The sequence below is a fragment of the Amborella trichopoda genome, chromosome 3 (genome assembly GCF_054954075.1).
Source record: "Amborella trichopoda isolate Santa Cruz 75 chromosome 3, AtrichopodaSantaCruz75HAP2 v2.0, whole genome shotgun sequence".
Lineage (NCBI taxonomy): Eukaryota > Viridiplantae > Streptophyta > Magnoliopsida > Amborellales > Amborellaceae > Amborella > Amborella trichopoda.
The window spans coordinates 41,285,132-41,429,310 of NC_142338.1; the positions used below are offsets into that span (position 1 = coordinate 41,285,132).

Sequence of the window (144,179 nt, forward strand, 5' to 3'; positions counted from 1 at the left end):
GGGTACTCCATCTTCAACTGTGGACTACAAACCACACTTGCTTTATCAAACCGACCTAGTGTTTCCCATGACCCAAAATCCAAGTGGGGGCTCAATATCAGGTCACCAAAGTCATTGAGCCAATGGGTCGCAATCCCAGTCTGTGAATTACAGGTCCTCTTTTAAAGATGAGTCAATGTCACCACGATCTGATGTGACCACAACTCTATTATACATAAAAGTATCTCTCTCGCACATCCATATACTTCACCCAAAGGTGGATAGCTGGTTTTTTCGAACGATCTATTGATATGCATGCTGTGTGATGGAACATAGATGATGATGACCCCCATCTCTGTAGGCCTATTATCACACACAAGGGTTCACACAATCCCTCGGCTTACTCATCTAGGCATAAGCTCCGACCTCATCAAGGTTTATTCTTTATGCCTTGATACCTTGGATTTTCCAACTGACTGGTCTAAATCGTCAAGCACAGTTTGGTATCAACAAATATCATTTACCTAGTATAGTCTATGAGGGACCACACTCCCACTTAAATGCTTTCTTTTTATAGCCACATAAATCTAATAACACAAACTTTAGTCCAATTGCATGGCCAAACTCTCATCCTTTGGAGACCAATAATGGCATATCTCTCGAGGTGAATACTGTTGCTGACTCATTGGCAAAATGACGGTATCACTAACAAAAGCAAAAGCAACCGTGTGGCACACTCGCTTCCCATCTTATAGACCCTTTAATCTTGCATAATATTCCCAATGTTATGTTAGAGAAAGGGATGGTTGATGATTGTAGCATTATTTTTCATTGTTTAGCAATAAAACGTTTGATGATTGTAGCATTATTTTTCATTGTTCAGCAATAAAATGGGTAAGAGCTAATGATCCCCCACTGATTTCCCAAAATAAAAAATAAAAAATCTTAAGTGGGCTCCAATGTTTTGAGGCTCGCAACAGGGGATAGGGCGGGAAAGAGTAAGGTGAACTATGAAACAAGCAAAAATGAGAAAGATGAGGGCTTCAGCCACCGATTTCGTCCAAAGTGATCCGCTGAGGTAGACCTACTCTTGTCGCCTCTGCGTTTTACAAATCCAGGTTTGGCCAACAAAAACGTTTGGGTGAAGGTCTAAAACATATGGGTGCCCATAATATACTCCACCCTTTTAGCAAGTAGATGGTAACAGGGGGTGCGTGTCGCGTGATCAGTCTGCACTCCGCCATTTCTGTCTCTGCGCCATGGATACGACGGGTGTTAGATGAAATTTAGTACGGCAGGGGAGGAGAGAGAAACTATAGCTCATCTACCCAAAACCCATAGAGAGAGAAAGAGGGGGGAAGAGAGAGATGAAGAGCAAGGGCATGGGCAGTAGTGGGAAGAAGAGAGGGGGAGGGTCGGGAAAGGTGAGCCTTGGCCCTGGCCAGGTTGGTGTTGGTGTTGGTGTTGGTGTTGGTGTTGGTGGTGGGGGTGGTGGTGGTGGTGGTGATGGAGAGGGGGAGAGGGAAGTTTCGAAGGTGAAGCTCGATGATGGGTTTTATGAGATTGAGGACATCAGAAAGAAAAGGATACGCAAGGTTTCTTATTTTCTGCTTACAAATCACCCTTCTTGTTACTAAATAATATACAAACACACACACACACACACACATTCTCTCGCTCTCTCTCCTCAGCTTACAATTCTGAGCTTCCTTTTGCAGGGCCAACTTCAATACCTTATCAAATGGTAAGCCTTCCTTGCTTGCTCTTTCTTAAATTTGCCTACAGTTAGAGAGACAGAGAGAGAGCGGGAGGGAGTATGGTGTTTTTTTAAGGTGGGTTCCAGAGTTAGTGGTTGATTTAGGCGAGTGCGAGAGAAGAGGTGGTCCACTTGTGTTGCTGCTGTCTAATTAACCTCTCTCTCTCTCTCACTGCAAAATATTCCATGGATTTTTTATTGGTGTAATGTAGGCGTGGGTGGCCTGAGACTGCTAACACGTGGGAGCCCGTTGAGAACGTCCAGACCTGCGCAGATGTTATTGAAGCCTTCGAAGAGAGGTGCTCTTTCTTCCTGCGTCCTTTTGGTGCAAGTTCTTTCTCTCTTCATATAATTAGAACCCTCTCTGTATTCCTGTTTTATTTGGGCAATATATAGTCAGACCCCTCTCTGTGTTCCTGTTTTATTTGGGCAAAGGATAAAAAATCTCGTTGCTTTCCAAAATCCCCAAATGAATTTACGCCATTTGTGTTCAGTATAATAGGGGCGTGTGGGGCTTGATTGAGGCTGCCCCTCCATAACTTCGGATTGATTTTTAATTTATCTTTCAATTTTTGATGTATTTTTATGAGAAATCTGAACCCTTTCTATAACAAACCTTATTCAATCAAACGCAAACACTAATTTATGAATGCACAACGTGTAAATTTAGTGCATGAAATATGAGTTACAGCATGTCACTGAAGTTAAGGTGTTGTAGATGATCTTCTTAAGTGGAATTGCCCAGTGCGCCAGAATGATAAAACAAGGTTACTTATTAGAAAAAAATGTCAATCCGGGCGACTTCAGTAGAGTAAATGTTGATAAATAAAATTTGTTTTGGGTCTTCTGATATTTTTATGAGAAAGACGCTGATATGGTTATAGGTGCTCAAGGCCTCTTAAGAAACGGAAGCGCAAGTCTGGTTTATCTCTGTCACTAGGGAAGAAGAAGCGTAGCAGTGGCTTCTCAATTGGGATTGAAGCATCAGCATCTCAGCCCACTTCTCCTGACGATCAAGCTACAGATCCCCCCTCTGTGGATGCTCAAACTGACGAAGGTACAGGAGAGGAAGAAGAGGAAGACAATGAGGAAGTGGCCAAGCAACCAAATGGTTCCAATATCAATGGTGTTGAAGTTAATGAGTTAAACATCACACCCACCCACCCCAGTGCTCATGAAGAGAAGAAGGACCCAAATATCAACAAGGAGCAAGGTTCAGGTGAAGTTGCTTCACTTGCTCCTAATGGCAATTCTGAAGGTACCCCAACTACCAATACAACTACTAATACTACAATTGGTGAGTGCCCAAATTCATCAATTGGGGCTCGGTTCATTGGCGCCAAGAAGAGGAAATCGGGTTCAGTTAAGAGGTTTAAGCAAGATGCGCCTTCTCATGATAATGATTTGGAGCACTGCAAAAGGGATGCTGCTTTGGTTGAAACCGTTACAAACTCGTTGGAGGATGACGTGAGTGTGCATTTGAATGAAACTATGAGTCTTAAGAATGGGGAGATTGATGCCTGTACGCGAAATATTGACAAGGTTTTAGATCCGTGCCATAAGTCTGGGCAGCCAATGATCACGAAGATTTTGAAGGCTATCAGTTACAATACTTCTACGACGAACAATGTACAAGATGTCTCGGTGTTGTTCAATGTTTTGAGGTAAGAGACTTGAGTGTTGGATCTGATCACTAGTATTTAGTCTTTTATTAATCTACCAAAGAGTGCTTTTTATTTTTGTGGGTGGGTGGAAGGTATTAATGGTTATATTTTATTCTGAAATTCTGACTTTGTGCATGAGTCTGATTTCGTTGAGTACTTTGCTAGGTAGGATTTATTTAAGATTTGTCATTCGGCTAGAATGTCAAATATGAAGAAATATAAACCATGCCTTTCAAGGTCTTCATCCAAGTTTGTCTCACTCATGCACTCAATTTCCTCTCCTCTATTACTCAGTTAGTGTTGTTGAGTTCAAGTGTGGCCTAAGTAAACAAGAAACTTGCTTATGGTATGTGGTTCTTGCCCAATATTAATGGCCAATGACCTGCGCTGGGTTTGGTAAATGACTTGGTGTGCTCTAATTGAGTCAATTAAGTTGGATGAGGTTATACTATGGTTCAAGAGATCTATGCATGTTTGGAGTGAAACATATCCGATATGCGCTCCCTTAGGGTTCTACTTATATGCTATATATCTTTTTTAGGTTTAGGATATAACTGCACCCCATTGGTCTGCTTGGGACAAAATTAAAAGATTCTAGCAAAGAACACCCCTTGTATGTTTGAGCTTAGTGTCAAATATCAGCACTTTTACAAGTTTATTGGGTTCTTTTTTTTGATAATGAAGTTTATTGGGTTCTTAATGCCATATACTGGTGGGCCAATATATGTTGACACTTGTTGATTGTTCTTGTATTTGGACATGTAGCATAAACGTTCATGCCATATCGTAGGCCATCTCTTATATTATACCCTTATCCTAGCAAAACAACAGAATTAGTTTCAAGGACATGCATGCAGTCATTAGGTTATTGATTTTATATTGTCCTTGAGGTATATTTTCATCTTTTTGTACCTTCAAACTCCAAAATCCCTTTAATTTATCCTATTTTCTCATAAATTTAACAATATAGGAGCTCCACTGACCGATAGAAGGCCTTAAATTTACAAACTATAATTTATCAAATTTCACATTTATTTAGAGCTAATTCTTGAATTTTTATGGATTGAAGTTTATTAATTAGAGATAGATAATTGAATCTCAGGTGTTTAACATCAAAACCCCACTGTGTAAGGTGATTAAACATGTTACATTAATGACATTTAGGTTATTAAAAATGTTAGGGCTTTTTGTTGATTGAGTAAATAAAAATAATCTAAATTAGTGACATTTAGATTATTAAAACTGTTAGGGCCTTTTGTTCATCAAGTAGATAAAAGTAATCTAAACAAGTTCCATTAGATTCAGACCTATAATGGCAAAGGGATCATCATCATCGTCGTCATCATCATCATCAGAGCCTTATCCCCTACTATTTGGGATCGGCTATACGAATCCTGTTTTGCCATTCTGCTCTATAAAGGGCCATATCCTCAATAAGACCATAAGTCCCCTTATCTTTTCCTACTACTTCTTTCCATGCCCTTTTGGGCCTTCCCCTTGCCATTTTTGAGCATGCCATATGAATCAAATTGTACCTCCTAACCAATGCTGTATTGGATCTGCACTGCACATGGCCAACCCACCTAAGTCTACTTTCCCTCATCTTGTTGCCTATTGGAGACACCCTTAAGTTCTCTCGAATATATTCATTCTGAATTCCATCATTTCTTGTCTTGCCACGCATTCATCTTAACATTCTCATCTCCGCTAAACTCATCCTATGGGTATGTTGTTTTTTGACCGCCCAACATTTTGTCCAAAAAAACAAAGCTGGTTTCACAGCTATCCTATAGAACTTCCCCTTCAGCTTCATTGGCATAAAGCTCTTGTTGCACATCTCCACTTCGCCCACCAGCTCTAATTTTATGTGCAACATCTTCTTCAATCTATCTACTTTTCTGGATTATTGACCTAAGATATCAGGCAAAGGTATCATGAAAGTAAGTATTCGTTGGAACTTCTTTTGGAAATTTGCTGGTTCACATCGAGCATTGCAAGAGACTGAAATCTTAATAGGCGTATCCTCCCCTTGCTGAAGTTTGATATTGATTGATACTTGCTAATTTCTATTTAATATCCCTGGACTCGATTGTGCTGATGTAGAGCACGTGGTGAGCCTATTTGTTCACATGCTGTACTTCTCATATGAGATCAATTCATCAATGATAATGTTATGTAATGCGTATAATAGACACTAGACCCAGTCTCTGCTAGCTAGATCTACCCCTGCATATTGTGGTTTTGCTGGAGATTTACTTGTTTGCACAATTAGAAACAACATACAGTACTTAAGTCTATTTACGGAGGTTGAATACTAAGTCATTCTAGTAGTCTCTAATGAAATATATGGCTCTGGATTCTATTATTGTTCTGGCAGTTTACGTAAAAGTATCTATCAATGCTTCTTGGAGATAATGCTAGTGACACCAAAATAGCTACTAGTCGTGTTTCTTGACAGTTTTAACCACATATGGTGGCGTCATTAACCTGAGAGACATAACTGTCTAGTTACTAAATGGTCATCCATATATTCGTATTGCTCTAGTTTAAGGGTTTTTTGATTGTTCAAGTGTTTTCACAAGCATATGAGGTTTTTTGAGATGCATGTGCATTGTTTTGTCCTTGTAATTTTATAATTACTATGTACATTGATGTAATTATTTTATGTCATTCTTATATATTAGCTTTAAGGGATATTTGGTCTGAGACGTATGCATAATGGGCATGGCTGTTGTTTCATAAATACCAATATGTTTTATCACAAACTTAGATTATGTAAGTTACTTCCTAATTTATCATAAAATTGTAAATTATCATGAAAATAAATAGCTTTATTGTTTCTTTGAGTGCTTGCATAAGCGCATGAGGTTTGTTGAGATGCATGTGCATTGTTTTGTCCTTGTAATTTTATAATTACTATGGACATTGATGTAATTATTTTTTGTCACTCTTATATATTAGCTTTAAGGATATTTGGTTTTACGTGTATGCATAATGGACATGGAAAATATCTCCATCTCTCCTATTTTTAGATTTCATTTCTTAATGAACCCGAAGTTTCAAAAAATATCTTCAAACCCCCTGGCCACTTTAAACCTTTTTTTTAACCTAAACAAATGTGAGAAAGACATGTTCTTTCTAAATCCATTCCCTTCTCTCTTTTCATTGATATATCCAAAACTTCTCTTTTTCTCTCTCTTGCTGAGTCTTTCACTCTCTCTCCTCCCATGTTTATCCAAACACCTCTCTCTCTTCCCGTGTTTATCCAAACACCTCTCTCTCTCTCTCCTCCCGGTAACTTCTCACCTCTCTCTCTGTCAGAAATGGACCATCACCCATCTTCTCTCCTTACACTTTGATCCACATTTCTCTGCTTTTTTTCGGTGCTCTCTTTCTCTCTCTCTAAAATGCAGCATCTCAAGCTCTGTCTCTCTGCTTTTCATGGCTATTTCATTTAATGCATGAAAACCTGCAGGGAAAAGCGGGTAGTCCCAGGTCCACTCCCCCCATCTCTCTCTCTCTCTCTAAATCCAAAACGAGAATTCCATCTCTCCCCCTCCACTATAAACAAAACCCATATCAGAAACGAAAATTCCACCACTGTATCTCTCTGAATAAAACCCATATTTCCAATACTCTCTGTAAACAAAACCCATATCAGAACTAGAATTCCAGCTCTCCCTTCCAATACTCTCTCTCTCTAGAAAACCCCAAACCCAAATAAAAAACGTGAATTCCACCTCCGTTGAAATCCCAAACCCAAGATAGTGTTTAGGCTCAATAGGCCAAAAACTCAGCAAAAATACTCTCCGGTGAGTTCCATGGTATTAGAACCCATGATCAGCACGGACTACTGAAAATTCGAAAACCATAAGAATTACCACTTTCAATGCTGCTCTGTTTTCACTGCTTTGCTTTCAACAAGCAGTTCCAAAGTCTCTCTCATCAGAGGAGAGCATTGGAGAGATGGACCTCAAGGGGAAGTCTTTGAATGATAGGCCAAAGAGTATCTTAAAGAAAAACTCAATTTCTCACTCTAAATGATCCGAATGAGTTCTCTCTCTGAGCTATACAAGGCCCAAGGTTCGACATTATGGATCTCATTGAGGGAGGGTAGAGAGAAAGATCAGAAAGAAAAACGGTGAGGGAGGGTAGAGAGAGAGAGATAGAAAAAGTGAGAGAGGGTAGAGAGAGAAAGATAGAGAGAAAAATGGTGAGGGAGGGTAGAGAGAGCGGGAGGAGGGAGAGGGGTTAGAGGTGGGAAAGATGGAGAGAGAGAAGGGGTGCGTGGAGAGAAAAAGAAGTTTGGGAGGATGGCTTTTAGAAAAGGTATGTCTTTTTAGATTTGTTTGGCCTAAAAGATACAGGTTTAAAGTAGCTCAGGGGGTTAGAAGAAATAAAATCTACAGTTTCTATGCCCCAAGATATCGTTTAAAACCTTGGGTCTATTGTGAAATGAAACCTAAAAATAAGGGGTATGGAGATATATTCCCCATGTTTTATCACAAACTTATAATATGTAAGTTATTTCCTAATGTATCATAAAATTATCAGGAAATATAAATAGCTTTTGTTATGTCTGACATATTAGAACTATTAATGCACAATGGAAATGCTGGCCCCAAGAAACCAAGTCATCAAAACAAAAGGTAGAAGGGATTTCACAAGTATAGAACAATCCGTAGTCCAAATCAATCATAGAAGCTTGTCTGCCATCACTTTGTACAAATTGGCCTCTAATAGGTCAAGTGTGCATTTTGGTACAAGTCATTCCAGTTTTACATCAATACATATAAATTTTTGCTTTTTGTTTGAATAAGAACAAGATTTTGTAGTCCTGATGGTTATAATATATTGCTTTTTTATTTTAAAGGAAAACATGACCTTTGGGATTCTGATAGGCCTTTCATCACTATATGTTTATGAAATATTTCATTCTAACTCTTAGAGGAAGCCAAACTTGGGAAATCCAAACTTGTCGAGTCCCAATTAGCTCTATCGTTGCATGTTCCTTTTTTTATTTATTTTAAGAAAATATAAACCTGTCGGACTACATCGTGCCTAATTAAGAAAATAAAACTTTTCAAATTGTGATAGGTGTTTGGAACTACCAAATCCACAACATGTTGCAAATCTGTTTTCTAAGCAAACATGACTTGTCAGATGCCAACAACCATTTTAGACTATAAGGTTTAAGATAAGGTTGCTTTTCTTAAGAAAACAAACTTGTCATATTCCGACTGGCCATTCATTGGACAAAGTTTACAATTCATTGATAATAATGAACTAAATGTTATGGGCATTAGAAAAGAAGAATAATTATAAAACTTGGCAGTATAATAGAAATGAATCAAGACTTGGAAGAATATAAAATGTCATTGAAAAATGCTAAACAAATGGTAAGTAAGGTTAAACTTAAGGCATATGATAATCTGTATAGTAAAATGGGAACAAGAAATGGTGAAAAAGATGGCTTCAAATTAACTGAAAGTGAAAGAGAAAACATGTAGGGATCTAGATCATATTAAATGCATTAAGAGTGAGGATTAATGTGTCTTGGTGAAGGATGAAGAAGTTAATGAAAGGTGGAGAGTTTATTTTCAAAAATTATTAAATGATGAACTTAATGAGAATATAGCTGTAGAAGGCTATCTATAAATAGGCCTAACATTCCTTTGTTTGTATATTGTGACAAAATAATTAAAAACATAATAAATGATTAATGATGAAAAAAGTCTCGGAGAAGAGTCACAATCAATGAATATGGAGATAATTTTTGTTGACGCATAGGAACTCTTGCCTCAGTGTTTGATAGGAGTTCTGTCCCTACTTTTCTCGAGCATGGAGCTTATTTTTGTGTCAAGAATCTTCTAATGAAAACAAAATGCAATCTTCTGGGTGCTTCCATGCACAATCTCTACGCACTAGTAACTACAGAAAAATGAAAACTAAACCATTGTTTGAGATATTAATGGCCAGTTTGGAATGGCACTGTTATAAGCCACTTAAGAATGGCATTAGCATGGTTAGACTTATGAAGTTTTGAAGTTAAGAGTGTCTAACAGCAGCGATAGATTTTCAAAATTCATATCTATTGTGCACTTGGGATCTGCTTTTGAGTGAAGGGCAACAAAGGAGGGAAGTTGGAAATTTAAATTTAAAAGAAAGTGAGAAATGAGCTTGTAATTGTCGCCTTTTAATGTATATTATAGAAATAAAATAAAATGCAGCCTGTAGGAATATCCTTTGAAAACAGATTTCTGCCTGGCTTTTAAAGCAATGTATCATAAGCATTGTTTGTCGAAGGGCATGTCGGGTTCTGACATGGTTGTTTTCTTAAGAAAAGTAGCCATTGCAAACCCTATGTTTCAAAATGCTTGCCAGATCTGATAGGTTATATTTTTGTTTAAATATAAAAATAAAACTGCAAATTGTTATGGTCTAAGGGTCCCAAAATGCCTATTTACAGATAGCGTTCTACACAATTTCTTTGTTGAACGAGTTACTTTGAAATAATGATACATCTTTTTTGAAAATGTTCGTTCTATTCATTTATTCTTTTCTTTTTTCTTATGTTTACACCATGTGGTTTCATTATTATTGTAAACTTTGTCTGATGAACGGCTTATTAGAATCTGATGTATTTTGTTGTCTTAAGAAAAGTAGCTATTGTAAACCCCGGATGAACTGTATAGCTAAGAGAAACCATGGACCAGAATAGAAGAGCTTGCCCCACCTATGAGTAAATATTTTGTAGTAGCCTCATTAGACTGTACATCTCTCTTGGTATATCCAGATAATAGGTAGGAGCATAAATTGAAACATTATAGAGCTACAAAGATAGTTATTAAAAGTAAAATTGCAATCAATTGTTGTCTTGTGGTTATGAAGGACCGGTAAGAGTTCATCAGGTTTTGTTATCTTAATCGAGCCTCTTGTAATTTGACAGGTTTATATTTTCTAAAATACAAAAAAATGGACTAACATAACCGAAAAGTCTATCGGAACTTGAGATGTTTTGTTTCCGGTTAAAAATAAGCAACATTAGGACTTTGCTAGGTTCTGATATGTTAAACCAGAAAAGACTCATTCATTGGCAAAATTGGATTACCAAAATGCAGGTGGCCTGTCATAGGCCTATTCATGCAAGTCAATTGTGGACAAGTTTTTCTAATTAATTCAGACGATTGTGCTATATTTGTAAAAATCCCAAACTAGAAGTTCAAAATAAACAAAAATATATATAGCAAAATATTAGAAAAGAACAATTGTTGCATGCGGGCTGGACCACATTTCTACAATATGCAGTCCAGAGGTATAAAGCATCCATCTTAAAGATGGATGCAAATAGGTGGTCCATCTAAAAACAATTGTAACTAACGGTCCAACTGTTTTCTTAATATAATTATTATTTCTAGTTTTCAATTTTTTTTATCTTCATATTCATGATCTCCATGTTAAATATTGTATATTCTCTAAAAATTAGGATCAAATTATATTTAAAAAATATATTTATTGCCAAGCCCGGATTTCTACATTGGCTGCATGCTAACTGCATCCATTAGAAAAACTTACAACATACCTGAATAAAATGTCCGAAAGAAAGACATTGAAAATTACCCATAACTAAAAGCAAAAATAAAGAAGCTTGAAATTAGATTTACATGTTACTTGCTGATAGGAGTGGGATGGTTGACCATCTGGCTAACAGTGTTTAGTATGGAATGGTAGAAGTTTCTCCACAAGATGTATGATGTATGTTAGGTTGAGATGATTTCTCAACATTACTCTTTCTCTTTCATTCATATATATCTATATATATATATATATATATATATATATATATATATATATATATATATATAGGGAGTGGTTTCTATTCGCCTACTAGCTGACCGCTATAGTAAATGCCAATGACCCAGATTGAATCTGGGCCGATTTGATGGTTACGACCTCTTTTCGTGTTTGAATTTTAATTTTTTTCTATAAATCCAAATCACTTGAAATTTTAGGTGTATATTCTTCTCATCAAGGCGCACCTAATAAAAATATAAAACAAATAATCTGCAAAATATTTTTGACCAAAATACGCCAAAACTTTACAGGGGTATTTTTGTCAATTTTTTTTGTGTAAAACATGTTTTTTTTATATTTTTTGAAGATTCACCTATTTTTTATGTACGCACGCTCTAAATTTCAGATCAATCCGATTTGTGGAAAAAAAATTAAAATTCAAATACTATCGGACATTCGGGAACGTTAGATCGGTCAAGATTCAATCTGGGCCGTTGGCGTTTACTGTAGCAAAACGCCATTGGGCTGACAGGATCTCTTCCCATATATATATATATATATATATATATATGGAAAACGCTGGGATTAGCCCACTAGTTCATATGAACATATGAGTCCAACGGCTCAGATTGAATTTGGGCCGATCTGACGATCACTGATGTCCGATAGTGTTTGAATTTTAATTTTTCTTCTACAAATCCAAATCACTTGAAATTTTATGAGTGTGTTCATAAAAAATAGTCGAATCTTCGAAAAATATCAAAAAAAATATTTTACATGAAATAAATTAATAATTTGACCAAAATACCCCCAAAACGTATCGGGGGTAGTTTGGTCAATTTCTTCGTGAATAAATTTTTTTATATTTTTATTAGGTGCGCCTTGATGAGAAGAACACACGCTTAAAATTTCAAGTGATTTGGATGTGTAGAAAAAAAATTAAAATTCAAACACAAAATGAGGTCGTGACCGTCAGATCGACCTAGATTCAATCTGGGTCGTTGGGCTCATATGTTCATATGAGCTAGTGGGCTAATCCTAGCTTTTTCCTATATATATATATATATATATATATATATATATATGCATCGTTAGAAAACACATTGGCGCTGCCACGGCCACACCAAAAGCACCATAAGGCCCCATCCCCCAAAATCCATCATTTTGATAGAGTGAGGACCCGAAAACTCCGCTAAACGCCTACAAATCCATTTCCACCCCAAAAAAATGGATGTGGAGCTTCTAAAATGGTGCAATTCTGATTGATTTATGTTCCGCTTGAAAGGGCAGTTTAGATCAGATGTTGAGATAGCAGGCAAAATGGGGTATGTTTAGGACTCCAAATCTTGTTGTTTTCAGGTGTTGATCTGAGAATTTAACAGGATGAATCTGCAGTTTGGGTCCTTGAACCATCAAAAATGGATTTTAAGGAGGAAAGGGTGGGGGAGCAGGGGCAGGGTGGGTTGAGGTGGGGGAGGGGCTGGTGGAGGTGGCGGTTTAGGGGTTCCATGGTGTCTTTGTTAGGCCATGGCCACGTCAAAACCAGCCATGGTGTCTTCGTGAGGCCAGGGATAGGGTTTTAGGCTTTTGGAAATGCCCCCTTGTTTGCTGGCTTGCAAATGTGACAGCCATGCATTACTGGTTGCTTCTTTAATTTTATCAATGTATTATTTTTTCTTCAAATTTATAAAAACTTAAAAGAGTATTATCTTCTTGTCTATAGTGTGCAGGGCATGACTTTTGGTATCAACACCCCAGTTGATCAGTGATAATCTCCAAAGTTCTATTTGAAGGTTATCCATATCTTAAACCTTTTTTTTAAAAAAAAAGTAGAATAAGAAACAGTTATCTGTATCTTACGAGAAATTTTCTGTTATTCAAAGGAATGGCCTTCTCTGGTTAGTGGGTGCTTGTAATGGATGTAGGCCCCTCAGTGGTTCTGTTGGTTGGAAAGTGTTTGCAAACTTCACAAGTTGAAACCCTTCATACGAGGAATGAAGACGATAGAAAGAAACAAGTGTATCATACATACTAATAGAAGAGTAGAAATAGCAGCAAACTTGTACAGAATTATTATCTATTCCAATTTTGTAAGTAACTTGTATTGGTAGAAACATAGAAGATACAACCAAAAAGCGGAGAAGTGTGCCAACAAAAGACTGGTTTCCACCTTGAAAAGGGCACTTGGAGATCAGCACTTGGTCTATCCACATGCTAGTATGAACCCAAGGTATTGTGCAACATGCAATGCCTCTTCATACCTTTGGTTGTTTCAGGTCTGTTCATGTTTGGTTTCTTTCTCCTGACCTGCAAAGCTTGGCGCAGAAATGGTTTTTGTTTCTTTTGGCATTTTCTTGGAGTTATGGTTTGTTCCTTTTTGACTTCTTGCGTCTGATTACCTTCATGCACTCCTGCCAAGAGTTTTTCTTTCTTTTTTCCTTTGGTAAAGATCATATCACTAACTTGGCTGATTTTGCACAATTATCAGATTGTTCAAGTAAATAAGCCCAGAATGACAATGCATCAGGCGATTATTTGTTACTTCTGTCCTGCCAACATTTAATAAAACAAAACAAATTGTTTGTTATATTTGTTTGCATTTGCTAATCAATGTAAGTGGAAGTCACAAAAAAGAAGAAGAAGATGAATGTGTAACTAGTATTGTGATTTTCTCTTTAGTGACTGCCAAGTAGGAAAGTTCAAGAATTGTGATTTGAAGATTTTTAGCTCTGAATCATTGGCATTGCCAGTAGTATGGAAGTTGACCTCCATTTGCATCTGCTAACCTCCATTTGCATCTGCTAACAATGCAATGTACATATTGGTTTCTTTCAGTGAGTGCATTTGGTGTATCCATTTTCTTGTGTATTTGGTTTAAATTTAGAACCTTTCAATTTTATCAAGCAATTTAAGAGATGAAAAGGAGAAACCCTATGATCACTCCATTGCTAACCTTTTGCATTTGTAGAACTGACGGAAAAGACGAAGTGGTTGATAACAAGTATTTAAGGGCAAACTATCCCCTTTTGGTGAGCAATCTTGACATCACCTTTGTTTAGTGATAAATTACCTGCTTATGAAACACATCTCAATCTTGATTGTCTTTTTGTTGTTTGGCAGTTGATCAGCTATTATGAGGAACGGCTCCGTTACAGTGCAACTTAAAGGTGAATTTCTATGCCCGATTTTGATGCCGGCTGATATTTCTCTCATTCAAGTGGCCAAATGATATATGACTGGCATTGTTGACCTAGAATGTATGATGCATGGATGGGAATGACTATGGACATGGCTGGCTACACCATCAGTTTTTTGCTGAGATTTTACATAGGTTTTTGAGATTTTACATAGGTTTTTGAAGTATCTGACGTGGATACACTCACAATATATAGGTTTTTGAAGTATCTGACATGGACACCCTCACCATTTTGAAGCATCCGGACAATTGTACATTAAGCTGTTGTTCCTTTGTATCTAAAATCATTGCCTACAGCTTTGGCTTGGTGTTTGGGTTGGTCATATGCTCTTCTGTTTATGTAGCCTTTTCTCTCTCTCTCTCTCTCTCTCTCTCTCTCTCCACTAGGCTTCATCTATAGATCCTAGAATCTCTAGCTCTACACTAGGCTTCATCTACAGATCCTAGAATCCGTCTTTCTCGACTTCTGGATAAGAATTCCATTATAACAAGGGAGTTGGCTATTGTGTTATACATGAAATTACAAAAGTGGGCTACATTTTGCTCCAGCTATCCCTTTGCAGCAAGGGATGGTTCATATGAGCTGTTTGTTGTGGGTTCAGTACTTGGGCAGAAGAGTGGTTCACGCCAACGTGCTGAACTTGACTTTGGAAGTGGGTTTCATATTTCACACACTCCTTTTAACATTTATTTACAGGGACATTTCCATTATTTTTGTTTATGTTTTCACGTGCATAGAACATGTTTGCTTTGACACTACGTAAGATCATTGAGTAAAGCAGATTGTACAATGAGTGGTGTACAAGCGCTAAGGAAAGTACAAAAAAAATGAGGATAGAGCAGAGAGAAGAAAAATGGAAAGGAGACCAGAAAAGGAGCCTAGTGGGGGTAAAGGAGAGATTACTTAGCTAGAGAATCAGCCTCGTTGTTCCTCCCTCGATGAATGTGACAAAAGTCCACTTTCCTAGTGGACAGTATGAACATATTCTCGTCAAATACTCATCTGAGATTCAATGGCACTTTCCGGTGGTCCTTGCACCAAGTTGGCATTCGTCAAGTCTCCTTGGATGATCACCTGTTCATCGCCCTGTGAGCCCATTCTTCAAAGCCCACAATCAGCTGTCCATACCACTGTCGGAGTCGAACCAACCAATTTTTCAAAGCCCACAATTATGCTTGTATTGCATAACAGGGTGGCAAGGATACTGTATATGTATAGATGACTTTTCCCTCATGCGATCTCAAAAGGCCTTGGCACTTTGCCTGTTGATGTAGACCATAAGAACTTCCATCAAAGTTTAGTTAAGTTTAGGTTCACCCATGGGTGGAAACCATATAGGGTCTCTTTTTTGGCACCTAGATTTTAAATGTAGCAGTTCAAGAAGGTTGCCAATCATATCCTCTTTGGTGACTCCTTTGAAATCCTTTCAAGCTTTGGCCCACATGACCATATAAGCCTTAACAAAGTCCATAATTTGCTCCAGTGACCTCAATATTCTTTGAAACATTTTACGGTTTCTCTCTTTCCAAATGTACCGTATAATTGAGGCCATGGCTATGCCCAATAATCGAATACCCAACTTGGTGAAAAGTGGGACATGGGTGTTATCCAAGCCAAATGAAACTCGCTTAAAATCCAATGCCAAAACGAAAGGGCAAATTATCCAAAGCGAAATGAAACTTAAAATCCAATGCCAAAGTGAAAGGGCAAATGGGCATGGTAAAACTAGTTGGTCATCTCAGCATCACTTTTAAGGGTGTGTTTGATAACTGAAAAGCAATGTTAAGTTCTTCTTTGTTGAGAAGAAAGATCTCAGAGGAAGCTTTAAGTTTTGGGTGTCTTGATAACTTGTTGGAATGTTAAAGAAGTTTTAGATATCTGTGTTTGACAACTTGTTGGAATATTACATAAATATATATGTTATATATAATACAAATAACATAATATAATATATAATATAATATTTTATAATTATTTTAGTAGTATATTGTATGATATATATATATATATATATATATATATATATATATATATGGGAAAATATGGGATTAGCCCATTAGCTCATATGAATATATGAGCCTAACGGTTCAGATTCAATCTGGGCCGATCTGATGATCATGGATGTCTTGTAGTATTTGAATTTTAATTTTTTTGTACAAACCCAAATCACTTGAAATTTTATCATAGTGTTCTTCTCATCAAGGCGCATCTAATAAAAATATATAAAAAAATATCCGTAAAAAATAAAATGACCAAAATACCTCTCAAAACTTTTCGAGGGTATTTTGGTCAATTTATTTCATGTAAAATATTTGTTCGATATTTCTCAAATATTCACCTATTTTTTATGAATAGGTGTCTAAAATTTCGAGTGATTTGGATTTGTAGAAAAAAACTAAAATTCAAATACCACCGGACATCTGTGATCGTCAGATCGGCCCAGAATCATTCTGAGACATTGGGGATATAGTCATGGAGAAGTTATTTCTTCCTCCCCTTAGCTTCCTGTTATTAAAGACGCCCTTATAATAAGGCAAATATTGGTAGTTACAACGCTTTGCTTTTGCAATTGTTCAACTGATAACGTTTGATCCCTTACGGCAAGCCACCGGAACATTCTCACTCGTAGAGGAACTTCGAATTTCCACACCAGATTGCTGCTGGAGAGGGCTGGAAATATCTATCACTGCTCAAAATTGTGTATATATATATCTGATCGAGTAGCGCCCGTCTTTTGAGAGCTATCACACCAAATAACATTACCGGCCAATTAAAAAACCAACCCCAAACGGATTTGCAATTTCATCCTCCACTCTTTTTTTTGGGTGAGTAAGTGGGGAGAGGGCCCCTACCTTGTGTAAAAATTGGGTCTAAAGCGTGGCGTTGCAAATCGTCAAGCGCTAACCAATTAAGCCCGGGCATTATTCCTTCTTCCACTCTTCTATACGTTAAAAGCAATTTCCCATCGAGTATTTCGTGCTTCTCCCACAGCTAAGTCCTTAACAGTACTATTCTTTCAGTTAGTCTTTTGAAAGAGCTCCAGGAAATGAAATTTAAGTGGTGAATCCCCTAGCCACTTTGCATGCCAAAAAGTGTTTTTACCCTCTTCGATCATATAATAGAATGGGCTAGGAATAAGTTACTGCACTTCTTATCGATGTCCCTCCAAACAGGTGAAGAGGATGTGCTAGAGCAAGGATTTATGATTAAAAAACCTTGCGAGTCCGACCCATAATTAGCTTCTAACATCATCTTCCACTGGGTATACTCCCTTCTACCATTCTCGACTACCATTTTATGAGCAGAGCATCATTGAACAGAGCAAATCGTTCAATGTAAGCCACCATCTTTCTTTGGAAGGCAAACTGTTTTCCAGTTCACTAAAGGATATTTCTTCCTTTTATTTGAACCACTCCACAGAAAGTTGCGCATTAAAGCTTCTAATTGTTTGACAAGCTGTCCTAGTGCCTTGATAAGTGACATATAATATGTTGGAAGATTGGACAAAGTTGCCTTTAGCAGCGTAAGTCCACCTCTTATGGAAAGTAACCCGGTTTTCCACGAATCAAGTTTGTATGGGAACGTCTCTACTATTGGATTCCATATATCTCTGGTCGGTCTAGTGTCACATAGAGGTAAGGCTAAATACTTGAAAGGGAATGCTTCAGTTTCATAGCCTAGCTCGTGTGCCAATTCACAACCAAACCGTCCCTGCAATTAACACCAATCAGTTTGGTCCTCTTGAAATTAGCTTTAATGCCCAAAATCAACTTGTAACATTTGAGAAATAGCCAGAGATTTCTGATTTCAACAAGCGAGACTTTACAGAAGAATAAAATGTCGTCCACATATTATAGGTGGGTCATCCTGGGCTATTAATAGAAGAGGGGAATTCACTGAGCCAGCCACTAACGTTAAGACTCTCAACCATCTGACTAAAAGGTCCTGTCATAATTGTGAATAAGAGATGTGACAAAGGATCCCTATGTCTAAGCCTCATTGATGCTTTAAAGAATCCACCGCCTTACCATTTATTAGTATTGAAAAGTACGATGAAGAAATGCCTCATTTGACCCATGAACACCACCTATCGCCAAAGCCCATTAGTTTTCTTGACCTTCAAAAGAAATGACGACACGGAAGTAGCTCCTTATCTAGATGGAAGAGTGTGAATTGAAAAAATAAAAGAGAACACCGTGTATTGGTTTTCTTGCTTATAAGTAGGGAAAGGCAATGGCCAGGGCTGGGCCGAGCTGACACTGGCTCTAGTCCCCTTAGGGCCGGCCTTGGCACGGCCTGACCCTAACCAAGCAAAAAAGGCACCGGCCTGGCCCGGCCCTATCTAGGGATAAAAGGCAATGGCCCTAACCCTATCCAGGATAAAAGGCAATGGCCCAAGCCCTATCAAGGTCTGGCCAAATAAATTTGCAAAAAAGACGGAAAAAAAAACATCAGCCCTAGCCGACCCAGCCCAACGGTGGTTGCTCGGCCTCGGCCCGACTGTGGTTGCCTGACCCCCAGCCCAACCCTCGGGCCACATAAGCACATGTTTTTTAGGGCCGGGCTGACTAGACTGGGCCACCCGACCCATTGCAACCCTTATATGAGTTCTCTTCGTCTGAAATTTTGGGATCCAAATTAGAATACTCAGTAAGTAATTGAAAAAAGGGCGAGGTTTGCATAAGATTGAAATGTTAAACAATCAAAGGTGACCTCTAAACTTCGTGTCAAAGGATGATCCTTTTAGTGTCAAATTTTTTTAGGATGGCCGAAGAATCTATTTTCAACTCTAATTATAAAATTTTGAGTTCCAAAAATAGTTCAAATGCATGAAAATCTTGAAAATGGACGCTCCAAATAATGTGTTGCAAGATGTACTATTTTTAAGAATTGAATTCTTTATTTATTTATTTTTGTCCATAACCATACACTTGAATGTTGAGATGATCAATTAGATGGTCTTTTCAATCTCAAAATATCATTTTCCAATAGAATTTTGAGGTTCACCTTAATTCTACAATATAAGGTATCAACCTGACACAATATAAAATTTCCGGGCATACAACAATGATAAAATTAACCGCATTTAAAAAAGAGAAATAAAAATTGTGTAAGAAATCACAAGAAAAAAAAAATAAAAAGTGCGGATATAAATATTCTGGGCACATACCAAATTCAAGAGAAGAAAAAACCCCTACAAAGGGACCTCTCTCTTTCTCCAAAAAACACTTACTTTATTCTATAAAATTCAAATCTCCCTTTTACACTAAGGTGTGTCCTTTTTATAAAAGGATTCCATACTACACCAAAGGACCATCCTTCCGAAAAAAAGGTCGAAGTTTATCTCTTGTAAAAATCCAACCTTTCTAAAAATAATAAAAAAGACAACCCATTTATCCCTCCTAAAAGGAAATGAACTCACGCCAAGTTTATTTTCATCTTAACATCAAGCCCAATATTGAGGAGGCAAATCTATCTAAAACGACCCCGTCCTAAAAAGACAACTATTACCAAGCCCTCCTAATAGAAACGTACCTTCTTTTTCCCGAATAATAACTACTCCAAACTATTATCTAAAACGAACCATTCTAAAAGGCTTATCTGTATCTAATGCTTAGATGAAGTTATCTAACTTGCTGATACTTACAAAAAAAACAAATGAATCTTCTAAAAAAAATAAAGAAGTAACTAAAAAATATTTAAAGAAGAAATGTAATCCTAACTCTTAAAATAAATATAATTCCAAAAAACTAATCCAAAATCTACCCATATCTCTAAAACATAAAAGTATGAAAAATAAAACTAGGTTTTGAATCAACCCGTTTTTTATCTACATCATTCTCCCATGGTTTGAGAAAACTTGATCTCGAGTTTTAAAGTGCGCTACGATCATCTTTGTATTAGTCCGTCAACCTTCTTCAACCCAACTATCGACGACACTATCTTGCGACCTGTGGGTTACTACAACAATCAAAACATAATGACATGATCTTGCGACCTGTGGGTTACTACAACGATCAAAACATAACGACCCGTGGGTTACTACAACCATCAAAACATAACGACCTGTGGGTTACTACAAAAATCAAAATATAACGATTGTGCACTGAAACTGATAAACGCTTGAGGAAATGTTTGTTATTGGTAGATTTTTCAGCCACATAAACTTGCAAAATTTTTACAAACTTAACCTTTAGGTACACCACGTATACATATGTTTCTTTGTCATGCATCTCTATAGGCTCGATCTCCTATGGGATCAAGTCAACATATTTTTCTTCATCATACAACTTCATAGGCTCGATCTCCTCTGTGATCATCATATCCCGATTCTCCACCTCTCCATTGATAAGAAAATTAGATATCCTTGCTGCCTCAAGGATAACTTCTTTTTTTTCATATTGTTCTTCATAAAAAACAAGATCTTCATCAAAGATGAGGTTACCTGTGACATCCAAGAATGATGATTGCAATTGAAGATCCTCTTTGTCATACATCTCCATAGGCTCGATCTCCTCTGGGATCAAGTCAACATATGTTTCTTTGTTATACAACTCCATAGGCTCGATATCCTCTGGGATCATCAATATCCCGATTCTCCCCCTCTCTATTGATAAGAAAATCAGATATCCTTGTTGCCTCAAGGATATCTTCTTTTTCTTCATCTTGTTCTTCATAAAAAACAAGATCTTTATCAAAGATAGGATTACCTGTGACATCCAAGAATGATGATTGCAATTGAAGATCCAAAACTACACGTTCTTCAACTTCAACTGGTTCTTCATCATGCCTAGATAGATCAATCTCCCGACTATGAGGAAATAGATTATTCTCCCGATCATGAGGCTCCCGACATAGAGCGTTGGTATGGAACAGGTTCTCGAAAATAATGTCCAACTCACTACTGTCATCATAGTGTGTCGAAGCTAGTTTTTACGCCATACACATGGTCAGGTCTTCTACTTGCCTTCTCAAACTTTTGTTCTCTATCTCTCGGAGAGCTCGAAGGTTTCGCTCTCGTTGGATGGGTTGAGTCCCAATGCCTGGCCATAGACCTTGTCCACAAGCCATGAGGCTAGTCGAAAAAACACTACGATCCATAATAATTGGCTACAGTTTGATACCACCCGACGCAGGATAAAATTTCTCGGCAAACAATAGTATTTAAGAGAGAAAAATACAAATCATGAAGGATATTACAAGAAGAAAGAATAAAACGCACGGATACGAGTATTCTAGCATAGACCAAATTCAAGAGAAGAAAAAACACCTACAAAGGAGCCTCTCTCTCCGTTCCCCCAAGAAACACTTACTTTATTCCATAAAATTCAAATCTCCCTTTTACAATAAGGTGCGTCCTTTTTATAAAGGGTGTGGTTTGTATAGAGCTTAGGCTCTAAACAATCAAATTAGAGCCTATCTTCAAATAGTATCGACAAATGTTGTTTCAATATTGGAAATCTTTGTGATAGCCTTAAAATATATTTTCATCTTTATCTACAAAGTTCAAAGCTTAAAAAATAGTGTAGATCAATAGATCAATAAAAACTTGAAAATCATGAAATTGACGGTCAAAAAATACGTTACAAAATACACTACTTCCAAAACTTGAAATCCAATTTTTTCTCATGTTCGTGCATCTTGATGCCGAGATGATCAATTTGAAGATATTTGGGCATCAAAACAACCACTCCTAGTGAAATTTTCGAGGTAGGCTCCAATTTGATGGTTTAGAGCCTCGGCTCTATATAACCTTTTCCCTTCTATCAAAAGATTCCATATTACACCTAAGGATCATCCTTCCTAAAAAAAGCATCAAGGTTTATCTCTTATAAAAAACCAACCTTTCTAAAAATAAAAAAAACGATAACCTATTTATCCCTCCAAAGAGGCAATGACCTCACGCCACTTTTATTTTTCATCTTAACATCAAGCCCAATATTTAGAAGGCAAATCTAACTAATCACCCCATCCTAAAAAGATAGGTATTACCGAGCCCTCCTTGTAGAAACATACCTTCTTTTTTCCTAATAGATAACTACTCCAAAATATTATCTAAAACAAACCATCTTAAAAGGCTTAACTCTATCTAATGCTTAGATGAATAATACTTAATGAAAGTAGAACTTGGTAATAGTTACAAAAAAAAAATGACGGACTATCTTCTAAAAAAAAATAAAGTAACTAAAAATTATTTAAAGAAGAAATGTAACCCTAATTCCTAAAATAAATATAATTCTTAAAAACTAATCCAAAATCTACCCACATCTCTAAACAATAAAAATATGAAAAATAAAATTAGATTTTGAATCAACCCGGTTTTTATCTGTATCATTCTCCCTGGTTTGAGAAAATTTGACCTTGAGTTTTGAAGTGCGCTAAGATCAACTTCGTATTATTTCGACAACCTTGTTCAACCCAACTATCGAAAACATGATCCTGCGACTTGTGGGTTACTGCACCGATCAAAACACAATGATTGTGTACTAAAATTGATAAACACTCGAGGAAAGGCTCGTTGTGGGTAGATTTTTCAGCCACATAAACTTGCTGAGAATTTTCAAACTTAACCTTTGAGCACACCACGTATGCATATGTTTCTTCCTTATACATCTCCCCTTCGGGGACACCACTTATGCATATGTTTCTTCCTTATACATCTCCATAGGCTCGATCTCCTCTAGGACCAAGTCAACATATGTTTTTTTGTCATACATCTCCATAGGCTCGATCTCCTCTAGGATCATCAATATCCTGATTCTCCACCTCTCCATTGATAAGAAAATTAGGTATCCTTGCTGCCTCAAGGATAACTTCTTTTCTTTCATCTTGTTCTTCATAAAAAACATGATTTTCATTGAAGATGGGGTAACCTGTGACATCCAAGAATGACGAGAGCAATTAAAGATCCAAAACTACACATTCTTCATCTTCAACTAGTTCTTCATAATACTTAGATACATCAATCTCCCGACTATGAGGAAATAGATTATTCTCCTGACTATGAGACTCCCGACATAGAGCGTTGGTATGGAATGGGTTCTCGAAAATAGCGTCTGACTCACTACCATTATCATAGTGTGTCGAAGCTAGTTTTTGTGTCAAGTGCAGGATCAGTTCTTTGGCTTGCCTTCTCAAGCTTTTGTTCTCCATTTCTCGAAGATCTCGGAGGTTTCGTTCTCGTTGGAAGGGTTGAGTCCTGATGCCCATCTTGTCCACGAGCCATGATACTAGTCGAAAAAACACCACGATCTGCAAGAATCGGCTACGCTCTAATACCACCTGACACATTATAAAATTTCCTGGCAAACAGCACAAATTAACTGCGTTTAAGAGAGAAATAAAAATCATGAAGGAAATCACAAGAAGAAAGAAAAAAAATGCAGAAATGAGTATTCCGGCACGGGCCAAATTCAAGAGAAAAAAAACACCCACAAAATGTCCTCTCTCTCTCTCTCTCCAAGAAACACTTTCTTTATTCCATAAAATTCAAATCTCTCTTTTCCAATGACATCCTTTTTATAAAAGGATTCCATACTACACCAAAGGATCATCCTTTCGAAAAAACGGTCGAAGTTTATCTCCTGTAAAAATCCAACCTTTCTAAAAATAATAAAAAAGATAACCCATTTATCCCTCCCAAAAGGAAATGACCTCATGCCAGTTTTACTGTCATCTTAACATCAAGCCCAATATTGAGGAAGCAAATCTATCTAAAACCACCCCCTCCTAGAAAGATGACAATTACCATGCCCTCCTAATAGAAACGTACCTTCTAAAATGAACAATAGTAAAAGACTTAACTCTATCTAATGCTTAGATGAACTTATCTAATACTTAACGAAAGTAAGACTTGCTAATGTTGGGTTTATGTGGCCTTTAAAGGCTTTATGAGTGCTTGTAAAATGAAATGATATAGTGGAATATGAACTCAGTGGGAGTGTGGTCCCTCGTGGACCATACTAAGCAAACGATGGTTTGTTGATACCGATATGTGCTTAACGATCTAGGCCAGTCGGTAGATAAAATCCCATGTTACCTGGGCATGAAGAACAAATCGATGAGGGTTTATGGGTTAGCCCTTGATGAAGTCGGAGAACATACCCAGATGAGTAAGCCGAGGGACTGTATGACCCTTGTGTGTGATGGTGGCCTACAGAAACGAGGGCCAAATTCTCATCCATGTGCCATCACACGGCATGTATATTGATAGATTGTTTGGGAAAGCAAAATATCCACCTTTGGGTGAAGTGTATGCATGTGCGAGAGATACCCCAACGTGCCATAGAGCTGTCGTCGCATCAGGGTGTGGTGACCTTGACTCGTCTCTAGGGGAGGACCTATAATCCACAGACTGGGATTGCGACCCCTTGATTCATCGACCTGACTTTGGTGACCCGCTAATGAGCCCCTGGACTGTGGGTTATGGGAAACACTGGGTCGGTTCGATAAAGCTAGTGTGGTTTGTAGTCTATAGTTAAAGGTGTAGTACCCCGTTATTACAGATTGGATTCCTAAAACCATATGGATCATTTTCCCATCATATTAATTTAATTGTGTTCATTTTATTATTGAAATGATTTTAGTTTTATTATTTGAATTTTTATGAATCTCTCAATATTTTGTTTGTGATTTTTGGACTTATAAAAATACAATTATTGTTCTTACAAAGTTATAAAAATTCAAATATATATTTTAAATTATTTTATTCAATTTTAAAAATAATATTTTGTTTATAATTTTCCATGGGGGCCTATAGTGCACATGGGCCCACCATGTGGCATGTGGATGGGGGCCCACATGTGCCACAAAAGGGTGGCGCACCCCACCCTCTTTGGATTCTCTTGTTTGCTTTTAAGATAATGTTAGTTTGATTGTGGCATGTGGTCAAATCTTGAAAGGGATATATTGACCATGGATTTATCTATTTTGTAGCAAGTTTGTTTTAAAGAGATATGGTCCATTTGAATTGATATAGATCTTATCTTATTTATATTTGGTAGTATTTATCTACTTGATATTATTTGACATATCCTTAATGGAATATGCGTGCAATTTTATAGAATGCATGATATTTATTTTATTTAAATATATTGATGGGAAAATAGTTTAGGAAAGAGGGATAATGGTTCATGCACCTTCCATAATATTGATAGCCCATCTATGGAATTGATGACTAAGATCTCTCACCCCACAAGTCACCCTCCATCGACGGTCTATGTTCATTCTCACAAGAAGAGGCAAGCCAAAAAAAACCCTAATCTTATTCAAAGCCTATAAAAAAAGATTGCCTTTACTAGAAAATCTCTACATCTTTTCTTTCTTCTTCTCTCTCTTAAGAAAGTTTGATCTCTCTCATGTTTTATCTCTCTCTCCCACATTGTGAAAGAACCTAAGGGTTAGGTTATGAAGTTCTTCTCTCATTTTTCTCAAATATGGATTTACGGCTAAAGGTTTTAGGGTTTAGCAAAAAGAGAATCCATCTCTCTCAAACTAGGTTGTTACGAGAATTCACTTAGGGTTTGAGTTTGTGATCAAAGGGGTTCATGTTCCATTGGTGTGGCTTGGCCGAAATTTTCTTTCCCAGTTTGAGATTAAAGCTAGACCGTTGATCCCGCGTCATCGGATGGTGGTGATTCGGTGTGCGGTGTAATAAGCCCGATTGAGGTAATCTCTGATGCTCTTCCTTTTGTTTCTTGCAATCTTATCTTTTATTCTCAAGCATAGTACATAGTTGTTTCAATGACATCAAGTTGATAAGATCTTGATTTTATTGTTATGTTGATTTTATTTTGAAATTTATCTTATTATAATAACGACCACCTGTAAGTGATCTTTTGCATAAAAGAAAGGGAAAAAAAAAATGTATTCTTTGGTAAAAGATCACATAGGTTTTTCTTTCAGCTAATACTTTAAAAAAAGAAGAACGGACTTGTTTATCTTCTAAAAAAATAAAGAAATAACTAAAAAATATTTAAAGAAGAAATGTTACCCTAACTTCTAAAATAAATATAATTCCTAAAAACTAACTCAAAATCTACCCATATCTCTAAAATATAAAAATATGAAAAATAAAATTAGATTTTGAATCAACCCAATTTTTATCTGCATCACAACCTCATTAGAACCTTTTTTCTCTTGAAAAAAAGATTATCAAGTTTTTTCTGAAGTTTTTGACATTAAAATGTTTGTCTAGTTTTAATGTCAAAATGGTGGGTTATGGCTTTTAATTACAGTTTTGGAGTACAAAAGCAGTGCAATATGAATCATACACTGTGTCTTAAAGGGAGAGACTGAACAAAAATATAAAAAGTCTAGCCAAATTATGCTAGAGTGATCAAAAAAATTGACTTGCAAAAGAGACTATAATAAAAAGCAGAGTATGATAAAATTAGCATGGGTTCATAATTTGGGTTAAACTTTTAAGGAATTTGGGCAAAAGTTGGGAAAACTTTTAAAATGTCGGGTTGCACCATATAAAATAGAGAGAAACTTGTTGAGTTTGGTGATAACCAAATCACCGTACCCATTTTTTCTTATAAACGATTAAGGGTATTATTGTAAAAGGAAAATAGTATTTCTTGATAATCAAGAAAGTGATATCTATATAAAAGTTCAAAGAAGACATAATACCTATCCTTTTGAAGGTCACTTTTTTAGGGGTTATGGGAATGTATCTCCAATATGGAGATGGGTGTCCAAGAGAGAGAGACATGACTTTCAAGAGAGAGGCAGTATTTTCATGAGTTTTGGGTTGGCTAAAACTTCCACTTCTAGAGAGAGAAAGTTTCTCAGTTGCTCTTGAAGTTATCTTTCCAGTAGTGGTATTGTGGTGGGAAAGAAGATATTGATCGACGGTGTTGCTCGATCACGGAGAGAGAGTTTAGAACCGAAGATCGGTGATGGTCTTTTACCAATGTTTAGAGATATGTATCATCTCTTGTAACAAAAAATTGTACTTTTCATTGTGATAGTGGAATTCGATTTGTCGAGACCATGGATATAGCCCTATGGTGTGAACCACGTAAATTGTATGTTGTTGTGGTCTGATTTTTATGTTTGCTTTATTTTTTGCACTCGCTTTATATTTGTATTCATCTACATTTCAATGAATCTTGAAGTTTAATGGATACATGGTTTGATGTGAAAAAATATGGAGACACAGTGTTTGTAAAAATTCCAAAATAGAGGCAAGTGAGAATAAATAAAAAAATCTAAAGCAATTATGATGATTTTGCTATCAAGGTAGAGATTGTTGGGTTTGGTGATAGCCAAATCACCATATCCATATTTTTTTATAAAAAATCAAAGGTATTATTGTAAAAAAAAAAAGGAATTTCTTGAGAAACAAGAAAGTGATATCCATATAAGAGTTCAAAAAAGACATCCATAAGTTCAAAGAAGACACCCATCTCTTGGACACCTATTTATATATTGGGGGATATGGAAATGGATCTCCAATATAGAGATGGGTGTCCAAGAGAAAGAGATATGGCCTCCAAGAGAGAGGTGGTTTTTTTATGAGTTTTGGGTTGGCTACGGCTTCCACTTCAAAAAAGAGAAATTCTCTCGGTTGCTCTCGAGGTTATCTTTCCGGTAGCTGTATTATGGTAGAAGAGAGCGAGTTTAAAAGCGACGATCGGTGATGGTCTTTTACCAATGTTTAGAGACAGGTAGTATCTCTTGTAACCCAAAATTATACTCTTCATTGTGATTGTCGAATTTGATTTGCCAAGGCCGTAGATGTAGCCCTATGGATTGAACCATGTAAATAGTATGTTGTTGTGGCGTGATTTTTATGTTTGTTTTATTTCTTGCATTCGATTTATAGTTGTATTCATCTCTTTCTCTTTTAGTCAATCATGTACACGATCTTGGATGAGATTCCAGTATTTGAGATTCTCAGTTCCATAAGCTAGAGGTTCTTGAGAACCCTACAAAACTAGGTAGTAGATGGCGTCAAGATTTTTGGTTTAAAACTCTTTTTTTTTTTAAATATGTTACTTACAACAAGTGACTGCTCAAAAGCACCATGCTTAGGTAGTCTCGGCTACCTTATTAGCCTCTGTACAGATATGTGAAAAAGAAAGCTCCAACGAAAAAGCTATATCCATAACTTGCCTCCAAAGAATTCTCAATGTCCAAAGTGGTATAGAAATATAATTATACCCGTAAATAACATTAAGAGAAAGAAAAAGTTTATATAGATTCGAGACTCTAAACAGTTAAATTAGAGCCCACCTCAAAAATTTACTAAAAGATGTTGTTTTGATGCTCAAATATCCTCAAATTAATCATCTCGGCTTCAAGATGTATGGACATGAGAAAAAATGGATTTCAAGTTTTGGAAATAATGCATCTTGTAACGCATTTTTGGACTGTCAATTTTCAAGATTTTTCAAGGTTTCATAGATCTGCTCGATCTACATTATACCACCAATTCATAGATCCGGGACAATTAAAGATGAAAATATATTTTGGGGTTACCATAAATATTTTCAATATTGAAACCACATTTCTCGACACTATATAAAGGTGTATTTTACTTTGATGGTTTAGAGCCTCGACTCTATACAAACCGTACCCTTAAGAGAATCACTACACTACTTTTGAAGCTTTAAATTTTATCATTAAAGATGAAAATATATTTTGAAGTTACCATAAATATTTTCAATATTGAAACCACATTTCTCGACACTATATAAAGGTGTACTTTACTTTGATGGTTTAGAGCCTCGACTCTATACAAACCGCACCCTTTAAGAGAATCACCGTCTACAAAGCAATATCCACCACTCTGCCTCTCTTTAAGAAGCCTCAAGCCTTGTAAGAGAGCTCGACTTTCAGCTTTATTTGCTCCTACGTTTCCGCAAGGTCCCTAATAACAAAATATCAGAGAGCCTTCAGCATCCCTCACTATACCACCATTCTCAGCTTGTCCCGGATCACCCAACGAACTTCCTTCAATATGTTTTGGTTGAAACTTACGAACCATATCACAAATATGGTTGGTGGCTAGGGTGAAAAATAAAAACCAAAAAGAACAAATTTATTTGGATTACTAGCTAAAATGAGACTAAATATTCAAGATTATGCGGTAAAAAAATGACCAAAGAATCAATAAAAATGGCAGGTTAGAATAGTCTAACCGGTCAACTGTTGGTTTTGATGATACTTTGGTTTGAGGACTTGATGAGACCTGATAAAGGGCTAGATTGTGGTATGACCTATAAGATTGGCTAGTCTGGTCCAATCTTGATAACATGTTTCTTTGGTGGATTAGATTGGGGAGGGTGTCCCACCTACTGATCTTGATTTGCAGTCCACGGTAACCAAAGCTCTTCTTGAACTTTGTTGAGGCAACCATATTTACAACTTAACCAAGGAACCACTGCTCATGGGATTGTAAATTGTAAGAGTGTATCCTTCAGTACAAAAACATTGTAGAGACAAATGAAGATCTTGTAATTATTTTACGTATCACATCATATCAAAAAGTGCAGTATTTATTATAATGAGTGAAGTGTATATTATTTATTGTATACTATCTTATTATGCAAAATGGAAATTTTTACATGGTATCAAAGCATTGTTCTATTATGCTCTCTTTTGAAGTACGAGGCCTACCTTGTCGCTATGCTTTATGCATACCAATTCGGATTTTTGAGTTAATCATTTAGATTTGGCCTATCGTTTATATGAAGGATCTTCCATGGATTTCTTAGATCTGGGTTATTCTTGCTTACTGAAACCAAGTCCTCTCTCTCTATCTCTTAAATTTTCGTGACTCTCGAAAACCCATGTTGGTTTTTCTCTGTCTATAGCACTTCTTGATCTAAGTTTCTCTCTTGTCCATTGTTGGTCTCTCTTCTCCCTTAGACTCTCTTTGTCAATTTTATCATACCCCATTTTGCACTTTCGTGGTTTGCCTAGTCTTTCATTATTTTATCTCTCTTCCTTGATTTGCCTTATTTTATCTCATGGTTTGCCTAGTCTTCCATTATTTTATCACATGGTTTTGTCCCTTTTTATCTGTTTTTCCGTTGGTTTATCTCTCGTCAATCTCCGGTTTTATTTATCTCGATACTTTATTCTCTCTGTCTATTGCTTTTGATATAGCTCGATTGTCTTCAAAAATAGAACATAAAAATTGATCCAGTCCTATGAGTTGAAATCGTGGCAATCCTTTTAGAGAACTCCTATTGTATGGTCTTTTGGTTGGTTGGTCTACTTATAGATCTGAAGAAATTTTAGAGAGAGAGAGAGGATCTTTTTGGGAAAATAATTGTTCTCCACATAATTTTTTTTTTTTACAAAGATTTAAAAGATTTTATTGCTGAGAAGGGAAAGATATTATATCATCTGAAACAAAAAAAAGTAAGATAAAAGCGCCCCACTTTTCGCCAAAAAAAAATCTGTTAGGGCATTAGCTTCCTTAAAAACATAGACAAATGAACCATATTGTTTCAACTAAGTCCATTATTTGCAGCCACAAGCCACGAAGTTCCCATAGAATCTTTTTACACCATTTAACAACATTCAAATAGTCCCCTTTACAGATACAGGAGGAACCCGGAAATTTTTATACTAAAATTTTAACCCCACACAGTAAAGCATTCAGCTCGGCATAGTTGGCAGTTCTGACTTCAATCGGTCCAGCAAAGGAAAAAATAATGTTGACAGCAGAATCACGCATTACTCCACCAATACCTGTAAAACTTGGATTCCCCAATGAACTACCATCAAAATTTAGTAAAATTTAGTTTTAGACAGTCACTAGGAGGCGCTATCCAAAAGCTTCTCAACCTTGTATCTGGTCTCCCCAACAAGAAAAGGCTACCAAGATTAGCCATTACATCTACCATACCAATATTCTTTCCGTCTTCCTTATGAATAGAAATTGAATTTCAAATAAAGAGTTTGATATTGTTTAATAAAACAAAAAAAAGCAAAGACTTCCCCTCAAAAGTCTCGTCTATTCCTCTCTTTCCATACTTTCCCTAAGATGACTCCTTTGCAATCAACCAAATACATTTCCCATCTTCGACAAATGAGGAATGGATAGTTGAGAAACAATACCAGCCCCTTTTGATCAAATATCAGTAGTGAGAAACAATACCAATCCCTAGCTGGCTAAGGTTTGGGGAACTGGCCATTTCCAAACCTTAGCCAGCTAGGGACAATAGTCTCTCCATCGATCATGAAAAAGAAGTTTGTAACAGGATTTAACTATGAAAATACCATCTTGTTCAATCTGCCAAATAACCTCATCCTTAGCAATGCGATATATAAAGACCCCATACAACAACTCCATTAGCGCACACCATTGTGAGAGAATCAACACACTCAATCGATTGTAATCAACTATAATGTTCCAAGAGACTACCTCTCCCTACGGTCAATAGCCTCCCAAATAGTCGCATCAGGTTGAGAAGCAATCTTAAATAAATCGGGATACACCACTTTTAAGGGGTAGTCGCCTAGCCATTTGTGATGCCAAAATGAGATATTCATAATATCCCCTACACTCCATTTGAAATAACCAGAGACAATTCGTCTACAATTATACACAGCCTTCCACATCTGTGATGTCTGAGAAGCAATGCGACCCCCAATCCACATATTATCTCTCTCAGTCCCATATTTTGATGCAAGCACTCTATACCATAATTGATCCTTAAAATTAAGGCTACGCCACCACCACTTACACAGCAGAGCTTGATTCATCAATTTTATTCTCCTGATGCCCAAACCACCTTCCATCTTAGAAGAACAAACTCTATTATACTTAAGCAAACGAAACTTTCTATTCACATGACTTGAGCCCCATAGAAATCCCGCATCATTTTTTTTAATCTTTTAGAAATCGAGGCAGGCATGTGTATTAATGACATTTGGTATATCGAGAGGTTTGCCAGGCATGATCTCAACAAGGTGACCCGACCACGGACAAATACTTATGCTTCCATAATGCTAATCTACTTTGTGCTCTTTCAATCACAATATCCCATACAACAATGGTAAGTCTCGAATCAGAAATAGGTAGGCCTAAATATAAAATAGGAAAAGCACCAACCTTACAATCAAACAAAGATGCCAACTCCTCAGTCACCCCTTCCAAACAATTAATTCCAACAAGTGAAGTTTTATGAAAGTTAACTTTAAGACCCAAATTCACTTCACAAATCTCCAAAATACGCGCAATATTAGAAACTTGGGCAGCCTCCACATCATAAAAATTTAGAGTATCATCTGCATACTGAAGGTGAGAGATAATAATTTTCGAATTATTAATCGAAAACCCCAAAAAATAACTCAAACTTCCATCTTGCTTATCATAAGGATAAAGCATTTAGCAAAAATTGTAAACAAGAAAGGGGATAGATGATCACTCTGTCTCAAACCTCTTGAGGCACTAAAGAAGCCAATGGAGCTACCTTTAAATAATATAGAAAAATGCGTCGATGATAAACAACCCTTGATCCACGATCTCCATTTGTCACTAAAGCCCATAACTCGCATGATTTAAAAAAGAATACCCTATGAAATATGATCATAAGCTTTCTCCATGTCCAATTTTAACAGACTACCCGGCTTCCTGCTCATAACTTTAGAATGAATACATTCCTGCACTGCCAACACACTATCAGTGATTTGACGATCTTGTATAAAGGCAGACTGTGTACATGAGATAAGAGAAGGAAGAACAGCCTTTAGTCTTTAGCCAAGACTTTAGCAATAATTTTATATAGACTAATTAAAAAGACTGATTGGTCTAATATCGAAGAGGCCTGAAATTGTAGCCTTCTTTGACATCAATGCAAGGAAGGTGGAATTTATCCCTTTAAAAAATTTTCCTGTTGCCATAAAATTATTACGAACAGCAATAAGTCCCCCTTAAAAATATTCCAAAAATGGTGGAAAAGGCTGAGGGGAAAACCATCCGGTCCAGGGGCCTCATCTCCTGGGAGTGCAAAAATAGCCTTATGCAACTCCTCCATGGTAATCTCCCTTTCCAGCTGTAGTTTACTTTCCAAAGAAAGTTTCTTGAAGGGAACTCTATTCAATAAAGGCGACACTTTAACCTCTAAAGACAAAGCCTTTTTAAAGTGATTTATAACAGTCGCTTCCATCGCATTCTCATTTCCAGAGTCAATCCCTGGATTGGATAGACCAGAGAGGTCATTCTATCTTCTTCAAGTACTAACAATAGCATGGAAATACTTAGTATTCAAATCACCCTGTTCAAGTTATTTAGTTCTAATCCTTTGTCTCCAATAGATCTCTTCCACCCTACGAAGTTCCCTTAATTCATTGCACTTCGTAGTACGACCAATAATAACCTGTTGGGAGATAAAACCATTCTGTTGAATAGAATAATCTATTGCTTGTAAGTCCCCCACAACTCGATCAATTTTAATCTTAACATCAGCCTGATTCTCTTGCTTCCATACAATCAACTTGTGTTTGATGTTAACTAACTTCTTGTGCATTTGGAAATCCAAAGAGCCTATCATAATAGTATTTTCCCACGTGGTTCTAGTAATGTCTAGAACTTCTTTTTCCTCTAGCCACCCAGTTTCGAACCTAAAAGGCTTAGGACTGCCCTTGACCATACCAGTATAGAGTATTATAGGCCAGTGGTCCGAAGAGAGCTTAGGCAAAGTCCTCACAGTAGCAAGAGGAAAAGAATCCAACCACTCCATAGAGAGAAGGAATCTGTCTATTTTAGACATAGACAAATTAGCCGGACTATTATTTGACCAAGTGAATTTTGCACCCACAATTGGAGGGTCCAAAAGAGAGTTGCTTTCAATGAATCTATTGAATAGCCTCATGGAGTTATTAATAGAAATCCCAGACAAACTTTCACACGGTCACCTAATGAGATTGAAATCCCCCCAATCACAATAGGAAAACCACTAGAGTTGACAGCAGAATTTAACTCACCTAAAAACACTTCTTTCATAGCCAAAACAGGCATGCCATAAACATTTACAAAACCCCATTTGAAATCAAAATTAGGACCACAAAAACCCAAAAGCAGAAAATTATCTTTAGAAATAACATCAAAATTCTGAAAAATTGTAGGATCCCAAAGGACCCACAATCCTCCAAAAGCACCATTAGCGTCAATCCCCTTAAAACCGACTTCACTTGATCCCCAAATCTCCCTCACCCCTGAAACAGTGGGGCTTGGGAGCTTAGTTTCTTGCAGACACAAGACCACAGGTTTATACTTGACAACCAAAAACCTCACATCTTTCTTTCTACTAGGGTGGTCAAACCGCCTAACATTCCAAGAAATAAAATTCATTAAAATTCAGGAAGAAGAGAGTTCAAGGAAGAACATAGTCCATTAGGATCAAAGTCAGGGTACGGTTCCTCCCCCCACGAATAGCCCTTGCCTCATCCGCATCACTTTGAGAGGATTCAGAGGAAGTATCCAGATTTACCATCACCACTCACGAGTAATGATTCCTTTGCTACGAGGGGTTGATTTGATGATCCCGTTGGCCTCAAGTCTGGCAAAGGAGCTGGAGCTCCAATAAGTCATTTTCTTCTTCTTTTTGCCCCTATCCACAGCACGAGTCTTTGACTTTGCCGACACCCCAACATCAACACCATCTTGAGGTCGCAAGACGTCTTTCTCCACCGCATTCTCTCAATGTGCCACCACGTGCTCCTTGCGTCGTGCTCTGATATCTTCCATAATCACCGAAAGTGGCACCTCACCCAAGCCCAAATCAAGAACCATCTGGCCCATAAATGTTGTATCGTCGGCATCTTTACCTTCATTGTGCACCAGTACAGCAACCGAGCCAATTAACAGCAAAGGTGGTTCATCCTCGTGAATCATGTGAATCGGTAATGGTGACTCAGTCTCAGCGACCACCATCGAACCACCATTGATAACCTCTTCCGTTGAAACTTCATCCTCACGCATAGCAGAAGCAGCCTGGTCTACTGGCAAATACTCATCAAGCATGATAATGGCTTCCTGATCAATGAGAAGAGGATCGAAGCGGGATCTGGACTTCTTTCCCACACCTTTCGCCATGGCCAAGTCCATCATGGTGGACCTGTTGGACCACCAATTGCATGTCAGGATAAAGTAAGGAAAAGGCCCATAAGGCGGCAGTTGATCATCTCCCTTTTTTGGAAGTTGATTTCTTAGATAATGGGAATAAGGTACATGTGTCCTTCCTTTCCTTTTCCTTAAACAACCAAAAGGTTTTTCTCTCTCCTCCTTTTGGAAAGAGCTTGAACTCAAAAGATTGGTGGGTTTTCATCTCTCATCTCTAATTCTTCTCTTTAGTCTAGTTATCTTGAAGAAAGCTTTCTTGGAGGGATTTTAAACATAGGGTTTGGGGTTCTTTCATTATGCTCAGACTTGAAGAGAGCTCATGGGCTCTCGCAGCCCTAGATAGAAAACTAGGTTATTCTTATCCATTCCGCTTGGTAAAAAAAGCGTTAGAGAAACCTGTGTCCACTTCGGAAACAGTCCTTTAGGGATCCACCGTTTTCTAAAATATTGGGAAACATATTTTTTATTTTTGAGTTTGAAATTATTGGAATCCTTGAAAAAATTTAGAGAAGGAATCCGACCATTCTTGTTTCGTCCAACATTTTGGAGAGGAGCAACGAGACCACCCTCACAAGGCTTACAATCAGCCTTATGAACTTCTGGTACATGCTTCTTCTCCACCTACCTTCTCCCCACGTGAACTAGGTTGGAAGGGCGGAGACCATCATCATTGGAGATAATAATTTCAAAAAAGGCACCATCAGTACATAAGAACACGGAAACATACCAGTACATAAGCCAATCTTTACCCTAACAAAATGACAATGTAGGACCAAGGAAGGAATCCCAATCTATATCCATATAGACCCCACATCGACCTGCAATTCTTTTCAAATGGAAAGGTTCCATGCCGATAAAAGTATCCCCCACATTTTGATCCAAAAATGATCCAGACGTCTGGCAGAAGGATGGTCAGAGGCCTTCCATAGGTCCAACGACAAAAGACTCCCTCGAACCTTGCAAAATCTATTAGACAGAGCCTTTGACATTTCTTCTTTTGATCTCAATTTAAAAACTACTTTGTTGGAACCAATTGTTTTAATATCAGAACAGTAAGACAGGTTCCATCCTATTTGAGCCCACTCCAGACCAAAGAAATCCTTCACAAGAGGTGAGAAGGAACCCAATATGTAAAACTCCATTTTATTTTCGTAAAGATCCAACTCCTTACGATCAACCACAACCATAGATGAAACGAGCTCCGTAGCCTCCCATATCTCTCCATCTTCAGCAGCATTCCTTTCCACAACCTTCCTCCAATTCATCGACTTCCTCTTGCACAAAGTGGTTTTTTAGAGAGAAGCATTGAAACCACATTTCTTGACACTATTTGAAGGTGGCCTCTAGTTCTCCACACAACTCTTATGGTGGTTCTTTCATTGTATATATAATGGTAGCACAATAGTATAATATATGCTTTCTTATCTTATTACATGTAATATACATTTTCCTATCTTGTTACATTCTTCTCTCAAAAAGTAAGAGCAACATCTCTTTCATATATTGTAATATTTATTTTACTATTTTGGATTTTTTTTTTATTACTCTCCCTCAAACTTGGATGGGGAGGCATTTGAAGCCCGAGTTTGAAGCAAAGATTTCAAAAAACATCTCGTGGCAAAAGCTAGGTGAAGATATCAATTACTTGATAGAGAAAGGAAACAAAACGAGTGATAAGTAATCCAAGAACAACCTTTTCAAGTACAAAATGATAGTCTAACTCAATGTGCTTTGTCCAGGCATGAAAAACATGATTAACTGTTATGTAGAGGGCACTAATATTGTCACAAAAAGGTGTTGGTGGCTGAAAAAGAGGCAATCCAATATCCCGAAGAATAAAAGAAAACCATGTCAACTTTGCAGTAGTGGATGCCTTAGAGCGGTATTCTGCTTCATTACTGGAACGAGCCACAATCGACTGTTTTTTAGCACTCTAAGATGTGCAGTTAAAACCAAGATAGGTGCAGAAACCAGTGGTTGAACGACAAGTGGTTAGACACCCAACCCAGTCTGCATTAGAGAAAGCATATAACTCAAGAAAACTAACAAATAAGATTCTTATACCACATGATTGTGTACCATTGAGATAACGAAGAATCCACTTAACTGCCTGAAAATGTGCAATTGTAAGGGGCATGCATAAATTGACATACTGTATTAACACTATGAGAAAGTTCTGGCCGTGTTATAGTTATGTATTAGAGGGCACCAATGATGCTTCGATAAAGAGATGAGTCAGAAAATAGATCAAAATTCCCATGAATATTGTTCATCATTACCATTGGTGTTGAAATAAGGTTGGCACTGAGCATCTGAGCATGATCAAGAAGATCCCGGGCATATTTGTTTTGTGAGAAAAATCCCACCTGAAAAAAGATGCCTCTATGCTAAGAAAGTAGTGAAGAAGTCTAAGATCTTTCATCGCAAACTCCCTTCCAAGTTGAGAAGTGAACCAATCTAAAAGATTTGAATTATCACTAGAAACAATAATATCGTCAACATAAAGGAGAAGAAAAATAGTGCATTGAGTAGAAGAAAAATAGTGCATTGAGTAGTGCGAGAAACAAATAGAGATGAATCAACTATGCTGCAATAAAATCTTAATGATAATAAATATGCATTAAATCGATCCAACCAGGCCCGCGGTGCTTGCTTGAGACCATATAAATTTCTTTGTAATTTGCAGACGTGATTTGGATATTTTGAACTCACAAATCCAAGAGGTTGTTCCATAAATACATATTCCTTAAAAAAGTCATGCAGGAAAGCATTTTTTACATCAAGTTATTTGATAGGTCAATGGCGCACAGTAGCAATAGTGAGCACAATCCGAATACTAGCAGGCTTAGTAACAGGATTGAATATTTCAGAGAAATCAATTCAAGTAACCTGATTATATCCTTTAACAACTAATCTGGCCTTAAGTCTCTATAAACTACCATCAGATTTTAATTTAGTATTATAGACCCAACGACAATCAATAATTTTCATACCTGGAAGATGTGGACTAGCTCTCAAGTTGAGTTAATATGTAGGGCTTCAATTTCATCTTCCATCGCACGATGCCAACATGAATGACCTAAGGCATAATGGTTTTAGATTTAGAAATGATAGCTTCAAAAGTAAGAGCACTTGAGATTGTTGTCATAGATGGGAGAATTCGAGATATTCGAGTACCATCTTAAAATCTGTTGACCATGTGATGATAAGAATGCTCAGAGACTGGTAAAGAATTAGATTGGTTGGTTTCTTCAGTAGCAACATTTTCATTATCATGATTATGTGTTGCATCATTCAGGACATCTTGGATTGGTGTTACAGTGGTGACATCTTCCTCTATAGGAGAAGTTGGAGAGCTATCAGTGGTGATGGGCAAAGCAAGACTGAGAAGCCAAATACATCAAGGGCGTCCCATATGGGTGGTTCTTGTGGAGATGATGAATCAGAAGATGAAGGAGTTTGTATATCAGGCTCATAACATTCTGACCATTTTGTATAAGTGGACAGCTTCCTGTGAACCTGAGAACTATCAAACAAAGAATTGGGTTTAGCATAATGATAGATATTTTTATCGAATACGACATGTCTAGAGATATCGCCTCGCCTTGTCAGTGGATGCAGACATCTATGCTGAACTCTATAACCCAAAAATATATATGGAAGAGAACGATGACATAATTTATTTGCATCATAGACTTGAACATACAGAAAACACCAACAACTAAAAACTAGGAGTGAAGAATAGTCTAGTATGTGCCCAAACAACAAAGAATATGGTGAATCCATTTGCAAATTGGTCGAGAGAATTGTGTTTATTACAAAGATTGCGATATGAAAGCTTCAACCCAAAATCATTTCGGAATACCTGCATGACACATCATTGTAAGACCTAACTCTATAATATTTTTATGTTTCCTTTCAACTATTCCATTTTAATCAGGGGTTCCTAGACATAATATCTGTTGCACGATTCCATTCTCAGTAAGAAGAGCAATGTATTCTTTCTTAACGAACTCACCACATCCATCACATTGAAAAATTCCAATTCATTTATCAAATCTCCTTTCAACCATCCGATGAAATTTCACAAATGCAAATAAAAATTCAAATTTTCTTTTCAAATGATAAATCCAAGAAAAGTGAGTGCAATCATTTGCAAACACCACATAAAAGTGATAACTCTGATTAGATAAAACTAGAGAAGAACCCCATAAATCTGAATGAATCTTAAAAAGAGGCTCTATAGAGGTCTTGTCAGTACTACTAAAAGGAATGTTACAACTGTTTCCCATTTGACCGGCACAAACAGAATGTGAGTTATTCCATGCACCAATATTAATCAACTGTTTTGATTCTAAATAACAGACTACTTTATTTTGAGGATGTCCAAATTACTAATGCCACACATCTTTTGATGTTCTCTTGTTTTGATTAGAAAATAAAGATTCATTCACATCCTTAAGTGCATAAAGTCCGCCCTTTCTACTCCCACTGGCTAGAGTTCTCCCTGTGCTCCGTTGCTTAATCCGAAAACCATTTGATGAGCATTAAAAAATACAAGAAAAATCTTTTTTAAACTGGCTAATATATATTATATTCTTTTTCATCTCTAGCACCAAAAGAACATTAGAAATATTAAAATTTCCAGACCCAACATCAATATTTGCATCACCAATATGTGATATAGTTAATTGCTCACCATTACCAACCATGATTGTATCTCTATCATTATAAGGGCGAAGGTTTTGCAGTTTACTTGGGTCTCCTATCATATGAGTTGAGGCACCAGTGTCTGGGAACCATTCCGAGTATTGGGAATTTGCAATAGTTACTACAACAAGAGCTTGAGGAATGTCTTTTTCTTGGTACATATGCTTGAATTGGTGCCAGTACTTTAATGCAGCATGTCTAAATCTTTCACAAATTTGATACTTTTCCTGTTGTGTCTGAGTTGATTGTCGTATCTGTGAATCTTGTTGAAACCTTTGATTCATGTGTTGCATAGATCTTTTTTGGTTTATCTAAGACACACCATATCCCCCATTATTGTTATGGCATGTTTGAGAAAATCCACGCCCTCGAGAATTAGAAAATTGTTGACAACTAAACTTGTGTATGCATTTACCTCTGTAATTTCTAATACCTATATTAGGTCCAAAATTTATCTGCTATCCAGCAAGGGCCATATTCTGATTTGGATATGAGTGTTCTTCAGTGACATTAGGCTGATTTCTAATCTCATGGTTTCGAAGAAGTGATATAATTTCATATTATGAAGGAATCGGAGGCTTAAGTATATTGGTAGTAAAACTCTCATATTTTAGACTAAGTCCATTAAGAAGCCAAAATATCTTATTTTCATCTGGTACAGGTTTACCAATAGCAGCTAAATTATTACAAATACTCTTGAATTTGCATATGTATTATGATAGGGCTGAATTCCCTTTATTGCAAAGTTGGAGTTGCTGGATAAGTTGGAATCCCTAGTTTGAGAATTACCTACATAGGCATTCTTCAGGCATCTCCAAACTTATGCAGAAATCTTGATGCCAACAACAAGGCTAAGACAATTTTCTAATGGTGTCATTGTGATCCAGGCTTTAAGAAGCCGGTCAGACTTTAACCATGATTTGTAGTCTGGGTTTTCGATTTCACTCTTACCATCAAGAGAGAAAATCTTTTGATTTAGTGTAGGGCAATCACCATTAATGAATCCAAAAAGTTCCTGACTCTCAATGAGAGAAAGCATTTGAGTTCCCTATAATAGATAGTTATTCTGTGTCAACTTAATGGACACAAAGTTTCCTATATTAAGGCTTGAGGGATAGGGATATTTGTTTAATGAGGATGAAGCATCTATTGGAGCAAAAAGGCAGTTGATGACAATGTATGAGAGAGTAGATTTAGATGCTTTATTTTTTTTTGGGGGAGATATTAGTTATTTAAAAGAGAGTGATATAGGTTGTGCATGAAGGTTAAATTGGGCTAGGCATAAGATGAATGGATGATATGGTTATGAGTGATAAAAAAAATGAAATAAAATAATAATAATAATAATAATATAGTGGGCTTTAATATAGATCCATAAAGGACGGGAGATGAAGATGCTACGCGAGAGAGAGGGTTGGACGGAAGATGTAAAGAGGTTTGAATGATTCATTTGAAAGGTTTGTTAATAACAAGATGTATGGAATAACAAAGATGTAAACGGTGTAATGACACTTAAACAAAAATTTTAGATGCAAGAGAAGCAATATATGAATTTGTTTGCAATACCATATTTGGTTTGCAAACAAGACAAAAATTTGTTTGCAAAAGTTTGAAAAAAGAATTGTTTCCTAGAAAAATCATAACCTTTTTCACTTGAAAATTCTCCAGTATGAGTTTTGACCTCGTATTAAATGCTCACTTTTGAGGCTGCTCACAGAATTTGTACATGGCTTTTGAAAAGGGAGATGTCTTGGCCTTAAAATTTGATGGGAAAAACTAGCTTATAAAAGTACGATTCGGGGACAGGATTCGGCCTATGACAAGGCTGAGTAATTCGGCCTAGGTCCAAGTTACTTGGCCCAAGCCGGGATGGGTCCTGGCATAACAAAAAATGTTGAAAAAATAAAATAACTAAAAAAATCCCAAAAAATAGAGAAAATATGTTTCAAAGTAAAAATTCAAGTGAAAAATGGATTTTGAAAAAAACAATTTGTGATGGGGGTATCTTAGAAATAATTCAAAAAGAAGGAAAAATGAGAAATAAGTATTCAAGGCCAAAACACTTTCTAATCTTTGCGAAAATGATAGAAAACATAAAACTATATATCACAAATAATTTCTTATTTTTAGATATAGCCAAAACACTTTCTAATCTTTGCCAAAATGATAGAAAACAATAAAAAAATATATTACAAATAAATTTCATATTTATAGATATTTTTCTATATTTTTTTTTAATTATTTTTAAGATCCTCGAGTTAGATTACCCAACTCTTGGATACTTGGGTCACCAAGGTGGCAAGTCCAAGTTACTCGGGCAAGTTTGGGTTGGCTCGCTTGAGTAATCAAATACTAGGAAAAACTATACTGATTGGCAATTTCATTTTCAATATTTTGTTGAAAGAAAACGTTTGTGGGAGTATATTGATTTAACTGAACGCAACCTACTCACAACAAAAAACCCAACAATGGAAAATAAATAATGCAAAGATTGTCTCATGGATCCTAAATTCTGTGAATATGAACATCGAAAGGTTAATGATATGGTTTTCCATTGCAACAAAAATGTGGGAATATCTACAAAAGGTTTATCAGCAATCAATTCTTGCAAGACGATTCTGAATTGAATATGATATTTTTACCTATGAGTAGTGAAGAAGAATATTCAATAATATTATGCTAGTTTTTTAAACTTATGGGCATAATATGAATATGTATGTATGAAGGTTATTACTAATACTTGTTGTATTAAAATCTTAAAGGAGATAAAAAATGAATGGAAGACAATGTAGTTCCTCATGAAATTGCGCATAGAATGTGAGATTATTCGAGCCAACATATTGAATTGTGAAATGTTACCTAACACAATGCAATTCTTGGCGAGTTACTTCATAAGGAGGCGAGAATCACAATACATGCCACCATTGAAGGAAAGAAGGACATTGAGTATGCCATTGTGGCCCAACGAACAAGAGGAAAGCTATCATTAAAGGACTCATCTTTGTTGCAATGTTATGAATGTAAAAAATATGGTCATATAACAACCTGTTGTAAGAATAAATTTTCTTTTTTAATTATTGCAAACATCTTTAGCATGTCATCATAGAGTATTGAGACTGTTATCAGCACAAATGGTCATTAGATATAAGGAAATCTCTGTACAAGGCATATCCATAAGTTGCTAATGATGCATCTGAGGGATTAAAAATACATATGAGGTCAGAGGTCTCTCCAAGTAACACTGATTATACCTTAAAAATAGCAGGAAACCAAAAAAAAACTATATAAAAATATATTCAGCAATTTGTACAAAACTCTATATCTACGACTATCTCTTCTGCTTTTTTTGTTATGAGCTTGTTCGGTAAGGATTCTAGCCTATCCCCTATTATGAATCTCCTTTGGTTTATTGACTCGTTTGCCTCTAACCATATTATTGGAGTGCACAAAATTCTTTCATCTACTAAACCATAGCAAAGTAATAATCAAATTCTCACGGCTAATCGGGATAACTTAGATATTACTAGTACTGATGATCTATCCCCCTGTGTTTTTTTTAATGCACATTTTTGTTTATCTAATATTCACTTGGTTCCTAATTAACTGCTAACCTAATATTTATGGGCTAACTTGTTGATGATGGTTATAATGTTCACTTTTTTCATGATGGTTGTATGATACAGGACCTACTCACTAAGATAGTGAAAGTAAAGGGATGTATAATTGGTTGCCATTTTGCCTTGGACTTTGAGAAGCCAAGTTGTGACACTTATTTTTTCTCCATTGGATACTAATTTTTCTGTTTCTAATAAACAATGGTATATGTGATATTAGAGAGTTGGCTATTCGAATCCAAATAAATTAGGCGCTTTGTTTCGATCTGGTTCCTTAACTAATTGATTACTTTCCTTAACTAATAATTACTTACTCTAATGTTTGTTAATAAATATGAGTTGTTCTTTGAATAAAAGCACTAGTTTGTCTTTTCCAAATCCAGTAAATAAAACAACTCCACTTTTTCATCTAATTCATAGCAATGTATGGGGTCCTACTCTAATTTTATCCATAATGGATAGAAGTATTTTGTTTTGTTCATTGATGATTATGCATATTGTACTTGGATATATTTTATGAGCCATAAATATAAAATGTGTAAGGTTCTCAAAAACCCCTTGCTTTCATAAATGGGAATCACAAATATCAAGATCTCACCCAAGATCATGTACATGATTGGCTACATGCAAAGTAGATTAATACAACTATAAATCGAGTGTGAGAAATAAAGAAAACATAAAAAAACACACTAACACAGCACACAATTTACGTGGTTCATCCCGTAGAGCTACCTCCAAGGCCTCGGCAAGTATAAATCCACTATCACAATGAATATTACAATTGTGGATTATAAGAGATAATACCTCTCTCTAAACATTGATAAAAAATGCTCCTCGATCTTCTCTAGTAAACCTACTCTCTCGACAGAGGAACACTGCCTACCAACATATTTCCCACCGCTATCGGAAAGTGCACCTTAAGAGCAATGAAGAGACTTTCTCTCTCTTGAAGCAGAAACTTAATTAACCCAAAATCCTATGGGAATACCTCCCCTTGGAGGCCGTATATCTCTCTCTTGAAGACCTACCTCCATTTTGGATATCCCTTCCTATAATCGCCAAAGGGTGATCCTCAAAAGGATGTGTATTATGTCTTCATTGACTCTCTTTTATAGATATACGATATTTTTTATACAATAATATCCTTAATCTTTTAGAAGAAAATATGGGTACGATGATTTAACTATCACCAAATCCAAAAAATCACAATAATTACATTAACAACCTTCATTTAATAGATTTCTTGATTTCTTCTCGCTTGCCTCTATTGTGGAATTTTCACAAACATTTTGCCTTCATATTTCTCCACCTCAAACAATGTATTCCATTAAACTTCATCATTCATCTTTTTTTAATGCAAGCCTTGGCCACATATACACCTTGTGTTCTGATACCAATTGTAAGGTTCTCGGGAACCCCTAGCTTGTGGAATCGGGAATCCCAAATACCAGGATCCTACCAAGATCGTGTACATAATTAGCTAAATGCGAAGTAGATGAATACAACTATAAATCGAATGCGAGAAATAAAGAAAACATAAAAAAACATACCACCAAAACACACAATTTACGTGGTTCACCCCGTAGGGTAGATCCGTGGCCTCAACAAGTATAAATCCACTATAACAATGAAGATTTCAATTTTGGGTTACAAGATAATACTTCTTTCTAAACATTGGTATAAAACCCTCACCGTTCTTCTCTTCTAAACTAGCTACTCTGACCAAGCAACACACTGCTATATTGAACTCGGACTCAGACTCAAATTGTAGTTTTGGACCCCAACCAGGACTCATACCCAATGGGTCCAAAAAGATCGTACCCGGACCCATACCCGAGAGATTTATTTGGACCCGGAACCATACTTAACAAATTAGCCTTGGATGACCCCTGCTTTGGTTTTACCCAAAACAATATGGCATAGAGAGAGAGAAGTAGAGAGCAATTCAATCATATGAGAAACCAGTAAATTGGAGCAATAGAGAGAGATTCAATCATATGGGAAACTAATAAATTGGGGCAATAGAGTGAGATTCTTACAAGAGATATGATGAACTGGTAAATTTTTTCTTCTAGTTTTCTAGATTCTGGTTTTTTATGAGTTTCATAAATTGAATGTTCCCAGGTTCCGTTGTTTACTAGCACCCTCTTTGTTTTTGCAGTAGATTTTCCAATGTTGAAAGGAATGAGAAAAAGACAGATTGTCGCATCCTCTTGGTAGCTGCAAATGAAATGAGAGAGAGAGAGATTACACCATGTAAGAAGCCCCAATTCCTCATCGTGTAGGGGTTTGAAACTAGCGAAATAAAAAATTATTGGTTTTGATATTTGACATAACTGTGTGTGACTTGAACTTGCCCATCATGTAAGGGGCAAAAAGCCCTAATTCCTTTGCGTCATACGCCGTTGCTGAGAAGCTCAAGCTTTGAGCCAATTCAAAACCCAAGGTCTCACTCTCTAGTGTGGAGCAATGTGAAACCTTGAATTTACGTGGAGCAATAAGAACCCCTCTCTATGTCGAAACCCTAGGGTCTCGCTCTCTCTCTCCCTGGCTTTGAAATAGTAGAACTAATGGTCTCTCTTTCTATTAATGACCCTCACATCCTCCTCTCTCAAAATGATGGGGAACCTATCGGGTTTGGGTAAAACACTAAAAAAACCTTAAACATAACAGGTCTAGGTCCGGTCCACTAGTACCCGGACCTGGACCCAAAAATCTTCGGATCATTTTGTATGTCCTGGACCCTACCCACAGGTCCAAAGGAAGGACCTATACCTAGACACTTGTTGAGTACACCCCGCAGGTCCTAGGTCGGGTTTGGGTCCATTGACACCCCTAAAGAGTACCTTGAGAGCAACCGAAAGACTTTCTTTTTCTAGAAGTAGAAACTTAATTAACCCAAAATCCCATGTGAATGCCTCCTCTTGGAGGCCATGTCTCTCTCTCTTGGAGACCCATCTCCATCTTGGAGATCCTTTCCCATAACCCCCAAAGGGTGACCTTCAAAATGATGCGTATTATATCTTTATTGAGTCCCTTTTATAGCTCACTTTCTTGCTTTCCAATAATTTTTTTTTCACAATAATACCCTTAATCTTTTAGAAGAAAATATAGGTACGGTGAATTGGCCATCACCAAACCCAACAAAATGTTATCTCACTTGAAAATATTTTTATCTATGGTTACAATCCAGGTTGGTACAAAAATATTTTGTCACGACAAAAGTGATTTCTATGTTATGTTCCAGCATTTTACCATGTATGTGTATCTCATAGTATCATCTTTTTAGAAAACCTCTTTTATTATTCTTCAATCACTAAATCAACAGGTTCCCTTGCTCCTTTCTTACCAAATTTATTGGATTCCCATATATCTCCAACGGATCTTTCATATTCACCTGATATTACTTCCATATTGATAAAAGAACCATGGCTTTTAGTGCATCAACAACATGGCAAACAAAACCAATCCACACTAGCTACAGCTCACCAATTATAGTACGGGCAGACTTCCACCCTACCTGTAAGTGATTATCATCTCTCTTCATTTTCTTCCAACCCTGTTTCTTTTGATAGCTTTACCAAATTATGACGTTTCAAATGTGTGGATCACTTACGTGATCGGTACGTTTTCTTCCTAATGATTTTGATTTTTCGATATACCTTAGATATTTGTTTACTTCTTTTGATATTGTTAATGTTTTTTCTAGCTAACTAGATCTTTTTTTGCTTCATAGATCATCGTTTGCCTCCTTGATTCAGTTGATATTCCTTCCACCTACTAGCAAACCTCCATTATACAGGAGCCCATGGATGCAAACATAAATATCTTGTTGGAAAATGATACATGGGATCTTGTACTTGCCTTTCTAACACATCTATTATTGGAAGTAAATAGGTCTTTTTTGTGAAGCTTACATCTAATAGAGAAATTGAGCGATATAAAGCACATCTACTTGCTCAAGGTTATAAGCATAAGAGTTTATGATGGAACATTTGTTCTAGTTGTTAAAATGATTACTGTGGATACAATAATTGCCCTCTTAGCTATTCCCTAGTGGACTATCTCTCATATAGATGTGAAAAATACATTTATTCTACGACATTTGAAAGAGATAATATATATGCAACCTCCTCTTGGGTAATTATCATGACAAGTCTATAATCTATGGTTTGAAAAAATCCTTGTATAAGTTAAAACAAGCTCCAAGAGCATATTTTGAACGATTTCAACAGGAAATTTTGGGTGATGGGTTCATTACCACCATTGTTCCTCAGGGATAACAACTCTTCTCCAATATGTTGATAATATCTTTATCACATAAAATAACTATATAATATACAATGCATGAAAGAGCTTCTCAGTTACACATTCAATATAAAAGAGTTGGTTCCATTGACTTACTTTGTTTCCCTAGAGATTCATTAATCCCTTGATGAATATATAGTTGATCAAAAGAAGTACACCAAAGGTTTGATTAAATCGTTAACTTAACAATTGATAAAAGAGTGGATACTCTAACAGAGGCAAATGTAAAATATAGAAAGGATGAGATGGACAAACTTCCATATCCCATTCTTTATAAATAATTAGTTGGTTGTCTACTTTATCTCACTATGATTCATCCTGATATATCACATGTAGTATTGATAGTTAGCCATTTGTTGCATATCCTTGTCGTATCCACCTCCCAGTTGTTCAACGTGACATTCGATATTTGTGAAGTACATGCCACACGATTATTTTTCTCTAATTCTCCTCTCCAGATGCAAGCCTATCTGTATGCTAACTGGGCGAGATGCCCAGATACATGACGCTTGACCACTAGATGATGTATATACCTTGGGAACTCACTCATATCACGCAAATATAAGAAACAACAAATTGAGTTGAAATCTTCTGCAGAATGCGAATATAGGGCCCTGTTCTCAGCTTGCAGTAAAATCACTCAGTTCAGAGGTCTCTTACGACACTTGAATATTCTTCATTGATTTCTTATGCCTTTATATGTCGGTAATATGAGTGTCAGTCATATTGCCTTTGAATCAATGTTCCATGATTGCACAAAGCATATGGAAGTTAATTATCATTTCATTCGTAAAACAGTCCTAGCTAGAGAAATTATACTCTTACACATTACCTCGTACCAACAACTTCCATATATGTTTGCTAAGGCAATGACTCGAGCTCGCCATAACTATCTCATTGACAAATTGATGTTGTTCAACCAACCTCAATTTGAGGGGAGTGTAGAGATCGTTGAAGATCTTGTAATTACTTTGTGTATCATATCATATATAAAAAATGTAGTATTTCATGTCAGATATTGTATTTCAATCATATAAAATTATAGCAAACGAAATGTGTATTACTTATGGGAAAGTTTATATAAGGTTGCAACCTTAAAATGTAGAATTACAGATGCACCTCAAAAATCCATTGGAAAATGTTGTTTTAATAGTGAAAGACCCTCTAATTGATCATCTCGATATTGAGATGTATGAATGTATAAAAAAAAAGATTTTGAGTCCTAAAAATAGTGTACCTTGCAACACATTATCTAGAACATCAATTTTCAAGATTTTCACATGTTTATAGATCTATATGATTTTAACAATTTTTGGAGTTTAAAATTTTATAATTAGATATGAAAATACAGTTTTAGATAATCCTAAGAAAGTTTTACAACAAAATTACATGTTATGATAAAATTTGCGTCTTAATTGGATTATTTAAGGTTGCAACCTTACAGAAACCGCACTCATTACTTATTGTACTCTTACTTTTTTGTGCAAGTTAACTTGTCATGTAAGTTACCTCTAATTATATATATATATATATGTTGATAATAATGAATAGAAACAAGTTTTCCTTTTGCCTCTTAGAGTGTTTTACATTTCTTACAAATGCCACAATTAAACTTAGCCTTGAGGTCCAAAATTAAGCCGTGGGTTGTGCTACAAAGTATGATAAGACCTTTTTATGGACGTCGAACGTTGTTAATGGTGCACCTCGAATTGCCCAATGCATGTATTCTTGCTAGTATATATCAGAGATTACATACCAAAATGGAAACTTCATTGTATTTCTTGACTAATTTAGGTGAACTTGTTCACATCAATCCGTTTTAATAAGGGATTTCCTTATGACAGTGAATAGCACCCTAACCAACATTGGTGAGGTATTCGACTTAACCAGAATTGTAACCAACATTGGTGAGGTATTCGACTTAACCAGAATTGAATCAACAGGCAGTCGACAAGTGTGGAAAAAATATAAAAAATAAAATAAACATGAAAATAAAAATTAAAAATAAAGTGTCGTACAAAAGAGTTGGTTAACTTTGTTTAATCGGTTCCAAACTAGCCAGTTGGACCGGTCAAACATTAGTTTTGACTGATTGTCGACCAAATCTAATTTTTGTTTTAGACTAGACTAAGTAGGGCAATGGTCGAAAATAACTACGGTTTGAAGTTCTTTTCTTGTACCATTCCAAATTATGGAAAAGCATAGGCTACCAGATTGCAAGTGTGATTGGAATCTAGTTGCACAGGCTATCCACTCCATTGAGTCGCACTTTTTGTTTTTGGAATCCATTGAGATTTAATTGTACGGTTGACGACCTAGTGGTGGATTGTGCTAGGTGATTTTAAAAAATGGATTAGTGACCCGATCCGGCACGCCAAAAACTGTTCCGGATTGGTATCGGCAATTCGGATCGCCATTTTACTCTGTAGAAAAAACAGTGAACCGACAAAAAAACATATAAAAAAGTTGAGAACTGGCAAAAAACCGATCCGGAACGATGAATTGGCAGTCCGGATCACCATTTTACTATAGAGAATTGTTGTTTAACTATGTGGAACTGGCGGCTCCCTTTTAGATTTGGTTGTTTTCCTATATATACATAGAACTGGAATGAGATGAACGATTCCAGGATCAGACCTGGCAATTCCATGCCGACCCAGCATTTTTTAAATAATTGATTGTGATATAAGGAAGCAATGTGGAAAACGATTTTGACGGTGGGTGTCCAGATTGTTCACGTAGACCGAAGGCTTAATCTTACTTAAGAGCCTTTTTAATGGGACTCCAAAATTCCCAATTCTTATTTAAGTCACTTTGAGATCAAGCTAGAAAGAAACAAAATTGATTTAGAGTTCACAAAATGCTCTATCCCTTACATTTCAAAAGGGTGATTTAGAGTTTAAAAATGCTCTATCCCTTACATTTCAAAAGGGTGATTTGGACTTCAAAAAGGCTTTATCCCTTACATTTCAAAAGGGTGTATTTATTAAAAGATAAAAGTGGGAGGGTTGGATGTTAGTATTCCATTTCTGATATTATTTCGATTACTGCCTTTTTTTATTGACTTTGTTGTTATGTAACTCGATCATGTCGGTTCAGGTCTGTGAGTTCTAGAATTGGCCTCGAATCCAAACTGAGTGAGTTATGTTGGCTCTTCTGAGTTTCATTCTGTTTGACTCAACTGTTTTCCTTGTATATGGAAAAGATATGAAATTTTGCATGTTGCTTGAGCCTACTCTGTTCGGTCCATTTGTTCCTGAGGCCTACTGATATGTTGTTGCTCAAGCCTACTCTGATCATGCCATCTGTTCCTAAGGCTTGTTGATTCTCCACTGCTTTCTACGCTTGTTGATCAAGCAATCTGAGCATGACAACCACTACATCTACTAGTCTTGCTCTACACCTGAAGATCCAACTACTTGTTTCCGCAATTAGTGTTCAAACTTCAGCTGCCCTTTTTCATAACATCTTGAGTTTAAGAGCGAATGTGAAAGGAAAGTATATATTGCATATCCGGTTAATATGAAAGGTGTGTTGTAATCTGTATATTTGGAAATGGTAGATACAATATCTTGTACTTATATAGGACAACATGACTAAAGTATAGGTGGTTACCACCATGACCCAGCCTCATTGCCGTGGGGAAGTAATATTGTAGAACATATAATTCACATGGATCAAATGTTGGTTGATAAAATATAACCTAGCGAAAACGAATCATCAAAATATTAGTTGTCGGGATCAAGTCCATAGTTCCATGGGAAGACCGCTGAATTTGCAAACTTTTCTTGATAGATTTTTCATCTAACGGCATCCCCAACCTAAAAGACTGAGAAAAATAAAAATGGAAACAAATTAAAGAAAGAAAAAAACGAGTCAGTGAGTAATGAAAGTAGCCTAAAATTTTTGATAGGGTTGTAGCCCTGTCAAAATAAGTAAAGTTGAAGTTCACCGAAAATTATAATTTTGAAGTAAAAAAACATTCAAATTAATCATCTCGTGTTTGACTATTATGGTATTGAAAAAAAATAGGATATCAAGCCCTATAAAATAATATACATTGTAACACATTATCTAGACCGTCTATTTCGCCCTAAAAATAAGTGTTCACGGATCCATAAGATCTATACCCATTTTCTAGTTTGAAATTTCATAGTTATGAAAAATTAATTTTAAAGCCATCGTGGATATTTTCCATACCCAAAGTACTTTACAGATGAGGATTCGAAATGGGGCTTTATTTTATTTTCATAAAACTTGGATCTTATAAAAACTGTATCCATTTATTTATGTGTTTGTTGTAGATTTAAAATTCTAATAATGCCAAAGAATGATGCTGGCACTAGTAGTGGCATCCGTTTGTCCAACCAATTAAATGTAAACCGGGCTGCCAAACAAATAAAAGAGTTAAAGGGCAGACATTCTTGGCTTGAGATGCGATTGTAAATGAGTAAATAAAAGAGTTAAAAGGGCAGAGACATTCTTGGCTTGAGATGCGATTGTCTTTTGTGTTTTTTTTGCAGCCATTCCAAGGCACAGAGGCAACTTTATCCAAAGAAAAAAGAGGGTGGATTCAGTAGATTCTTGAAGTCCTTTTGCTCTTTCCATGTCAAATAAACAAAGAAATATAAAACGATGACGTACACATATCAAGAAATCCTGGCCCCTAATCCCCCGTGAGGTGTAAGGCCTCTCACTCTCTCTATCAATGGAAGCCCAACGTTTGCTTTTCTTTAGCCTGCATGAAGACCAAAGTTGGATGCAAATTACTTATAAATAAAAAATAATTAAAAAAAATAAAAAAAAGGTACCAACACACGCCTCTCTCTCTCTCACATACACAAACACACACAGAGACTCACTTGCTGCTTTTCTTAGAAAGGATAAGACAACGACGAGAAGCGCAACGCCCGCTAATACGCCTATTATTATGGCAACCGTTCTTCCAACATCATCCTCACTTGAAGAACCTGGTATACAACAACAGATCCAATGTTCAGTCAAGCACCTAATGCTTAAGAACACACACACATTGTTTTTAGTGAAATTCCTAGAGAGACTGACTTCCAATAGGCGTTTTTACCACAGGTCTAAAAGAAGATATACACAAATAAGAATTGACAAAAAGAGCAGAACAATTTTCTTTGAATACATTTATAACATGCACAATCATTTTACACAAAAGCCAAGTGTAAATTCAACTCTCTGTTAGGGTCTTCCTGGAATTATTAGATTTTCAGTTAGGAGGGGGATGAGCAGAATCATATTCCATTTATTGGGCACCCAAGATGTTCTTGTTCCATGCAATAAGTAGGAACATAGGCATTTATTTGTTCTTATGCTCCTCTTCTTAGGTTCTATTCTTCCAAAAAAATGAAAAATCACAAAGATAAAAAGGATAGAGAAAAGGAAAAGGATAGAACTTAAAAGACCCGCCGTCCCCGTAATGAAAAATTGGCAATCTCCCTTAATCCGAGTTAAGATTTTATTTAGTTTGGATTAATAGATATTAAAAGATTAATTAGTACTAACATATTCCATTGATTAATTTGGATATGAGTTTCGATGGAGAAAAATGGCAGAACAAGATTCAAGTAACCAACTACAAATAATTGGAATAAGACCTGGATGATGATAATAACATTTCATTGAGGTTGCCATGGGAATCTCATAAATTCAAAGAGTGCTAGATGTATGGATAAGATTAGAATGGCATTCCAGGATAAAAAAGAAAGACAAGAAAGATAATCTCGTACCTAGAAAAAAAGAAAGACAAAAGAAACTCTTACCATCACTCGATGTTAAAATAGTGGGATGCCAGTCCGATGCAATTTAACCTTTATTATGACTTTTAAGACACTACGCGCTTGCTTAGTGGTAATTAAAAAAGGAAAATGTAAAAGAGGAACAATGCATTATGCAAAAGGGCAAAGCAGCCATAAGTGACCTGCAAAACTTGTCTTGAAGTGGCGCCCATCTCGAGAAAATATATTTTTGACCTAAATCAAAAGCGCCATCATTATTGTTTCAAAGGAAAGTGGAGTATTTTACATTCTTATTAAATTGGGGCTGAATTCACCAAGTTTTGAATACTTCAAAACAGTCATTTAAAATTCGAATCGGTGTACAGATCGTCTACGCATAAATCCCTGTAAAATTGGTGGATCAATGATTCGGGTAAGGATTAAAAAATATTCAATAACTCAATAAAAATAAACAAATAAATAATTGGAACCTGAAAAACATTAAACAAGCTTAAAAAACAAACAAAAAAATATATAAGATGTGGGACTTATAAGAGAACCAGACCGAAACCCATATCATTTTAAAATCGATTGTCTCAACCAATTTCCACTCGAATACTACTTCAAAAGTTCGAAGTTTTGAAAAAAATACTTCATCTTAATGAGAATTGATTGGGTCCACTTCGCTTCAATTAAGGGGACTGAGCCCAAAGGTTTCGGCCCTAAACAAGCCGAATATGAAATAACAAGAGCATTTTTCAAGCATCACTGGGGCATCAGATGTCAATAGAGGTGATGTCATGACCCATCCACTAACAATTAATCAAAACGCTTTTAAATTTTTTTTTTTTCTTTTTCTTTTTTTTTTTGGGGAGGGGGGGCATATGGCACAAGTGCCTCCTGAATAAAATTCATTTGGAAGAAAGGAAGGCATCAAGGGTCTATTGACTAAGTTTAAGATTCCCTCTAAAAATTGGAAAATTCTCCTACTAAGTGGAAACATCCCAAATTTGGGAGCTGGATTTGAGAGCGAATGGATATTGCTTTTTGACTTGAACCTCAGTATCCCAGCTTGTGGGGTTCGAATCCCGAGCTTGCCAATGAAAAAAGGAAATGCAATGTGGCAGTAAAAAGGGAAACTTAGAGATAGTAAATAATGCCCCAATTCCGAAAAGGCCAATGCACGTGATGGACAGGCTCCTAGGGCAATGTAACATTGGATGCTCGCCAGCTAGGTAGGGCATTTTCAGAGTTACCATAAAGTAGAGGAACTTGAGACAAATTACGAAATATTCCTTTGGAGATTTTTGGGCAGGCAAAAAGAAGTACAAATTTTAAAGATGCCATTACAATACTAACCTAAGATTTAATAGGAATGATGGAATGACAAGGAATGGAGTGTGGTTGTTTTTGGGCCTTTGGAGTTCTTTAATTTGGAAGAATTTGGGTGGGAGGGCCCATTGGTTGAGGCCATCCTTTGGGCCATTCTTGCTGGTAAACAACCTTGGTACGAGTGAACAAGCAATAAGGGCCACAAGTCAAAACACAATATCCAAGATTGAAATCCTATTTGGACCAAAAAATATAGTGTGAGACCCAGACCCGATTGGATCTTGAGTCCCTAAACCCGGACCCAGATTCAGACCCAAAAATATATAGTGGGATTTCGATCTAAGTTTGAACCAACCGATCCTAAAAAAACAAAATATTTATATATTTAAAGATATTTAGCTTTCATAGATGGACGTCACAATCATTCCCACTTATAAAATGTCAAATTGTATACCTTGAGGTGAGTCACGAAGTCCAATTTTTTTTATTTTTTTTTGGGATCTTTGCGTCTATTCAATGATACTCTTACAACTACCCATTTTAAAATTAAAAAAAAAAAAAATGATTGTGACCTATATGTACAAAAGATAAATAGTGTTTTTATAGATAATCCTTATATATATACATATTATTTAAATATTATAATTATAAATATATGTATTTAAAATAAATTAATAAAATTTTGGTCGGGTCCCGATCAGGTCTACATGGACCCAAACCCAAATACTATTTGGGTTTAAGATTTGGACCCATACACCAGTCAAGCCGACTATTGGATCTTGAGTCGGTTCCGGATCCATTGTCACCTCTAATTAGCCCATCTTAAGACAAAGGTTGAGGAAATGGCCGATTTATTTCCATGCACCAGGTACATGGGACTTCAATGTCTTTGGACCTTCCATTCGCCATTGTCCAATCAAGGGTACAAGAGGCGCTCCTCAAGTATAGGCAATGGGTGGCCCACATTACTTGATTGGGCTGGACCCCATGTGGGAAGGGACCGTCCAGATGTGTTGGACTCATGGAAAGTCCTATGGCATTGTTTAGGGTACAACCTGGTTTGCAATTACGCTGTTACTTCGGTCATTTATAAAAGGAAAATGGTTTGCTCTCAAAATAAATAACGCCTCACCTCATAACTTAATGAAAATTACAATTCAAGTATTGAAAAACCTTCACATAAATCATCTTGGCTTAACTATTATGGTCATGAAAAAAAAAAAAGGATTTCAAGCTCTAAAAATAATTTATATTATAATAAATTATCTAGACCGTCAATTTCACCCTAAAAATAAGTGTTCATAGATCTACAAGATCTGCAAGATCTGTACTATTTTTTTAGTTTCAAATTTTATTATTGGTGATGAAATTTAGTTTTAGATCCATCATGGAGATTTCCATTGCCGAAAATGCATTCGGACGAGGATTTGAGGTGAGGCTTTATTTTGTTTTCGTAAAACCTATGCCTCGTAGAAACTTCATCCTTTAATAAATTCTGAGTCATTTCTCTCAAACAAGGTTTAGAAAAAACGTCGCTCCGGATTAGAACCGACCGATTCGAATTGGGAATCGCAAGGGGTGAACCAATTTTCATAAAATATTGGGAACCGGCCGGTTCCCCCATGGCATAGCCAATTCCCGTTGAGAACCGGTCAAAATCGGCCCTCTTTTTTCTTTTCTTTGTTTCAAATTTTTTAATCATAGTTTCGTGAAATTGAATCGCTGTCTGGATTGTCATTCCACCAAACCGGATCAGCAATCCAGATGCATGATTCGGTTCACCAATATGTGTTTAATATCCTTAAAATTTTAAATGACTAGTTTAGGGATCTCAATCACCAGTCCAATTATTAGATAAAAAATCGAAATATACGATCCAAGTCACCGATCCGTTTTTTAAAACCTTGCTCCAAACAAAATGGTGGGACTTGACGGTACGTTAGTAGTATCCCGAAGCCAAATAAAATGGAAAACCATTTGCCCACTCAAGGAATATTTGTTGCTTGCTTAAGCAAGTGAAAAGAAACAAGAAAACGAATTAAAGGTATAAGACGCTCGTCAAAAACATAAAGGAAAAAGTGAAAAAGCCTTCATTTTTCAATCCAAAACTAAGACTTTCCCGGTTTTACCGTTCTAACCCAACAAAAATGTTCACTTTTCCCCTAGGTTTCCCCATGGACAAACATTATCAATATTATATCTTAGGGTTTGCAACAAACCCAATGTGCCTACTTTGTCATCACTACAATTTAACAAAATTGAGGAAGCCTTTTAAGTTTGGGTGCACTTTGCATAAGGTGTCTACCTTACACAATTAAAGGAAGGTGCACCTCGACGTTTTATTAGAAGGCGTAATTTTGGCGTTTAAAAACTTTAGATGAGAAAAAACCTATTTTCAGCTTTAATGATGAATTTAAAATTTTAGAAATAGTATAGACCAAACATATCTAGAAACACTAAAAAATCTAAAAAATAGATTGTCTAGATAATGAGTCACAAAATGTACTATTTTTAAGGCTTGAAATCATTTTCTTTGTTCATGTCTATATATCTTGATGTTGACATGATCAATTAGAGGGTTTTCAAGAGTCGTAACAACTTTGCTCAATGGGTTTTTGAGGGGTGTCTTACTTGTACAATATAAGGTTGACACCTTATATAACAGAGTGTCTCTTAATTATTTGCTAAAGATAAGTAAGTCGGCATAAATAATTTTGGATCTATACTACAACTATGTTTCAACCAGTGTTTCAAAATCCGGATCACTGGGATGGATCATTCACCACCCATAGATTCGTTGGGATGGATCAGTGTTCCAAATTGGGTCTAGATCGGTCTGAATCCATAATCCAAAAGAAATTTAAAAAATAAATAAATTAAAATTAAAATTAAAAAATTAAAATTGTGATTTATGGGGATTGAAGGGGATTTAAAAAAATATTAGATAAGCTATATATATATATATATATATATATATATATATATATATATATATATATATATATATGGGGGTTATGTTAGAGTACTCACGTTTTAACGCATTTTATAATTGTACTCAATAAATTATGGATATTTATATACTTTTGTTTTGTACATGGAGCATTATTTTAGTAAAGATATTTTTTATCATTAAGAAGGGTGTGACATTATTTTAGAACTGATTTGATCCTAACTTATTCCCATCAGAAATAGTTAGGTTTTAAAACACTAATTCCAACATAATATAAGTATCACAAGACTTTTTTCAAAACAAACAATCCAAAGGTGACAAAGTTCCAAGAAATAATAGAAAGATATATATTCTTTATTTCTTGAATAGTTAAGAAAAGGTGACAAAGGGTTCCTCAAGCTTCAATGAGGGACCGCTCAAGCTTTACAAAAGGTGAAGTCAAAATTCTAAAAGAGAACCTGATGAATGCAATTCTGAACTACATAAGACTTGAATAAGTAATAATTCATTGGTTTCTAGCCTTTCTCTTTCTTAAAAAAATTAAAAATAAAAAGAAGAAGAAAGAGACGTTAAACAAGACAAATATTAGAGAAATCCCATGGAACATTCAATTGAAATAATGCTCCTTAATTTTTCATAAAAATTTAAAACCTTAGGCATACGAACTCTTAATACTCATATTGAACATGGTAGTTGGAATGACATTTATGTAGTTTTGAAGGATAGATGATAGATATCTTTCATTTACTCGTCCAACCATTATACGGTTTGGTGCATTAAGTGGCAGCAAGGACCCCATGGACCACAAAAGCAAGAAAGAACAAAATACAAAAAAGAAAGAGTTGAAAGGACACAACATGGATCCCTATGCTCAAAAGAAAAATAAAATGCTACTCCAAAATAAGAAGTGTGGGGCTCTCTATTGTTTGGGCTCGAGAGGTTATTTGGGAGGGAAGCAATTGCCATAGTTGAAACTAGTGCAAACAAAAATATGCGGGATTAGAATAATAATAATAATAATAATAATAATAATAATAAATAAATAATAAATAATGATGTAATCCTATTTCAACAAATTACAGTTTAATTGCATGCTACGAAGTCATTTATAAAGAGGTCACAATTACTACTAGTCATTATATATCAAATTGAAAGACTTAAGACCACCCTTAACTCTTCTACTTTTTAGCTTTTACCCTTTCCCACTGTTTTGATAAGTAAAGATTTCTTGAAGAGTCATGTTCAATATAGGAGTATAAGACTAGTACTTTCATCCAAAATCAACAATTTTATGCAAAACTCACTCTCTCTGTCTCTATCCCTTCACTCTCTCTCTCTCTAACCCTTCACGAACCATCATGCTCTCCTGCCCTCTAACTTCCCAATCTTGAGTTTCATTTTTATGGAAATTTCTAGGATTTTGATTTCCATCTCGAGAATGGAAGAAAAGCCCTCCAACTTCCCACTCTTGAGTTTCATTTTTATGGAAATTTCTAGGATTTTGATTTCCATCTCGAGCCCACTCCTGAGTTTCATTTTTATGGAAATGTCTAGGATTTTGATTTTCATCTCGAGAACAGCCCACTCCTGAGTTTCATTTTTATGGAAATTTCTAGGATTTTGATTTCGAAAATCTCGAGAACAGCCCACTCTTGAGTTTCATTTTATGGAAATTTCTAGGATTTTGATTTCCATCTCGAGAACGGGAGAAAATCATTTTTATGGAAATTTCTAGGATTTTTTATTTTCATGGAAATTTCTAAGATTTTGATATCCATCTCGAGAACGGGAGAAAATCATTTATATGGAAATTTCTAAGATTTTTTATTTTCATGGAAATTTCTAAGATTTTGATTTCCATCTCGAGAACGGGAGAAAATCATGTTGCTGGCTTTACTCTAGGCTCCTAGGATTTTGATTTTCATCTCGAGGTTCCTAGGAGCTTTACTCTAGGTTCCTAGGATTTTGATTTCCATCTTGAGAACGGGAGAAAATCATGTTGCTGGCTTTACTCTAGGTTCCTAGGGTTTCTGGAGCTTGGTTTGTTCTTTCAAGAAATTAGGAATTTTTTTAGGTAAAGTCAGCGGGGAGAGTACCCCTACAATTCGTAGGAATTGTGCCTAGGATGTAGCGTTGTAAATCTCGAGTGCCGCAGATTGAAGAAATTTCGAGCACTACCCAATTTGAAGAAAAAAAAAAGGGGGGACCGCCACGACTCCCGTAGGTCTAGCAGTTTTTAGGCAAAACCGTCACCAACAAAGCATGTCTGTGCGTGGATGAAATACTGTAGCACTTCGTCTATAGACATTTTAAGACTTTTCCAATATATATATATATATATATATATATATATAATGCTTATTTAATATTTTCTTATGTCTTTTCTATATCTCAGACCTATAAACCTCTATCTTAATTGTTATTTTATTTCATTCATTCTTTAACATTTTTCTGCATAACCAATTCCGATCGATCGAGGCCCAATCCAAATTGCCAATCCAGTGATCCAACATGAATATGTAGGTGAACGATCTGCCCTACTTATCAAGGTTTTGAAACACTAAATCAAAGTTAAAGGCTTTGAATCATGAGACATGTTGCAGGTGAACATGTTCCAAGTGAACGAAGAGGTTCCAGTAAGGATTTTGGAGGGGTTTGCGACATGGTCGAGACAAACCGTGATGCTCAATTCTTTTCTATTTTAAGGTTATGGATCAAGGAAGTTTAATGTGAGTTCAGAAAAGGGAATAGGGTCGTAGTGATAACAGTAGTGATTTAGATTCCCACTTACACTACTCTACTAACACTTTTAGAAAACCTACTTTCAAAAAACCTAATTATGAAGGGGACAATCTTTCCCCACTAAATTTATTCAAAAAAAAAAAAAAAAAAAAAAAAAGATATGGTCAGGCCAGAGCAAACCTGGCCAACACCCACTGAATTACCTTAATAAAAATTAAAAAAAATAAAAATAAAAAAATGGTTAGGCCGGGCCAAACTGAGCCTAACCCCGTCCTCAGGCTACAGTTTGTGCCCCAGGCCCTACTTTTAAGGCGAGGCCGCCCCACCCATTAGCCCTACCAATAAACAATACCTAGGAATAATGAGGAGAGAGAAACCTGATCATGGTTTTTTAACCTCATGAAAGAGAGGTAAGATTCAAAACAGTGAAAAGAAAAACCAAGAAATTTTATTACCTTGATAGAGAGCAAGAGAGGGAAAGAAGGTATCCACAGTACGGATTTTACATATTATGAAGTATTGCAGCATTGAACAAGGACAGGAAAATCATTTAACCTCTCTGAGCAGCGTAAGAACCAAAATTGGTAAAAAAACAAAAAAAAGATGCCTGTGTAGAAGAGAAAATGGACCGCAGTGAGAGAAGTCGGAGTGTGCAATAAAAATGATGAATTCATTGCAACGGTCAACTAAGGGTTAAGAAACCCAAATGATGAAAAATCACAATTCTCAATCTAAAGCAGAAGGACCCGGTTTCTGTGTGGCCAAGCTTGTATGTAGAAATGCGGGCCTCTTAATAAATCTATTTTTGAGATGGATTTTCAGATTTAATTTTTAAGAATATGTAATCTCTAACATGGAGATCATGAATATGAAAAAATAAATAAATTTTAAAAACTAAAAATAATAATTCTAGTAAGAGAACATTTGGAGCACTAATTTCTCTTGTTTTTAGATAGAACACCTACTTGTATTTATACTTTCTGAACTGTTTATGTAGAAATGCTGTCCAGCCCTGATGAAACAATTTTCCAAAGCGAACAGAGGGTAGGAAGGGGTAGGGGGAGAACGTCCAAAAGGTGTAGAGAGAGAAAGTACGAAACGGGGTAGAGACCCAAAGGGTTCACGGGAGAGTAAAGAGTCAGTTTTAGAAGTAGTGAGGTTCACATAAGAATCTTTCTTCGTACAGCAGATAAGGTGCATTTTTAAATTTTGTTTTTAGATGTAGTTCTCATGTCAGAAACCTGTTTCAAAATTTAATTTTATTTCTAGTAATGAAATTTAAAATCTTAAAAAAGATATTAAAAAAACTCTTTAAACACTTGAAAATCTTGAAAATAAATGGTCTAGATAACTTATTGCAAAATGTATTATTTTATAAGATATAAAATTTATTTTTTTTATATTTATACATCTCGAAGTTGAGATGATCAATTAGAAAATACCCCTGAACGCGCTCTTTTAGCGGATTTTTGAGCTGCACCTTAGGAAAAAGTTGAACCTTGCATAAATTTTTCCTTAGAAGGTGTAGAGTTTTCATAAAAGTGAATTTTGTATTTAAATAAAGTTTTAGTTGCCAAAAAGCAGTATAGTTAATATAGGACGCGTTAAAACTCACAGCAGGCCCAATGTGGACCCATGGGCTACACTTTCTAAGCCTTTTCCAAATGACACACTCTTGGTTAAACTCCTATCTTCCCTCCTAAGGAATTGATTTCCCATAGTTTACAAATTATAACCGTTTTTGACGACTCTTGATAAAACAATTCCTCTTTAAATTATCTAACTATTCCTCTTTAAATTATCTAACTTTGTTTATTAGTTAGTTTGAAAACCTTTTACATGGAGATCTTCTTACGAAGAAACCTCAATGTACTTTCCTTGAGATTTTCTTTTCCTACTCTTCAAAGCTAATTAAAAATGTAAAATTTCCCCAATTTACTTTCCGTGTGAATATGAATTAGATTTCCAATAAGATATATCACTTGACAATCAAATTCCCTACAAAATATTTGGTTTGGAAGAAGGTGTGTTTGTATCTAAAACTAAAAGGAAAAAAAAAAAAAAAAACGAGAAAAAAATTAAGAAAATAGAATTTCCCATCAATCCAAATTACCAAAATTCTAACAAAAACGAAGAAAACAAAAGGAAAAACTGACCTATAAAAGGAGGCCCGAGCAACAAACTATGGCGTGGCCCGAGGGCGGCCAATACCAACGCGGTTTTGAGCCCTTTTTAACGCATTTGTATTTGTCGAAGGCCCGCCCGGGTGGGGGTAATGGGGCGGGCCTGCTGGCAAAGAAGTAAAAGATAAAATGTAAGTAAGATTACCTGGAGATGAATGTGAGTAGTAGCCTGAAGCCCAGTATCTGACATAGCACTGCGCCAAATACGAGTCCCCTGCAAGTGCGGCTCCGCAAACGTTTCTGAGCGTTGTCACGGCGGTCTCCAAACAGGCGGCGCAGTCCCCCGTGGCAAGGTCTCCGACGCATTGCCCCACTCCCTGCACAAGCCCCGACCCCCCAACCCTAAACCCTCCGCCTCCCGCCATCACCGCCCCAAACACATCCTCCCTCCTCTCCAAGAACTCCGAGTCCCCGCTGCTGCTCTTGCTGCACTTCTTGTACACCAGCGTCGTGTCGAGCTTCCCTATGAAATTAGTGTTCTCGTATCGCAGGAAACAGGCATCCAGCTGGAGGCCGGCCGCGAAGGCGTTCGGGCAGACGAGGCCGAGCTGGCTGGCCGCGTTTTGGACGCAGCGGCCGCAGTCCGCCGTGCCCAGGTCTCCGCGGCACTGGTAGAGGCCATAGACGGTATCCGAGGAGCTCCCGGAGGTGAAGGTCTTGTAGAGAGAGGAGGAGGCGGAGTTCGCGAGAGAGGTCATGAGGGAGTTTAGGTTGGATTGGTAGGTGGAACCGGGTTGGTACCTGGCTTGGGAGCAACCTCCATAGATGAAGGTGTAGGCAGAGGAGGATTGAAAGCCCAGAGAGAGTATGGAGAAGATGATGAGAGAGAAGAGGGGGAGGGGGAGGGGGTTTGGGTTTGGGGTTGGGGTTGGTTTGCTCAGCATTGTCTGTTTTTCTGGTGTGTGTTATTTCTTTTGGGCTCGCCACTCTTAGTGATGTAGTGTGCTTCACTCTCTCTCTCTCTCTCTCTCTCTCTCTTTAGCTTTAAGTTAGGCTTTTGGGGCCGAGCCGAAAAGACAAATGGAACTGTTTTGGTGGTAATGATTGCAGGGTTTATGAGTGGGGCTTAAAAGCTTTCGTATTTTTAAAATTCTCTCTGTATAATTATGGCTCAGTATTTTGGGTGGTGCCCACGCCACGCCCATGCTCACGCCCAATTGAGAGATGGCTTCTTTTTCTGGAAGTAGATGCCAAGAACGAAGCCAAATTTTGTAAAGACCCCCCGGAATTACTACCGACAAAGATGGATAAAGTCTTCATACACTAGTGCTGTATTAAATAGAGCCACTAAACTTTTCACAACACTTGTGGTGAATTAAATAGGGGGTCACTAAACACTCTTTTACCTCAAACACCAGTTCATGAACAACATTGAATTTGCCACCCTTAGATCTAGACCGTCCCCTTCATTGGGTGATTTGTTTGATTTGAGATGCCTGTAGCGCGCCTCTACGGGAGACCACAGTATATTTACCCTGCTTAAGAGAATCTTTTAGACATTAAATTTTTTGGGTGTGCTTTAAACTATTGAGGATTCTTGGAAAAAATTGGATCTTTTAGTTTCTGAACTCTTTGGATCCAACGGTTCAAATATTGAACAAACCCTATTCAATCTTAAGACACTATTTGTTCCGGGCCGTATAGAGTATGCATTATTATCCTTTTTTTCGTGAGGTCTTACATAAGTGAATTGAAGATGTGGTCCTGCAAAAGCATATATCTTTTTAGATTCAGACAAACTAAGGAAACCATTGATTCTCATTGTAAGGGTGCTTGAAAATCGTTTGGTTTCCAGTTCCATAAATGAAGTTTTCTACTTTCTTGGGGACACACTACCAGTTTTGATGACCAGCAGGAACATGCAATAGTTTCTAATTAAATGTTACTCTTGGTAATTCGTTCCCATGGACGGTCAAGATGATCAATTGGAGAGTTTTCCAGTGAGAAAAAAACCTTTTGGTAGGTTTTTAAAGAGCCCCTTACTTGTATAGTATAAGGTTGATGTCTCCTATAAACTTTCTCCTCTATCGAATCGTCTTGGAGTCCTTCAAACACACCCAACTGGGATTTGGAGGTTGAATTGCGGCTCCAATTAACCAATTGGGACCCGATGGTCCATCAAGTCTTTCCCAATGTGAAAATGGAAACAGTATCATATATTAAAAATAAAATAATAATAATAATAATAATAATAAAAAGCAAAGCATTATGGTTTTCCTTTTCTTGGATGCACCAAGGCCTTCTAAGCACCAAAGCTAAAAATTGATACTTCAGGGCAATATGGGGAATTCGAGTGCCGATTGGAGGACATTACCTTTATAACTTAGAAAAATAATTTGATCTCTAGAGAATAGGATAAGATCGCCACCTAGGTGGCAAGCATGTAATTTGGCTTCTTGAGTTACTCTTACATATACAAGAGGTTAAAATCGTGGTGGTAGCACTCCATACCCTAGTTACTACATTGTGGTTTTCATTCCCACCACTAACACCACCCCACTAGTAACTTCAAAAAGCTAACTCCTAATTTATTTGAAAAAATGAGTAGGGAAATATCTTCTCCATTGAATTTGAAAAAACGGGTTGGGGAATGTCTTCCCCACTGAATTACCTAAAAAAAAGATACTCTTATATATACACACTCGTAGCTTTTGGTATCCAAAATGGATAGGGGAATGTCTTCCCCATTGAATTACCTAAAAAACCTACTGAATTACCTAAAAAAAATATGCTTTTTAGTATCCAAAACGGGTAGGGGAATGTCTTCCCCACTGAATTACCTAAAAAACCCACTGAATTAACTAAACAAAGATACTCATATAATACACACGTGGCTTTTAAGTATCCACTGAATTTGAAAAAACTTCCCCATTGAATTACCTAAAAAAACAGATACTCTTATATATACACATGGCTTTTTGGTATGGAAAGTATATAAAATGACCATTTACTAATAAAGAGATCACAAACAATCATGTCGTTATAAGAATGTTATCTACCAGACTCAAAGTTAAAAAAAAAAAAAATCAAACTTTGTGACACCCCAAACCATCCAATTTTTCATCAAATGACTAGAAATAACTGTAAACACTTTACAACAAAGATAAATAGTCTCATAACATACAATCCCTTTCGTTATTGCCACTACCACACATTAAAAGCACACAAAAGGAAAGACTGATGTTTCTTACACATAAGGGTTTAGCTTTTAAAAAGACCATAAAGAGTAGGTCGCAAAAGATATTGAGGTTTTGAACCGGTTGTGGACCCGTTGAGAGGGTGACAAAACCAATATTATATTCTTGTCTCTTTTTATAACCTTGGATCTGGTCGTTCAAGCTTTGTTTAAAAGAAAATTGGCAAAAGTAAGAAACGCATTAAAGCGAATATAAGTAACAAAGTTCATGTTATATTCAGTACGAAGAAACCAAAAGGAAGCAAGTAAGAAATGGAATAATCATACTCCATAAACAGTAACTTCTATAAATACGTTACATTCTTGATGGCAAAATCAAGTATAAAAGAAATCACATACACCGGTTAGATGTTTCTGTGGATACCTAGAACTCAAGCAAAAAAGTTGGAAACCTCGAACCAACTGATATCACATGAGTTCCCAATGATAATGCCTATGGTTGCTTCCAAGGGAATTCCCAGTTCAACTTAAGAAATTCAATTTCTTGATTTTGGAACCCACTACATAACTTCTACAAACCTCATCATATTATAATTTCCATTTGTTCAATATCATGCATTGTTGAATATGTTGAAGACAGAAATTCTGGGTCGTGTTCTCCTAGTGCAAACTCAAATATCCAATCGATGATGCAAGAATTGACTTCTTTTTTCTTCAACTTTCTGACAGTTCGGGAAGGCGGTACTTGAAGGCAGATCCAGTTCAATAAAATCCTCTCCATTCCAAAGAGCTCATGCATAACATAATGATTCAAAAGAGAAACACATTTGCCAATAGAAACTGCTGATTTCTTGTCGATAGTCATCTCCAACAAACGAGCTCTTCATATCTGCTCCCATGTGTCTACCAAATGACACAATCGACTGGACTTTCTGAAACTATATTCCATTTCGGTCATCACCATCTCATGTAATGATGGTTGGTGATGGAGGGATAGTGAGTCCACTAGAACAGGGCATGGTTCCAATTGACTACAGTTTTCCATGGTAAATTGGACTATAGTAGTTTGTTTCTTAACTTACAAACCCAACCAAAGTTTTGCAGCCCAATCCTCATGGTTCTACAAATACGTGGAAATGAAACACTTTCATAATGTTACTTAAGACAGGGCCCTTGCAACACCACCCACACACAACTTGCTTGTTACTTTGAGAAGCTTGTGGGTCTCTTCATCAGGTTCAACCTTATCATTCCTCATGCGCTCAAGTATTATGAGGGGCATCTTTCCTGCACTAGCATACGTGCGAAGCACCGAGTTGTAAATTGCTGTTGACACATAGTTCACATCCCTGAGAAGCAGCAAAAAATTCTCTGCATTCTCAGTGTCACCACTTTCTTCTAACGTCTTGGAAAATTCTCTCACTAACCCACGATTTGGCTCCCACTTCTTCACACTCGAAACAGCATTCTTCAAAGAATCAAGTGCCATAACAATCTTCTTCTCTCTTAAGTAACCCCATGCTAGAGTTTCCCAAGTCGTATAGCTAGGTATAGTTCCTCTCTCTACCGTGCATTTGTGAAATTCTTCTGCCTTCTCAGACATATCATTTCTTACGTAAGCAGAGAGAAGCACGTTAGAGACCCTAGAATCACGTGTTCCTGAAACTGATTCCCACTCACTAAAAACATTCTCAGCACCTTCGATATCCCCAAGTTTTACTAGAGACACTAGCATGCATGTATATTCAGAATCATTCAACTTACGGAAGGTCAATTTCATCTTCTTCCATATTCTATAAACATCTTTACTGCCTAGGTTTGTATTTAAGGTCAAGAGGGAGCAATAAGCAACACGCTCCTTCCTAGAAACCCTAAGTTCCATTTCCTTCAAAGCATCAGCCGCTTTATTAAGGTCGTTTGCTTTGATATATATGCTGGCTAATATGCTATAGGTCACCCAATCAGCATGTAACTTTGTCCTTTTCAGCTCAAGGAGAACACTCTCGGCACCTTTAATATCATTTTTAGAAGCATATGCGCTCATCCAAATATTATAAGTGAACAAATCAGGCAAGACATGTGCCTTTAGCTTTTGAACCAACAAAGGAATTTTCTCAAACTGCCCATTAGAAACATATAAGTTTAGCATGTGGTTGTATGGAAGGGGACTCTTCAGCAACCCACATTCTGACATTTTTGCCATGAGAGCCTCGGCCTTGGTGGATAACTTGTTTTGAACATAGGCATTGAGAAGAGAAGTGTATGTAGATTTTTCCTTCATCTTTTCGGGTAGATCTTCAAAGAATTTTTCAGCACTAGCCAAACCACGAACTTTCGCCACCAAGTCCAAGTGGAGAGCATAATCACCCGGTAAGAGTTTAATATGTTGTTGATCTCTCATCCACTCACAAATCTGCATAAATAGTAATTGAGGTCAATGGCTAGCCACAAACGAAGAAGAGTTAATGAAAAGTAATGTCATGTCCCATGTAAAGCAAAGTGGGAAACTTCTAACTAAATCAAATGGATAGAACTGAAGCTGTTAAATTGAGCCAAATCATGGTCAAAATCATTTTTTATTATAAGATACCCATTTTTTTCTAGAAACTTTAAACCGTATGTGTTCCCAACATTGTCCAAAGCAACAAAACATCAATGAGCAGATCGAAATGCAGCTGTATGAGTTTGGACAACAATAGCTAGGAGCAAACCATGTATTAGCTTTCTCACAAAGAATAAGGGAAGTTTAACAAGTGAATAAATACTCACTTGAGTCAACTTGTCATTCACTAGGTGAGTTTTACACATGGAAACTGTGTCCAAAAAGAGAGAGGGAGAGGGGGAGGGGGAGGGGGAGGGGTAGGAGGAGGAGGAATACAAAGCATATAATAAAATGGCAATACTGCCTATACAAACTGGAAACATGATAGAAGGTCTTAATAACTTAAATGAATGAGAAATAAAGATAAAAGGACATTTAACACTCCCATCAAGCTGGAGCATAAATATCACCCATGTCGAGCTTGGAACAAATTGTTTGGAACAGATTATGATCAAGGGCTTTAGTGAAGAAGTTTGCCAACTGATCCTCAAATTTCACAAACGGATTAGACACTTGCTTACTAGTAACCTTCTCTCAAGTAAAATGACAATCTACTTCAATATGCTTAGTTATCTCTTGAAGAAATGGATTATTGGCTATATAGGTTGTATATTTATTATCACAATATATCTCCATAGGCTTAGCAATAGTAAACCCATCTGTTGTACTAGTGTCTTCAGTCACATCAATTCATATGTAGTATGTGCCACTCTTCTATATTTAGACTCTGCACAAGATCTAGCCACGACATTTTACTTCTTCACATAACTAGATTTCCACCAATGAATGTACAATAGCTTGTGCTAGACTGCATGATAAATGGAGAACTTGCCCAAACAGCATCTGAGTAATTCTCAATGGTCAAATCATTATTTGGCTCGTGAATCAAACCTCGGCTTGGAGCTCCCTTCAGATACCCCAAAATTCTACGAACAGCATCCCGGTGAGGAATCATGGGAAAGTGCATAAACTGACTCACTGCACTTACAACAAAAGCAATATCATGCCTAGGAATGATCAAATAAATCAGTCTGCCTGTTAGTCCTCTGTACCAACCTGGATCCTCAAACAACTCCCCCTTATAAGCCAGCAATTTTGTATTTGAATCCATAGGAGTATCAACTGGTTTAGCACCTAATATTCCAGTTTCTATAAATAAATCAGTCGCGTACTTTCTTTAAGACAAGCTCATGCCATGCTTTAATCTAGCTACATCAATTCCTAGGAAATATATTACATGTGGCCCATATCCTTGGCTTGAACATGTTGTTTTAGATGACTCCTCAAATGAGTGATTCCTTCTTGATCATTACATGTAATGACAATATCATCAACATAAACAACTAAAACAATTATCCTGGAGTCCTATTTCTAAATAAGTGCTAAATTATCTGCATGGCTTCGTTGAAATCCATATGCCACAACAACTTCATTAATTTCTCAAACCATGCACGTGAGACTGCTTCAGACCATGAATGACTTTCTTCAACTTACATACCCTGCCTGACTCACCCTAAGCAACAAAATAGGTGGTTGCTCCATATCCATCTTTTCTTGCAAATCACCATGGAGAATGCATTCTTAACATCAAGCTGCCACAAAAGAAAAACCTTATTTGATGCTAAAGATATAACTAGGAGCAAAATTTTCAACATAATCAATGCCAAAGGTTTGGGTGTATTCTTTGGCAACTAATCTGGCTTTTATTCTCTTGACAGTGCCGTCAGGCTGTTGTTTTATTGCATAAACTCAACAACCAGCTGATAACTTAGTAAGCTCCCATGTATCATCCATGTTGAGTGCATCCATATCCTCTTCCATTGCTTTCTTCCATCCAGTACGAGAAAGTGCTGCCTAATAAAAAACTTAGGAATCGAAATAGATGAAAAAGCTAGAGCAAAACTTTGATAGCATGGCGGCAAATTTGTAATGGTAACAAAATAAGCAATGGGATATTTAGTACAAGACATTATATCTTTACAGATGGCGATAGGTACATTATCATCCCCGGACACAGAATGTGAGAAGTAGGAAGTGGATCTGTAGGGGAAGATGATGATTGAGTGGTTGGCTGAGTCAGTGGAGGATATCCATCCTGCACTTTTCTAATCATGTGAACATTTATGGGCTGCTCATAAGGAACATTATGATGTGTAGAGGTAAATAGGTTCAACAACGCCAAGTAACTAAGGCGAAGAAGTATCAAGAGGAACAGGACGAGGAACTATAGAAGATGGGGACTTTGAGAATTCTTTCGAAGCATGATAAAAGAAATTTGTATCAAGCAAAAGACCCTCTTCTGAAAAATAGGGAGTATCTTAAAAAAAGGTAACACAAACAAAAGTCTATTGTAGAAATTCTATTGTAGATCAGAATGATAGCAACAATAACCATTGTGGAAGTATGAATATCTTAAACAAACACACTAGACAGCTAGCAGTGTAACTTATCATTCCCAGTACCTAATACATGAACAAAGCAAACACACCCAAACATTCAAGGAGAAACAACAAACAATAGAGTATCAAGAAAGAGAACAAGATGTGGTATTTTTCTATTCAAAACTGAACGAGCATACGATTAATTAAATAACATGAGATCAGCAAGCAACTCCCCAATAAACTTTTTGGAACATGCATGCAATTAGCAGTGTGGGTTACTTCAAGTAAATGTTGATTTTTCCTTCCAATAAACCCATTATGTTGAGTACACAAACAAGAAGTTTGACCTAAGTTCCATTTTGAGGAAAATAAATTTAAAATTTTTTAAAAAGATACTCTTTAGCATTATCGGAACGTAAAACACATATTCACATATTCTTATAAAATTGAGTTTCGGATCTTTGTGAAACATTTTAGAAATGAAGAAAACCGCACATCCCACTTTAATTAAATATAACATTGTCATTCATGAATAATCATCCAAGAAAGTTAGAAAATATCTATGACCCGACAAACTTTATACTCTAGCAGGACCCAAGATATCGAATGAACAACTGTAAATGGAACAGGTCTTTGTTTATCATTTTTTTGATGAAATGACACCCTATGATGCTCGCCTCACTGCCAAGCCTCCCACTCTAAAGCAGAAATAGGCCCTAAAGAAAGGACTAATAACTTCAAGTTATTGTCCAGCCAACAATTCCATAATAAGGGAGAAGAAATAAAATGAAGAATAGCACCAATCAGGTTATGATCCAAATAGCCTAGGCCACATGACTCATTCCCATCATCAATCGTCCTCATCCTTAGTTCCTTAATCACATAATAAGAAGGATAAAAAGTTATGGAGCAATGAAGAGATTTGTTAATTTACTCACAGACAACAAATTGAAAGGAAACTCTGAAAACATAGCACAAAGGACAAGGAAGAGGAAGAGGTAGGCATAACTACACTATGTCCGGACACACAAGATAGTGATCTATTAGCCAAAGTAATACAGGAATTAGGAACACACTTTATCTAGAGATACCAAAACTGAGGACTCACCAGTTGGCTGGAAGCTCTTGAGTCAATAATTCAATGAGTAGGTGAGATTCAAGAAGCATAGAAGCACGTGAGTTAGCAAGGGTGGCAGCAGAAGTGGAAGGGCGGATAGTAGGCTCATGTACTTGTTTAGCAAGTTTAATTTCATCTCTTGAAAGCACAACAGAGTCAACAACCCACGGAGTAGGTTTTTGGGATGTAAGAAGCACATCGAAAGCAGAAGTGGAAGGATGGATAGTAGGTTGTTGAACTTGTTTAACAAGTTTATTATATTCTTCTCTTAAAAGCACAACAAAGTCACCAACAGAATTTGATAGTTGTCAATGATCACTAGGTCCATTTAGATAAACATCATTACTCTCATATGTGTAAGTAACCTGATTTGCCCAAGCAAGCTTAACAATCTTATCCCCACACTTATTAACTAAATGATTTGTACACCCGCAATGAGTACAGACTCGAGTTCTATGACCACTATTTCCATCATCTCTATTACGGCCCCTTCCTGAGCCACAACCACAGACCCAACATCTGCCTTGATTACCGCACCGTATAAATGTCTTCAATGCCAATCCCTCACCAACGTTTGACCAGAAGGTGTAGGAGAGCAGATATATTGATGCATTGAATGCGTGCATGCACATTAGGGGACAATAGCTCACTACTTTCCAAATTCGTCCACAAATAGGATGGTACTCAGGATTAAGACCTAATAGAAATTTCTCAACGCTGAAGTCTTCATGCTACTTCCTCTGTAATTCCGCATCACCAGATATAGGGCTCTTCCCACATACCTCTATTGGCACTATAACATTCACTCACACTCTTATTTCCATGTTGCAATTGAAATATTTTCTCAAATAGTTCATACACCCTAGAGATATTCTTATCTGATAAATATATTTCTTTCAGAGAGTCCTACGTTTCTTTAAGTGTGCGTTTGACAACAAAGAAAAATGGGGAAAAGTCTTCGACTTTCCCATGTACTATAGTTTTCACCCATTTGAGAACAGTAAACCAAAGAAAGTAGAACTTATATATCCCCATTTGACTGTTCCCTCAACTAAAGTGGTGGACCATAAGGACCCCTGCACTGCTGTTGGGGTTTCGTGGCCATTTAAAGACCTTATGAAAGCATGTATTAAAACATTCTAGTGAAATGTTGGCTGGGAGTGTGGTCCACTTTCGACTGAGGCACAAGAGAGAATCAAAGATTCCTAGGCAATTTTCATGTATATCAACTTGAATGCCTTTTCGTTTTACTACGTAAACAATTTTTTCATTTACGGTCGATATCTTTTGGAATAGAAAATTATGGTAGTGCCATGACTCATGAGCTTTGTCTGGTTATGGCTCATAAGTGATGTCTAAAACCCGTACTCCTGGGCATTGTGTAAACACAACAGATGAAGGTTTCGATGTGGGGTTATCCCTTGATGAGGTCGGAGTTGTGCCCAGGACAGTTAGGCCAGGGGATTCGATGAGACCCCGGTGTGTGATGGATGGCCAGAGAGGACAAGGGTTTAAATCCTCATTATCAACATCACATGACATGTACACTAGATAGCCATCCGAGAAGTGACCCTTTTGGATAAGGGTATATGACGTGTACATGTACAGAAGAGATGACTCCTTACAACACTGGACTGTGTTGAAATAACCTATAAAGCATAGTGTTGAAATGGGGCCTGAACTTGTCCTTAGAGAGGGACCTATAATCCATCGACTAAGATCGTGTCTCCTTCACTTATTGGCTGACTTTGATACTCCAATCATGAAGCCCTGCGAAGGGTTGTGGGTCATAGGAACTATTGGGCAAGTTTGAGAAGGTGTAGTGAGATACGATCTCTAGAAATGATGGAGTCCTCAATATATTTGTTATAATCATAACTCTATGGATCCTATTCCCATCGTATCTCTTTGAATATGTTTTAATATGCTTTAATTATTTTTAAAGTTAACTTTTCTCAAAAAAAAAATGTTTTATTTATTTTTTGGTAATTAAAAATAATTTCTTGGACTTCTCTGGGTATTTTATTTTATAGAAATATGATTTTTAAATTAAGAAAAATCAATTTCTGGATTTATTTTAATCAGAGAAAAAAATAAAATATTACTGACAATATAAAATTTATTTGATTATTTGAAAATTAATTTTAATCTATTGGGGGCCCATCATTTAGTGGGGGCATGGGGCCCACAAGGACACCCACGGGGTGGGGCGTCCCATCCCACCTCCTCTTATTCTTTCCTAAATTGGTTGATTCTAATTAAGCCACATATTGACTTGAGAATATTAGGAAAGCGTGGAGTAGAGATTTTAATTGATTTAAAAAAGGGAAAGTGTAAGAATTAATTGATATTCATTTAGTACTTTCTCTATATACTATTTTGATGGGAATGGAGTTATGGAAACAGAGGGATAATGGTTCACTTCATTCTTTTAATCATGATGGTTGATCTAAGAAATGAATGGATGAGATCTCTTCACCCCACAGGTCTTGAAGATCAAACATCAAGATCAAGTCTCATAATGATGGCAAAAACCTAACCCTAGAAACTCTAGCTTTTATTCTATATAAACTAGCTATTAGGGTTGGGGGTGGCTCATTCTCTACACTCTTGACATCTCAATCTCTCTCTGAGCCTAAGGGGTGGCACGCCCTCTCTAATCTCTCTCTATTTCTCTCTCTCTAAATTAGGGTTTAAGAAGCATAAGAAACCCTAAGCGGTGGCACACCCAAACCACAATAACCTAGCCTTCTAGTTTGTCAATATGCTCAAGTGTTGAGCCTTGGTCTAGGTTATCTCATGTCATGCTCGCTACTGGTTTTTCTTAAGCTTCCCAAGTTCTGAGACAAGTTCTTGAACCTAGATCCCATGTACCATTGGTGGAGGAGACCCGGCATGGGGTGTGCTAAGTCCTTGGAGGAGAACATTGTCATGCCTCAAGTTTCATAAGACTTTTGTGGTGAACTTTTGATATGGTTATGTACTTATCGTTTCTAGTGTACTCGTGTCGTTGAAACTTGATTTTTTATCGAGGGTTTTTCTCTCTTAAGTTACATAGATATGATATTAAATTTCAATCTTAATGATACATTGTAAGAAATGCAATAGATGGGATTCAAATCTTATTCAAAATTTACATTTTGCTCATCAAATCAATGACATACATAATGAATGGTTAAAACAGGTTGTTTCCTACTTTCCCACTACCAAACAAGTGAAAATAACAATACCACAGTTTATGAAATAAGGTTCCCAGCTTTCAAGCTACCAATTTTCACTTTCTCCCCAGATTCCAAGAAAGTTAAGAACAGGGACAGTCCTAGAGAAACTGCAAAGAAAGTTATCAAACGCACCGTAATAGTGTCTGAAAACATCACATTTGCATACATTTGAGGCTCCATTCTACTCCACAACCAAGTCATTATTATGTAATTCTCTCTCATCCACTATCAGAGTAACAAGGCTTGTCCTCAATCAAGCATTTCAATTTCCTACTAGCAATTAAGGATAACAAATTGAGCCTATACAACATAATTGAACTCATTTAATTTTACTAAAGTAGTTTACGTCCCCACATGGTCAGAAAAACTAAAGGTCCCAGATTTAATTTCATTGGCCATGAGTGTACGAAATAAAAAAATAAAGGAGATAACCAAGGTCAACATAATAAATCACTTTGGGTGATTCACTCACACCAAGACTAGAGCAGTGCTACGAACAACTTCAGAAAAAGAGGGAGATATTTATCATTCAGATCTGAGCATATCACTTTCTCACACTTGAACAAACTAGATTAACACCATGTTATCCAAATCTGAGCATCACTATGAGTAGATTAGGGCAGCATATATACACATGAAAACTTTGGGGTTTTCTTGAGAGAAAACTTTGGAGTACCATCCACGATTACAGACAAGGGAAATAATACCAGCTTACGATCATCCTTCCAAAAAGGTGTTAGACTCACCATTGTGGATGGTTTATCCCATCATACTACCAAGTACGTCCTATATGGGGCAAGCATCCATTGGGACAACATCACATCAAATCTCATCCTCATAAAAATCACCAATAGAAAATTTAATCAAGCATCGAGAAGTAAACTCGATGTTTGAACCATTTAACCTAGCAAGATGTTGGTGCTTTCCAAACTTGAGATCACTTGTTTACTGTCTCTTGAGAGACCATGCTCTCACAACTCCCATTGTCAATAATGATGTTGTACACATTGTCGTTACATGTACACCTGGTGCGACATGTGTTAGTCCTAAGCCAGCCTTCTTCCTAGGTTGCAGGTGGCAATGACAGAATACATTGAACCAGCAAGATCCACCATCCACTTTATCATCAATATCAGTGGTCCACCCCCTATTCAGTGTCATACTAGGGCTACACCAAATTGGGATACATTCAACAGATACTCAGCAGCTCAATGCCCCACCTCATTGCACCTGAAACGCCTCCAACCAGCAGCCTCTTGGGCTTAGGTTTGAGCTCGTATTCCAATAGTTGAGTGATCTTTCACTGTTGAAACTCCTCATATTGGAGGAGCGGGCCTCCCAGTTTGTGATGATCCAGCTCCAGGTGTGAGTCGGCATGTGGCTGCCCACTTTCTCTACCATTTTACCTCTAAGGCAGCTTGATAGGCTGCTTCCAACCAAGCATTACAATGTAAAGTGAACTCATCTTGGATCGAACTTTGCAACCCATAAAAATATCTTAACTTTTGTCCTTGGATTCCGCTAACCCAATAGGCATGGATAAGCATTAATATTCCTCCGTAGACTCCCGAATTGATTTTGTACCTTGATGCATCCAGTGAAACTGTTGGTACAAATCTTCGCATAGCTCAGCGGGACAATTTGCTCACGTAATCTTATCTTTATCTTGGCCCAAGATTTAATTTTATCTTCGCCATTTTGAAGCAGAACTTCTTGGACTTAATCCCACCACACTAATGCAAGTCCTCCAAGTTTAGGAGCCACGAATTTGACCTGTCAATCAAACAAGTCTTTTCAATCAAAGAAGCACTCAACCTTGCTCAACCAATCCAAAACTCTTCAGGGGAATATATTCCATAAAACTCAAGGAGATCAACTCTAACACTTGAATCTTTGCTCGAATCTTTGCCTATCATGACACCAATCATGTGGTTTCTCCCCAATTGTGCCCCTATATCGATCATGTTGGCCTCAAGGTGGTCATCTGCTTGAATCCCCATCAAATCACACTCCAATCAATGTCGTCCCTCATCGAACTAAAGTGGACATTCAAACACATCATCAACCTACTACGACTCAAACTCGAAGCACTAGTCATCACCAAACCCCTCACCATTTGGATCCAATACTACAGAAATCTCTTCAATTGTGGCACGTCGTTACTAATCTTGCCCTTGCAGCAACAGTGCAACTATCTCCATCAAGTTGTCGAGTTGCTCCTTCATCCGATCCAAATGGGCATTCCTATAGCCACAACTCCATGACCAACCACAATAGTTGCCAACCATCTTTTAACCTCGCTCTCACACCAAATTGATGCCAAAGGACCCGAGAAATAAGAATAGTCCTCCCATTGACCTTAGAACAAGATCAAGCCAACGGGAAGTAGAAGCTCTCTTTCCCCAAAGCAACACTCATCTTCCTCCATCGAAAAATATTTAAAAAATATCAAAACAAAGTCTACTACCACCTACGTTCAAAAAATTCGGTCGCCAAGCGCCTAGGTTGTTGGGATGCCTCACCACCTCGCATTGGGACTATGCAACCCGGTTCGGGATGGTAGCCTTGGGTGGCCGACTAGTCACCCAAGGCCCTTTTGGCAAGGCCTGTTTGTCCTTTTCTACCCTTGAAAAGGGGGAAAACAGTACTTGGGAGGTTTTTTGGCCCCCCAAAAGCCTAAACAACCCAATTTTGCCCCAAAAAAACAATTTTTTGTTCAAAAACAAAAATTTTAAAGGATCCCAACCAAATTTGTAGTTTTTGATTTCTTGCAGAATCAAAAGGCATTCCACTAGAAACCTTTTAGGGATTAAAGAATTTGCAAAATAGACCATTTGGCAACCGAAAGTGATTGATTCAAGCCTACTTCTTTTGGTTTTTGAAAGGTTAGTAAATTCCATTGTTTATGTTTAGGGTTTGGTATTAATTGTGAGTATTGTGTTATGTTATGCCTTTTTTTTCATTTTCATGTGTTTTTTTTTTTGAAGTTTGGCTTTACATTTATGATGAAACTTCATGAGTAGTTTTTTTCCCTTAGTTTGCTAAATTTTTAAGATTACAATATATTTACAGCTATGTTGAAAATATTACTCTAAGCATGGCTATGTCTATAATTTATGATGCAAAATAATAAATATATAACATGTATTTGGCTCTATTTGGCTAAATTCATAATATACATAATGCAGAATCATAAATAAATAAAACGCCTAACCAACCCCTGCTCCCCTTCTCTCTTTTCTACAGTGCTTGCCTAAGTCAATAGCCGCCCAGGAGCCCAAATGGTTGGGCACCCCAACCGCCTGGGCCATTTCCATTTTTGTGAACATTGCCTACCACATGTCCATCAAAACTAACTCTCGTAAAATATATCAACTCTTGTAAAGTCTCTTCCACTCTACCTTCTCCCTCCCATCCTTATCCCCCCCCATCCCACCCCACCCCACCCCACCGCATACCCAAAAACCAAAACACCATAGTTTCAAAAAGCACTAGGCGGGTCCTGGGCGGCCTGGGGCGTTCAGGCCGCCCAACGCCTAGGCGAGCGCCCAGAACCTGGACGGCCCAGTTAAATCCAAATAAGGATTCTGGCATTCTGCAGTTATGTCAGTATCAGTTATATGTATTGCAGTACATAATTCAAATTATAATACATATTATTTAGCATTTAGCACACACTCCATAAGCATAACCATAATCCATAAGTAGGTTCATACTCCATATCCAATTAAAACTAAAAATTTTCCAACCAAGTTATCAAATAGTATCACACCAGTATTGCAGTACACCACCTCAAAGATGCTTCTAAATACTCAAAATCTTCTAGAAAACCCCTAATAACTTTTTAAAAAATCAAAAAAGTAAATATAATACCAATGGGTGATGTTTTGATCAATTTTTGTTAACTTTGAGTAACCCTTCGATCCTAAAACATTCACCACAATCTAGTTTTTTGGAGCTTTCTCACTATAAATTTGGCTCCAACAAGTTTGAGGTTTCAAATGAATCTAAAACCTTAATTTTTGGCCCTTAAAAACAAAAAAAAAGGACGAAAAATGCCCTCACCAAATGGTTTTTCCGCACATGGGCGGGGCACAAGCCCTGAGCGGTCGCCCAGGGCTGGGTGTTGTGCGCCCGCCTAAGCGGGTTCCATACCGCCTAGGCGGCCGCTCAGGGATCGACGACCCAGATTGGCCGGCTAGGCCTGAGCGATGTGCCCAAGCCTTCTGGACCGCCTAGGCGTTGGGCAGTCCGCTTTTTGAATCACCGCAAAATACATAATCACCACATACGCATCTAGATTAGGACACCCTTATCCCATTTATTACTTCTCCTATGTTCCAAGATCTTAAAGAGATTTTTCTATAGAATGTCCAATGTAGGGAGGAAGTTATCCCCTCGAAAAAAAAATCATGCCCTAAAAAATTGAGTTTGATGCTATTTACCTCCTAAACCCTAGATAGTATTGTAGTTCATATGCTCAAGACATTAAATAAAATACCTTTCTACTCCCCCTAAGCTACTAATCCCAAATTAAATAATTAAAATAAAAAATTCCAGATGTGTCCTTAAATTTTAACTTGAATTCATCCTCTTTTGCATCACAAACTAGTCCAAATCTTAGGTCGGGTGTTCAAGTTGGATTGGGAGAGGGCCTATTGATGCAAACCTCTCTACCCAGATATCCGTTTGAGGTGATCAATGCTTAGATCTTAGATCTCTTCAAGATCTATGACCATATCTCTATAGGTTTTCCATAATTCAGACCCAATTAGACAACCTTCATAAGGCCATAACCTATGGTCCTAGCCTTTGTAGAAACCTAAAAGACTTTAGAACTCCTAATCCAAACTTAATTTGAATTCTTTATTTTGCCCAAAGCTTTTTTCTCTGTCAACCTATGACCATGTCGAGTTGGATATACAGGATCAGGTCTTAGAGCTAGGGGATTTCGATCAAAAATGGAGAAACTGGAGGTTTGGATGCCCACATTTCTCAGTTTTTCTAAGCAGTTGTCCACAAGCGTTCTTCCCTTCATTACTAGATCTTCACCAAGGCGACCCCCTCTCCCCTTTTCAGTTACACATGGTAGCAGAAATTTGCAGCAAATCTTGTAACATCTAAAGTCAAAACCTTCTCCAAGGTTTCCCTTACTCTAGCAGATGCACCAATATTACATATATCCCAATTTCAGTATTGTCGATGACACCCTTGATTTCTGTGACACAGCCCTTCAATAAGTGGATAATCTATGGTTGTTTCATCGGTGCTTCAAACAGTCTATAGGCCTTAAGAAAAAGCTGGCTAAGACAACAATGTTGGTGGTTTGTGTTAGCCACAATATAGATTAACTGCTGGCCAGGAGGCTAAGTTTTGGGACTGAGTGCTTACCCAAGTAGTATAACATGGCCTTCCACTATGCCTGGACAAACCTAGAATCACGCAGAGGGATGGGGGGTCTGAAAAGTTTAGAAAAGAGGTTGGCAGCATGGAAAGCCAAATTCTTATCATTAGGAGGCAGAACACCTTTATTAAAGTCAACCTATCCAACATCCCTGTGTTCCACATGTCACTTCAAGATGCCAACATCTGTCCTCAAGTGTCAAGAGCACCTGATGAGACACTTCCTTTGGTCAGGATTGGGGGGGGGGGAGCACATAAATTTCATTTGGAGAGCTAGGATCTGGTATGCAACCTAAGAGGGTGCTGGATTAGGTATTTTTGGCTGAAAATGAATAAATCTAAATGTAAAATGAATTTTCACAAACTGCACTCGTATAAATAAATGGTTGTGGGTAGTTTGGCTGCCATTTTGGCTTAATAATGATGCCCCAATAAAAATTATCTGAAGTTACTGAAATAGATTGAAATTTGACAATCTGAAACGCATCAAAATTCTTCCCTCTTCCTCTGGAAACTCCGCCTCTCTCTCAAGGGTCACGTCTCTAACCTCCACCCTTTCTCTAAAATATTTATCTGAAATCCCCTTTTCTCTCTCTCTCTCCCTCTAATGATCCTTATTCTTCTTCATTATCTTTCTACTGATCCTCTCTCTCTCTTTCTCTCTCTCTCTCAATGCTTGACATACTACTTCATCATCATCGTTAATGGCTTAATCCTGATTCCTCTTCCTCTCTCCTGCGATTTCGACATCAGCAACTTTCTCTCCAACCCACCATGAACCTAGGTGCAGGCACCTATGACTGGGTAGTATGGGCCTTCAAGCTCAATCCATCATGAAAACCAAATTGAACAAGCACTACCCTACCCTATATTCTCACCAAGCCCACCTCTCCGCCATTAAAGCTCTATGAGAGTTTCAGGCCCCATAGCCGCCTCCTCTGATTCAGATGAAACTGTTTGAGTATCCCGACCTAGCCAAACAAGCAAGCCCGAATCCATGACAATGGTGCGCACCTACATCTCTGTAAATATCCTTCTCTCCCTGAAACCACACATTACAGTGACAAAGGACTCACATCCATCCCCTTGTCCCTTGGGTTCTTTAATTAATGGAAAACCAGTTTTCTTTTTTTGGGGGGGGGGGGGGGTTAACTCCAATTCTTGCATATTTCTCTCTCTCTCTCTCTCTCTAACTCTAAAACCATGGCGTACCAGAAAGGAGAGGTGAGCGATCTGAGGCTGCAATTGCAAGCCTGTGACAATTAGTAGGGAGCTGAGTTCTCAAGAAGATGTATTATTTCTATGTCGGTAACTATGGAAAGGGAACAAAGAATTTGATCAAGTATTTGATAGGGCCTTTGAGATCAGAGTTCAAGGATTCGAATAGCTATGTGCGAATCAATGTGGTTGAGAAATCATGGTTTTAATGCAGTTTTCCATAGAGAGAGAAGCTGACAGTGGGTTCTCTGTAGAGAGAGAAACTGAATGTCAGTTTTGCATGGAGAAAGAAAACGGCAATGGGTTTAGTAAAGAGAAAGCAGGTTGCAACGGCTTTGGATCCAATGAGAGAGATGTCTTTTGTAGAGGGAGAAACCGAAGGTCAGGAGCAGAGCAATGAGATAGAGAGGGCTCTGGGTTAGAGAGAGCATGGGAGAGACTTCAGGGTTAGAGAAGAGAGTTTCTGAGTGAGAGAGAAAGAGAGAGTTCAGGGATGGATAGAAAGAGCTATGAATTAGAGAAAGAGTGGGAGAGAGCTCTGGATTAGAGAGAAAGTAAGAGAGACAGAATTAGGGGATGAAGAGAGAGAGCACGAGGGCTGACCCGCTGGGAGTAAAATGTGGATGAAGAAAAGAGAGGGTAAAGCCTCTTTTTCTTCCATCCATGGTTGGGCCTTTTAACCATGGATGATTTTTTATGACACATGCATCCACACATGGCTTAGATGGATTTACCGCCATTTTTTTTCATCCATGCTTTTACCCTCTCTTTTCTTCCATCCATGGTTGGGCCTTTTAACCATGGATGATTTTTTATGACACATGCATCCACACATGCCTTAGATGGATAAACCACCATTTTTTTTCATCCATGCTTTGGCCCTCTAGACCATGGTTTGAAGTGGCATCCAAACTTGCCCTTAGGAATTAAGAACCTCAAGGATTGTGACACTGCACTTCTTTGGAAGTGATGGAAGCGATTTGCAATGTTGGAGAAAAGGGATTCAGCTATCTAGGTGGCAAGGGATCCAGGCTGCCTAGGAGACTAGGCATGTGGCTAGTTCCCAAGGCAGCCAGTCAAGAAAATTGGGGGTTCTAGGCCCCAAGGATGGTGTTTGAGGGTTTGGGTTGGAAACCAAACTCCACAATTTTTTTTTTTGATGTTGTTGACTGTTGTATTAAAAGAAGTAAAGGATTACAGAGGTCTGTCGAGAGGGCCCAGAAACAGGGGCCTTGGCAAAAAATAGGCTTCTCCTTAGAGAGTAGCCCTATACAAAAAGTAGGTGGGGCTTATAACAGTTGCCCAATACATAGAGCGTACAAGATAATAAGAAGACCAGGGTCACGAGAGTCCAAAAGTCCTTTAAAGATAGAACCAAAATACATAAGAGGCCAAAAAACCCCGAGCTCTTATGAACCCACGATGCTAAAAGTCACTCCATCTTTAGCCAGTTGGTCTGCCAGGGCACTTGATTCACTCCAGGTATGCCTCCATAAGACAGCCGTATCCCTACAAATGTGCATGATCTCGTCATAAATCGAAGCAAGGTACCAGGGGAGAGGAGCAATACCAACAGTCCAATTGATAATGTTTTGGGTCCCTCCTTCAATAATTAAGTGGTTGTTCCCACACGAGGTCAAGTATCTTGAGTCCAAAGAGGAGTGCCGTCAACTTGGAGTTGGCATGGCCAATGTAATCGGAAAAAGAGGCCAAAATGTTGCCATGGTGGTCTCTAAAGACCCCACCCACTCCTGCTGGTCCGGGGTTCTCGAGAGAGCACTTGTTGAAATTGCATTTTGTGAGGCCTACCGAAGGAGGAGACCAATTGTTGGCTCTAGAAACCCAAGGGGAGCGGGTGTGGAGGATGTCTTCCCACTGTTGTAGGAAGGTCGAAGCCAAAATGCCTTCGAAGGCCTTGTGATTAGAAGTGAGGAAAATGACCTGAATGGTTATTTTGTGGAGCAGTGCCGAGGCTTCGCACTTGGCTCCTCGGAAGATCCTTGAGTTTCTTTGTCCAAATGACCCAGATTGTTGCTGCAATGGAAGCCTTCCATAATAGCCTGCCCGCTTTTGGCCATGGAGTGTCCGTCGATAATTTAAGGAGGGGCAGTAGGGAAGCTGGAGTTACCCATGTTAGGCCGAAAAGACAAAGAAGTCGACTCCATAGATTGAAGGACTGATGGCAATGGATGAAGAGGTGAGGGTTGCTCACTTCTTCACATAGGCACATGACGCAACGGTTGGGAATAGAGACACCCCTCCGTTGGAGTTATTCAAATGTGAGAGCTCTTTTAGAGAAAGCTATCCAATTGAAGGCTTGCACTTTAGGTGGGGCTATCAAAGACCACACATTAGAGACAACAGATGTCGGAGAGAGGGGGAAGGTGGGTGTTAGCAAGAGCTTTTTGTGGAAGGAGGCTATCGCAAAAGAACAAGAACTCGAAGGGGAAGGGGTCCACACTAGGCAGTCAGGTCCAGAGTGGGCAAGAAAGGTTGAATGCAGTAGTGAAGACAGAGAGTGAATTGATCGGTCGGACGTCCTTCAGTTCTTCTGCCCCTTCGATTTTTGAGACAAGAGCGATAAAGGTCGCGTTCATGGCTTTGTGAAGGATTCCCCGATGGAAGAATTCTTCAAAAAAAGCCAAGAAATCGGGCCTGAAGGTTTCCACGAAAAGCTTGAAAGGAGCCACTGGGAAGCCGTCCGGGCTTGGTGCTTTGTCTTTACCCAGATCCGCTACAATTGTCTGGATTTCTGATTCAGAGAATGGTCGTTCCAACCACTGGACCCAATGAATAGGAACTGTGAGCAACTAAAGATCCGCCATCCTAAGTTTGGGACCCGAGGGGGCAGAATAGAGAGTTTGGAAGAAGGATAGAATGGTGGCTTCAATTTAGGGGGTTGATCCAGAATCCTATTTCCATCCTTGATTGTGGAGATAGAGTTGCCCCGTCGTCAGCAGTTTGTCATCATGTGGAAGAATCCGGTGTTATGGTCCCCGAGGCGGAGCCATTTGACCCTGGACGACTGAAACTAATAAATCTCTTCTTTTTTTAGGGTGAAGTACTCCAGTTTGTGCCGATTTCTAAGGTTTGATTAAGAGGTCGACAGGCTCTGGGATTCTTCAGTGAGATCTAAATCATGAATGGTAGCAAGATGAGTACTCTTGAGGTGGGAAAAGTTCCCTGAGATGGTTTTACTCTAGGGTTTGAGGGATGCCTTACGGAGTTGAATTTTGGTTTGCAATTTGTCCCCTACCCTACCCAAGACGAGGGGGGAGAATGACTCCCACCAAGTGGGGATGAGGAAGGACAAAGAAGCTTGTTCGAGCCAAGAGAGCTCAAAACCAAACGGTCTAAGACCTATCGAGACATAAAGGTTATTCAGAGTAATGGGGCAATGGTTCGTTAAAGCCAGGGCATGAGAATCGAAAAAATCACTGTCCCAGTTCGTAGAGAGGAGAAACCTATCAAGTTTAAAAAGAGGGTTGAGAGGAGTGGTCTAACCAACTGAATTGGTTTCCCTAAAGTGGGATGTCGATAAGTTCGTTGCGCGAGATGAAGTCCGAGAAATCCGTCATCCATTGTGAGATGTTGGAGTTTGAGTTCCTCTCGAAGGAGCATCTAGTAATATTGAAATCCCCCCTAAGCACCACGAGGGATGAGGGAGGGTGGCGATGAGGTCGAGCTCGTCCCAAAGCAGGGTTCTGTGCGCAAGAGACTTTGGGTCATAGATGGCGGAGAATTTCCACGGGTATCCATTGGAGATCCTGGAAAGGAGAATAGTGACAGAGACGTCCCCTATGTAAGAGGACACGAGGGCGTGTTCTGAGGCGTTCCAGATGACCCAGATTCCCCCTGAGGCCCCAACAATAGGCAAAGACACCCATTAGTAGGGGTTGTGCTTAGCACACAAGTCATGAGCTGCATTGCGTTAGAGGGTTTGTCCAAACCCCAGACATTCCATGACAATATCTTCATATGGAAATGAGGGGGTTTAGGGGGGTGTTAGTCTAGAAGACCTTCTCAAGAGAGGATCTGGTGGGAGAGACAAGGCACCAGCCACCGGAGGTGGCACAAAAGGAGACGATCTGTCATAATTTACGCTTGAGTAGAGATTGAGCACCTCCCTATAGCCTTTATTGCTCACTTTGAGCCTGCTCTGAGCGTCTGCCTGGAAGAAGAGATGAAAGGAGCCCTCGAATCCTTCATAGGGGAACCCCATGACCCTAAGGACCTCCTTGATGTTGCCATGTCCACGATCGACACCATCCACGTACAATGAGTCCACTGACGAGGCCGAGTGTGGGGTAAGGAGGGGGGAGAAAGGCCTGGTTGACGACGAAGAAGGGGAGAAAAGGCTAGGCTCAGGGGTTCAAGGGGGGAGTAAATGGCTAGGCTCAGGGGTGGTGGAGGCCGGTGGGTCTGGAAGAGGGGAGAAAAGTGGTGAGGGAGTGGAGGTCGATGGGTTTGGAGAAGGGGGCAGAGGTGGAGAGTTGAAAAGAGGAGGGTCAGAAGAGGGGGATGGGGAGGAAGGGAGAGGGGTAAGGGGGTAAAATGGGTGGGGGAGGATGGGAATGGGTTGCAAGTGGGGTGAAGCAATGAAGGGTAGTGGTCCATCAGAAAAGGCAAGGGTAAGGGGTTGAGTGGAGTCAAGAAAACAAGATAAGGGTGGGGGCGGGGGTATAGAAGCAAGCACCACCGGGGCCAGAAGAGTAGCAAAAGGGTCACCGAGGGGCTGGGAGAGGGGCCGGTACAAACCTTACTTGGAAGAGAGGGATAATGTTTGGAGGGTAGGGAAGGTCGGGGGCCAGAAGAGATGCCACGACCGTAGAATCCGGAGGGGCCAGGTCGTCAGATTCCATCACCAGTAGTCCAGCTGGAAAGGGGAGCAACTCCATGGGAAGAGGAGGTTGGGGTGGGGGTAGAGAAGGTTCAACAGGTGGCTAGACAGTAAGGGGTAACAGGGCTTTAAGCGCAGACAAAGAAGTTTCAGGGGAAGGGCGAGGGGTTAGAAAGCCAAGGTACAACGGAAGGGGAAGGGGGCTGAGAGGAAAGCAGTTGAGTGGAGGTAGCAAGGTCTACCGGAAGCAGCGAAAGGGGTGTGGGGGGGGAGGAGAGCAGGGTGGGAGTGGATGAATCAGGGAGGGGAAAACAAAGTCCACAATTGATAGTAGACACCATTTTTTTTCAGAAACACAAATAAAAAAACATTATCTAAGTCCCTAATAGATCATACATACATCAATTTTAAATTTTAAATTGAATTACCAAGAGTCTAAAACTATAAAAGATCAAAAGCTGCCCATTTCTCAAAATCAACAATATATATTATTAATTCATCCTTTCCAACAACAACAAGAAATTTTATTAAGATTCGATTACCCAATATTGATAAAATGCCATTAAGTACAAACCCAAACCCAAACCCACTCTTGGACATGGCCCACAAATCCAAAACCTTTCTTAACCTGTAGCGTAGAGATACACTGATCGTCTGTCGCTCCACTTCGTAGGGACCATGCTTGGGCTCCCCTCACACATCAACACCACTACCTAGCCTTGCATAGGTATGGCCGTCAAGAAAGCACCCCTTGCAGTAATAGCTATATGTAGTAAATGTTATGCCACGAAATCATTCAGAGAACCCCGTCAGCATTTTTGCCTAGAACGCACGCCGGGGCGCGTTTTGCTACCGCTACATGGAAAAATTACAAGAACAAAAAACAAACACGCAAAAATAAAAAAAAAATAAAAAAAAAAACTAAATCTACCATTCATATAAATCAACAAACTCTAAACAAAAGATTTAGATATACTAACTTTTCAAGATGCAATGGATCTTGGTTTGGATTAGTGACCATTGGTTGCCCAAAGTCTTCTTTCACAATCACTTCAGCCCACAAAAAGTATAGGCTTGAATACTTTCCAATATCGCACGAAATCGAAAAGTTCAAAAAAAAAAAATCAATCCTGAAAAAAAAACTCAACACTCTTTTTTTTGTAGTTTCTGCCTCTCTAAGGAGAGGAAATTTGATTTTAGGGATTGCAATGCGCCCCCCCCCGCCAAAACCCATTCTCCCCCTCAAAGATGGGAGAAAGGGACTGAAAATGCCCTTGGCAGAGGGCATTTTTCCACCCACTTGCCAAGGGCTCGAGGTGCTGCCTGGGCTCCCCGACAGATGCGGGTGCCTAGGTGGGTCCTCAGGCGCCCAGGCAAGTGCCTAGGCTGCCCACCTAGGCTAGTTTGCTTCTGCTTCGCTAAGGGCTCCTAGTCGCTTACACGGCTGGCGGTCAAATGTCTGAATACTGGCAGATTTGTAAGTCAAAGTGTCACCTGTCGCAGCAGGAAATTCAGGGTAAGTAGGGGTTAGATGAGTCAAGTTGATTGCTACAGGATCTAATAAAACTTTGCAGTTCAGGTGCCTGGAAGGGTATCGCCACCATTCAAGATGACTTTATCAGTACTAATCAATTCATCGGCTAAAACTAGGGAGCAGATTAGACAGTGGTAGGACATGTAGGCTGGGGACTCAAGCAAGCCTGCTCCATAACCTATTCTCCTTAGCCAGGGACCAAAATGTTCCAAGTGTGCAATCTCATGAAGTGCTTGCGGAACAAGTTGTTTGTTCATCAAGACTTAACGAGAAATCTTCGTGATACAGAGGTCACTACCCGGCTGCCCTACTGGACCTCCTCAACAATCAGTTCATCCCACATGTGGGCGGAGGCTAAAATGATTTGAAACCTTGCATCCTCGTATGATCTTGACCAACAATGCACCTGTCACTGAAAATGAGGCCTGGTAAATCCCTATCCCACCAAACCTTCAATTGGCTGGTCATTTCTACGAAAGCCCTTACCACAAACCAGATCCAAAGAAGATACATTCCATTACAGAACTGATGCGTTATACGTAACGTACAGGTGGAAACTATTGATTGTAGTACATCCACTGCCTGGTTTATCTCCAGATCTGGACTTTTAGCCCCGGCCTCATTGAATGAAAGTGCTGCTAGGCCTGAATTATCCAACAACTCATCTAGGCAACTCTAAAATCTTGAAGAGCAAGGGAAAACAGTTGGGTGCTTTATAGGACAAGGTTAAAGGCATCGTTATCTTTTCGGTTCGAAATCACAAGGAGTTATCTGGTTAACCTATGCCAGATTTTGTCCAAAACTAGGGCATCATCCGAAGCACAAGGCAAATGGCTGTCTCCTGATCCAACTTGTGGTCGCCCCCGACTCCAGGAGTTGTCAAGCTCAACTTCGATGGATGTTCCTTTGGCAACCCAAGGCCTACACGTAGCGGTTAATGCAGATACTTTTAGAACTGATGTGGCTGACTTTTTACTGTCTCATATGAGCTCCATTCGGATGACAAACTCTATAAAGGCTAGGGCAGTCACACTGTTGGAGTGCCCCAAATTGTAAGATTGCAGGTGGGGTTCCTCCCTTGAGGAGGGGATTCAATGCATGTTAAGTGATGGGCCTCAAGGGACCTGTCCTTGGCATTTGAAACAACTGTTGACCGAATTTTAGAGATTTGAGACACTTGACACATTTCCTTCAAGAACTCGTGGTGCGAGGCAAACGCAGTTGCTGATGCCCTCGCGAAGGAAGGTACTGTTAGCAATGGTTTTGTAGTTAACAGGCCCCAATTCTAACAAGGACGGATATGTCTCATTCATTGTACAAATTATTCTTTTTGTCACCTTTTTCCAACGGATACTGGCATACTACTATGTTCAACCATGTAAATATTTTCACCCTAAATTAGTTCACTGTGTTTTAATCTGCATACTGCTTCTCGTAACAACTAGAAGTCAAGGATTGTCTCATTGATTAGTTTCATTGAGGATTAGATTTTTCCTACAAGCGCTGTTCTATCATTAATTAGCTTCCACTTTGTTTTCGCATGCTTTGATGTATAACCGGGTACCAAATTGCAGAAGTATTTGGGATTGACACAAGGCTAAGACAGCTAGACCTCTTCAGCTGAAGCACCGTTCTTTGAAGCAAAAAGGTCATTCTTATGCGCGAAAAGGTCTCTCTAGCCAAATTGGCCCTTTTCACCTACAAATGGCAGGCTAAGTATCTATATGTGAAGAGATACATATTGTCATTATATTTCCGGCTTTTCAGTGAAGAAATTATAAATTTTTGGAGCTATTACTAAACACTAGACGATAGGAAATCAAGATTTCCATCTCGATTTAGATTTTCCTCTGAAATGCGCAGCACTAAAACTTCTTATGTTTTCAGTAGGTGGCTCTTTTATCAGATTTTTTAGATGCACCCCTGGAAGGGATTTTGCTCCAACTATAGCAGAATTTAGAGCTAATATTGGTAGACAAGTCTTGAGAGAGGATGTTCACTGATTTTAAGAGAACTTACAGAAAGGTATTCAATGATTGTAAGAGCTTCTATAGATGCTTGCAGCACTCACCAGTTATAATATCAGGACAACCCACAATGCTGTTTCTTATGTGGCATTTATGATTCTTTGTGTAGAGTCCAAATGGATGACGCTGGCCCACAAGGCCTCTGCTAAGGCCCGAAACGGGGCGGCTTGGATCCAACTAAGATGCCCACAGGGCTGTGCTGGGTGAAAAAACAGCTTGAATCGTATTTGGGCCAGACTCAGGCCCGCAAGCCAAGCCCACGTAACATGGCCAAAATATTAACATCTTATTATATTAGATAAAAGTAACACATGTATTATGTTAATAATAAAGGTCTGCCAGAGTTCAGACCAGCCAGTTCAGGCTTGGGCTGCACTCCACTGTACTACACAGTAGGTGAGCATGGTTCAAGCACACCCTTGGTCTGCACCATGTGCAGCCTAATTATACTCTGCTATAATCTACATAGATTTGAAAAGAGATGAATCCCTATTTTCTAGACCTCAGTCCAATGTTTTCTGCTTTATTTCATTTCCCAAGATTTATAACTGAACTCAGCCCTAAGGGTATAGTTTGATGTCCCACCAGAAAAGAAGGTTTTGACAAAGTAGGTTAGACAAAAAGAGCTTGAGGCTTATTCTTGAAATAGGTTTGCAAGGATTTGTTTCATCAGGGATCCAAAGAATGAAAATCTAGTCTTAAAACCTTGAACCGACCAAAACCAAAGAAATTTAATTGGACCTTTCTGGAACAAAGCTTCTACAACGTTCTTATTATGTAGCCTTCAAATATGGTTTCACACATAGTTGTTGGAAATGCCTGGGAACCCGAATCGTTTTAGGAACATGAATCACAGAATCGTGATGGTCTAGAAGATTCCTGTCTTAGGAGTCGTTGTCCGTCAAATAGAAATCGCTAGGAACGAGATTCCTAGTTTTTTAGAATCGTGTTTCGACCAAAATAGATCCAAGTTTCATCCACATATGGAATCGAGATTCCATCCTCCTTAGAATCGAGATTCCCATCCCCTAGAATCAACACTCCAAGAGTCAGGATTCATTAATATGCGGAATCAAGTTTCCAACATATATGGAATCGAGTTTCTGTCATATGTGGAACAAAGTTATGTTGCTATTTCGAATCGTGATTCTAACATATTGGGAATCAAGTTTCTGAAGTACATGGATCAGAGATCCATGCCAGTTTGAGATTGAGATTTACAATAATATGAACTATGGAACGCATTTGACGACCCCTACCAGGAATCGAGATTTCATTTTTATGGAGAAAGAAGCCACAAGCACATCTTGAGCCTCATCAACTTTAGAACTTATATTGGATGTCTCTTATTAAAAGGTTTCCCAAATTTTAAAGTGATTGCGTTGACTATTGAACTTGTGGTCATTATATACAAACAAACAAGTATTTCTAAATTGTTATTTTGACTTCATTATTATAAAGACAAAATAGGTTATGTCTACGCCATGGTTTTACTTTTAATTGTATGTGCTGTATTTACCAATTATATTTTAAATTTAAAGTACAGGCCATCCAGGGTGGCACAAGTAAAATAATGAAACCCTGCAACCACTAAAAGCATTCAAAGGAATATTTCTACTCCAATTGATGTGAAATAAAGACTTAATCCTTGCTAGAATCTAGATTTGATATATTTGGGAACGTCTACCCACAATTAATGGGTTCAAGTTTCTAAAGATGTATTCGATCGAGATTCCAAAATTAAAGAATCGAGTTTCTTTGGTTCCGATAAATGGTTTCTAAAGATGTGTTGTATCAAGATTCCAAAATTAAGGAATCGAGTTTCCTTGGTTCCGAAAAATGGTTTCTAAAGATGTGTAGAATCGAGATTCCGAAACTAAAGAATCAAGTTGCCTTGGTTCTGAAAAACGGTTTCCGTGAAGATTCCTTCACAGAAATGCGGAATCGGGTTTTGGAACCGAACCGCCTAGCAGTTCATCCACTCCACCGTCACTACCACCGTTGTTACACACTGCCCCTTGGCTCAAATGCCATCATCACCTCCGGACATCCCATCACCTCGTACATCTGAGACCCTTCGCCTTCCCTCGTTTAACCCATCACCTATGGCCCTTTCTTCACAACCTATGCATTCTGTTTCAAACACCACTTGCTCTACTGCTTCCTTCTCATCAACCTCCTTTCAGACTAAGGAGACAACCTGAACCTTCGAGACCACTCTCCTCCTGATCCAGAGAAGAACTCGGCATGAACCCTTGAACCATGGTGTATTCCCTCCAGTTCCCATGGGTGTTCCGACTGACCCCACCAGTGGTGAACTCATTATCATCTCGGTCTTAGTGGTCACATTTTCCTCTCTAACCCCTATCATCCCCAACCTCACACCCTCTCCTCTTCTACACCCAACCCATCCACAACCTGACCCCTTTGCCGCTCTCCTCCCACCCAATTTTTCTAACTTCATTCTGCCTGCCCATGAGAGAGAACCTACCTTTCTACCTTATTTCCCCTCTCTCCCCCCTCTCCCTGACTTCTCTCCTCACTCCCCAACCACCGCCTTGACTTTGCCACTCTCACCTACCTTTACCCACCCCTTTATTGCTACCCCCACCACACCAGGTCTGGTCACCAACCCACCCGTGACAACTTCTCCTACTTCCTTTCTCCTAAACCTGCTGCAGCCTTTGCTTCCTGCTCCTCTCCTCTTACCTCTCAGGCGGCTCCTTTATCTCCTTCCACTTCTTTGACTGATATTGTCACCCACTCTCAAGGGGATCCTTTCGGGCTCTCCTCGGGTATCTTCCGACCCACAGAGGCAAACAGCCTACCATTCCCTATGTTGCCGGCATTACCATCGCCTTTGGCTTCTTCCCCTGATTTCTCTCCAGAAGCTTCTAAGTTGATACTATGGGGGACCCTCTCTCCCCTCATTCGGTGGACTCCGATTATGTCGACTTGATTGACAAAGGACAGCGCCAGATTCTGGAGGTCATAAAAGTCATGGGCCTCCCACAAACCAAACCGGATGAACACTTTCAAGAGTTCTTCAAGACTTCAAGGAAGAACTGCAAGATCGTGTAAGCAAGAAGGGTTCTCGTGAATTAGCCAATTTGGCTGCAGCATCAATTACGACCGACCCTCTTCTTCTAACAACTCTACTGCTCTTATACCTCCTAAGCACCAGCCTCATGGCGAAGCTCATCTTTAGGAACCACCTCCATCTCCTACTTTTACATGCTGATCATATCTTAGAACATTCGTGGCCTTGACCAAGCCCATAAAAAACAAGCAGTTAGGGATCTTTGCTGGAGACACAGACCATTTGTGTTGGCCCTTACGGGAACAAAACCACCCAATCCGACATTGTCTTTCGTCCGACAAGTTTGGGGCCGTCAACCCTATCAATGGGTAACCGTCACCGCGGAGGGTGCTTCGGGGGGGAATATAGGTGATTTGGGATCCTACAGTCCACTCACTAAATTCTTCCCACATGAAGATATTCTCTGTCTCCATCCTTCTCTCCAGAATTTTTGACGGCGTTCATTGGAAATTCTCAGCGATCTACCAACGTATTTCTGATGCAGATAGACCCATTCTTTGGGACGAATTGAACCTTATCGCGCAACTTCCTCACCAGATTTGGTGCATTGGTGGGGATTTCAACGTGATTAGGTGGTCCCATGAGAGAAACTCCTCCAAAATTACTCCGACAATGTCCGCCTTTTCCGACTTTGTTGCCCTCAACAATTTGGTCGACCTACCTATTCAAGGTGCTCAGTTCACCTAGTCTAGTCATGCCACTAGCTCATCTCTTTCCAAACTAGACCATTTCTTGATCTCCATTGACTGCGACACAAACTTTCCTGGAACCCATTCTTCTTAACTAATTTGAACTCACTTGGTTAGAAGAAGCTGATCTTCTTAACTAATTCCCCATTTGGTGGCAATCACACTCTAACCTGGTATAAGGTTGGCTGGGTTTAAACCATAGTTACCCGAATCGCCTATGACAGTAGCGATTCCTTTTTGGAATCTCGATTCGGTGCTTTCCCAGGTGAAAGTCGATTCTAAACGAAAGGAATCACATTTCCATTTTTTGCGAAACACGATTCCACCTAGTTTAGGAATCTCGATTCCTGGATTGCCGGAATCAAGATTCCATATCGAAGACTTTATGATTCTTAGCTACACAAGAAAGCGATTATGCTTGTGAGAAACGTTGATTCCAAATTTTTTGGAATTGAGAATCCATGTTGTTTGGAATCAAGTTTCTATATCGCAGACATTGTGATTCTTTGCTACACAACAATCCTCTAACATAAATTCACTCTTACCCCATGCACATGACTATTCGATAGGAACATGCGAACACAGTCGAGGACATTGATGAATTTTAATAGTGTTTTTTGAAATAAAAATAATAATATTTTTTCTCAAAATTAAATTTTCTCAAATTTTACTTAACACTAATAAGTTCTTTTATTCGTAATGGATTACATTTCGCCTCCCTCATTAAATGTGTTCACACTAAACTTCAATAGTTTTAGTATTTCTAAAAGTTACATCTTGTTTCCTATGTTAAATGCATTCAATCTTTATTTCAAGTCTTGAATCTTTATTTCAAGTCTTGAACTAAATAATATAACATGAAAGTAATGTGAGAATAGGAACTTCAATTCTTGAACTAAATAATATAGCATGAAAGTAACGTGAGAATAGGAACTTCAAGTGTTCAACTAAATAATATAACATGAAAGTAACATGAGAATAGGAACTTCAAGTGTTCAACTAAATAATATAACATGAAAGTAATGTGAGAATAGGAACTTCAATTCTTGAACTAAATAATATAACATGAAAGTAATGCGAGAATAGGAACTTCAAGTCTTCAACTAAATAATATAACATGAAAGTAATGTGAGAATAGGGACTTCAAGTGTTCAACTAAATAATATATACAACGTGAAAGTAATGTGAACATAGGGAGAGCAGAAACCCTCCGATGTGTGCTCAATCATGAGTGAGCACGACATGTATGATCGTGAGAGAATTTGAAATTGTTGCACATGGCAATATAATCAAATTTTAAAATATGGGTAATATGTTAAATTTTTTATTTTCTTATTTACTAATTTCTATGCTTCATTACATGTTACTTTTTAAGAACTCTTACCAAGAATAAATACTATTAAAAAAATATGTTACTTCAAATTTAATAATGGGTAAATGGTAAGTGTACTAAACTACTAATGTAATAATGTTTAATATATGATCGGCACCGTCATTTCTGCAAGTTGAATAAGAGGATAAAAATGCTTTTCTTTAAGTAGAATAAGAAGATAATAAGGATATGAGCGAAGTGCCCTGTGTGGTGTTTTAGGTTAAATTAATCATTATATATCAGAGAAATTGACTAAAAAATTGAATAACTCAATTTTCAAAAGTCAAAAGACTCAAAACTACAATTAACAAAGAAGAATTACTCTGTCATGTACTTATTTTATAATTCAAGGAAAGGAGATAAAAGGGAGCTCACTCTTGTTCTCATTCTTTGTATGTCGTAGACTAGCTTCAGACCTTATAGGCATAATATGGTTACCGTAGACCAGTGTTTTAAAATGCGGCTGCATCAAGTGATATGCGGTGGGCGCCGCATCAAGTGATATGCGGTGGGCACCGCATCGGAAAAGACCGCATATGCGGTGTGGAGAAATGCGCGCACATATGCGCCGCATCAGAGCCACATAGCGCATCTAGCCGCAGACTATTCCACGATGTTATTTTCGATTGTGCCCCTTGGGGATAAGCAAAATGGTCTTTTTGACCATCAAAAATTGGGGAAATAGTTTGAAGGGGTATTAAACCCCCTAAACAAGCATTTACAACCACTTTCGTGGCTTTTTTGGGATCAAATCGACCAAAACAAAGAAATAGGCAAAAATAGTTTTTTATTGAGATCTTGGATTTGGGGATTGTTTGATACTTGGATCTTGATTTGAACCTTTTGGTTGTTGATTTGGGGAAGTTTAGGTGAATTTGCGACAAGAAATCGGGGGTTTCAAAGGCCATGAAGAAATCGAGCACTGCTTCAAAATTGTCTCTCAAGATGACATCTATGATGAATGGATGAATGTATTAACTATTAACTCTTCTTGACTCTTCTTGAGCTTGACTTCTTACTCTTTAATCTTCATGGAGACATGGACTTTTGATTTGTAGTAACACTATTTTGTAACTTTAAAGTTTGTGGTTGCAAATTTGTGATTATGGTTGTTGATTGTTGAATGTTTTATGAAGCTAGTTTCAAGTTTCTAGTTTCTATCAGGGGATAGTGGATACAAAATTTTCGACAGCTAATATTTTTGAAGATAATCTTTAAACTAAAATACTTACTATCGCATATATCACCTCCATATTTTTTTCTATGCATTAACCTCTTTTTTAAGATTTTCTAGAATTTTTTTATATTTATTGACTGCATCATCGCGATGCACCCGCATCCGGACCACATCACGCTGCATCGCCGCATTAGCCCCCCCACCGCTTTTGGCCGCATCCCGCATTTTAAAACACTGCGGTAGACCGAGTTCATTATATGGGATTGTCCACAAAGATATCATAAAGGTTGTCATTAGTACTTGGAGTCTTCGACTGAGAATATACAGACCAAAATTCGATCTTGTAGTAATGGGTAAATTTATATATTTTTCGAATACTTCTCTCATATACCGGAGGGAATTGGTTCGCAAATCTAGTAAGGGGAGAATCTCAATTCCAATATGGGGAGAATCACGATTCCAAAATGTTGATTCCAAGTTGATGGGGAAAACGATTCTAGAATTTTAGGAATCACGAATCCATATTTTTAGGAATCACAATTCCAATCTAACTGAATCACAATTCTAGCAACCACCGAAACAAGTGGGGTCATGTGTGATTCCATATAGATATGAAACGTGATTCCAACATGAAGGGACATCGATTCTTGCAAATAGGAAATACGATTCTTAATTTTTTGAATCGCAATTCCGAAATAGTGAGAACCATTGTTCTCAAATCCAAATTGTACAAACAACGATTCCTAAATTCCAAAACTTTTGACACACGATTCCACAATTCAGATTCCAAAAACGATTCCGTATCACAAATGTTTCCAACAACTATAGTTTAAACTATAGAGAAAACTCCAACTTTTGAAGAATTATCTTAAAACTTGGAGTAGGGGTCTTTTGGGATTCCTCGGGCCTCAAAAATCTGCAACCCTGCAGTCCATTCAATCCCTAGACCTCCTTGAATAATCTAGACCACTCTTGGACAGTGAAATCATCAACAGATATGAGCTCAAATTCCAATACCAATCAATCCTCAAGAAAGAGGAAATTTTTTGGTATTAGAGGTCCAAGATTAAGTGACTGAAGGCAGGGGACCTCAACACAAGCTTCTTTCATAGAACTGCCAATTGTAGGCGTAGAGACAATACTATCACCCATCTTCAAGTGGGGGATAATCTCCTGGACCAACCTTTAGAGATCGAGCAAGCCATCCTTGCTATTTTCAAAATTTATTCTCCGCCCCACCATCTTCTCGGCCTCTCATGGGTGACCTCAATTTCTTGATTCTCCCTCCGGTCAAGGCCTCGTGGCTAGAGAGGCCGTTCTCTGAGCAAGAAATCTTAGCAGCCACTTTTGATTTGGACCCAGATAGAGATCCTTGTCCTAGCGATTACCCTATTGCTCCCTTCAAAATGTTATGGGACTTCGTTTGAACAAATTTCCTAGACCTATTTAATGAATTCTATTATAAGGGGGCCCTTCATAGGGCTTTGAATGCTACTTTCATCGCACTTATTCCCAAGATCGAAGGAGCTTCTCAACTCAAAGACTACCGCCCTATTAGTTTGATCAATTCCACTTGCAAAAGTTCTAGCCTCTCGCCTCAAAGAGGTCCTTCCACTAGTAATTTCCCCTAGACAAAGTGTTTTCATTAAAGATCGCCAGATCTTGGATGGGGCATTAGTAGCCCATGAATGCATAATTCAAGACACTTAGATGGGGTACCTGGCATTGTCGTTAAGCTCGACTGGGAGAAGGCTTATAACCACGTAGACTGGGACATTCTCGAAGAAACCCAGTCTAGGATGGGTTTCGATTCTAGATGGAGATCTTGGATGAGAGCTTGCTTCTCGCACCCCTTCTTCTCCATCCTTATTAACAGTACCCCCAAAAGCTACTTCCCCTCCATTAAAGGCGTCAGATAGGGAGATCCTTTATCCCCCTTTCTCTTCGCAATCGCAGCCGAGGTTTTCATGCGTTCTCTTTCAAGAATATACTCGGGTGGTCGCTTGCATGGCTTCTCGGTCTGCCCTAGACGTCCGACAGTATCCCAACTCCAGTATGATGACGACACATTGGTTTTCTGCAACGCCTCACCCACTGAAATTCATAACCTCCTGCTGTTTCTTAGGCGTTTTGAATTTGCAACAGGCTTCAAAGTCAATTTTGAAAAAACAAAAATGATGGGTGTAAAAGTCGACCACACTACAATCTCAACTTTTGCTCACAGTTGGGGTTGTGGGATAGAGTCACTGCCCTCCAAATACCTTGGGCTTCCATTCTGCATAGGCAAACCTCGCTTTAGCCATTGGTCCCATATCTTAGATAAAGTGGACCGTAGGCCTGGTTGGAAAGGTCGTTTCCTCTCCCCAGGAGGAAGACTTACTTTGATCAAAGCAACACTTGCCAACATACCGGTTGACCAAATGTCCATTTTTCATATGCTTGTAGCTATCAATTCCAAGATTGAACAGATGATGAGAAGATTCTTCTGGTTTCGAGATGATTCCAACAACAAAATCCATCTGATAGGATGGGACAAAATATGTCAAACCAAAAATAGGAGTGGCCTTGGAATCAAGAACCTCAAAATCCAGAACAAGGCACTAATACGAAAATAGCGTTGGCGTCTCTCAACCCTGAGCAACCAATTATTACTTGACGTCCTAAAATACAAATATCACTTGCCAAACTCTGCTTGGCTACCGAGCTGCAGAGCTAAACAAAGGTCCTCGGGCATGTGGAGATCAATTTCCTCTACCTCTCCAGCCTTTTTGTGCCATATTAGATTCCATCCGAGGTTGGAAAATAAAATTCTCTTCTAGTCAGACCTGTGGATAGGGCACACCCCTTTGAAGGACAGATTTCCTGATCTCTTCTCCTTGGCCAGAGATCAAGGAGCAACTGTGGCTGACAAAATGCCACCAGCAGGGTCTCTACGATCATGGAACCCAAATTTCAGGAGGGCTCTCAATGATCTCGAAACTGAGAGCTTCGCCACTCTAGCGGCAGAACTCCAGGCCTTTTTCAAAGCAACATCGGGGCCTGATCGTATCATTTGGTGTCCTTCACCATCAGGGGACTTCTCGGTTTCCTCTTTCTTTCAAACCTTTCCCCTCACCCCTGCGACTACAGCTGCCCAAGCTTGGAAATCTTTCGCACCACCAAAAATCAAGATTTTCATGTGGCTGGCTCTCTCACAAAGAGTTCTAACAGTAGATCAGCTACAAATACGAGGGATCCCGATTCCAAATAAGTGTGTCTTACGCCTCTCGGAAGAAGAGACAAACAACCACCTCATACTGCACTGCCCCTACGCCTTCAATCTCTGGGGAGCTATCCTCAGATTGTTCAATGTGCAATGGGTGCTACAGGCTGAGGTGACCTCCATCATATCTTCCTTCCAACCTTTCCCTTGGCATAAAGAAGGGATCCTTCTTTGGAAAACGACGGTGGCTGCTGCTTTGTGGGCACTTTGGATCAAGAGGGAACAACAGAATTTTCCGAGGGGAATATACAAATTGGCCCAAAGTCGTCAACAAATTTAAGTCCACAATCATTTTTTGGGCGACCAACCACCAATTCTTCAAAGGCGTTCCCTCCTCGGCCGTCAACCAGGATTGGAGCAGCGTTCTTAAACTCCATCGCTTGTGATTGCCGCATGCATCAAGATGGAAACCTCCACCTATGGGGAAGCTTAAGCTCAACTTTGACAGCTATTCTCTTGATAACCCAGGTCCTTCAGGCATCAGAGCCATCCTCAGAGACCACCTCGGTGCTACTATGGCAACTGTCTCCAAACACATTGGCCATGCTAATTCTATGGAGGCCGAAGTGATGGCACTCTGGGAAGGCCTCAAACTCATCCAACCCTTCCACTTGCACTCCCTCCTCGTCGAGGAATATTCCAAGAACACAATTTCTTGGGCGCAGAGTCTTCCCTCCTCTCATTCCCCTAGGCATATGAACCACTTGTTTGACGAAATTGAATTCCTTTGCAGAAATATGCCGCTGTGTGGATGCATACATGGAGGGAAGGAAACCAAGCAGCTGACTCTGTTGCCAAAGAAGCAACAGCAATGGCAAACGACTAGAAGGTTTGTGGGCTTTTTAGCTTTTGCTTTCCATTTTTTGGACCCAGTTTGGTGGATCGACCTGTTTTTCTAAGTTGTTGTGTCTCACTGTAACCTCTTAAAAAAGGATTTTGATTCCATTTTTGGCCCTCTCATCCCTTGAGCATCCAACCTTTACTGTGGATTGCCAAGGTCTCTTGTACTTACTTATTAAACGTTAACACTTTCAAAAAAAAAAAAAACACGAGGTTGGTGGAGAGATTCCGATAACTATGGTTTCACATACTTCCAGTGATAATGAATGAGGGTCTCTTTTATGTATTGTTTACATCTAAAGTCTATCAATACACTACCCATAATTTTCTTTTTCTTTTTCTTTTTCGTTTTTACAATACTACATTTCTAACATATTCATTTTCAATGTCATAAGGCACCTAAGACAAATCCAACAGCTCATTCACCACCACGCTGCTCCGTGAATTGTTGCTCAGCCATTCTAAAAAGAAGCAATATGTTCATGGTTATCTCAATCCTAAAAACTGGGATTTTTCCCATGGAAAGTATATTGACTTTTCTCCCTCTTACAAAGCAACTATTTAGATTCAACAAGTGGACGCTTGTTTCATAGGAAAACTCTCTCCGAAGAGCTTGTTACTAGAAAGAGCATTTCATCACATGGGAAAGCGAAGTCACACTTCAGACCTAGGGGATCATGATGTTACTTCTCCTGAAAATGCACTGTACGCTTAATAAAAGAGGGAACACACTTTCCCATGCACTACAGTGTCTATAAATTTCCCAAGAAACAAACATGAGCAAGCGAGAGAACAGTAGGAATGAACTTTCTCATAGGATTATTTTCCGGAAAACATCTGTTATATAAGTCTCTCACCCTCTTTCTACTCATCAGTCTCTTTCAGTAGTTTTTTTTTTTTTTTTTATTTATGTTGTTAACTGTTGTATTAAAAAGCAATAAGTACAAGGGCAGAGGAGCCCACAGACCAAGCCTCATCCCAAAAGGAATAGACTACCCTAGAGAGGTAGCCCTCTAAAAAAAATGGGTCGGGCATGGTACAAAGGTCCGATAGGAAGAGATACCGAAAACCCAAAAGCAAGCTAGAACATTTGCCCATTACAAGGAAGAAAGGGAAATAAAGAAACCAAAAAACCAGTCTATCATAAACTCGAGGTACTGGATGACGTTCCATCTTTAGCTAGTTGATCCATCAGGGCGTTGGATTCCCTCCAAGTATGCCTCGATAAGACGGCCATATCCCTTCAAATGTGAGTTATCTCATAATAAATCAAAGCCAAATACCAGGGGGAGGACGCAGAGCCTGCAGCTCAAGTGATAATATTTTGAGCATCTCCCTCCACAATTAGTGGTTCACCCCACGAGGGGTCAAAGAGCTTGAGACTGGTGAGGAGTGCCATGGACTCAGTAAGTTGGGAGTTGGAGTGGCCTATGTTCTTGGAGAAAGAGGCAAGTAAGTTGCGAGGTGGTCGCGGAAGACCCCACCCACCCCTGCCGAACTGGGATTTCCACTGGAGTACCCATTGAAGTTAAGCTTTGTAAGGCTGCAGTATCTGAGACCCAGGGCAATTGGGTGTGGAGAATGTCTTTCCAATGGTGTAGGAAGGTAGTGGCCGAGACACCTCTGAAGGTCTTGTGGATGGAGGCCCAAAAAGCGACCTCCAAGGTGATTTTATGGAACAGGGCCAGGGCTTTGCACTTGGTCCTCCCTCGAATTTCTCTCCATCCAGATGACCCGGATCATGGCTGCAATGGAGGTTTTCCAAAGGAGCCTGCCTACAATAGGCCACGGAGTGTCCCTCGAAAGGTTCAGAGGAGTAACCTCCACAGATTGTGGGCAAGTCCGCAGTGAATAAAAAGGCGGGGGTTGCTCTCTTCCTCACTGGTACACATCCCGCAACGATTGGGAATGGGAATTCCCCTCTGTTGAAGATGATCCACAGTAAAGTCTTTTTCGGAGCATGCAATCCAATTGAAGGCTTGCACTTTAGGGGGGGGGGGGGGTATAGAGGACCACACCTGAGCAACAACTGATCTCGGAGAAAGGGGAAAAGTGGGTGGCAAGAAAAGTTTCTTGTAGTAGGAAGCCACCGAGAAGGAACCTGAAGGAGAAGAGATCCAAACCAAGCGGTCAGGCCCAAAAAGGGTTAGGAAGTTGGAATGCAAAAAGGAAGACAAGGAAAGGAAGTCTAAGGTTTTAGGATCAAAGAGAGGGCGTCTGAAAGACGGATTCCAGACTCTAATGTTGCCCGAAAGGGGCATCTCGACTGCGATTGAAGAGGACTTGTTGGTCGCTAGAGAGAAAATTGAGGGGAAAAGGTCCTTAAGTGGAGTGTGGCCCAACCAGCGATTGGACCAAAAGCGGATGCGATGGCCTTCCCAAGGGTGGAAACGAATATTTTTTGGAAGAGAGTGAGAGAAGACATGAAAAACTTCCAAGCCCCAGATGCTCTGCTCGGGGTTCTCCCTTCCGACAGCCAAGTATTGGAGGGGATTTTGTATTTGCAGCTGATGACTTGGGACCAAAGCAGGTTGCTTTGAGTAGCGAGCAACGCGGTGTTTTGTTTCCTTAGGATTCAGATACTGAGTCCACCAAGGTGTTTGGGTTGGCAAAATTTTTCCCAAGAAATAAGGTGATATTTTTTGGCATCAACAACTCCTGTCCATAGGAGGTTCCTCATTAACTATTCTCGACGGCTACCAACCGCCGCTGGCATGTGGAACAAGGACATAAGGTACATAGGGGTATCAGCCAGGGTCGCCTTGAAGAGAGTGAATCTCCCTACAAAAGAAAGGAACCTTCCTTTCCATCCAGCAAGACGTCTATCAACTTTGTCGATGATGTGGGATCACTGCATCTTTTTAGGTTTGCCGAGGTCCAGTGGCATGCCAAGGTAACTGATAGGAAGTTCTTCCACTTTAAACTCCCAATTAGGAATGAGAGCTCTTGTTTCTGACATAGTGAGAGCGACCCCTATCATAGTCGATTTCTCCATGTTGACTTAAAAGCCCATGGCAAACTCAAAGCATTTAAGGAAGAAGCGTAGTGTCTCAATTTCCTTCGAATCACCATTTAAAAAGAGGAGGGTGTTGTCAGCATACTGAAGATGGGAGACGATAGGACCGCTACAGCTACTCTTGAAGCTAGTCAAGAGACCCGACTGGTATATACAAGAAATTGATTGGCTGAAGTCCTCCACTGAAATCGCAAAGAGGAAGGGGGATAGAGGATCTCCTTGTCGGAGACCTCTAGAGGATGGGCAGTAGCCTTTTGGAGCTCCATTGATGAGCACTGAGAAGAAAGGCCGAGAATAACAGCCTCTCATCTACTGCCTCCATCGCACCCAAAACCCATCCGGACCAGGTGGTCCCAATCAACATGGTCATATGCCTTTTCCCAATTGATCTTGAAAATAATACCCGGTTATCTGGCTATGTGCCTAGAATGCATGCATTCATGTGCCACCAGAACCCCATCAAGGATCTACCTATCTTTGATGAAGGCACCCTGAGAGAGGGAGATCACGAAGGGGAGGACCTCTTTAAGCCTAGAAGCAAGCACTTTGGATAGGATCTTATAAGTGGAGTTTACTAAACTAATCAGTCGGAAGTCCTCTAGTTCTTCAAGCCCTTCGATTTTGGGGACAAGGGCGATAAATGTTGCATTCATGGCTTTGTGGATAACACCCCAGTGGAAGAATTCTTCAAAGAAATTCAAAAAGCCAGGTCAGAAAGAGTCCTAGAAGAGCTTGAAGGGGGCCACTGGGAACCCATCCGAACCCGAGGCTTTATCTTTACCCAAGTCAGCTAAAGCTGCAAGGATTTCAAGTTTTGTAAATGGCCGTTCCAACCATGGGACCCAAAGGTCTAAGATGGAGAGAAACTGTAGGTCAGACATCCTGTGTTTGGGACCCAAGGGAGCAATGTAGAGGGTTTTGAAGAAGGAGAGAATGGCTTCTTCAATCTCAGAGGTCTAGTCCAAAATCTTGTTCCCCACCTTTATTGTAGAGATGGAATTGTTTAGGCGACGGCAGTTGGCTACCTCTTTCAATAGTTGTAAGCTAATTATCTAAAATCAATGATTGTGACCACCAGCCTATCCCAAATAGTTGGGATAAGGCTCAGATAATGATGACAAACAGCTATGACCATCAAACACCACTCCTAGGAGGCTAAGAGATTTAGTAGTACAGTTCCTATTTTTCTTTTTTTCTTTTTCTTTTTAGATTTGGACAAATATCATCAGGCAGAATCCATGAATGCTCAAATCCATATGGTGTAGAGCTAGTGGCCCGAAGCCTTTGGGATACCCATTCCATGAGGACTCCATAATTGGTGGGGGTGGGGAATAACACAACTTACTTTTTAGCAATGACAAGTATAAAAGTTCTGGTCCGTGAAATGATAGTGAAGATAGAAGCTATTGTAAAGAAAGAAAACAAATTTCTGCAAAAAATCTAAAGTAAAATGACTTAAGCAGGGACAAATTGAACATTCGTCAGTAATATTTTAAATGCAAGTGGGGAAGCAAACTTACCCGAAAGATATGTATTGGGCCATTGAATCCATTCCCTTCTGTCCTAATATACTAAGGCATGAAGTTGCAGGGAACCTAGGGGAATATAATCAAACAGGGACCCTATTTGAAATTTTGAACGTGATGCGATTGTTAATCAATGGCAATCCAGTCTTTTAGCCCATGTAGCTGGGAATATAAACAAAGACGGACCCTATTTGAATGTGATGAGATTGTTAATCAATGGAAATCCAGTCTATTAGCCCATGTAGCCTCCTTTATCTATTGTGATACCCACAAATAGGAATAACGTTTTGATAAATGAATAGCTATCAGTCAAATTGAAGGTTTGAAAACTAGGCTTGGGACTTGGCTCCCTGCCCGAACCAAGTTACTTGAGCGAGTCTCAGACTTTGCCCGAGTAGTGTACGGACCCTAAAACGGAAAAAAATTAAAAAATTATATATTTGTTAAACATAAAAAATAAGAGTAAAAGGCAAAGTAAACAATAAAAAAACATTAAAATTCCAAATAAGATGGAAAAACATAGGAAAAACTACAAAATACACTCTAAAATGAACTATCTATGCAACTTACCCCCATCCCAACTTTTTCTCACACTTTTTTCCCCCGAACAACCTTTCCGAGTAAAAACACCCCCATGGTAAAAAGTTCTTAATTTTTGGATGGAAATGCCCTTCCCGTACAAACAAAATCAAATTGCGATCCCAAGTAGAGTAGTGCCGGAGCGCAGTATGCTACTGCCGGAGTGGAATGTCAAGAAGCGCACATTGTGACTGCCAAAGTGCACATTCGGACTGCCGGATCGCAGTCCTCCATTGCCGGAACGTTGTGGCTCCAGAGGCTTCATTGCCGGAGCGTTGTGGCTCCAGAGGCTTCATTGCCAGAGCAGACTGCCGGAACGTGTAGTAGCACCGCCGGAGCGAGGTATCGGTATGCCTGAGCGTGTGGGGAAGAGGAGAGAGAAGGCCGTGTGAAAAGAAATGTGGGTATTTTAGTCTTATTTATGTTACTTTTGGGTTGGGGGGTTTTTGCGAGGAAAGGTTGTTTGGGAGAAAAAAGTGTGAGAAAAAATTGGGGTGGGGTAAGTTGCATAGGTAGTCCATTTTAGGGTGGTTTTTGTAATTTTCCCAAAAACATATACAAAAGATGGATTTATAAAAAATTGATTTATAGCTCGAAACATTTCAAAAAAATCCAAAAAAAGGGAAAAATAAAAAAAGTATGGCATATGAGAAAAACTTGCATATCAACACCAAAAAAATCAAAATGACATATTCAAGATTTATACATCAATTTTACCAATAAAATAAAATAATTTCTGATTTTTATATTTTTTTTATATTTCCCAAGTTTGTGCTCAAGCACTCTGCTTGGCATGGGGCACTCTGCTTGGCATGGGGCCAAGCCCGAGTGGACATGGCTGGATGCTGGTCGAATTGATCGATTGATTTTATATGATTTTCGAAAGGGCTATTGTCATGGATGCCCTACATCGCCTATGATGAATTGGACACAAGCACCATGTCACATTGTAGAGATATGCAGCAAGAGGAAGCGCCCAATGGTAATCAAGTATCAAATGGTACAGACGAAGTGGGAATTAGTGAGAATAGAATATGTTTAGTGAAAAAAGGGATTACATCAACAAAGATCATGACGCATATTTACATAGACAAAAGAAGTATAATAAAGAACAAAGAACGACTGAAAATAAGTGATGCCCCAAAGGTCCAAACGGACAACAAAACGTAAAGAGTGCAGGTCGATACAGAAAGAGAAGGTTTCGAGAGAGAGAATGAGCTGACCTCTAGGGCGTGCTTGTACCTGCGGTGGTTGCGAAGCAGCCTGGTGATACGGTTGAGCTCATATTTTTGGGGGAGGAGATTGTTATTTTGGTCCTCAGCCCACTGCCTTAGGGCCACAACTGCGCTCCTCTTTGGAAAGACAAGCCGCCTCAACAGCCTCTTCCCCAAACTCTCTCTCTCTCCTTTTGCCCCTGCAGAAAAGGACCGACCCAAAACCCACCTGTATATCATCACCCTCCCCCTTTCCTTTCAACCCGAGGATGCCTCCACCTCAGCTCAAGAGCTTCTTCTCTCCCTCTCTCACATGGAAGCAGTATTCTTACCTATGGTCAGCATACGGGTGGCGACGGGCGGGGGCTAAAATAAATGAAACTATAAAAAAAAAGGCCGTACTTTGTATGGTCATGGAATTAGAGCCCACCTTCAAATAATGCCGAGATATTCGATACTAAAAAATTTTGTCGTAACCTTAAAATGTACTTTCACCTTTAATTATAAATTTTAAAGCTTCGATCAAATAAATCTATAAAAACTTGAAAATTGAAGGCCAGTAAATGAGTTACAAAATCCGTTATTTTTTAAGCTTAAAATCCATTTTTATTCTTTTCTATGCATCTTGATATTGAGATGATCAATTTGATAATATTTGAGCATCAAAAGAACCTCTTTTAATGAAATTTATTGAGATAGGCTCTATTTTGATCGTTTAGAGCCTAGGCGTACCCATAAAAAAAATAAGGAAATAAAAAAATCGGGCTAGCTTCACAAGTCGTAGCCCAAGTCCTATTTTTTTTTAGGGCATGAGCCGCAATTCATAGCTCATGCCCTACTTTTTAGAGTCGGGCCGACCAAGACAGAATGCATCGAGCCAGGTCGGGCTAAGTGGCCCATTGCCAACCCTTGTCAGCATGGTGTTTTAAGATATGTTTGATAACAAGAAGCTAGGGGAGGAAGAAGGAACTTCCCACAAGTTTTGTGTTTGATGCATAGAACTTATATAGTAAATAAGTTCCCCCTATAACTTCCTTACTCCCTAGTGCTTAAAAATAGAAGTTTCATCTAAAATGATGGACTATTCTACCTCCCTCCTTATATTTCTATTTATATTGTTAATTTATATATGTATTTATATTATATTATATAATTTTTAGGTATATTATATAATACAAATAAATACTCATTAAATAATTTATTATATTTTATATTATATATAATACAAATGTTCACTAATAAAATAAATTTAAAATACCGATATTATATATTATATTACATTATATATAAATATAATATATATTATATATTATAAAATATATTTATATTTAAATTATTAATATATATTTGTATTTTATATAGTATATATTTATGTATATAATATATAATACAAACGTTCATTAATAAAATAAATATAAAATGCACTATATTATATATCATATTACGTTATATATAAATGGAAATGCTGGTGTATGCCCACTAACTTACAGCTACATACAGACCCAACAATCTGGGCTGATTTGACAGGCACGACTTCATTTTATATTTTAATTTTAATTTTTCTACAAATCCAAATCGTGTGAAATTCTAGAAATTTATTCTTCTCATCAATGCGCACCTAATAAAAATATTTAAAAATAATTTACAAAATATAAATTGATCAAAATATCCTTTAAAGGTTTCAGGGTTATTATGGTAATTTATTTTTTACGAAATATTTTTTTGATATTTTTATTGGATTCTAATATTTTTAAAAAACGCACGCCTAAAATTTCAATTGATTTGGATTTATAGAAAAAAAATAAAATTAAAATACAAAAGGCAATCGTGATCATTGGATTGACCTAGATTGTTAGGCATATATGTAGTTGTAGGCTAGTGGGCTAGTGGGCCTATACTAGCATATCCCTATATAAATATAATATATATTATATTATGTAATATATATTATATATTTATATTTATATTATTAATACATATTTATATCATATAATATATATTTATGTATATAATATATTTTATTATATATTATATTATATAATATAATAAATATAAAATACATTATGTTATATAATATATTATGTTATATAATAAGATAAATATAAAATACATTATATTATATGTTATAGTATGTTATAGATATCATGTTTTTATATTTAAATTATTACTATATATTTGTTTTTTATTATTATATTATATATATATATATATTATTACCTATTATAAAATGTAATATATTTTTCTTCAATAATATATTTTATGTATGTAGATATTTACAATACAATATATATTATATATTGTTTTATATTTAATGTAAAAATAATATTTAAATAATATTTAATACATAATATTTAAAAAATAATATTTAAATAATATTTAAATAATATTTAAATAATATTTAAATAATATATTCCAATAGGTTGTCAAAAACAGGTACCTAGAACTTTTTTAACATTCCAGCATGTTATCAAATATATACACTCAGAACTTCCTTAAATAACTTCTTTCTTCCCAACAAATAAGAACTTCCAATTTTCAGGGGACATTTAAATTGCTGATCGTGGCCCATGGTTTTTGCTTTTGTTGTGATGAAGTTAATTCTTTATCGTGGCCATGTTAATTCTATCACTTTACATTAGCGCAAATTGGACAGGCTCGCTTTATGATCACGGTCTATTTTATAAGCTATTGCAATGCATTATGTGTTGGTATGTGTGGGTAGCCATGGAGCCCTCACATGTGCCACATATTTCTTTCTTTTGTAATTAATATTTTTCTTTAAAAAGACTATGTATTAATTAATATTTATCTTTAAAAGGTTTTTGAGGGAGAGAAAATCTTTTTTTTTTTCAATAGATACTAGATAACTTCCTTATCCCGCATGCATTGATACCCACTTCTATGAGATTCCATGAGGAACGTTGAACGTTGAACGTTGAACGTTGAATAATGACTTCCTCCCATCTCTCTATAGATTAAGGTTTCATGGCCATAGAAAAATTGAGCGAATGATTTTCTCCCATCCCCTATAGATTAGGGTTCCATGGCCATGAAGATGTTAAGAGAAACAAAAGTTATTTTCAATCGTTCTGCAAAAGCTTTTGCTCTTTGCGATTTACAGTCCATCGACGCTCCCTTTTCAGTACCAAGAATTTTTGGCAGCTCCATCTACTATCCTAAAGTTCAACATTGGTATCAAAGCAATGTTGCTTCAACGTGCTGCTGAGATTTCTATTCTCTATTTTATGCTCCCTGCAATCACTTAAACTGTCACTTCTCTCTCTAATCATCTGTTGCCATCACTTCTCTCTCTAACCATTTGTTATGATCAATGCTTTCTCTCACCACTGATGTCAACATAATTTCTGTGAATCTCATATTAGGCAAGAGGGGTAAAGTGACATAAATTCACTGTAAAAAAGGAGGATTTCTCTTTTGTCCATCATTGCAAAAAGGATTTTCTCTTCTAGGGCTGCAAGTGCATTAACGTTTTTTCTGCTGTCAAGAAGCAGGAGGTGGTTGCTGCTTGTTGTCAATAGGAGGTAATCACTGCTTGTGTCGTCCTTCCACTGCTAAGAGAAGAAGGTGGTCGTTGCTCCGTGTAGCCAGTCTCGTGCGTTCTCCTTCGCTGTAGAACCAACCCCATCTAGCCCTTGGGCTAAGTGGTTTCGGCCAACTTCGGGCTTGGAGAGGGCACCAATTGCACCTGACTAATAAGTCGAGCCACTTTACTTTTGTGCATATGTATATTATCTTAATACATAATTTTTTTTTCCCTTTACCTAATATTAATTGTTTTCCTTGTGAAACATTTTCGGCAATCTCAATCATCCACAAAATGCTACTATAATTTTAGAGAGAGAGAGAGAGAATTATTGCTGAAATTTTAGAGAGAAACACAAAGAAACACATAACTGTTGCTGAAAATCAGTGCATCAAAAAAAAATCAACTTCTATTTCCTCTACATATTAGTTTGATTTATTTATTTATCTATTTGTTCATTTTATCTTGCACGTTTGGTTGGTAGGTTAGGGATATTTCTTTTATCGATATTTTATTTGAATCATATCTTCTTTATTTCCATAATTTCCCTATGCTATGGTCGATTTTGAGAAGGCAAAACTTCATGCTCTTGATTTTATAAATTGATTTTCTTAATTGTAGTCTATATTTTGTTGAGAATAACACATATTGCCGATTGTAAACAATTACAATAGACTCTATCATATTGATATAAAATGTTAAGCTTTATAGTTCAAGAACTTGCATAAAGTATTTTGCTACCTTATATTTACTCGGCTCTTGCATCACACCAGTGTACACATAAACTATTTGAGAGAATTCTTCATTGAGATTGCAGCTCATAAAGAATCAGCAACCTATTGATTTGACTAACATACAACCCATTTTAAAACACAATTAAATTTTTTGAGCCTAATTTGCCTATATTTTATATCTATTTAATTTTAGGCACATCTAAAACTTCAAATGACATCTAGGCTATAGTCATGGCAGGAACTATCAAAACTTGAAAAACTCAATGGAACTAATTTTTCTATGTGGAAAAAAAAATGGATACATTCTCTTCCAAGATATGGTGGATTATGGTCTAGATACAGAACTACCAGTTTTAGAGCCTATTGTCAATGGTCAAGCCAGAAGGCGATTTAAAAAATAGGTAAAAGATGATAAAACAACTAAGACCATAATGTTGAGTTTTATGGAGGACAACTTAATTAGAGTATTTGAGGATTACACCACAGCTTGAATTATGATGGGTGTCCTATCTGAAAAGTATAAAACCACTTTTGATACCCATGTGCAATTATTATTAGAAAAGTATAATTTTTGCAAAATGATGGAATCGGACTCAGTGACCGAGCTGTCAATAAAATGACAATGCTTGCAAAGGACCTTGCTACAGCTGGGAATCTAGTCCCTGACTGCATGTAAGTGTCCATTGTCCCGAACATTCTTCCTCCATCTTGGGTACCTGTTGTAATTGCATTGAACTACTGTGCACAAGGGATAACTATATTGAATCTTTCCATGCACCCAGTGTTTCAAAACACGCTTGGCAGTCTTAGGCGGATTGGGGGGTTCAGGCCGCCCAGTGACTAGGAGGATGCCTAGAACCTGGGCGGCCCAATTGAATCCAAATAAGGATTATGCAGTTATTTGAGTATCAGACTATCAGTTATATTCAAATTATACTACATATTAGCATTTAGCACACATTCCATAAACATAACCATAATTCATAAGTCGGTTCATTCTCCATAATCTATGCAATTAAAACTTAAAATATTCTAACCAACCAAATTATAAAACCATGAAAGTAATACTTGAAGATTCAAGAGAATCTTCAATAGTTCAAATGTTCAATACACAATACTTCAATCAAAGTTCAAACTTCAAAGGAACAAAGTTTAATAATTAATTAATTATTCAACAATCAACATTCATTCATCATCAGAAAATCTTGGGTTAGCTGCATTGGCATCATATTCATCGGAGTTAACGGAGTCGTCACCCTCCTCGACATATTGCGACTCGTCTTCCTCCGTCTCTTGTGAATCTACCTCTTCTTCCACCCATGTTCTCTGTGCAGAAGCTCTAGTAGCCCTAGGAGGGTCAGTTGATGTCCTTGAAGCATCCATGACCATGTCCCATGTCAATCCTTCATGCCCCTCGACTTCATCATCATCAACTAACCACTCCATAGCATTGTCTATATTTTTTGATTTGATGGGGTCTCTATTATCTCTTTTAGCAAATATGTCCTTCAAGAATCGATTGTACTTGATATAGACAAAGTCATTGAGCTTCTTTGATTCAAGCTTGTTCCTTTTCTTTATAAGAACTTAACAAAATAAAATGAAAGTGAACTAATTAAAATCTAGTATCTATGGTTCATGTATTATTTATAAAATCATACAAATTACCCTTATGACCTTACCCCTTCAAAAGTACTCCAATTGCGCTCACAACCGGATGAAGAAGTGATTAGGTTTAAGATCCGAATGGCCAACTTTTGTAAATTTAGAGAATTACGCCCATGTTGGCTCCACCAATAGGTTGCAAAGAAATTAAAAAAAAAAATCATAAATAAATAATAGAAATATTTGATTACTTGAACAATTGAACTTGGTAATATATGAACTTAATAATATTATTAATATAATAATATTTAATACCTGGATTAATTTTGGTCATTTGCCTCATTGTCATTGGACTCCCAAAACTTTAATGAGTACTTGTAATTTATCAGCTCATCAGCGCATATAATATCCTGCATTTCAAGTTCAGGGACTAACACCTCTACACACTCATTAAATCCATCCATAATTGTGTCATGTGTTTGTATATCCTTGTCAAAATAAAACAAAGCTGGGATAAAAAAATAACCAGTTGCATGCAATGGTCGATGTAGCTGCTTATCCCACTTCTTATCAATAATCTCACAAACAGGCTTGTAACGGGTTTCTTCATCATTGAAATTTTGGGCTATCTCTCTTTTGCATTTCTCCATAGCATAATATATAGCACATAGAAGGCTGGTCACTATCAACCGTGCGAAGGGCTTTGATAAGAGGAAAAAATGCCTTAAAAGCATCCTTCAACCCTTGCCAAAAAACCTTAAAAAGTATAATATCTCTCACCTTTTCCCAAACTGAGCCTTAGACCTTGCATGCTCTCCACTCATCCGAGTAAACATTTACCACAATTGCATTCTCCGCGAATGTATGCAATATAGGCATAAGTACCAGGTCGCAAATCTCGTGACCCCAGGCCTCACAATCTCTTTCTTCTTTGTAAAGGTATGCATCATGCTGAGGGTGATATAGCGGCTATAAATGAAATTCGTAACATGCTTGGCCTTCTTCACTGCACCTGATATCTCGGTTAAACTACCAAGAGCCTCAAGCATGAGGTCTATACAATGTGTTGCACATGGTGTCCAAAAGATTCTAGGATAAGGTATGCGCAAAAAATTAGATGCAGCAACATTAGGAGCAGCATTGTCTGTGACAACCTGTACAACAAGATGCTCTCCAACCTCATTGATTTCCTTATCTATCACTTGAAATATGTAATGGGCATCATCGATATGATCAGAGACATCATTAGACCTCAAAAAACTAGTCATTTCTAGACAATTCACAAGCAAATTCATTTGACTTCTTCTCTTCCTATCACTCAAAGCATCAGTCATAAGAGAAACCCCATAGTGAGCCCATGCATCTGTCTTAAGTTCTACATCTTCCTTTGTGGCACTCACTGTCTTTTTTTAAAAAAAAGCTTTGAAAGCTCATATGGGGTTGGGGGTTTAATCCCAGGGCCAAATTAACCAATTGCCTCTATTGTGGCGTAAAAGATACTCAAGCGAACAGTATTGAAAGGAATGCCCACCTCATAAAACCATGTAGCCAAATAATACGCAGCTCTATCTTTCTCTTCCGTCTTGATTCTACTTTCAATGATGGTTTGCTTTTTTGTTTTCTCTTATGCACTCTCAGGATCAGATCGAGGTAATAAATTATCCATAGGGCCTCTAACCCGAGGCTTCTTAGTCCCAAAACTAGAAGCAATTACAACTCCCTTCCCCTTTCCCCTAATAATGGATTGCTCAACCTCTTGACATCCTGTCCCAATCTTTTCCTCATCACTATCATGATCATCAAAATTGACTCGAACCCCAGACCTAATCTCTGCTATAGAGGCAAATGTCTCATCTTTTTCATTTTCACCAAGTTCATAAAGTTCTTTATTTCTTCTTTAACAACATCAAGAATCTTTTTACTTGGGGCAACTTTTCCCTTGATACCGGCAAGATGTTTCTTGAACCGGTTTATGCCCCATTTTGTATCTTTTTTACAAAAATTGCATCTTATGCAATTTTTATCATTATGATCTAGGTTATAGCCATATTTCCAACCGAGATCACCACTCATATTAGGTCTCGAAAAAGACATCTAAAAAATAATGTAAATTACTAAGCAATAAAAAAAATCACTTACTTTGAGTTTGATTACTTAATCTTCAAACTTCCACCTTAAATACGTTTCTAAATACTCAAAATATTCTAAAACACCCCCTAATAACTTTGCAAAACATCAAAAGGTAAATATAATACCAATGGGTGATGTTTCGATCAATTTTGGTTAACTTTGAGCAACCCTTCGATTTTAAAAAACTCATCACAATCTAGTTTTTTGATGGTTTTCTCTCTCTAAATTTGGCTCAAATAAAGTTTAAGTTTCAAATGAACCTAAAACCCTAATTTTTGGGGCCTTAAAAAAAATGACATAAAGTACCCTCACGGAATTTTTTTCCGCCCCTGGGCGGCTGCCAAGGGATTGATCGCCTAGGCTTGGGCGATGCGCCCAGGCCTTTCAGACCGCCTAGGCGCTAGGCGGTCCACTTTTTGAATCACTGCATGCACCTTAGTATTGAAGTTGAGAGAAAATAAGGAAAAAGTCAAATGAGCTCCACTATGCTCAAAGTTCATCTTCTCAAGTTCTCAATAAACCTTATAATAATCAGAACAATAACAATAATAGGTATAAAGGAAAAATGAAAAATTTTAAAAATCAAAAGAATAAGGTTGACAAGGCATGTTTTTATTATGAAGAAACTAGACACATCAAGTTTAATTGTCATAAGCTAACATATAAAAATAGGAACCAAAATAACAACAATGTTTAACACAATGATAATCAAAATAAAATAAAAGACTTGAATTGCATAGTCTTAGAATCATTAATTGCCAACCATGACCTGAAGAATCAGTGGGTCAACTCAACCTCTATTTGGCATGTCTCGATGACCAATGACGAATTCACAGAGTTGAGGAAGATCATAACCGGCGACCAACAAATTAATATGTGAAATAATACATATTATGATGTAATAGGTGTCAGTAATTATAAGTTGTGTTTAACCATAGGAACGAATCTCCTATTTACTGATACTTAGCATGCACTCAATATGAAACTCAATTTGATTTTTGTTCATAAGCTAGACGACAAAAGATATAAAACAAAGTTTAGGTCTGGTCAAGTCACCATTAGTAAACATTATTGAGTATTGATATATTGTATTAAAGTTAACAATTTGTACCGATTGAACATTAATAAAAATTCATCTTATTTTGGTTCTATTAATGTCTCTTTTGATGCTTATGTGTATGGATGATTCATATTTGTAGCAATTAATATTAGGACACATAAACAAAGAGAAAATGAACAAAATGGATAAAAGAGGTTTGCTCCCCAACTTAGGAGAAATTGTGTTCAAAATATGTGATCCATGTATCTATGATAAATTAATTAAGAAGCCTTTTTTTAAAGGAAAAATGTCTACTAAATTACTAAGTATTATTCATTCAGATAAATGCCGTCAATTAAATGTAAAACCACATAGATGTAGGGAATATTTCATAACATTTATAGATGATTATTCTCGTTATGGATATGTATATTGAATTAATAGAAAGTTAGATACATTAGAAATATTTAAAGAATATAAAGCTGAGGTAGAAAACCAGCGAGGGGGATATATTAAAATTCTTATAATAGATAAGGGAAGTGAATACTGCTCCGACTTATTTACCCAATTTTTTAAGGAGCATGGTATAATTTACCAAACCACCATACCATATACATCACAACAAAATGTGAAAGAAGAAATAGAACTCTGATGGACATGATTAGGTCTATAATTAGCCATTCAGATTTATCAACTCATTCTTGGGGTGAGGCTCTCAACACTACAATGTACATTATTAATTTTGTTCCAACTAAAGTATGATAGGAAACCAAAATTTAGTATCTTGAAAGTTTGGAGATTTTTGGTACATGTGTTTATATCTCCACAAATTAGAGAAAAACTACATAATAAAATTAACAAATGCTCTTTTATAAGTTATTCAGAAAAGTCTAAGGGCTATAGATTCTATAACCATGATACTAGATCCTTAATAGAGAGTTGTGATGCTCATTTCTTAAAAAATATAAATGATGAACGTACTTTAAGAATGCCTATTGAATTACATGAAATTGGTAAAGTTAAGGGTCTCAAAGACCCTATTACTCAGTCTCCTTCTACAATTGATGAGAATGATTCAATTGAACCTAATAAGAACTAAAGCCCCACCTACCACTTTAGAAGAATTTTATGTGCATATGAATGAAAACAATTATTCTCCTATGATTGAAAATACAATAGATGAACCTCAAAACTACAGTAAAGCTACTAGCTCACATAACTTGGTTGAGTGGACTCAAGCTATGATAATGACCTTGATTCTTATTAAAGGAAATCAAGTTTGAGAGTTTGTTAACCTCCCAAAAAATAGAAAAGACATTGTTGCAAATGGGTCATAAAGAAAAAGCTTAATGCAAATAGATCCATAGATAAATATAAAATTAGGTTGGTGATGCAGCACTAATACCAATTGACGCAGGGAGAAAATAAAACCAGAATAATAATAATAATAATAAAAAGTTGAGAGAATATACCCTCTCTCAATGTTTGCAAGGGAATCCACCCCAAAATAATCTTTTCACGAGACCAAATTTTATTAACTCATTCACTACTTTTATAATGAAGGGAAACGTCACTTTAAATAGACTAAAAAAAGAAAAGAAGATAAACAACTGACTTTCCTATTTTATCTCCCTTAACTTATTTTCTCTCATCCCTTAACCTATTTTCTCTCATCCTTATCTTCTCTCTCTTAAATTCACGTACCACCTACGTTTTACCCATTATTGAAAAAATAAACCCCCTATCCTTATCCTATTTATACTCCTAAATCAACCAACCCAATTGATCAACATCAACTCACGACAAAATAAACTCACCTAATTATCCCTACACACCTCCTATTCTTAAGTTAAAGATAAACTAATAAATTCTTAATAATAATAATAAAATTATTATTATTATTATTATTATTATTATTATTATTATTTCTCTGCATCATTCTCCCGGGGTTGGGAGAAGCTCGACCTCGAGCTTGAAGTCAATCACCATTTGCTAATTGATGATGTAATCCCACCCTGCGTCTCGACACCTTTTCTTCAATTTCTTCAACTTTAATTTCTTCTTCAATGTCTTCAAGACTATTGTAAGGCCCTTTGCCGGCGACTGTGTTCCAAGAATAATTACTGAATACGAGCTTGGGCTGATTATTAACACCATATTCAATTGATGAACACCCTTGACCATGAAATTTTAGGAAATCGATTTCAATATCAAAATATCGTAGTCGTTCTATAGGATGCAGATCTGGCCTATAATCTTCTCGTGGTTGCTCTATCAGACGCAAATCTAGCCTGTAATATTCGTTAAGCTTGAAATCAATATTCTGGGTTTGTCGTGGATTTACTGGTGCAAGATGAATGTGCTGCGAGCACCTTCTTCAAGGTGAAGATTGTTCTCCAACCGCTGCAACCTTTGATCCAACCGTTGCATCCTCTGATTTATCTCTTGATCATCTCACGTACTTCAGTTCGAAACTCCTCTAGGTGCTCATGCACTTCAGTTTGAAAATCCTCTAGGGCTTTAGTCAAAATTTCTCCCCAAGGATCATCCATAGCGGGAGCAGGATTAGCTTGATTCGCTTTTGGTGGCATTGTAAACTCTGGACCTAACTTGCTTTCTGTAGATCTAACTTGCTCTGATACCAATTGATGCAGCTCTGATACTAATTGATGTAAGGAGAAAATAAGACCAAAATAATAATAATAATGATAATAAAAGGTTAAGATAATATACATATATCAAGGTCTGCAAGGGAATCTACCCCAAAATAATCTTTTCACCCAACAAAATTTTATTAACTCATTCACTACTTTTACAATAAAGGGAAACGTCTTTTTAAATAGACTAAAAAAAAAAAAAAGAACTGACTTTCCTATTTTATCATCCTTCACCTATTTCCTCTCATCCTTATCTTCTCCCTTAATCTATTTCTCTCATCCATATCTTCTCATTTAACCTATTTTATTCATTGTTGAAAAGATAAACCCCTATCCTTATCCTATTTATACTCCTAAACTAACCAATCCAATCAACTCACGACAAAATAAACTCACCTAATTATCCCTACGCACCTCTTAATCTTAAGTTAAAGATAAACTAAAAAATTCTTCATAATAATAATAAAATTATTATTATTATTATTTTTTTTCTCTGTATCAGTTGGTAGCTAAATGATTTACCCAAAAAGAAAAGTACAAGTAGAAACTTATTCTGCATTTCTCTATGAGGATCACCATAGCATTAGTTGTATATTATGATTTAAACTTATTTCAAATGGATGTTAAAACAGTTTTATTGAACGGAGAGCCATGAGCCAAAATAGTTTGAACAAAACTCAATATTTTTTGGATTGAAATAATTGTTTTGGAATCTTCGGGGCCCGCTCTATATGAAGTCCCTCACATTTCTCTCTCCATACAAAGCCTCAGCCTCTCTCTCCCGGACTGGTTGAAGAAGCTCTTTTCTGTCTCATTAGTAGGCTCTCTATCTCTAACTCCATACAGAGGCTCTCTCCCTAACTTCATACACTAGTTCACTCTCTCATCGATGGACCAAAGAACCTCACTCTCTCATGAATAGATGATGCCGTCTCAGCTTCGAAACTCCTTCCGTCATATCCTGCAAAAGTAACTACTGCTACCCTTTTCTTTTCTCTCTCCTCTCATCAGAAGAAAAATCTATATCCTTCCCTCATCGTCTTTCTCTCTCTTCTCATCCTTTGGGTCCTCAAATAACTGCCTACTCGGTTTTCTCTATCTAAACAACAACACCCAATTCACTCAAACCTACATTCCATGGATCAAGTGTTCATCAAACCCAATGTTTAAAAAAACAGCTCCATGATCAGGATCACCCATCTCGAAAATCGGTTCGGACAGATAGATCTGCCGAATTAGCCTCATCTGGCTCTTAGACAATTTCAAAAAAGTATTAAAAAAGTCATTAGAAATATTATTTTGAGTTTTCAAAAAGGGTGCGAATTGTATAGAGCCTAGACTCTAAACAACCAAATTAGAGTCTACCTTCAAATAGTATCAAGAAATGTAGTTTCAATGCTGGAAATATTTGTGATAGCCTTAAAATATATTTTTATCTTTATTTATATAGTTTAAAGCTTCAAAAATACTGTCGATCAACAGATCTATCAAAACTTAAAAATCTTGAAATTTGATGGTCCGAAAATGCGTTGCAAAATGTACTATTTCCAAAACTTGAAATCCATTTTTTTTTTCATGTCCATATATCTTGATGTCAAGATGATCAATTTGAGGATATTTAGGCCTCAAAACAACCTCTTCTAGTGATGTTTTTTAGGTAGGCTCAAATTTAATTGTTTAGAGCCTCGGCCCTATATAAACTTTTCCCTTTCAAAAAATGTGGGGTAGTGCAGTATGGACGTCCAAAATTTTATAGAAATATGTGAATATTGGAATAATTCTTTTCTGAACGTCTATTAATATCAATTTTGATATAATTTTTTATAATAATTTTGATGCAATAATTTTATAAAAAAAATTTGTACTTATTTTTGTGATTTTTAGTGAAGGAACATCATGAAAGTGATTTTTTATGCTAATTTTGTGATACTACATGCCATTTTTGCATGTGATTTCTCTTACCTACATAGTTGAACCCAAATAATTGAGTAAACGCTCTGATAATAGTGATTTCTCTGTCATGCACTTTGGACCTCTCTCATATACACACAAAAAACACATGGGCATTTCTCTCTCATACACACGAATACATAAACGTGTTGCATCTCTCTCTTACACAGATACAAAGACATTCAGTATCTCTCTCTTATTGGACATCTCAATCTCTCAAATATATTGGATGACTCTCTCTCATGGCTTATATTTAGGTTGAGGCTTCCTTTATTTTCTTCATTTGAATAAAAATATTGAAAATGGTAATCCATTCCCCGACTTGTTTTGCTTTAACATGCTATAATTTTTTTTTATTTTCGCACATTGCATAGCTAGAAGTTGCGGTTTCAAAATAAAGATATTCTCAGGTATATCCTCCATAGTTGCCTATATTTTAAACTTACGTATATTTTTCGTTTAATACATTTATATCTGTTTTTAGTTGTTTTTCATAAAAGATATTTTACCCTAGTAACGGCTATATTAGAGCCGTGGCGGTTCAAAAGATTCTTGGAATCATTCAAATAGGCTTCATGGGGCTCCAGGAAGCCTATAACCGTCACATACATAATAGGTTCGTGATGGTCACCATGCTCTAAGAGAGCCATGGTGCAATCTAAAACATTTGTAAAAGCAATCACATGTAAAAATAGGGGCGATGACACTAAGATGGAGAGGGAGAGGGACGATGGCAGTGAGGGGAATGGCAGTTGAGAGGAAGAGGGGCAAGGGTTTGTTTAAAAAGCGCCATGGATGTCATAGATCCATGGCGGGTAAACGTGCCTTTTATACAAAAATCACTAGAATATGGGGAGGAATGTAATAAATGAGAAAGAAAGATAAGTTCGAAATAAAAGGAACTATAAAGAATATAGTTATATAATTTCCCTTTAAAATATGGGCTTGGTTTCATAAAAGAATGTGAGAGTTATGAAATCTCTCACTCTCTCACTTTAACATTAAAAACAAAATAGAAAGAAGATTAAGAGGGAGAACAGTTAGCGAGAGTAAGAGTTGGAAGAATGGGAATAAAAAAAAAAAGAAAAGAAAGGCAATACTCCGGAGAAATTAAAGGTGCAAACAAGCAACACCCGAAGAAATTTAAAGGTGTGACTAAGCAATATGCTCGATGTTTCATAAAACAATTGGGAAGAGTTGTGTGGTAATAGGTCGGGTTTGGTCCCGGTGGACCAGACCCAACTCGGATCCAAGGTTTTGGAAACGCAAACCTTCGGGTCCAAACTATGGATTTAGACCCGACTTAATTTAGGCTCAGGTCTAGAATTTAGCAAAACAATTTTGAAAAATATTATATATATATATACATATAATGATACCATTTACCTTTAGTATAGGAGGTCACAATTACTTACAACCAGTCGATGTAAAATCTGATAGCTTGGGTGTGTTACAAAGTTTGGCAAAGTTTCTTTTGAACTTTGAGCTTGGTCAATGAAATAAATGCAGCCACCCAATTTGATATCCAATGGTCAATATTAATTGTGACCATCTTGTACAAAGGGTAAATGATCTCATCATATACTTTCCATATATATATATATATATATATATATATATATATATATATATATATATATATATATATATATATATATATATATATATATATATATATATATATATATATATATATAAGCTGAAGTAGCTACTTTTGAAGTAACAGAAAGAAAAGCAATGACTGGAGTGGGAGAGTGGGAGAGTCAGAGTTGAAAAGATGATTCCTCACTTCTTTTTCTCATTCAAAACCGTGCATGAGATTTTTATCTGACACGGCTCTGTGGCAGATAAGAAGATTTGTCCATCTATAATGGAAATTATATTAGTGGGAATATAAGCTGAAACGTCCCTAGATTGAGTCTCAAATATTGTAAAGCAATCATACTTCCTTCGCCTAAAAGAGAACTTGATTTAGTGGCTCTTTCCAAAAATCGAGAATGCAAATAAAAAACATCTCCTTAAAATGCTTCGCAGGTGAAGTGACCCACTGTGCAAAAAAAAGGGAACTTCAATCGGATGAGGGTATCCAATCCCACCACTGCCCAACTGATGCTTGGGCCTTGACGAATGGCCGCCACCTTTGAGATTAGAAGAGCAAAAGGCCCATGGCATAGCAAGATGAACGAATGTGAATGAGTGTAAGCTTCATTGCCCAAACACGATTGGTGCTGACCGCACTAGGTGCTACCGTGGTATATATATATAGAGAGAGAGAAAGAGAGAGAGAGAGAGAGAGAACAATGATCCAATGCAACGGTTGTATCATAGTATAATGAAACGATACTTCTAGAGAACCATGTTTTTGGTATTTGTATGATCCCAAATTTTGCACACACTCTCTCTCTTCATCTCAATAATCAATCCCAAATAAAAAAAGAAGTTCAATTTGATCCCTAGATATGGTCAAAGTGAGTCCCCTCCAAAAACGAATCTAGACCATTCATTTTGTGAATTCCAAGATTTTTGCCTATATAAATTTTTTTCTTTTTTAATATTGTTCATCTAATGATAATAAAGCCATCCAAAAAAATTGAAAATGAAAAAATCATTCTAAGGCCTAGATCTAAGCATCTCACCAAAATGAACAGCCTATGTTAATTGGGCTAAAAAAATACTTTCTAGGTTGTGTTTTCAATTTTTTCTTTGTTTGAGATTGTTCATTAGAATGAAAATAGTGTATATTCAAAATTTGGATCAAACAAATGGATATAAGATGGTTTTTTAAGGTTGTTGCATCATATTATCATACAACGGTTGCATGAAATCATCACTTATATATATATATATATATATATATATATATATATATATATATATATATATATATATATATATATATATATATATATATATATATATATATATATATATATATATATATATATATATATATATATATATATATATATATTTAGATGGCTTACATTAATGGGGACGGTTTGTATATAGCCAAGGCGCTAAACAATCAAAGTAAAACACAACTTCAAATAGTGTCGAGGAATGCGGTTTCAATACTGGAAATCTTTGTGATCGCCTTAAAATATATTTTCATTTTTAATTATAAAATTTAAAGCTTCTAAAATGATGTAGATTGAGCATATGTATGAAAACTTGAAAATTTTTGAAAATTGACTGTCTAAAAATGCATTACAAGATGCACTATTTCCAAAACTTGAAATCCATTTTTTTTTTTCTCATATCCATGCATCTAGAGGTTGAGTGATCAATTCAAGGATAGTGAGCTTCAAAACAATCTCTTCTAGTGAAATTTTTGAGGTGCGCCCTAATTTGATTGTTTAGAACCTCACACTTATATAAACTTTTTCCTACAGTAATTGAGCTAAAAAAACACTTGCTAGAGTGATTTCAAATTTTATTATTTTACAATTGTTCATTAAAATAAAAAAGTGTTGGAGTGAAGAAAATAGTCCTAACATTACGTGTAGTTGGCCATGGGGCCTTACATGTGTCGTATTTTCTCTCTTAATATAATTAATATCTATACTAAAATTATAAGGTATTTTTAATGTTTATCACTAAAAGACTTTTTAGAGAGAGAAGATGATTTTTCAATGGATAAAAGATACCTACCCATCCTCCAAGTAAAGAGGTGACCTTGCAAAATGTTGAAAAACGACCACCTCTCACTCCTCTATAAGTTAGGTTTCATAGCTTTTTCACACTTCTATAAGTTAGGTTTTCATTGCCAAATGTTGAGAACGACCACCTCTCACTCCTCTATAAGTTAGGGTTTCACAGCTCTCTCACCCCTTTATAAGTTAGGTTTTCATAGCTATGAAGTATTGAAAAACTTGAGGGAAGAGATTGACCCACTCCTAGGATTAGGGGCAGTGTCTTGAGACTATTGATAGCAAAGATCAGGTTTTACCAGAACTGTGAGAACTCTGTAAATTACTGTGTCCCTCTCCATGGCCATGAAACCCTTCTTAAAGAGGGATGGATGAGGTCGTTCTCCAACATTCGGCTTCCTCCTGAAATCTCTGAAAAAATGTGGCCCTGTAATCCTGGGAAGTAGGTGGTTACTTTCTAGCCGTTAGATAGCAACACTTTCTCTAAAAGAAAGCCTCCCTTTTTTAGTGATAAGCATTAAATTATAAAAGAGAGAATATTGCACGTTTAAAGGCCCCATGGCCACATACACGTACCAACATCTCCCACTTGGCCATGAGGACCAGATATATATATCATAAAGTCTTTACCACTTAATGAATTTAACATTTATGTGCATATTTTTTCCATGAGGCTTTCATGTAAGTGCGGTGATACATCTCATAACAAAAATTATCCAAAGTCATATCATGGTTTTTCACACTAATGCGGTTTTTCCTCTCATGACCAAGACATAAAAAAATATCCCATTTGGGAGTTCCTGACTTAAATATTTCTAAGTCTCATCAAAGCTACATACTTTGATAATATTTCCGCACTCAATCCCTTTGTTAAAGGGTCTGCAATCGTATCTGAAGATGGCAAATAACTTACAGTTATTTCATTCTTTCCAATAATATCATAAATATAATGATAATCAATTTCAATGTCCCTTTGGAACTATAAGCTCCATTTCTAATTGATGAAATAGCAGCCTGATTATCACAAAAAAATTTAACAGGTCCGTCGGTTATATCCAACTTCAAATCATTTATAAAGCGTTTAATCTAGACGGCATAAGTTGTGGCAATGCTACAAGCAATATACTCGACTTCCATAGTATACCGAGCTACACAATCTTGTTTCTTACTAGACCAAGAAACACATCCACCTCCAAAAAGGAATACAATTCTTGAAGTTGATTTTCTATCATTTGGGTCTCCTGCAAAATCTGCATCAGAGTACCCAGTAACCTCTAAGTTGTCAGCTTGAAAGCCCAACTTGTAATTTTTAGTTTTCTAAATATATTTGAGTATCCTTTGTACAGCTTACCAATGAGTCATCCCAGGATTACTCTGAAATCTACTTATAAGACCATATGCATGACTCAAATCAGGTCTTGTATACAACATGACATAATTTATGCATCATACAGCTTGAGTATATGGAATTCTTTCCATTTCAGCTTTGTCACTATCATTTAATGGACACATTTTCTTTGATAATTTCAAGCCTTTACAAACAGGTGTATCTATGGGCTTGTAATTTTCCATCTTAAATTTTTTTAAAACACTTTCTAAATAATTTTCTTGAGATAAACATAAAAGTTTTGAATTTCTATCTCTTGTTATCTTAATGCCCAATACGTATGAGGCTTCTCCCTCTTTCATCTCAAAATGGGAACTTAGCCATGATTTGGTATGATTAATCATGCCAATATCATTACCAGCTATCAAAATATCATCAACATATAGTGACAATTTAACAAAATTGCTCCCACTATTCCATACATATACACAATAGTCTAACCTATTGGCTATATAATCAATTTCAGTGATTGTATTATGAAAAGTAAAGTTCCATTGCCTAGAAGACTATTTTAGACCATATACAGATTTTTTAAGTTTATATACTTTGTCTTCTTGGCCTTTAATTACATATCCTTCTGGTTGTTTAATGTATATATATTCTTTTAATTCTCCATTTAGGAAAGTTGTTTTGACATCTATCTGAAATAATTCTAGATCATAATATGTAATTAATGAAAGGATGATTCTAATAGATGAAAATTTTGCTACTGGATAATAAGTTTCTACATAATCTATGCATTCCCTTTGAGTAAATCCTTTAGCTACCAACCTAGCTTTATATTTATCAATAGATCCATTTGCATTAAGTTTTTTTTTTAGGACCCATTTGCAACCGATGGCATTTCTATCTTTAGGAAGGTCAACCAACTCCCAGACTTGATTTCTTTTAATAGAATCAAGTTCATCATCCATGGCTTGAGTCCACCCAGCTAAGTCATATGAGCTAATAGCTACGAGGTTCATCTATTGTATCCTCACTCATTGAAGAGTAATTATCTTCATTCATAAATACATAAAATTCTTCTAAAGTCATAAGTAGGGCTCTAGTTTTTTTAGGCCTATCTGGTATACTTGATTCAATTGAATCATTCTCACCAAATGTAGAGGGAGTTTGAGAAACAGGGTCTTCCAAACCCTTATCTTTATCAATTTCATGTAAGTCAATAGGATTATTTAAAATATTTTCATCATCTATATTTTCTAAAAAATGAGCATTACGACTCTCTACTAATGATCTAGTATCATGGTTATGGAATCTATACACTTTAGAATTTTCTGAATAGCCTATATAATAGCATTTTATAGTTTTACTTTGTAATTTATCTTCATTTTATGGTGTTATAAGCACATATGCCCAAGAACCCCAAACTTTCAATATAGTAAGATCAGGTTTCCTAACTGTCCATAATTCATATAAGGTCAAGTCTATAGATTTAGTTGGAACACGATTAATGATATATATTGCAGTGTTGAGAGCCTCACCCCAAAAATGAGGTGATAAATTTGAATGGCTCATTGTGGACCTAACCATGTCCATTAGAGTTCTATTTCTCCTTTCAGCTACACCATTTTGTTGTGGTGTATATGGCATAGTTATTTGGTGAATTATATCATGCTCCTTACAAAATTCAGAAAATAAGGTGGAGCAATATTCACCTCCCATATCTGTTCGAAGAATTTTAATATGTCTACCTAACTGATTTTCTACTTCAGCTTTATATTCTTTAAATGTTTCTAATGCATATGATTTCTTACTAATTAGGTATACATATCCATAACGTGAATCGTCTTCTATAAATATTATGAAATATTCCATACCTCTATGTATTTTCACATTTAATGGGCCATATATATCAGAGTGAACAATACTAAGTAGTTCACTAGATCTTTTCCCTTTAGGGAAAGGCTTCTTAGTTAATTTACCAGAAATACATGGCTCGTATGTTTTGAACACAATTTCTCCTAAATTGGGGAGCAAGTCTCTTTTAACTATTTGATTCATTTTGTCTTTATTTATATATCTTAATCTTAATCTTAAGTGTCATAAATATGGATCATCCATACACATAAAAGCATCAAAAGAAGTATCAATATAACCAGAAAATGATGAACTTTCATTAATACTCAGTTGGTACAAATTGTCAACTTCAGTACCGTATACCAAAGCTCTAGAATGCTAACCCGGCTAGACTTGAACTTTATTTCATAACCCTTATCATCTAGCGTTGGGACAGAAATCAAATTGCGCCTCATATTGAGCGCATACAATGTATCAGTCACTAAGAGATTTATTCCTCCTTGTAAACACAGCTTGAAAGTACCAACACCTAGTACATCGCAGTAGGTGTCATTTCCCATATAAATCTGCTAGTTACCGCCTGTAATCACTTTCAATTTTGTGAATCCATCCTTGATCCTCGAGACATGTCGATTGGAGGCTGAGTCGACCCACCAATTTCTCAGGTTATGATCGGCAACTATTGATTCTAGGACTGCGCAGATCAAGTACATTCTCTTATTTTGATTATTTCTAACAGGCTTGTTATTTTGGTTCTTATTTTTATTTTTCAGCTTAGGACAATTAAACTTGATGTGCACAATTTTCTTACAATAAAAACAGGTATTCTCAACCTTATTCTTTTGATTTTTAAAATTTCTCTTCATTCCCTTATACCTATTATTTTTATGATAATTGAAAGGTTTCTTGAGGATATGAGAAGATGAACTTTGGGCAAAGTGGAGCTCATTTGATTTCTTCCTCATTCTTCTCTCAGCTTCAATACTAAGATGCATGAGAAGATTTAACATAGTTATCCCTTGTGCAGAATGTTTCAATGCAATTACAACAGACTCCCAAGATGGAGGGAGATTGTTAAGGACAATGAACTGCAGCAAGGTCCTTTATGAGCATTGTTTGGTTACTGAGTTCGTTTCTTTCATTTTGCAAGAATTATATTTTTCTAACAACAATTGTACATGGGTTTCAGAAGTAGTCTCATACTTTTCAAATATGACGTCTATCATACTTTGAGCTGTAGTGTAATCCTCAAAGACTCTAATTAAATTATCTTCCATAAAGCTCAACATAGTAGTCCTAGCTACTTTGTCATCTTCTAACCATTTTTCAAGTCGCCTTCTGGCTTGACCATTGGCATTAGGCTCTAAAACCGGTAGTTCTGTTTCTAGGACATAATCTACCCTATCTTGAAAAAGAATATATCCAATTTTTCTTTTCCACATAAAAAAATCGGTCCCATGAGTTTTTCAAGTTTGGATAATTCTAACATGACTAGTCTAAATACTATTTTAAATTTTTAGATAATACCAAAAAGTTCAAAAACAAATTTAATTGTGTTTAAGAAAGGGTTGTCTGCTAGTTAACTCAATAGGTTTTCCGACTCTCAGTGAGCCGCAACTTCAAAGAAAATTTTTTCGAACAGTTTATGTTCGCACTGCTGTGATGCAACAAAAAATTAATAAAGGCAACAACTATTTTTATGTCAAATATTGCATAAAAATAATTTTCATTAAATATGTGAATATTCATTAGCATAAGATAGAAAGTGATATTTGATATTTTTCAACAAAAAATATGGCATTGCATAATCACAGAAAAAAAAAAAAAATTCACAAAATCAAGATCATGAAATTTTCTAACTTAAAGAAACCAAAGCATAAGATAATTATGCAATGCAGTGACAATTATTATGCAAATAAAATATGTCGAAAATCCCTAAATTATAGGTCACAAAAATAAATAAATAAATAAATACTTGCAATTGATATGTAAGCTTGTACTCCAATAGAATTGGCGCGTGCATAATAACATTCAATAATAAAAAAAAATATGCACTAATTTTCAGCAATAAAAAGATGGAAGAAAGAAGATCTCGACCGCCTGATTTCAGCAGTCCATGGTCAGTAAAAAATTATATAACAATACGCAAATTTATATGCTCAGCTGCAATGCTTAGAGTAGAAGAAATTTTTTTTTTTTTTTTTTTGACAGTCTTTACAAATTACTATTATTATTATTATTGTTATTATTATTATTATTATTATTATTATTATTATTATTATTATTATTATTATTATTATTATTATTATTAAAAAATAGAGAGAAGAATTATTTACCTTATTTTTGTTACTTGACCATGGCCTCAAGTATGTACTATATTTGAAACTTGATCATATAGAGAGAGAAAATAACTACACAACTTGTTCCTACTCTAGAGAGAGAGCCAGCAACTTGATCTTATAGAGAGAGAAAATAACTACACAACTTGTTCCTACTCTCTACTTTAGAGCCAGAGCCTAATATTGAGGTGTAGAGAGAGAACCTAATATTGAGGCGCTCTAATATTGAGGTGTAGAGAGAACTTAATATTGAGGCGTATGCTAAATCAAGATAACTCTTCTGCAACAACCTTAAAACTTATTTTCTTTCTCTTTCTATTCTTTTGATGATTCTTTGAGCGCCTCTATTTCTTTAACTTTTCTCTAAAATAGATTAAACAAATGACTTATCTGAGTATGTTATGATCACGTAGGCCAAACGTAATCTAGAGAGAGAAAATATGGCAAAAGAATTTATGGAGAGAAAATATTCCAGAACCAACAATACCAGTAAAAACAAACACTGAATCGCAAATGAGGAGTAGTAAATTACGGGAGAGAAATTCATAAAAAAAATAAATAAATAAATTCAGACTATTAAATTTAAGGTTAGAAACAATTTACAACAAGATATACGTGAATGACAAAGCACAATATCAAAGTTACTGTAAATTAAAAACAGGAAAAACAATAAGATATAAAATACCAAAAAAAAATTGGGACATGTACGTTATGAGCCCACCACGCTTCCACAACTTGCTCTGATACCAATGTTGAAAAACTTAAGGGAAGAGATGAACCCACTCTTAGGATTAGGGGAGTGTCTTGAGACTATCGATTCCAAAGATCAGGTTTTTACCAGAACTGTGAGAACTCTGTAAATTTCTGTGTCCCTCTCCATAGGGACGAAACCCTTCTTAAAAATGGATAGAGGAGGTCGTTCTCTAGCGTTCAGCTTCCTCCTGAAATCTCTGCGAAAGCATGACCCTATAATCATGAGAAGTGGGTGGTTACTTTTTAGCCATTAGATAATGACACTGCCTCTCTTTTTAGTAATAAGCATTAAATTATAAAAGAGAAATAGAAATATTATACGTTTAAAAGCCCTATGATCACACATACGCATACGTACCAACATGAAGATGCGTACCGATAAAAACTAAGGAACTCTTAATAGTTTTGGAAACGCCGTAGTCTGCAATTTATAATCTAATATACCTGGGATTTTTTTGGAGGGTTATCTCCTCCCCCTGTAAGAGTTCTTCCTTTGCTGTATTATATTTGGTTCACTCGCTCTAAACTTTTGACGTTGACGACAGTGTAACAACAGTAAACGTAAACAAATAAATCTTGGATGATTTTCTCTCTTATATATTTTTTTTCTTGGATATCGATTTTCTTCTTATGCCGTTAAATTTTCTCATCTCTGAGATTGCCAATCCCACTCTTTCGATTGTTTTCTCTCTCTAAAAAGAGAACCCAGTTTAATACAGTGAGTCTCACGTGTAATTTGATGAAGCTTCCACCATGATAGTAAGACAAAGCTTCTTGGAGAAATATTTGTCCGTTTCCTCCTATGAATACCAGTGAAATTCACTGAATTTTCAATGAATTTTGTTGCCTGTCTTACCTATTGAAGATATAGGTCCGCTAAGTTTTCCAAGAAACCACTTGTTTTTCAAAACACTGAAAGTGTTGGTGGTGGGATTGGAACCAAGCCTGTGACCAAGTCCAACCAAATTGCCTCTTTGTTCCAACCTCTCAAAACCTCTACGGTCTTCTCTCTCTAAACCTCCCTTGGAGACTGCTGAAATTTTAGAGAGGAAGAGAATCAAAATTGCTGAAATTTTAGAGAGAGAGTGATGCAAGAAGAAAATAACATAAGAATAATAACAATAATAAAAAAAAAGTTGATAAAATATTCCTTCTGGAATCCACCTAAAAAGCAATCTCAATACCAAATTTTATTGAACTCAATGGACATATCTGTTTAAATAGACTCAAAAAAGAAGATAAAAAATAGCTAAAAAAATAAAATGTACGAACTTTCCTATTTTATCTCTCCTCCTCAGATGCCAAAAATATTTGCTTTTAAATAGATAGCCGATGTTTTACCCAAAGCCTCACCAGGGAGAAGATGGGAGAAGATTGTCTATTGTTTGTTGAAAAGATAACTCTAAATTTAATCTTATCCTATTTATATTCATCTTTTTTAAATATTAACCAACCCAATTGATGAATATCAATTCAGGCACAAAAAAAACTCATGCCCACCTAATCATACATGCACATCTCCTGAAATTAAAAGATACACTCAAATAATAATAATAATAAAATTGTAATTTGAATTTTGAATTTTTTTCTGTGTTATTCTCCCGAGGTTGGGCGAAGTTTGAGCTCGAGCTTAATTCAAAGTGGAACTCAGTCTTCATCACAATGGAGGAATTTTTCTTGAAGAAAAATTTCTTTCAATTTCTTTTTTATCTTTTGCCAGTCAGTAATTGTTCTTTTCCTACTACGAATTCAGGATTATTGAACTTGCTACTACCAGGCCGCAACATTCCTCTGGCAATTCACTCCATTCAAAATAATTATCAAATGCACTTAACCAATCAATATAACCTTCGATGTGGAGCTTACCATGAAATTCCGAGAGATCGACTTTAATACCAAAATCTCGTAGTCGCTCTATAAGACACGGATCTGACATGTAATCTTCTTTACGCTTGATTCAACACCCTGAGTTTGTCGTTAGACTACTGATACAAGATCAATGAAGTGTGAGCACCAATCGTTGCTTCCCCTGATTCATCTTAGGTACTTAGGTTCGAACATCCTCTAGGGCTATAGTCAAATTTTCTATAGCTTGTCCCCAACGATCATAGGATCGTCCATAGCAGGAGTAGGATTAGCTTGATTAGCTTTTGGTGGCATTGCAAAACAAAACTTGATATCTGGATCGTATTGGTCCTATCTCTTTATGTCTCTTCTCCACTACCTATTACTCCTCAACAACTTCTACACTATTGAGTAAAAGTTAAACTTCTACATTATTAAATAAAAGTTAAGGGGTAAATACTTGTCGCAAGTTAAAGGGTAAACACTTGTCGCAGAAATAAGAATGGACTCTAATGTTATAGAGATTATAAGATAAGTGACTGTGTAAATCACAGTCCCATCTTCAAAGGAAGAAAGAGAAAGAGAGATTTTATACTCATCCTTTAGAGAAAGAGAGATGTGCAATTAGGTAATTTCCCTTATGGATTTGGTTTGTCTTATCATTTTTTAAACAAAGCAAATCACAGTGTAGATAATTGAGATATTTTAAGAGAAAGATGAGAGAGAGACTCACGTATGGAATAGTAGGTGAGACTCGCAAAAGTATCTAACATTATTCTAGAGAAAATTATGGGGATTTGAAAGTTAATACAGATGTGAAAAATTTTAGAAGTAAATATGATTTTTCTTTCTTTTCTCTCCCCCACCCCACGACACGCTGACATCCTCTCTCTTTCTATCTCTTCTCCACGCTATGACATCCACTCTCTTTCTATCTCTTCTCCACGCTATAACATCCTCTCTCTTTCTATCTCTTCACAACTTCTCTCACTTCACGATCTCTACTTTCTCTTTCTATCTCTTTTCCACGCTATGACATCTTCTCTCTTTCTATCTTTTCTCCCCGACCTCTCTCTTCTCCATGATCTCTACATTATTAAACAAGAGTTAAAGAATGGACATATATCACGAATAGTTAAGAGATGGACACATGTCGCGAATAGGAAGGCACGAATAAGAAGGAACATGCTATAATTTCTCTCTTTCTATCTTTTCTCCCCGACCTCTCTCTTCTCCATGATCTCTACATTATTAAGCAAGAGTTAAGGAATGGACATATATCACGAATAGTTAAGAGATGGACACATGTCGCGAATAGGAAGGCACGAATAAGAAAGAACATGCTATAAAGATTATAGGATGGGTCACATTCCTCATTTTAATATGATCTTTACATTATTAAGTAAGAGTTAAGGGATAGAAACATGTCGTAAAAATAAAAAGGAACATGCTATAAAGATTATAGGATAAGTCGCATTGAAGGAGAGAGAGATTTTTTACTCATCTTTTGGAGAGAGGTTAGGGTCGTTTGGGTACTTGAAAATCTGTTACGTGACAATGGATTTGGATACACTTAATTGTAAGGTACATTAAGGAAATATAAATGGGTTATGCCAGATTTCCCCAAAATCAGAAAGTCCATTGACCGCAGTGAAAAATCAGAGAAAATATCTCTCGTAAGCTCTCTCTTCATAATGACTAGCATAGGTGATCTGTTACTTTGTTTTTAAGCTCTTCCCTTTATGCCCTCTCTCTTCATAATAATTAGCATAGGTGATCCTTTTCGTTTTAAGCTCCTCCCTTATCTGAAGGGATCAGTTATCACATAAAAATAAAAATAATAAAAATAAGCATCAGTAATCAATGATAAATTACACAACACAATCATAATAAAAAATTTCATACAATATAATTATCATAAGAGATTACTAAAATCTTAATTAAAATAACATACCTCTTTAGTCTCCTCCAATACCTCAAAATTTTATAATGCAATTTCCAAACCTTCTCTTTTACTAATAAAACTTCTTCTCATTTTTAACTCGTACTATAGAGATTTTGAATTTAGTATCATAAATTTATTATTTATTTTAAATTATATAGAGAGACATTTAAAAAATTTCTATAAAAAATAAATAAAAATAAGGCTTATCACAATAAAATCATGTTATTCCAATCATATTGCTCCAATGACTTATCATGTTGAAACCAATGTCATGTTAGAAGGCATGTGATTCTATGTAAGTGCCAAAGGTATGTAAAATAGGTAGGAAATAGTGTCATGATGACTGTAAAATGATACAAGTTATTAATAGAAAATCTTTTTGGAATGGTGATGATGTTATTATTAGAAATCTTTTTGAAATGGTGTGATGATGATTTTAATTTTGTATTTTAGTGGAATTTTGTGACAAAAAAGAAAGAAATGATAATTCTACATTTTAGTGGAATTTTGTAACAAAAAAGAAAGAAATGATAATTTTGTTTTTAGTGGAATTTTGTGACAAAAAAGAAAAAAAATGATAGTTTATAGGCACGTGCTGGTAAAATATTGGTAATGCATTTCCTATATTTCTTCCAGACATAGTCTAACAATAACAATGTATTTTCAAGGTTGCATCTAAATACTCTCCAAACAGTAACAATCTATTTACAAGTAATACAGTAATGTATTACGATAGTAATATATTTCACAAACAATATATTTCCGAGTATCCAAACGGCCTCTTATTGATTTGGATTGTCTTGCCATTTTTTGATCAAAATAAATCGCACAATAGGGTAGAGAATTGAGATATTTTAGGAGAAAGATGAAAGGAAGACTCACGTATGGAGTAGTAGGAGAGACTTACAAAAGTATCAACATTATCCTAGAGAAAATTAAGAGTATTTGATAGTTGATAGAGATTGAAAAATTTTAGAAGTAAATATGATTTCTCTTTCTTACCTCTCTCCACAAATTCCTCTCTCTCTCTCTACCCCCACCCGATGATGTCCTCTCTCTTTCTACCTCTTCTCCACGACCTCTCTCTCTCCTCCACGACCTCCTCTCACTCTTTTTCCTCTCTCTCTCCATGACTTCATCTCTTTCTCTCTCTACCTTTCTTTTTCATCTCTTTTTTTCTTTTTAGCTTCTTTATTTGTATCTTTTGCATGTTTTATTTATGATTTTTTTTTGTTGATGAGTAGTATTCAACTTATTGTAGATATTTGAACATATGAGGTAAATTGAGCAAGAAGCCAACAACAAGTTATATTCGTAACTGTCCAAAAAAAAAAAAAGAAACAAAGTATATTCCAACTCCATGTGCATACTCTTTTTTTTTTTAGTTTCAATTTTGAGGTTCTAGCAATATTAATAATTAGTAATTATAAGTATGATTATAGAATTATTATCATAATATTTTGTTCTTTGTAAGTGTATCATGATTTCTTTAGAGATGGTGGGGCAGAATTAAAAGACAATGGTACTTAATGTACAATTAAAAAAAAAAAACTAATTTATGATTTTTTGGTTGATGAGTGGTGTTCAACTTATTGTAGATATTTGAACATACGAGGTAAATTGAGCAAGAAGCCAACAACAAGTTATATTTGTACCTACCCAAAAAAAGAAAAAGAAACAAGGTATATCCTAACTCTATGTGCATGTTTTTTTTTTTTAGTTTTCAATTTTGAGGTTCTAGTAATATTAATAATAATTAATAATTCTAAGTATGATTATAGGATTATTATCATAATATTTTGTTCTTTGTAAGTGTATCATAGATTCGTTAGAGATAGTGGGGCCGAATTAAAAGACAATGGTACTTAATGCACAATTAAAAGAAAAAATTGTTAGAGGATATCAATGGTGGTTATTAAGTTTTGTTTTTGTAAGGTCGTGAAGATTTTCATAATTACATGATTCAATAATATGGGAAATCAAAATATTGGGTGATGATTATGAGTGGAATAAACAATGATTATGTATGCCCCACTAATTTATTATATATATAATATTTAATTATATTTTAAAAAAAGAAAGCTTTCTATGTTCCCCCTATAACATAAAAGTTCTATCCTCCCCTTACCATCCAGCTGTCCATTTTTTATCAAGAGAGCCACTCACCGTTTGATCTTAGATCCGACATCTCAAAGTATTTTATTTTTAGTTTTTTTAATACAAATTTTCTGAATATGAAATTTGGTACGTGCCATATTCTAATTGGGGCACACCTATAAAAAATATTAACAATAAATTTTCTATAAAATATAATGACCAAAATACCCTTAAACTTTCAGGGGTATTTTGGTCATTTTATTTTATTGAAAATAGTTTTTTTATATTTCCGTTAGTGCGAGTTTAATAGAGGAATGGACGTCCAAAATTTTGTGTCAAAAAAGTTTATAAAAAAAATTAAAAATAAAATAGTGTAGAGACGTGACATTGTGATTGGAGCAATCGCAGCCCTCCATTAAAAAATAGACGGTTGGATAAGAGGGAGGATAAAATTTCTATGTTGTAGGGAAAACATAGAAAGATTTCCTTTTAAAAAATTTAGGATAATAAAAATATAATATTTATAAGATTATTACAAAAATTATAATATAATTTATAATAATATTATATATATCACTACAATATTGTCGTAATAATATAAATGTCCCATTGCTTTATTTTATATAATAGTTATTGTGTTTAATGAATAAAGAATAATATATAATAAATATTTATAAATTTATTAAAAATTTATAGTATAATTTATAATAATAATAATAATAATAATGATAATAATAATAATAATAATAATAATGATAATAATAATAATAATAATAATAATGATAATAATAATAATAATAATAATAATAATAATAATAATATAGTACATAATTAATATTACTATAATATAAATTGCATTATATTATATGGTTATTGTTATTAATATTACATTTTTAATATTATTATATTATAATATATAATATATATTATATAGATATATATTATAGTTATATATTATTTTAATATTATAATATATCATAATACTAATATATTACAATATTATTTTATATTATGCTTTATTTTTTATATTATTATTATGTAGTATTATTATAGTTTTATAATTATATATCATCGGTGGTTTTAATTACTTTTATAGTGGTTTATATCATTGTAGATAAAGGTCGATAATGAGTCATTGATAGAGTCCTTTATAGAGAATTCGGGTTTTATAAGTATTATGATCTTGGACTTGGTAGTAGGAGACTTAGTCAGTGGGAGATGAGAGAGGAGCAGCGGTCATGAGGAGAGTAGAAAGAGAAAGAGTGAGAATAGAGAGAGAGCGAGGTTCTTCGGTGATGAAGTTTTGTTTCTCATAGGAAGGGTTTGTATGAAAATAAAATATCGGTTTGATTATTTTGTAGAAAAAAATGATAAACATTCTATTATTTTGTAGAACAAAATGATAAACATTGTGATGGTCTATGCATGCACCCATAAAAACAACCACTAAATAAATTCAATTTTTTCATGCATGTATACTATATTTTTATTTCATTATGCATGCTAGACCTTCATGAAATCAAATAACATATGTTCATTTTTATGTATGCATATTATATTATTATTTTTAAACATCATGCATGTTGTACTTCCATGAAATCAAATAAGATACGTTCACTATTATGTAGTGCAATATTTATCTAGGATAATATTTTTTTCTTTATTTGAAAAATGCTAAAAGTTTTCGTTTTAATGTAGAAAATTATTATTCTGAGAATTATATTTGTATTCATGTAAATACCTGCCAAAATATGTTAGGCCTCGAGAGATATTGTATTTGTCGCATACATTACCCAAATAATTTTCAGCATATATTTAACATTTGTAGTGATATTATGCAATAACAAGAAATAGATCATAACCCTAGAAACCACTCACGTATTAATTGTTGTATCATTTACCAAATTAGTGTTCAATGCAAATTCAAAATTTATAGTAATATTATGCAATAACAGGAAATGGGTCTTATAAGAGTTCTTTTGAACAAAGATAAATGCAGAGATGCACATTCCTGTGCTCATCATAAAGTGACACGAATGACAGATTAGCATATGCAATATGAATAGTCTCAAGATTCATAAGCCAATTATTTAGTCTTCTACTATTCTATTGTATCTTTTCACCACTAAAAATTCTTATGAAAATTGTACACTTTAAATTAATGAATTTTACTTTAAAAATGTTTTAACTTTTCGTAAAATTTGCATATATCATCATTTCAAAATTTTAAATATAATTTTATGAACTATTATGCATCCATAATTATTCATAACCAATTTTTACTATTATTATGAACTTTAGAATGTTATAAAATATTTTTTTGTCTTTACCACAAAGTAGAAATTCAACTTTGTATTTTTTTAGGATTTTTTTAATAAATTTATATTTTATAGTGTGATGTTTAAAATTTATTAAGATTCATGATGATTAATTTTTATATTTTCGCAAGAGACTTTTATTTTATTTTTATGAATTTTCATATTTCATTCTTACGTGCAGTACATGTAATCCAACTAGTGTAATTAAAATACGAAGAAGACAAAGTATACAAACTTATGTAATTAAAATACGAAGAAGACAAAGTATACAAACTTATGGTCTAAATAATCTTCTAGGCAATGGTACTTCACTTTTCATAATGTAATCACTGAAATTGGTTATGTAGCCAATAGATTAGACCATTGTGTATATAACTGGAATAGTGAGAGCAATTTTGATCTTATCATTATATGTCGATGATATTTTGCTAGCTAATAATAATATTGGCATGATTAATCATACTAAATCCTGGCTAACTTCCTATATTAAGATGAAAGATATGGGAGAAACCTCATATGTATTGGGCATTCAGATAACAAGAGATAGGAATTCGAGACTTATATGTTTATCTCAAGAAAATTAATTTAGAAAGTATTTTTAAAGAGATTTAAGATGGAAATATGCAAGCACATAGATACACCCGTTTGCAAAGGCTTGAAATTTTAAAAGAAAAGGTGTCCATTTAATGATAGTGACAAAACTAAAATAGAAAGAATTACATACGTTCAAGCTATAGGATATATAAATTATGTCATGTTGTGTACAAGACTTGATTTGAGTCATGCATATAGTTTTGTGAGTAGATTTCAGAGCAATACTGGGATGGCTTATTGGCAAACCGTAAAAATGATACTCAGTTATATTTAGAAAACAACAAACTACAAAATGTACTTCCAAGCTGATAAGTTAAAGGTTACTGGGTACTGTGATGCACATTTTGCAGGAGACCTAATAGAAAGTCAACCTCGCGACTTGTAGTTCTCTTTGGAGGTGGATGTGTTTCTTGATCTAGCAAGAAACAATAATTTGTAGCTCGGTATACTATGATAGCCAAGTATATTGATTATAACATTGCTATAACTTATGCCGTCTAGATTACACGTTTTATATATGATTGGAAGCTAGATATAGCCGACAGACCTGTTAATTTTTTTTATGATAATCAGGCCGCCATCTCATCAATGAAAAATAAAGCTTATAGAGTAAGCACATTGAAATTGATTATCATTATATTTATGATATTATTGAAAAGAATGAAATAATTATAAGTTATTTGTCATTATCAGATATGATTGCAGACCCTTTTAACAAAGGGATTAAGTGCAGAAATATTATCAAAGCATGCAACTTTGATGAGACTTAGGAACATCTAAGTTAAGAACTCTCAAATGGGATGTTTTTTTTTTATGTTTTAGTCATGAGAGAAAAGCCACATTAGCGTGAAAATTCCCATAACATGACTTTGGATATTTTTTGTATCATAAAATGCATAATCGCACTAGCATGAAAAGCCTCATGACAAATATATGCTCATATATGTTAAACCCACTAAATGATATAGACTTTATGATATTTCAATGTATTCGGCCCTCATGGCCAAGTGGGAGACGTTGGTACGTGTAGGTGGCTATGGGGCATCACATGTGCTCTATTTTTCTCTATTAATATAATTAATATTTATCATAAAATGATCATATATTTTTAGTGTTTATCATTAAAAGACTTTTTAAAGGGAGAAGATATTTTTTCAACAGATAGAAGATAACTACCCATCACTCAAGTAACGAGGTCACATTCTCAGAAATTCTAAAAAGAAAAGCCGAATGTTAGATAATGGCTCCTCTCATTTGTTTATAAGTTAGGGTTTCATGGCTATGAAGAGAGACACAGAGAAAAACTAAAGAGTTCTCAATAGTTTTGGAAAAGCCCTTGTCATTGCAATTTACAATCTAACGACACTACCTTCAATACCTATGATTTTTTTAAGGGTTATCTCCTCCTCCTTTAAAGAGTTCACCAGAGTTTTGAACTCGTGCTACCCACTCGAATCCAAAACTTAAATCTAAACCCAAATCCGAATCAAGTCAACATGCTAACACGTCAGGTTGACCCGCCCCAATTGTCACCCTTAGGGGAGAGGGGTGTAAGGGTCATTTATTATTAGTCCTACATCGGATGGGAAGGCGAAGGGGAAACCAACAACTTTAAAATGGAGTTAAAGGAAAACGGCAAAGTATGAGGTACCCACTGGCATATGCGGTTGTGGGCCCACATAGGTGAATAGTGATGAACTTTAAAGGGGAGGAGATAACCCTCCAAAAATCCCAAGTATTGATGACAATGTCATTAAATTGTAAATCGCACAGAGTAAGGCTTTTCTAGAACTATTGATAACTATGTAGTTTTTCTCTATATGTCTTTCCATAGCACCATGAAACCCTAACTTATAGAGGGATGAAAGGATGCTGTTATCTAACGTTCGACTTTTCTTCCTGGAATATCTGAGAAGGTAACCCTCTTTACATAGGAGATGAGTAGTTATCTTCTATTCGTTAGAAAAAGTATCATCTCTCTTTAAAAAGATTTTTAGTGATAAACACTAAAAATCCTTATAATTTTAGGATAAATATTAATTACATTAAAAAAAATATATGGCATATGTGAGGCTCCAAGGCTACCCACATGTACCAACATCTCCCACTTGGCCATGAGGGCCAGATACATTGTAATATCATAAAGTCTATTTTACTTAGTGGATTTAACATCTATGAGTATATCCTTGTCATGAGGCTTTTTATGCTAGTGTGTGGTCGGGCTTGGATTTATCTCGCTCAGACTCCCTCAAGGACTCGGGTTAGATGAACCCCCTCTCGGACAATCGCTTGACTCGCAAGCATGTGTGCACCTCATGTGCCACGTGCGAATAGGCATTTCCAATGGTGAGAGGATTTTAAAGCAATGAAAATGTGGATTCGAACACCTACCTCACCGCAGTTGAGTTCATGGTATACGTTCGGGCTACTGCCCTCTTAGATCAATGACGAAAGCCCTATGGTTGTTCAGCAGCGCGATTGGAATTCGGTCCCCTCTAAAATCAACACCTCACTAGACCCTCACAAAAGGACTGCTAATAGAATCCACTTATGATAAACTCCTCTCTGGTGCTCTTATAGGTTAATGGTTTTAGTTTTGGAGTAGAGTGGTAGGAGAAATAGGTAAGAAAGAGATGAAAGAAAAGAATAAGAGGAAGTTGATAAGGACTTGGTTTTAGAGATGAGAAGAAGCAGAATAAGAAGAAGAAGAATATGATGATGATGATGAAGAAGTAAAAGAAGTGAGGAGATGACCCGAAAATTGGGCAGCCTCCCGACGTAACCTCTCCTAAGAGGTATTACCAGAGACAAGAAAAAGCACCAGGCTCGAAGCCATGTTACCCAGAGGGTTTGGAAAGTGGAGTTACAAGACTGAGCCTATAACTATGTCATTAACCCAAAGAGCCCCCTAAAAGTGATCCAGAGAGGGAAGAGAAGAGAGAGAGAGACCAAAATAGATGAAAATCGTTCACAACTCAAACAATATAAGACCCGGTAGTTAGAGCAATGTAATGGTTAGAGCTTTAAGAAAAGCTTGCTTAGGATGACCTCAACCCGAGTAATCGAGAGCAAGAGAATCAGTGTCTCGTATGACTCAACTACACTGTACAAGCTGATGGTTAGCATAGTAGTCCAATAGTTAGAACCCTAGGGAACTATCTTAAGAAGGCCCCAAGTTGAGTGCTCAAGGATGAAAGAAGCAGTGAGTAAAGAGAGAAACAAAGAAATGATGAAATAAAAATAAAATGAAATGAGTAAATGGGAGATGAAGATATGAATTAGAGAGAGGGAAGTATTAAAGTGCGAAAGAGAAGAGTTAAAAGGGATTAAAAGAAAATGGCCCCACCTATGGTGCCGGTCTGGGCTTCGAGTGAGACGTGAGAGACGAGAGAGAAGAGAGAAAGGGCTGGACCAGGTCTGGGCTTCGGGTGAGACTTGAGCTTGAGAGAGAGACGAGAGAGAAGAGAGAAAGGGCTGGACCCATCTTAAGTGCGGGTCTAGGATTTAGACGTGGTGGGGGAGTGAGACAGGGATGACAGAGATGAGAGAAAGATCTGGATCCGCCTATAGTGTAGGTCCGGGCTTTAGACGAGGTGAGAGAGTGAGAGAGAATAGAAGAGAGGGGAAAGAGAGAGCTGGACCTGCCTTAAGTGCGGGTTCGAGCTTTGGACGAGGTGAGAGAGAATAAATAAGAGGGGAGAGAGAGCTAGACATAAAGTGTGGTTTTGAGCTTTCGGATGAGAGGGAGGGTGAGGGAGGAAGGAAAGAAGAGAGGGAGGAGTCGGACCCGCCCTAGGTGCAGGTCCAAGAGTTTTAGACGAGAGAGAGAGAGAGAGTGGAAGAGAGAGAGAAAGGGAGAGGCTCGGACCCACCCTGAGTCCTAGCAAAGGTGAAAGAGAGAAGGAAGAGAGAGAAAGAGAGAAAGAAGAGAGAAAGAGAGAAAGAAAGAGAAAAAGAGAGAGAAGAGAAAAAGAAGAGAGAGAAAGGGAGAGAAAAAGAGAAAGAAGTAAGGAACAGAGGAGAGAGAGAAAAAGAGGAGAGAGAGTGGACCTAGAATGGATTTGAGCCTAGGTACACCTTCATTGGTCCCTTTGCATGCATTTGATAGAGAGATGTATTGGTCCGTAAGGGTAAAGACTAGGGTCTAGGGTCTAGGGTCTAGGTATATGGCTTAGGTGAGTTGGTTTGAGGTATGGTGTATGGGAACTAGGATGTATGGGATAAGGTAAGATATATGATAACTAAGGGTTATGGAGTACTATGGTGCATGGAGTAGGATTGGATGTAGGAATTCTAGGGTTGGATGTAGGATGTATAGAGTAGGGTTGATAGGAGTTCTAAGGAGTATGGAAGCTAGAATGTATGGGAGCTAGTGTTGGGAGTTGGGAATCCTAAAGAAGTTGGAATTTTGCGTTCTAGAGAGTGAAGGTTTCTTAGGGGTATTTTCTCTCTCTAGGAAATGACTCTCTCATCTCAT

The 144,179-nt window shown here is 36.9% G+C and overlaps 3 protein-coding genes across 7 annotated transcripts; 1 reads left to right on the top strand and 2 right to left on the bottom strand.

Annotated features, from left to right (window-relative positions):
• Positions 1–614: 614 nt before the first annotated feature.
• On the top strand, positions 615–14,685 carry LOC18422649 (chromo domain-containing protein LHP1). 4 transcript variants are annotated; one of them, XM_011625494.3, is made up of 7 exons: positions 838–1,574; positions 1,698–1,723; positions 1,948–2,034; positions 2,620–3,399; positions 14,162–14,222; positions 14,314–14,360; positions 14,586–14,685. In XM_011625494.3, the coding sequence occupies exons 1-6, from the start codon at positions 1,347–1,349 to the stop codon at positions 14,356–14,358; spliced, it is 1,227 nt and encodes a 408-aa protein (XP_011623796.1). In that variant the 5' UTR covers positions 838–1,346; the 3' UTR covers positions 14,359–14,360; positions 14,586–14,685. The 4 variants fall into 4 exon arrangements, with proteins under 4 accessions (XP_006878581.1, XP_011623796.1, XP_011623799.1 ...); XM_088860571.1 differs by having other exon boundaries at positions 980–1,574; positions 2,629–3,399; XM_006878519.4 differs by having other exon boundaries at positions 615–1,574; positions 14,314–14,685.
• A 37,971-nt stretch (positions 14,686–52,656) lies between these two features.
• LOC18422650 (plasmodesmata-located protein 8) lies at positions 52,657–63,963 on the bottom strand. Its single transcript, XM_006878520.4, has 3 exons — positions 63,207–63,963; positions 52,973–53,080; positions 52,657–52,848 (listed from the first exon to the last, which is right to left on the bottom strand). The coding sequence occupies exons 1-3, from the start codon at positions 63,943–63,945 to the stop codon at positions 52,844–52,846; spliced, it is 852 nt and encodes a 283-aa protein (XP_006878582.3). The 5' UTR covers positions 63,946–63,963; the 3' UTR covers positions 52,657–52,843.
• A 2,540-nt stretch (positions 63,964–66,503) lies between these two features.
• Positions 66,504–107,629, bottom strand: LOC18422562 (Pentatricopeptide repeat (PPR) superfamily protein). 2 transcript variants are annotated; one of them, XM_020668753.2, is made up of 2 exons: positions 107,344–107,629; positions 66,504–68,610 (listed from the first exon to the last, which is right to left on the bottom strand). In XM_020668753.2, exon 2 carries the CDS (start codon positions 68,596–68,598, stop codon positions 67,357–67,359), a length of 1,242 nt encoding a protein of 413 aa, XP_020524412.1. In that variant the 5' UTR covers positions 68,599–68,610; positions 107,344–107,629; the 3' UTR covers positions 66,504–67,356. The 2 variants fall into 2 exon arrangements, with proteins under 2 accessions (XP_020524412.1, XP_006878583.2); XM_006878521.4 differs by having other exon boundaries at positions 107,325–107,629.
• Between the last annotated feature and the right edge of the window lie 36,550 nt (positions 107,630–144,179).

Coding starts and splice junctions, on each gene's coding strand:
- LOC18422649 (XM_006878519.4), top strand. CDS start 1,347: ATGAAGAGCAAGGGCATGGGCAGTAGTGGGAAGAAGAGAGGGGGAGGG. Junction 1,575..1,697: donor GAAAGAAAAGGATACGCAAG/GTTTCTTATTTT, acceptor TTCCTTTTGCAG/GGCCAACTTCAATACCTTAT. Junction 2,035..2,619: donor ATTGAAGCCTTCGAAGAGAG/GTGCTCTTTCTT, acceptor ATATGGTTATAG/GTGCTCAAGGCCTCTTAAGA.
- LOC18422650 (XM_006878520.4), bottom strand. CDS start 63,945: ATGCTGAGCAAACCAACCCCAACCCCAAACCCAAACCCCCTCCCCCTC. Junction 53,081..63,206: donor CTACTCACATTCATCTCCAG/GTAATCTTACTT, acceptor GTTGTATACCAG/GTTCTTCAAGTGAGGATGAT.
- LOC18422562 (XM_006878521.4), bottom strand. CDS start 107,555: ATGATATACAGGTGGGTTTTGGGTCGGTCCTTTTCTGCAGGGGCAAAA. Junction 68,611..107,324: donor GGTACAAGCACGCCCTAGAG/GTCAGCTCATTC, acceptor CTATTTATGCAG/ATTTGTGAGTGGATGAGAGA.